Source organism: Camarhynchus parvulus, chromosome 1A (genome assembly GCF_901933205.1).
Source record: "Camarhynchus parvulus chromosome 1A, STF_HiC, whole genome shotgun sequence".
NCBI lineage: Eukaryota > Metazoa > Chordata > Aves > Passeriformes > Thraupidae > Camarhynchus > Camarhynchus parvulus.
In genome coordinates, this window is record NC_044586.1 from 66,463,319 (window position 1) to 66,607,033 (window position 143,715).

At 43.9% G+C, this 143,715-nt stretch overlaps 1 protein-coding gene across 2 annotated transcripts; it reads left to right on the forward strand.

Moving 5' to 3' along the window:
* Positions 1–8,662: 8,662 nt before the first annotated feature.
* On the forward strand, positions 8,663–120,369 carry SFMBT2 (Scm like with four mbt domains 2). 2 transcript variants are annotated; one of them, XM_030960763.1, is made up of 21 exons: positions 8,663–8,768; positions 22,960–23,120; positions 29,199–29,293; positions 32,860–33,100; positions 58,473–58,561; positions 61,682–61,928; positions 66,751–66,848; positions 79,806–79,907; positions 80,591–80,738; positions 87,210–87,292; positions 90,364–90,490; positions 94,687–94,800; positions 96,110–96,152; positions 96,742–96,812; positions 98,486–98,625; positions 102,957–103,066; positions 110,000–110,175; positions 111,710–111,882; positions 114,794–115,042; positions 116,777–116,905; positions 118,907–120,369. In XM_030960763.1, exons 2-21 carry the CDS (start codon positions 23,015–23,017, stop codon positions 119,045–119,047), a joined length of 2,682 nt encoding a protein of 893 aa, XP_030816623.1. In that variant the 5' UTR covers positions 8,663–8,768; positions 22,960–23,014; the 3' UTR covers positions 119,048–120,369. The 2 variants fall into 2 exon arrangements, with proteins under 2 accessions (XP_030816623.1, XP_030816622.1); XM_030960762.1 differs by lacking the exon at positions 8,663–8,768 and adding an exon at positions 9,422–9,536.
* Positions 120,370–143,715: the final 23,346 nt, after the last annotated feature.

Genomic DNA, 143,715 nt, shown 5'->3' on the forward strand with positions numbered 1-143,715 from the left:
CTTGGGTACATCCATTGAGGTGTTCCAAATCTGAGACAGGGACACTGCACTGGCCAGTTTTAGAAGGCATTTTCACACAAACCTTCATCCCTGGCATTGCTTTTCTAACAGAAATCATCCTCCCTGTCTTGTTGGCACCTCTTCCAAAGCCCCCTTTTGCCTTTGCCCCTACTCTTCACTCTTTGTTTGTGCTGATAGCTAATGAGCTGCCTTTGTGGATCCTGGATAAATGGGATATTTCATGGACAGTAACATAATCAATTAATTGACTACAATCATGATTTGTTTACCTAAACAGGACTTTAAAGCCAAGGCTTGTCAGCAAGCATTTCCTCTTGACAGGGCTGTGCAGTATCCTTTTGTTTGTATGGAGGCAATTTAAAGGATATTGAGATGAGGACTAAGAATATTTATCAGGGTAAAGCCTTCTCTCATTTTACATTATGAAATTGTAGCTGTGAGCAAGAAAGCAGCAGTTGTTTGTGGCAAGCAAATAAAAATCTGATTTTTCCTGTGTAAAGAGTTGTGTTCCTTTAGACAAAAACTTTTTTTCAGACCACTAAAACCTATTCTTTTCCCAACACCATGCCAAGAAGCTTTTACATTTATACCTCACATTTATGAGAGGTGATCAAAAAGCAAGGAAGGAGAAGAATTTTGTCATGTTAAAATGTTTTAGCTGTTGGAAGCTCACTTTCTCCAGTGATAGTGTTGGGGAGCCAGGAAAGTAAACTCATCCTCAGTCACATTGTGGGCAAAGGAAAATCCTTCAAGTGACCCCTGAATACACCCTGGATCCATCAGGGAACTTGGTTCAATCCAAAAGAAACCTGAAAAATGGTTAATATTTATAATGTGTGACAGGAACAAGCTGAGAATTTTTTTTTTTCATGTTACAACTGAACACACAGAAAAATAGGGCTGGCATAAATGTCAGAATTTAGGAGAGGTTTGGAGATTCCCACTGGAAAAGACTCCTGTCCAGACTGTAAATCCTGGCCTGAAGCAGTGCCAGTTGATAAAATCAAAAGGGAATCAGCAATTAGGTTGAATTGCACAAAATCTCTGTCTCATTAAATGTCTGCATGCCTTGTTTTAGGGTTTCAGATCAGTTCCACCACATAAATCAGAGGGGTTGACTCAGATGACACAGTTGGTGCCTGAGGGCCCGTTCTTCTCCTGGCACTGTCACTCTGTGTGAGGGTGTCTGCACACAGCCAAAATCCAGGTTCTTTTTTCCTATGACCCTTCCTGTATGTGAATTATGAAAAAGTACAGCCTTTATTGTGCCCAGATCCACCCAAACTTGGGTTTTGTTGGATTCCACTGGGATTCCCCCTGTGGGATCCAAATGATGGTTAAAATAATTTGATTTTAAGCCAATCATTTTGAGCATTAACCAAATGATGGTTAAAATCCCATCATTTTCACTGATGGGATACTCAGGTAAGAGTCCTGGGTTTGGGGGCTGAAGTTGTGTCTCACCCCCTGAACAGGAATTTCTGAGCAGCCAGGGTGGGTGCTGAGGATTTTCACCCTCTCTATGTGTGGCAGCAGTTACAATTTTTTTTCCAAGCTTGAATTTTTTGGGGGGTTTGGCTGCAAGTTTGTGACAGACGTAGGAGCTGAGTCTCTCTGCAGGATTTCAGGGAGGGTGTGAATCTCAAACAGAGCAGATGCTGCTCTAGGACCAAATCTTCCTGAGGCTCCTGGGGGTGCCTGAAGGTAACAGACATGTCCTGGGCAGGCTTATTGTCTAAAATAAGCAAGGCTAATGCCATTTATTCATGAACACAAATGTCACCTCAGCACCATGTTCAGCTTGTGGGTCCTTCAGGCACCTCTTAAATTTGGGCCAGAAATGGGCAACCAAACACACAACCACCTACAAATCCCATTGTCCCTCAGAGCATTTCTCTTCCCAAGCCAGGAGAAAAGAGAAAAATTAAGACTGTTAATGTCATAAAATCACTGTTTGTGTGTGTGCTTGTGCCTCCTTGTGTAAGGGACCTTTTTACATCTCCATCTATGCTCCAAAAACCTGAACGTGCTGAAGGCAGCAGCCTGGAAAATGGGAAAATTTTGTGTCTTAGTAATCTTATGCTGCAGATCAGGAGCTGCTAAGATCTGATCTAAAGTAATGGGACTGTCTGAATTTCACTGGGTTGGAGAGTTTTTGTGTGTCCAGCTATGGAAAGTTTGGAATGTGAACAGTTCCATCCTTTGGGAGTGATCATCAGAGGCAGCAGCAGAGGGATGTTCATTACAGCTTGGGTACTTGGTACTCAGGTAGATCTTTTTTATCAGTGCTACTTGCATAAAAGTGCTTTAGTTAAAAAAGAGTCTAAAAGTGGAGAAAATGGTATCAATGTCATAATAAAAGTAAGGACTTTGAGGAACTGACTTGATCCTGGAGTCATGTCCAAAGCTGCTTGCAGCTTTTTGAGTGCCTTAAAAATCTCCCTCCGTTCCTAAAACTATTATTTGCAATAGGAAATCCAAGGGGGATTAAAATGATTAAATATTTTTATGGACCTGGCTTTTAATTTGCCTAGATTTCAATCTCCCAGCTGTACAGTGCTTCCTTTCTAAAGACAAAGTACAGGATACTTATAAGTTACAGAATATGGCATTTTTCAGTAGTGAATTCTTCAAGCAGTTTATAAAGCTAGGGAATTATTCTTCTTTTTGGTTTAGGAGTGGGTAAACTGAGGCACAGAGGCTGTCACTTATGAGGGCTCAGCCAGTCTAGGGTAAAACCATGGTCACCTGCAGGCAGGACATGAACTACAAAGGGGGCATAGTGTGAAATGAGATCAGAAAATTCACTTCATGAAAAAAACCCTAGAGTTCCAGTAAGAAAAATATTTAAACACCTCCCCTCCTGATCCCTGCACTGAGATACTCAGTCCTGAGCTCATTAGGACCTTAAATATGTTACCTATTACCCTTAATGGCATCCTCTAGACTCCTCCACTCATATGCATCCTTATGAAATGTGCTTAGCAACCTGGCAGTGAAGAAGTAGAAGTGTCAGCCTCTTCAAATTAAAATAAAAAATCAATTATGCTCTTAGGGGCAGATGGAGATTAAGCTGAATACAATGTACAGTTACTCTGTTGTGGAAGCTGGGCCCTTTATGTGCAATTAGTGGCATTTTGTTCTTAATCTTCCTCCTTAATACAGAAGGAGCCATTAAAAGAGCAAAAGCCATCCACAAGCCCTTTTCATAGTCAGCTTCAGAGAGACGCTTCCAAATGCATCAATTTCATCTTAGTACTGTCAAAAACATCCCTCAAAGTACTGATAGGACCTTCTAGTACTTCGCTGTGGGTTTGGGGGTGGTGCTGAGTGGGGGCTGGAGGGAGGGAGGAGAAAGTCAAATGAATAATTGCAAAATTAGGTTTTGTTTCATGGTGAGATGTTTGCCAGAGAAATTTTGGGCACAAATTGTGTTGTGGATGGGCTTTGGGGCTGTTGTGGGAATTTCTGCCTACAGCTGTCCAGCTCCTAAATCCTATTAGGTACCAAAACCATGGTGATGCCTGAGCTGAGTTTTGAGCCCACCATCCAAGGAGGGCACTGAGGGAGCCAGACCAACTCAGTATTTTGCAGGCTATGATACAGAATTCACTCCACGTGCAGCAATGATGAGAAATGCAGATGTGGTGCGTAATTTGTGAAATGAGAAAAACTTTAATGAAACGTGAGCTCCTGGTCATCCTTGTCAGTCAGAGATTTTGGTCTTGCTCTGCCATGGTGGGTATTCCTCTATGAAACAGGAGGGAAATGGAGAATTTACTTGTTTGACACCACAGAACTTGGCAGAAACACCCCTGTTAAGTGAAAGCTGTAACCACAGCGCTGCATCTGAGGCGTAAATCCATTTCCATTGTCACAGCCTGGAATTGCATATCTTTGTGTGAGAGCTCCTCCTGCCTCAGTTTCCCCAGCCTCCCTTCCCAACACCAGCTCGTAAAGGCTAAAAACCAGGAGGAGCTTTCCTGCCCAGGCAAAGCCTGTAAATACTTGAAATAAACAAAGAAGCTGTTAGTAAATGGTAGAAATGAGCAAGTTTGTGATATGAGAGTGGGCCTCTCCTGTAGTGCTGGCACGATCAATAAGGCTCATAGCTGTGAGCCTCAGTATTGAACCTCAGCTCTGTGATTTATTGGTATAACATGTGCTTCCTTTCCATTTACTGCTAAGGTGGGAAAGCCATTGTTTAGCACAGAGACCATGCTTGCTGGGCATTCCTGAGCTGCAGGCATGAGGTACTGGCTCAGATTCTCCAGTTAATATTAAAGCCACTTACTGCCCCTCTGCTGAATAGCCACAACCCCTACGCAGCGATTTCTAATCGACAGGCAATAAAAATAAATTAAAATTGGGTAAATGAAGTGCTCTGGGCCGTGGAGGTGGTGTGTGGGTGTGCACATGGGGTTTGTGTCTGGGGCAGGCTGTGCAGGGCACTGCTGCTGGAGGCTCTGGGGGTGCCCTGAGGCTCCCATTTGAGAGGGGATGATCCCTTTTCCCTGGTGTTCCTTGAGCTCCTGCAGGAAAAGGGCTGCACCAAGGCACCTTTCCCCTCTCCAGGGAGTTTTTTGCCTCTGCAATCGCTGCACACAGGGCTGGTGCTGCCAAGAGGTGCAAAGCCTGTGGGACCATAACCCAATGAATAATTTATGAATCCCAAGCCAGCAATTCCTTTGCTGCTCACAGCATTCAAGAGGCAGGACTTTTACTGTGAAGCATAAAGAGGGAGTTTAAATTTTGGATTAGCTTCACTTAGGCTAATCTCTTCTTTAGATCATGCCTTAAACACCTGCCTTCAAAGCTCAGATACACGGAAAAGAAAAAGGTATCAGAGAAATTCAGCCTAAATACGATCTCCAGGAGATGGCACTGTGAAACAAGTCTTTCAGCATCCCAATGCCACCTCCCAGGCACCAACTTCTTTCTGAATTAGGGCTGACGGATAAAAAGAAGACAAAGGTAGAAGTGAAAGCCCTGGCCCAGAGGCTGTCATGAAATAAGAGCCTGATGATGTCTTTACCTCCTGAAAAGATTGTGATAAGGTGGGGTGAAAATTTGGAAGCTGAAGGCCACAGTTTGTTGAGAGGAGAGGGAAGATGCAGAGCAGCTTTGCTGTGAGCCCAGGAGCAGTGCCAGGAGATGAGTTTGGCAAAGGAGCTAACAGGAACTGCACTTGAGTGTGGAGGTGGCCCCAGTGATGTCCTGTGTCCCCTCTGTGACACCAAGCTCCTTTAGACACTCTCCACCCTTTAGCTCACTCAGGCTGGACACTTAACCAGCCCCAAAGAAATCCCCAGTGCCAGCTGCACAGCCCTGCCCCTTTTCCAGTGCAGGAATCTGCATCCCAAAAGCAGGCAAATACCTCCAAAAGTGGAGATAAACACATTCTTTGGGCTAAAAGGAAACCTGCCTGCCACCAAGGAACTTCTGCCCAGTCTCACTCACAGTGTTTATCACAGATGAAGCTCCAGAGCCTCAACTTTGCCATTTCACCTGTAGAAAAGTTATTTCAGATCCCCCCAATTGCTCTGTCTGCAAAGCTAATGCCATTTACTCATGAACACAAATGTCATCTCAGCACCATGTTCAGCTTGTGGGTCCTTCAGGCACCTCTTAAATTTGGGCCAGAAATGGACAACCAAACACACAACCACCTACAAATCCCAGTGCCCCTCAGAGCATTTCTCTTCCCAAGCCAGGAGAAAAGAGAAAAATTAGGACTGTTAATGCCATAACACCACTGTTTGTGTATGTGCTTGTGCCTCCTTGTGTAGGGAATCTTTTTACATCTCCATCTATCCTCCAAAAACCTGAACCTGCTGAAGGCAGCAGCCTGGAAAATGGGAAAAATTTTGTGTCTTAGTAATCTTATGCTGCAGATCAGGAGCTGCTAAGATCTGATCTAAAGTAATGGGACTGTCTGAATTTCACTGGGTTGGAGAGTTTTTGTGTGTCCAGCTATGGAAAGTTTGGAATGTGAACAGTTCCATCCTTTGGGAGTGATCATCAGAGGCAACAGCAGAGGGATGTTCATTACAGCTTGGGTACTTGGTACTCAGGTAGATCTTTATCTTTTTAAATCTTTTTGTATGCTACTTGCATAAAAGTGCTTTAGTTAAAAACAACAACAAAATTCAGATGTGAAACCTCTGTTCCCAACTTGAAGTACAAGATCAGGTGTCATGGTTGCCAACAAATGCAGCACTAAGGAGCATGGACAGCAGTGAAATTAATGGAGTTGCTTCAGATCAGTGGAAAATTCATCCCTGAGAGTCACTGAGTCTGAAACTGGAGCTGATCTCAGGGTGGGTTTCTGCCAGGGCTTAAATCCATTTTACATCTTGGGATGCTACACTGGCACAATTCAATATTTCTCAAAGCATTTTCTTTTTTTCCCAGTGATGCTGTCAAAGCCAGTATTAGAGTGAAATCTCTCAGCAATTACTTCAGTTCACGTCCACTAAACCAATTTGTATTCTCAGCAACGAGGAAGATGCAAAGTCTTTGCTGCCAACAGGAGCTGTTAGAGTCATCTCCAGCTCAGCCCTGATATAAATCTGCACCTTTCATTCATATCTGAGAGCTTTGTTGTAGCAGCCACTTAGAAAAGTTCCAAGGGAATTTTGTTCCTCAGCTTTAATTATGATTATTTTATTTTTCTTTTTTTTTTTTTTCAAACCACCTCTTTGGACACCATCCACAGACCTAATTTAGATCACAAACTCCTAGAAGGCTTTCTTCCACATCTCTCCATAGAGGGCAAATTGAACCATCAGTGCTTCAGAAACAGTCTCTAAATGAAACTAAAAGAGAAAATCAAAGTGAAGAGGGAAGAAGAAGCTCCAGAGAAGACAGTGGAGCCAAAACTTCTGGGAAAACCACTTAGGCCTGAATGGAAAATAAATATATAAATAAATAAAGCACAAAGGCATCTGGTGTTAAAGGAAAGGAGATGGAGAAACACCTGAAGTGCTGTGAGTCTGTCCCTGAACTGGATGATGCCACCAGCTTTAGATGAGGAGAGGCTGCAGCCACAGGAATCTCAGTGTAACCTAATTCAGAGCAGATTAAAAGGAGAGAGAAAACAGATATGGTGTTTGCAGAGCATCTTCCTTTCGAAACTATGCTGAAAATTTGAAATCTCACTGTGCTGAAAATGTCACCCGCTTCCACAATCATCTGGATAAACAGGACTTCCATGCTCTCCTGGCATCTAGCTGGGGTTTTCGTCATACTTTGAAGTTTTTACAGGGTTTCCTTGCTGTTTTGAAATCCCATCCAGCCCAAAGTCTGAAAGTAGGAGCTGCTTGATTTGTATTTGTATTTGTGTTTGTGTTTGTATTTGTTTTCCAGGAAATCTGCTGGAACAGGAGAGGCTGAGTCCATGCCCGTGGCCTCTTGGAGTGTGAATGGAGAGAACATGGATTGTGCTGAAACATTGTCTGCAATATTTGCTCTTCTTGCCCAGTCTTCACTACCTTCTCAAATGTATTCCTGAATCAAAATATTTCTTCATCTTTATTCCACCCCTCACTTGTCTTCTTGCACAAAATCCATGAGAGGCTGGTGGAAGATAAAGGGATTGGAGAGAGTGGAAGGGAAAGGGACTGGGGACAGTGGAAGGTAAAGGGATTTGGGAGGTTCAGTGATGAATCCCCAGCAAGAACCAGTGAAAAGGATGCTTCTTAGGGCAGAGAAGAGCTGGGGTCACCTGTGGGAAACCAGTTCTTCCCCAGTGTGAGATCACCCTCCCTGCTCCTGCAAGGAGGGATGCTCACAAAATCAACCTGGAAACTTCAAACCTTGGCTCAGAAATGAGCAGAGAAAGGCAAGTGGAGACAGCACTTGCATCTGAGCACGAGGGGTGACATAAATTTGGCAGCCCTGGTGTGGGGATGGACACAGCAGCGTTTGGGGTTAATTCCGAAAGGAATTTGTGGAAAGAACAAAATCCAGGACTGGTTGCTGCCTCAAAACCTGGATGTCCTTTCCCTCTGCTCTCCTCCAGACCTGTTGAATGTGTGTGCACTGCACCAACCCCCGCCTCGGAGGATGCTCCAAAAGCATCCACTTGAATCCCCAATCGCACCAACCGTGCCTGCAGGGAAACGGGAGCTGGGGCTCCAAAAATCCCCATCAAAGATGCTTTACACAGTTCCTGAGCAGGACTGCAAGAGCGGGGGCAAAAACCCTGCAAAATTCACCCCCAGCCCCGCTGCTGAGCAGGGGTAGGGGAAGCTCCGGGATCTGCGGGCGGTCGGAGCATGCCGAGAAACCCCGGCTGCAGAAATGCGGATTTATCCCCACCCCTCCCACCCCAGGGGATTTTTCTGACCCCCTCCCCGAGAGCAGGGGGCACGGGCAGTGGCGTCTGGAATGATTTCCCAGTCCTGCAGCGGGGCTGATTTTCTCGGGAGGGAAGAACAGAATATCCGTGCAATCTGAAAAATCCCGCAGTGTTGGCTGTACGTGCGAACACCCCCGCAGCAGCGCCGGCGTGCAGCGCGAATCCCCCGCACTCGCCAAAGAAAGGAAAAACCATCAAAAAACCCGAAAGGGAAAAAAAAAAAATCCCATCCGATAACCTGAGGAGCAAAGGAGGGAAAGTTGTGCGCGTCCCTGCTCGCCGGGAGGGCGGAGGGCGCCCACCAGTTGATTTTACATCCCGCCTTGTGCCTTCGCCGGCTTTTCGTGATATATTTTATTTATTTTCCGCAACAGGGAATAAACAGGTAATGCCGGAGCCCGGCGAAGCGGAGGGAACGGGCTGGGCTCAGGGATGCGCCGCATTTTTTTTTGCTTTCCCTCTTCTCCCCATCTTCTTCCTCCATCTCCCTCCCTTGGAAGTTTCTTGGCGACGCGAAACGAGGAGGAAAAGCGAAATAAAAGCTTGTGGGGAGGGCGAGCCGGGAGGCAGCGCTCCGGTGTTGAAGGCTCGGATTTGATGGTGTTTTATGGTATTTGATGCTATTTGATGGTATTTGATGGTATTTTCTGGCATTTACGGTGCGGGCAGCCAGCCCGGGATGCCGCTGCGTGCTGTCCCGGGTGGGGACAGGGATGGAATCCACGCGTGGAAGTCGCGATTCCATCCCTGCCCTCGCCCGTGGAGCCCAAACCCGCGGCAGAGGCGCGGCTCAAAGCGCGGAGGCACCGCGGGCGCGGAGCTGCCGGGGCGGTGCGGGTTGGGATGCGCGCGTGATTATTATAATTATTATTTTTTAATCCCTTTTCTTGAAACTGCTGAAGAAGGTCAACGAAGGAGTTGGCTGCTAAATATTAAAAAGGGGGGGAAAAAAAAACCGAGAAAGAAAGAAAGAAAAAAAAAAAAAGCCCTAAAAAGAGCGGCAGGCATGCGCACTGCGCGGATGCCATATTGGAAGGAGCCTGCCGCGGGTGCGGGCGCAGGCACGGCCGGGCTCCGCTCCGCGCAGCACCGCGCAGCGCTCCGCGGGCGGAAAAACGGGCAAAACACCCCCAAATAAGCCAAACTCGCACAGGTAAGGCGCCGCGCCCCGCAGCCACCCCTCCCAAACCCTCCCGGCTGGCATTTCCCTTTATTTTATTTATCGGGTTTGGCAGCGCTTGGGTGGAGAGGGTCGCTTTCCCCTTTTCCAAGCTGTATTAAAAATTCTTTTCAATTATTTTTTTTTTTGTTAAAGCGTGAGAGGTGGGTGTGGGTATTTTATCCCCCCGTTTTCCAGAGGGTGAGCCCGCGGTGGAGTTGTGGAAGTGCCGGGGCTGAGCCCCCGGCCGGGACCGGCGCTCGGAGCGCGGCTGCCGCTGCCCGGCTGCGCCCCGCGGGCCGGGAGCCTCCGCGCTGCCTCGGGTGCAGCGCAGCCGTGCGGGGCTTGCTTTTTACTCGGCAGATCGCATTTTAGATGCTCTCATCTGCTTTTTCCCCTTCCTTTCTTCTCCTCCTTTTTCCCCCCTTTTTTGCCCTTTTCCTCCCTTTTTTGCTTCCCCCCCCTTTTTGCTTTTACCCCCTTTTTTGCTTTCCCCCTTTTTTTGCTTCCCCCCCTTTCTTTTGCTTTTCCCCCTTCTTTTTTTTTCTTTCTTTCTTTTTTCTATGATTCCCTTTCCCCATGTTTCTTTCCCTTATTTTTAAATTTTTTAAAATTTTTTTTAAAGTTACACCTATCGTTTTTCTGCTTCCCTACCAAGCGCTCGTGCGACCTCCTTTCAGATTTCCGAGGCTGATGATGCACATCTCTCGGAAAGAGTTATTTTGGGTGTGCGGGTGGGTTTCTTCTGAATCTGCGGGGGGAAAAAAAAAGAAAAGCTGCTGCAGGAGGCGAGAGGGAAGGGAAAAAAAAGAAAAGAAAAGAGAAGAAAGCAATCAGCTGTGCCAAAATGTGCAGCCCTGATCTAGACATATTTTCCCGTAGCGCTCCCGAACTGCGGTAAATGAATATTTATAAAGCTTGTTCAACATGGCGGGTTAAGGTATCTTCGAAAACTGCAAATAAATATTTTGAGAGGGGGAAAAAGAGGGAAGGCGTTTGGTTCAACTCTCTTTTGTTGCTCGGAGAGGTGCGCTGGTGAATCCAGTGCGAAGGGATGAGGATGGGATCCCGAATTCGGGATCCTCCCCCCGCAGGACCGGGCGGTGGGAAAAGCACCGGGCATTTCTGTGCTCTGGGAGGGGACGTGTGGAGTTGGAAATGCGGCCGATTTGCCTTTGAATGCCAAAATCGCAGGCGTGCCATGAGAAGGAAGAAAAAAAAATAATAAAATAATGCGCCGGGAGACGGAGCGCTGATTTATTTTGCATTAGCTGTAGACATGTCGTGGGATGAGATGTCCTGTTGGAGCTGTCAAACCTTCCTGGGCGCTGGCAGCTGGGGATGGCTGGGGTGGTTTTTTTTTTTCGCTTTTTGCATGTTTTTGTTTGGCAAAAAAACCACTCTGGAATTGCTCCACGCGGAAATTCGGGCGGCAGAGAAGCGAGTTGGGCAGTGCGAGCTGCATCTCTTGCAGAGAGCCCCTGAAAACCCCCGGGGACGGAATCGCAGCTTTTGCAAAGCAAGAGAAGGAGTTTGCAGAGAGTTCTCCCGGAGTTGTTTGTGCCCTTCCCGGCTGCCTTTTCCAGATGTATTTTCCAGGGCAGTGGAGAGTGAGGTTGTTTCAGAGGCAGGGAAAACTTCCCTGATGCTGTGCAGGGAGCATTTCGGTGCTGCTGCTGTTCCCCCGTGCATGTGAGGTGTTAATTTTGGAGCATCTGTGTTCTGAACTGTGGGAGGGGATGGGATGCTCCAGCACCGAGGGCTGTCAGTGCCTGGGTGTGGATGGAGGAGCCAAAGAGAATTCAGGAGGGGATGGAGGAGCCAGGGAGGATCCAGGAGTGGATGGAGGAGCCAAAGAGAATCCAGGAGGGGATGGAGGAGCCGGGGAGGATCCAGGAGGGGATGGAGGAGCCAGGGAGGATCCAGGAGTGGATGGAGGAGCCAAAGAGAATCCAGGAGGGGATGGAGGAGCCGGGGAGGATCCAGGAGGGGATGGAGGAGCCAGGGAGGATCCAGGAGTGGATGGAGGAGCCAAAGAGAATCCAGGAGGGGATGGAGGAGCCAGGGAGGATCCAGGAGGGGATGGAGGAGCCAAAGAGAATTCAGGAGTGGATGGAGGAGCCAGGGAGGATCCAGGAGTGGATGGAGGAGCCAAAGAGAATCCAGGAGGGGATGGAGGAGCCAGGGAGGATCCAGGAGGGGATGGAGGAGCCAGGGAGAATCCAGGAGTGGATGGAGGAGCCAAAGAGAATCCAGGAGGGGATGGAGGAGCCAAAGAGAATTCAGGAGTGGATGGAGGAGCCGGGGAGGATCCAGGAATGGATGGGGGAGCCAGGGAGAATCCAGGAGGGGATGGAGGAGCCAGAGAGAATCCAGGAGTGGATGGAGGAGCCAGGGAGGATGCAGGAGTGGCTGAGGAGCTGCTCTGCTGCTCATTTCCCTGTGCCTCTTGGGGATGCTGCCCAGAACCTCGCTGTGGTTTTATTTATTTTTGTTCTGTTGGTTGGCAATGCTGTTTGCACACGTTGTCGTGCAGGGTGAGGTTTCCCATTCTAAAAGGGCTCTGATCCATCAACCCACCCATTTCCCCGTCCTTTCTCCAGCCCCTGACAGTTCCGAGCTGGTTCAGGGATCCACAAACTCACATTGCAGGGTGCGGTGGTGGGGAGGGGGGCAGAGGAGAGGATGGGGGTGAAATTGTGATTTCTTATCAAAATAGCAGAAAATAGCATTAATTATAAGCAGAGAGGCTTGGAAGGCAGTTATCAAGCTGTGATGGGGTTTAGGTGGCAAAATCCAAGAGCTGCAGTGGGGTTTTCTTTGGGGTGGGAAGGGATGGAGCCATTGCAGAAGGGGAAGGTATCTTTCCTCTCTGCCCCCCATGCATCTCCCCATCCCCAGCTTTGCTGTCCCTTGGACAGGACAGCTTTTCTAAAATCAGTTTGTGCCCCTGGGGCTCTGGGGAAGAAAGTGTGATAGCAGGGTGGTGGCCTTGTGTCTGAGCAGAGCAGCAGCTTCACCTGGTTGTGTGATGGGGACGTGGAGATGGAGGGGATTTGGAAAGGTCTGTGGAGATCCCACCTTCCCCAAGGAGTTTCTTCTTCTTACGCAGAGAAGGGTGCTGGCCAGGAATTAGTGCAATTTGTTTTCCCCCTCTAGAAGCCTTTAGGTGAAAACAAATTTGATTTCCCTTGCTGCTGGCAAAGTAAGAACCTGCCTCACTGCTCTTTCTCTGGGGTTGGGACTGTTGCCTGGGTGAGCAGGGATGCAAGTGGCTTTCTCCCTCCTCTTTTTTTTTTTTTTTTTTTTTCCCCTCTCTCCAACAGATTATTTATGAAAGGGAAGAAAATATCCTCACAAGTCTAATAACTTCAGTGCTTAGAAAGGATTAGGTCCTAATAACTCCTGTGATAAGATGGAGGCTCGGTGTAATCTGTTACTAAGTGAAAATCTAAAAGCCATTTAAATAAATGCAGCAAAGAGCTACTGAGAGATTGGTACCTTGTACACAGCAAGGAAATACCTTTTAAATGATTTTTAACGGGTGCACAGGGTAGTGGGACAGTAAATACATTATAAGCAAGGCAGTATAATTTCAGTTCTATATTGAGAAAACGTTTGCAAATATTCAACAGATGTTACATGTGGCAGAGGTGGAGAGTGTGTTTTGCACAGATGTAAGAACATCTGCAGAAGACAGTATACAGTTATATAGCTGTGATTATGAGTGATAATTGCCTGGCTGGACAGGCAGTTGATGTTTTAATGAAGCATTTATTAAAACTTTATGGAAGTGTTACTAGAAATAGGGTGAACACCACAACTGCCAACACTTTGGACTGGGGATGCTTTTCCCCCACTCCTGGCTCGTGCTGTGCTGAGCTGGTGTATTTTGGGTCACTGTTTCTGGCCTTTCAGAGCCATGGGGTGCTGCTCTGAGATGGGTGTGGGGATGTGATGTTAACTTTAGTGAAGGAAAGGACATGGAAGGGGAGGTGCCACCTTGTTTGTCCAGCAGATTTTGGGGAGAAATTCTTTATTGTGAGGGTGGTGAGGCCCTGGCACAGGGTGCCCAGAGAAGCTGTGGCTGCCCCTGGATCCCTGGAAGTGTCCAAGGTGGATTGGATGGAGCTCTGAGCTGCCTGGAATGGTGGGAGGTGTCCCTGCCCATGGCACAGGGTGGAATGAGATGATCTTTAAGGTCCCTTCCCAGCTCAAACCATTCTGTGTTTCTGTGTGTTTTCAAGGGCATTTCACTGCTTAAATTCATGTGTGGGGTAAGCAGAGGCATGGAGAACATCTGAGGAGGGTTGCAAGGATGGTGATGGTGAAAGAAGTGGCTTGTCCCTGACTGTGTCCAAGTGATGAAATAAAGGAGTTGTGAGAAACTACAGAACTTGTGACAGATAGCCAAAACTTGAAGCAGAGGAGCCAGGGCTGACTTCATGAGGGTTCACAAAAAAAAAATAATGTGGTGACCACAGGGTCCATGCTTTAGCTGACTTGAAGGTGTCAGAAGTATTTTATTACTGTGAATATTGATGCAGATTCTCTCAGCTGGTGCAGATGAAATGCTGTTCATAATAGTGATGCCACCTGCAAATATGTGTTCTGTCATTGTAACATCTGGCCCCTAGGAGCAGAGCTTTTTTTGGGATCAGAGTTGCTGATGGTACCTTGTCAATATTTAAAACTCATCATTTGAAACTGTTGATCTTTGCATGACAGACCTCGTTGAAACCTGTCAAATCCATCCTATGGGGTTTTTTTGCCAAAAGATTTCTCTTTCCTTTATTTTCTGTTTCTTGGGGTATGACTCCTACAGTGGTTAAAAATGTTGGAGTTGCAAAATAAGGAAATACAGAAATAAGAGCAAAGACTTCTCCACTGACATTTAAAAAACTCCTGAAAAAGTTTATTTTGAGATTGGCCTTTTGTAAGACCTCAACAAAGCATTCTTGTGAAGGCTGATTTGGAAAATGTGTTCACATTTCTATGAATCAGAAGTGATGATCTAAAATAAAATAGTAATAAAAAGAAAGAAAAAATCCTAAAACCAAGCAGCTCTTGACAGCTGACCCAGGGATCAGTTCTGAGTAGGTGTGAGGCTTAAAAAAAGTATGTGCAGAATCCTTGCTATTTTTACTCCCAATTCCTGCTTTCATGACTAATACTCTTAGCATCACTGGGTGGCTTGAGCAAAATAACCATCTTTTCTTGGGTAAAGTTCTGAGACCCAATTTGAATAAAAGTTAATTAGAAAGTCTTGCATTTATTTGCTTGGCAAGGAAGTGGAATTCCCTCCTAAAATCCAAGAGGTGGCATTCTGCCTGCCCCTGCTGTGTAGGAGGTCAGACAGGACAACCACAGGCAGAGGATCCTTAAAGGGTCATAAGTGCTTGGTGGAGACTTTTGAGTAGAAAGCTATAACTCTCCTAAGTGCATCAAAAATACACCTTTAAAGAAAGTTCAGGAAAAAGCAAAGATTAACTGTTTCTTGGAAGATATTTTGGGCATGGGAGCTCAGTACAAGTGTAATATCAGGCTCCAGGATGCTTTGTTGGGATGGTGGTGGGGCATTAAACCTGGATGTTTTGCAGGAGTTCTCATTTACACATGAAAGGGAATCCAATGTGTTTTACCTTGGAGAAGTGGGGTGGAATTAGCCCTGTAGATGTGCCTTGTAGGACTCTATGAGTTAAAATGTCTTGTGCAGTTTGGTTCTGGAGGGACCTTGGCAAGGCTCTGCTGGCTTGCCCTCCCATGTGCTTGGAGAAGGGAAGGGTCCTCCTCTTCCTGCTGCTGTGCTCTGGGGTGGCTGGAGATGGTTGTGAGGGCTGGATCTTCTTTAAATTTTCCTTTTTTTGGCAGATCCTGCCAGTCAGTGAAGCTGCTTCTGGATGTGAAGCATCCACAGGGATGTGAGTGTGTGTAGGACTAAGCCCAAGTGCTGATCAGCTGTGCTGTTTAAATGAACCAAACACTGCCAAGATGTAAAATGTCATTTTTTTTTTCCTAAAAAGTGTTGGAATCAGATGGCAGATGTTTCCTGGATTCTAGTTTGCATCTTTTTTTTTTTTTTTTTTTTGAGAATGACTCTAACTGCTGCAGAGACATAGAAGGCAGAACTGATTGCCCTGGACAATGGGAGTTTGGTTGATGAGGGACTGCTGAATTGGGCTCTAAATTAAGTCTGTAAAAACAGTGTTTTGTGTTTCCTGCTGGGTGACTTCTGTCTCTGGGCTGATTGTTGCCACTCAGGGGGTCTGACTGATTAATTTGGTCCGTGTGGCTGCTGTTCTGAGGTGATGAGCATCACTTGGTGGGGGTTGGAACTCCCTGATCTTTAAGGTCCTTCCCAGCCCACTCCACTGTGCTCTGTGATTTTGCCTAACAAGAAGAGGTGTCTCAGGATGATCAAGAAGCTCTGTGTCTTCAAGTTATCCATAGAATCACAGAATCACAGAATTTCTAGGTTGGAAGAGACCTTTAAGATCATCGAGTCCAACCCATCTTCTAACACCTCAACTAGATCATGGAACCAAGTGCCAGATCCAGTCTTTTTTTAAACACACCAAGGGATGGTGACTCCACCACCTCCCTGGGTAGATGATTCCAGTATTTGATCACTCTTTCTGTGAAAAACTTCCTCCTTAATTCTAGTCTGTATCTCCCTTGGCCATCTCAAAGGCTTCCTGGTTTCAGCTCCCATTTCAAGCACAGAGGTGGGAGAGGACAGAGTGTTGCACATGGTTGTTGCTGCGCTTCTTCCTTGCAGTTCTTTTTCCTGTTATAAAGGGCATCAAGGACACTGTCCCAATCTTCTTCACAGCCCTGCTTCAGCTGAGAGCTTTAGAAGATGCCCAGATTTAAATATGCCACGTTTCCATGTAGTTGGTGTATGTTGGGTGCTTGGCATGCGTAGAAATGCTTTACCAAAGTGGGGGGCAGCATCATGGAAATTGCTTTTCAGTCATGAAGGAGGTGCAGACGCCTGTTAGGGGACAGAACAGCTGGAAACAGGAAGGATTGGTGTGAGGTGACCTCCCTGTCTTTGGGATACGTGCTTTGTGGGGTGCTGAAGGTGGGGATGTCCAGGGTTCCCAGGGCAGTGGCAGGAGTACAGGTGGGGCAGCAATGCCCCCTTGCCCCTGCTTATAAAATGTCCAGCTCACTCAGGAGAGGGAAAGCTGAATGAAGAAGTGCTTTAATTTTTGAGGTTTGATCTAATCCTTGGAGAAGTTTGTGGCAGGTTTTGGTTTGGAGTCTATCTCTAGGTCCTTAGGTTTTATTTACACACAGGACAGCTAAGAGGGTAATGTGTACCTGAGCCTGGGTGTCTGCCTGTCATCTCTCTCTCTTTTTTTTTTTCTTAATACTGCAGGGCTTTTTTCTGTAAACAAGTTAACAGTCCCTAATTAGGTTCATTTTGCTTTCTGTTATCTTATCTTACTACCATTTATCTCTGTGTGTATCCTGCACTCAGGAGCGTGCCAGGTAGGGAGGATGAGAAAATTGCTTTGTGGAACAGGTTTGTCTCTGTTGGTGTCAAAAGTGTGAAGCTTTTGGCACCAGTGCAAGGAGAGAGGAGAGCCAGGACCAGCTGAGTTACTGGAGCTGCCACCACCTTGCACAATCCCTTCTTCAGAAAAGTTTGGTTCCTTTCCTTCTCTGACTTTGAGATAGACAATCCAGACCATCCCTGCTCTGGTGGTTCCCTCATTTCCTGTTTTTACATGTTTTCCATCGAGGCTTACTCTTTTATTTTCTCTGCTGCACAAATGCTGACTTCAAGAGCAGAAAGATGAGCCCTGGTGAGTGGCTGGAGCAGGGGGACTGGAAGGGGACTTGGACTGACCATTCCTTACCCCAGGGCAGGATTAACTCTACCAAGATCAGTTTCTGGACACATTAGCATCCTGATTCCTCCAAAAAAGCAGAGTTCTGTGCCCTTCCCACACTGTATCCCACTTCTTGATCAAATTCATTCTAAGTGATTTCTTCTCTTGCCCAAATCGTGTCCCCTCCCTGCAGTTTCAACCAAGCTGCCTTCTTCAGTCCACCAGGAACATGGAAAACAGATTATATTCTTTCCCCATTCAGCTGTTTTTTGTGTATTTGAATATTGTGAACATTCGTGGTTCTCCAGAGTACATGGGATTTGTTTCTTCCACCCCAGAGTGCAACACAGAGCTGTTCACAGCAGTAAATTTCCCTTATTAAAATCCTGTGAGGTCTTCAATATGAAAGAGAAATTGTCAGTTGATATAAGTGAAAACATTTGGGCGAGGGAAGCTCTCAAATAAATAATAAAAAAACCCTCACAGGAATTTGGAGGAAAAGGTCCTTTAAAGGTTTCCAACTGGTGCTTTGTCTGAGAGGAAAGACAGTCCCTTTTTTTTAGGAGGTGAAACTTTTACTTGATGTGTTCAATATCCCTTTTGAATGAGCTTCCAGTGCATCGTGCAGATGCTCAGGGGTGTGAGTTTTGTGGCAGTGCATCGTGGATCATGTCCCATAGGGATGAGATCCCCTTCATCCTGCTCCACAAACAGCACCAGGACCACCTGGCATCTGAGCATCTCCCTTCACTGGTCCAGTGCAAGGTACCCCTGCCCATGGAACCAGGGCTGGAACCAGGTGATCTTTATGGCCTTTTCCAACCCAAACCATCCTGTGGCTGATGCAGCTTGTCTGCTGGGAAATTTGGGTATTTAAAACATTAGCAGGTGCTGTGCAAGAGCAGGAACCCCCTGAGGGTTGTTCATCTCATCTGTATTTCAGGTGTCTGAAATTAAGGCAGTCATCCTTTGGATGTGATTTCTCTTGGCTTGGTTTAGGTTGGATATTTGGAAAAGGTTCTTCTCCCAGAGGGTGGTTTGTGGTGGTGTTCACAGGGGTCCCAGGATGAGGGAAGAGATGAGAATCTTAACTCCATGTTTCAGAAAGCTGATTTATTATATTAAAATTATATTCTATATATAAAAATTATATTATATATAATTATATAATCATATAAAATATATAAAACCTTTTAATATTTTATTATATATTATATTAAAATAAAAGTATATATTTTATGATTTATTAAAATAAAATTATATCTATTTAGTATACTAAAACTATACTAAAATAATAGAAGAAAAGATTTCATCAGAAGGAAAAGAAAGGAATGGAAAAGAATGATAATAAAATCTTGTGACTGCTCAGAGTCCCAACACAGCTAGACCTGCAATTGATCATCAAGCAGAAACAACTCACATGGACCAATCAAAGATGCACCTGTTGCATTCCACAGCAGCAGATAATTCTTGTTTTTCTTTTCCTCTGAGGCTTCTCAGCTTCTCAGAAGAAGAAATCCTAGCAAAGGATGTTTCAGAAAATAGGGCCGTGACCGTGGTTGAGCACTGGAACAGCCTCCCAGGGAATTGGTCTCAGCACCAAGCCTGACAGAGACCATAAAATGTTTGGACAACACTCAGGCATGTGGTAGGATTGTTGGGGTTGTCTTTTGCAGGGCCAGGATCTGGATTTTGATGATTCTGGTGGGTCCTTTCCAACTCAGGACATTTCTGTGATTCCCTGACCCTGCTGCCACTCTCAGGTGTCACCGTGCTGAGAGGTGGGACCATCTCCAGTCAGTGCCTGTTGCTGGATTTTGGACGGGCCAAAATCAATCCCAGATCACTGGGAAAGCAATGAAATTTATTTCTCCACCATTCAGGACTCAGCATTACATTGGCACACCTGGTTCACGGTTCAGGCTAGAGGTTTCAGGGATTCAGCATCTTTGTTCCTTGTGTCAATCCTGATTAACCAAGTGTGCATTGGAGGGAGAAAATAGGTTTTTCAGGAGTAGCATTAAGGAAGAACCCTAGGGGTGCTGGACTTGTGTGTGGGTAAGGGACCTCTCCCTACAGAGGATCACTCCAAAGGAAGAAAAACCAGGATGGAGCTGACAGGAGATGAGAAGTGTAAAATGGTGTGAGGAAGCCAATGCTGTGCTTGTACAAAGAGCCAATATTGATACAGATGACAAGGCAGGGCTGAGACTGACAGCCGTGGGAAGAAGGAAATAAAAGAGATTCTTCATTATATTGCCTGGCTTTTCCTGCCTGTGAGTTAAGAGCCTGGATCTGAATGAAATACCAAGGGAATGGGAGCTGCGTGGGGGGAAGAATCGGCTCAGTCTGAGCCACCACTGTGCACAAACAATGAGCAAGGGATCTGAAACCAGGGAATTTCCCTCCTCCCTGCTCTTTCAAATGCATTTCATAGGATTTTCCTTTGTGCTCCTGCCTGGTGTAATGTCACCTTGAGCCTCTTTTGGTGCTGTTTCCCATCACCTTGTTCCCAGGCAAACCTTGATTTGGTTTCCAGTGGATTTCACTGGGAATGCAGTGGTGTGTGCTGCTGGTGTAATGTTGATGATTGCAGGCCAGCCAGTGTGCTACTGTTAACAGGATGGCTGGGGAGTCTGTTTGAAGTGTTAATTAGCAGCAATTAATAAGAAGTGAAAAATTAATACCCTGTGTCAGCTTTCTTTGCTAGTTAGTTATATCAACACTGAAGCTCAGCCCTGTTTTGAGGCTGGTGTTTGCATAAGAGTTTGGTTTTGTTGTCACATGCTGTTGGGAAAATACTGAAGTGCTCTCCTACCATAACTGGTAAACTTGTTATTCCCAAAATAAACCAAGTAATGGCCTCTGATAGATCCAGTTTCTTTGGGACATGGATGCTTTCAACATAACGTCTCAAAACCAGTAAGTTGTCCATAGCTCAAGCAAAAAACACATTAAAACAGAGTTTAAAACCCCCAAAATGTTGATGATGTTGCTTAGTGTGCCTCAGAGATTCTGTGTTTCCCCCTTTTAATTGAAGTGGGCTCAAAGCCAGTCCCAGATGGGGCCACTGAGGATGGGTTCCAGTGGTGTTGATGATACCTTGAGCAGGTTCCTGCTGATCTGCCCATCCACTTTCCATTTCTGATGGGAAATTCCATGATCCAAGGGTTTAAGTCCCTCTCATGGCTCTGGTGGCAGATTTGGGCTGTGTAAAAAAAAAAGGCAAATACTGTTGTTGTCTGATTGGGCACCTTCAGCTTTTTGTCAGCTCATAACTCTGTTTTATCAGCATCATAGAAGCATCACAAGATTTAACTACAATACTGAGAGGATTATGTTTCTTCTTGGTATTTATATTGTTAACCCTGAGCTCTCTTTAAGATGATGGATTTGTTGTGTTAAAATTGATACCTCTGTTTCTCTCAGTTCTTGGGATTTTTTTTTTGGTAGATCCAGGTTATCTTCCATCCCTGTCTGGTCCCTGACAAAAATTAAAAGAGCCACATCCCCTCAAGGTTTAGCTTCAGCTGGCATCTCCCCTCCTCTCACATTTAACAAACTTGATGTAAAGTCCTAATTTATTATTAATGATATTTACGGAAGTGTCTCTATCAAAGGAGAAGGGTTTTTTTTTTTTGACTTCCAGTAAACTGACTGCTTCTAGTTTCATGGTTAATTGAAACTTAATATACACTGGGGATGAGTGATGTGTATGTTCTGAGGTTAGCTGCACTCAGAATACTCAGAGTCTATAATAAATTTAATTCATTAGCAAGTCTCATGTCAACAAAGAATAAAGATGTAGTGCTGGAGTGGCCCTGGCAGTGGGAAAAGGGTCATATTTGTGGAGTACTTCATGTTTGCTGAGCACTCTGTGAAGAGACCAGCAACCATATTGCTCTGAGCTGGGTTATGATCTTCATTTTTTAAAAATACTCCTTTTTTTCTTTCATTAGCAGATACCTTTGGGGTGGGGAACAAAAATTTCTAACTTTGCCTGAAACCTTCGGTGGAGGTTGAATCACCTGCCTTGTTAATTTGCTTTCACCAATGATTTTTTTGTGAAACACCCATGGTTTTTGCAGGTTTTAATTGCAGCTGTGATTGCTCCAGCAGACATTTCCACCATGGTCCAGCTGATGGATATCAGACACTTGACATGCTCCTCATCTTTTTCAGTTCTGATATAACTGCTCACACACGTCCATTTCTTCTTTTAAATTGCCATAGGAGCTGCTTTAAAAACTGGGAGTGAAAAATTCACAGCAGAACACTCTCCTCCTTTCTATTTTATAACCATCATATCTACTCTTCTAGAATATGCCTCCAGAGTAGTAAAAGTTGAAAAAATCCCATCTATTTTTACAATCTTATTACATCCTGCTTTGCCTGGCCTGTGGCAGTAAACTTCTTTCCTACTTTTAGTCACACATTTTGCGGAGCATTTGGCACAGTCCTCTCTTGTCATGCAGGATTTGGAGGCTCCTCTAATAAGCAGGACCAGTCCTCCCCATCAGATATTCTGGACACACACCTTCCCTGCTGCCTGGCTTGGCTTTAGCTGCTTCCCTCTGTGCTCATAACCCCAGCTCTGGGTTTCTCTGTTTCAGTTGTCCTTTGACACCTTGTAGTTCATCAGCATCTCAGAGTTTTACTGAAAAGCTCACTCTGGAGTTGTTTTTAATTTACTCCTAAAGGTGTTTCTTGGGGTGTTGCTTGTCTGGGGGCTTAGTGTGGCTGGAAATACAGTTCTCATTTAGTCTCATGCAAGATCTGAGCATTGTGCCCTTCCTCATACTGTTTTTCGTTTCTGTGTGTTTTTATTCCACTTTGAATTTACTGTGGTCTTTCCTGCAGAAGAAACTCCTCTGCTAACACAAGCCAATTTAAAATCAGCTACTATTTCCTGCCCTGCATGTTAAAACTGGTACAGTTACCTCAGCTCAGTCCTCACTCAATAAACAGTTGCAGCCAGTACTATTTCATGAAGGTGTCTGCATTTTGCATGCTCAGTTTTATTTTCTAGAGTTACTCCAGCCTTTCTCATGAGTATTTTCACTTCAGTGTTTTCTCTGTTTCATTATCACAGATCTCCCCCTTTGGAAATTTGAATATTTATGGAGTGAGATATAGTGTTAGTTATCAAAATGTTGGAAATCAAGGGCTGAAATGGCTGGAAGTTGGTGGAGATGGTTTTTTAGCACGGGTTGTGCTGCTTTGTGGGCTCATCCCTCTCTCTCTCTTGGTGAGCTGGAGGGAACTTTGAGGTGTGAAGCCTCTGAATGCTGTTTATGACCTTATTATTTTCTCTTGTCATTAATTTTGCTGTTGTTCTTACGATACTATTGCCACTAAGGTCCTTAGTTGTGGTTTTCATCCATCCCCAGCTTCAGACTGGAGACAAGAGCAGGATGGAAGGGTCACAGAAATATTTAGGTTGTAAAAGACCTCTGAGATCTTTCATTTCAACCATATCAAGATGGGGTGACATGAAAGCCATGGGGAAAGGCTGAGGGAATGGGTTGGTGTACAATAAATCACTCATTGCTTTTTTTTTAATATTTTCCATGCAGCTTGTCCTCCTTGCTGCAGGATGAATTAGGAAGGCAAAGCCTCTTCCTCTGAGCCATGGAGACGAGGGCATCCTTCCTTGCCAGCATGAGAGAGACCCAGCAGCTCTCCCCAGAGAAGGATCCCAGCCCAGCCAATGGTGATGGGGAGCACTTTGATTCAGGTGAGTGTGGGGGTCCCAGTCGTTGGTTTCTCTGGGTCTGGACTGAAGGCACTTGAGATGGCAGTTCATGTTCACACTCAGGTGTTTGTTATTTCTTGTCAGTAAAACAGTCTCACTGCTGTGAGTTCTGCAGCTCTTCATTAGAAGGCACAAAATGGCCAACAACCTCTTGGTACAAGGGCTTTTAAGACTGAACTATCCAATTAAGAGCTGACACCCAGATTATTTTCCCTTTTAACCCAGTAACTGATCCCAAAGAGCTGCAATGGGGACTTTTCTGCCCAATTACAAAATGCCACCCAAACCCATGAAGAAGGAGGAAGAAGAAGCATGAAGAAGAAACCCAGGATGACACCCTGTGCCCTCAATCTTGCTTCCATCCACAGCACACTAAAAATCCCAAAACCTCAATTTCTCACCAAGTGACACACCTACACTGCTCTCTATAATCTATTTCAGACTTTTGTGGATTCCAGTCTATCCTGAAGTCTGGGAAACTTTCTCCAAGAATGAGGGTCACAGTCAGTGCTCCCTGGGGGTCAGGGCACCCCAGAGCAGACTGAGAAATATTCCCTGTGCCCTGGGTTTCCACAGGTGAGCTGCTACACTCCTCACTGCTGCAGCTCCTCACAGGTAGAGCTGGGAGCCAGGGAGGCACTGGGAATGGTTGTACAGCTCCAAGCCCTTTTTGGGTCTTAAGGATTGGACTGTGTCCTTTGGTTGATGGGAAATGGGAGATTTTCCTCTTCTGGACCTCATCTGCAATATCAGCTATTCAAACTTTAAACAGACAGCCATGGAAAACCTTTCTCGAGTTATCACATTGTTCTCCCAGCGTCCCCACCATTTTTTGTTCTGTTGAAATTTTGTGGTAAAGAGAGACAGAAATATTCAGAAAATATCCTATTTCCACTTCTATCCAACAACCTCGAGAACACCCCCAACACAATTACAAACCCAGTCAAAACCTCCTTCTTAATCAGCCTAATCCCAATAACAATCTACATCCACTCCAGAACAGTGGATGTAGATAAATTTACTGCATTTCTTCTTTGTTTTGACCTTCCCCCTCATTTCCTTCACTATTTTTTGGAGTGCTTCATGTGAGGGGGTTTCACAAGCACTGAGGAGAGGAGAGCTGGTCTCATGTTGTCCCTGTGCTCGTGACTGGATGCTTTGTAATGCTCTGGGATGGGCTCCTGAAGGTCTGAGGATGTGCTGTGCTAAATTTGGGTGTTCTGTGGTAGATGCAGAAAAGTAAATGCTACATTCTGGGTGATTTTTGATGGAATCAGGTGCTTTAACTTGTCCCATCCAGCCTTAGCAGGAGGAGACTGTGTCTTATGATGAAAAAGTACATTATGGCTAGACCTAACCTACTTTTCTTTCTAAAGCCAAGCTTTTCCCTGCTTCTCCCTCAGCAGGTCACAAATTTGGCCACTCAGCCTTCAGTTTCCTCACTTCTTGTAGCATCTCAGTGATTTTCCTGTTTCCTTGGAGACCAGATCCTTGGATTTCCAGAGTGGACACATCTGGGCTGGTCTGGTCCCCACTGGATCTGGTTTGGTTTTTTTTTTTTTTTATTTTGAGAGATGGGAATCTCTAAGGTGAGATTCAGTTGGCCAACCATAGACATATTTTTGGGCATGAGGAGAACTGGCCTGCAATGCCTAAATTTTGGTGGGGATAAGGATTTTGATGGCTCTCCCAAGGCTGTGCCAGAGGTTTGTGGTTGATCAGGTGTCTGTCTCTCCACACCTGTTGTGGGAGCATTTCAGTGCTCCATTCACTCAAAAAATCATGTATGTGTATCTAGCTGCTAGAAATAAGATGTCTAAGCAATTTGCCTTAAATACTTTCTCCTACAGTGAAGCCTGAGGGGGAGAAAAAATTAAAAATCAGTGTTTCTGGAGCCACAGGGTTTGGGTCTTTTATCCATTTTCTTTTCCATAGCTGAACATTCCAGGGGGCTGTTAACAGCTGGAACAGTTGCATTTTTATAATGTCAATGCATGAGCGCTTTAAAGCCATTGAGAGGCTCTCAGATAATGACTTGTTGATTTTATTTGTCATCCTGGGCTTGTTTATACATCACCGTATTGTAAAGCAGCCAGCCTTGACTCTTTCATTAAGAAAAAGCTCTGGACCTAAGTACCAATAATTGGAAAGGGAGCTGGTATGTAAAACAGGTTTAATGGCAGATTTATCACCTTTCAGGGTGTCCTGTGCTCCTCAGCAGTTGGGTTTTTGTGATGGATGAGGAGATTTGTGTGCAAGCCCTGTTGCATGTGTGGGTGGTGGTGGGTTCTTTGGGCTGGTCCCATCCCTGTGCCACTCTGTGTCTGCTGTGCCAGAATTCCAGCAGGGAACAAAGTCCATTGAAAAACCATTTTAGAAAACATACAGTCCCTTCAGAATCTGTTGTGGTGAAATGAAGCAAAATAAACCAGTGATGCTGTGATAAATGAGTACTCTGACATTATTTTTACAGACCTTGTAAAAGTAATTTCCTGATCAAGTCTGCAGATAAAACATGGTGGAGCAGCCAGGCTGGTGATGTGTCAGAGAGGAATGAGCTGACAGCGAGGGAAGGCTGCAGCTCTCACTCTGCCTTGCCTCTGGGCCTTAAAAAACCTCTTTATTTGGGTTTAGAAAGGAGAGATCTGGGTGGGATTTTATTCAGCAGGTGGTGGTGTGAGTTTTTCTGGGCAGCGTGTGAAAGAAGCTGCCAGAGAGAGTCTCTGTGCTGGCCTGTGGCAGAGCAGGTCAGGTGTGGTGGTGTTCTCAGGGGTCCCAGGATGAGGGAAGAGATGAGGATCTGACTCCATGTTTCAGAAGGCTGATTTATTATTTTATGATATATGTTATATTAAAACTATACTAAAAGAATAGAAGAAAGGGTTTCCTCAGAAGGCTAGCTAAGAATAGAAAAAGAAAGAATGATAACAAATGTATGTGTCTTGGGCTCTTTGTCCAAGCCAGCTGGACTGTGATTGGCCATTAATTAGAAACAACCCCATGAGACCAATCACAGATGCACCTGTTGCATTCCACAGCAGCAGATAATCATTGTTTACATTTTGTTCCTGAGGCCTCTCAGCTTCTCAGGAGGAAAAATCCTAAGGAAAGGATTTTTCATAAAAGATTTTGTGACAGTCAGGGTTAATAAGGTTGTGAAGGACTTGATGCATCCATAACTAGCATCTAGTTCTATTTGTTAAAAAGCTTTTGCCAAATTCTGGAGAGGACTCCGACCTGCCTGGAGACCTTGCTCCTTGCAAGGGCTGGGGGTGATGCACTGGACTGGCTGAAAACTTCTGTGGAGTGAATCTTTGCTGTAAGGCTGCTGAGGAAGGCTGGACAAAAGGAGATACGTGCTGAAGGAGAGACTCACACAGGAATTTAGAGCAAAAACAGGAATAAAAACTGACAGTACACAGAGAGCATCCTGGGCTGAGGGAAAGGAAAATGCTCTGACATGGAACTGCCTGACCAGGAGAGCAGTGAGCCCAGGGCTGACCTGGAAGTCACAGAATCACAGAATTATTTAGGTTGGAAGAGACTTCTGAGAGCTTTGGGTCCAGTCATTCCCCCAGCACTGCCAAGAGCACACCCTAAGCCATGTCCCCATGTGCCACATCCCTGTGTCCTTTAAATCCAGGGATGGTGACTCCCCCACTGCCCTGAGCAGCCTGTTCCAGGTGTCCTGGCCATGTCCTGAGGTGGAGATGCCCTTGGGATTATTGGGACAGCCCATCCCAACCCCCAGGCACAGGTAGCAGGGAGAGATGAGGCGCAGGGGATGATGCTCTTCAGGCTTTTCATTTCAGGTGCTTCTGACCTTTGGTGGGTTGTGCTCAGGTAAAAAGTTGCTTAAGCAATTTTAAGCCTGGAATGGATAATCATATCTGCCCATCTCCTCATGGACTTGGTTTTAGAGGCTCAGCCTTAGCAATCTCTGCACACAGCTCTTCTCTGTAACATTAACTCTGCAGGGTTGCAGGCATGAAGGCTGAAAAATATCCCTGTTCATCTAAATTGCCTGCCTGCATGATACAGAATTTTTCCACCAAGTTCCTACCTTGTGGTTAAGTTGTGGCTTATCATTCAGTCAGGGTTGAACAAACCCCTCATTCTGGATCAGATATCTCAAGCAGAGCCAGCTTCTGAGCCTGGAGGTTTTTGCAGTGATTACAAAAAATCAAAACAAAACCCATTCTTTATTCTGCCAGGAATTTGTCTATTTTTGGATCGTAATCATGGAATTGGGTTATTTCTTGCTGAGGTGGGAGTGTCATCTGGTAGCCTCTTTATCACTGGAGTAAATGTTGATTTGCATCTCCATATTTAAGAAGATGATTTGAGTTTAGGGCAAGGAGTCAGACTTGATGCAGCAGCATGTGACGGTGTTCACAGAGGTCTTACGTTGAGTGAAGAGACGAGGATTTGACTCCATGTTTCAGAAGGTTTGATTTATTATTTTATGATATATATTACGTTAAAACTACACTAAAAGAATAGAAGAAAAGGTTTCATCTCAGAAGGCTAGCTAAGCTAAGAGTAGAAAAGAATGAATAACAAAGGTTTGTGGCTCGGACAGAGAGCCGAGCCAGCTGGGCTGTGATTGGCCATGAATTACAAACATCCAACATGAGCTAATCACAGATGCACCTGTTGCATTCCACAGCAGCAGATAACCATTGTTTACGTTTTGTTCCTGAGGCCTCTCAGCTTCTCAGGAGGAAAAAAATCCTAAGGAAAGGATTTTTGATAAAAGTTGTCTGCGACAGCAGCATGCAAGTGTTTAATAGTGTTGACAGCTCAGCTTTCAACTCCCAGACAGATCTTTACCCTCTCAAAAACCCTCTTCTGTTCCCCTTTTTTCTCCCTCACCTACATGGGTCTGGTGCCACAGGCAGCAAATAAAAACTGTGTCTTCCCCTTTTAATAATGAGAGATTTCCCCTTGCACAACATCATTTTCTCTGGTCCTGGAAGCTGGAGACCTGTAGCAATAATTGCAATAAATTAACCTGGCCTTTTTCTTCATAAAACTGTCTGGGGAGGGTTCTTAATTCAGTTTGTCATGAGTCACTTTAATTACATCATGACCACACTGATGAATGCTGGGGCAGGTAAAGGGTCTTGCAGAGTTTGCCTGATAAATGCTTATTGCAAAGAGCTCATTGCCAGACTGTAAATATTTTTGCTCTGGGGATGAAACTGGGCTTGCAAGATTGCTTGGGAACAGAATGAAAACAATCAGATTTGGCTGATTTTCTGTAAGGGAAAGAAGATTTATTTTTAATTATTGCTGGGTGAGTTTCAGAGATGGTTTGGGGCCTTGGCTCTGCCTCAGTGTGGTTATAAAGGAAGAAAGGAAAAAGTGGTCATGTCCAGCCCTTGCTGTGGGCAGGGGTGTGGATGGGGGAGAGAGGACACAGAGCCCCAAATCTGAAGGGGAGCAGGGATAAGAAGGTCTAGTGAGGTTTGGGGAAAGCAGCTGTAGCTTGTAGAAGGGGTTTATCTGAGATTTATGGGTGCAGTGATGCTGAGGAAGGAGAAGAAGGGGTGGCAGGAGTGAGAATGGGTCTCACTCACCCCAAGGGTTGGTGTTTGGTCTACACAGGGCTCAGCCAACAGAAGCATCTTGTAATTTACCCCTGGGGCACTGCTGTAACCACCAGGGCTGGGGGAGCACTGTGGGGGCACAAGGACCTTGCACCAGTGATGGTGGGCAGGCAGCCACCTCCCTCACAGGCACCAAATGCAAAATTAAAGAGCCCAAGTGCCTCTTGCAGTGTGTGACAGCTTTGTGCCCCCACTGCCATGGAAGCAGAGTCATTTCTGGTCTCAGTGTTGGCTGCTAAAAGCCCAGAGTCTGCTGAATTCATAGCAAGGGCTGGTCAAAACACAGATCCTTAAAGCAAGCTTTCTGTTTTCCCTTCTGTTGATGTTTATACTGGTTGCTATTCTCGCCCTGAACTCTTTGACACAACTTTTGCCTTCTTTGGCTGTGTTTTAAGCTGCTTTTCTTTCTCTCATTTTTTAATTTATTTTTTTTTCTTCTCTTGAACAGATGAGGGCTCCAGCATTGAGGATGCAGACTTCAACTGGGACGAGTTCCTGGAGGAAACAGGAGCCAGTGCTGCTCCCCACACCTCCTTCAAGCATGTATGTGCTCCCTTACAGCTTTGTGGGTGATGGACACGTTCCCTCTTCTGGTTTTCAGGGGCTCCCTGGAGAAATGAAAGTGAAATTTTCCCATTTTGGGGAGAAATTGTCCCTCCACACATGTGACAGCCTGAGTGGGAATAGCCCCCAGCTGGTGTTGGGTGACCTTGGTGTGTTTGCAGTCACAGATTGGAGTTCTGTGTCTGTGCCACTCCCATTTTCCATTTTTGAGGGGTTTGTGTTGCTCTCCTTTTGCTTCTAATGCACTCTTTTTTTTTTTCCTCTTCACCCTCTTCATTCATTGCTGTCCATGCCAGCCTGCAGAGATCAATCTCACAGGAGTGTTACTGTTCCCCAGAGCTCCTTTTAATGCCTGATTTACAGCCTGGCAGAGTCCCTGAGCACCAGAGTTCAGTGTGGCTCAGGGGAAACCATCTCTGCTGCCTGGAGGTGCCGTCTCAGGAGTGTGGGGAGCAGGGGCTTGGGCAGGTGGAGCTTTTCCTGGCTGAACATGCGACATGTGACAGGTCTGTGCTCTGCTCCGTGTTAGCACCACCATCATCTGAGGGCATCTCTGGAGATCACCTGGTCCAACCACTTTGTCTCCAGGTGATTTTGTGGCTTGTTTTGTAGGGCTAAAGGAGCTGCAGGGATGAAAAAAACCTCTCTTTTATCTAGTCTGAGAAGCCAGTACAGTCCTCTGTTCCCTGTTTTGCTTTCATTTTAACAACAGTTGACCCAGAGCATTGCAGGATGAAGGACCATAGTTCTCTATACCCACAAAATGCATCTGAGAGCACCTCTGGAGATCACCTGGTCCAACCACCTTTGTCTCCAGGTGATTTTGTGGTTGAGCAAGTAGACCAATCCTCAGCTGAGCAAGTAGACCATGTTATATTTGTCTTTATAAATAAAAGAGTCATTTAAAACTGCCATTTCAATTGGAAATCTATCAGAGACAAGCTTACCTAAAGTTATAATCCCCCTGGATTCAGCAGCTGATAAGGTTCTGAGAAACCTGTGGTAGTGACAGGTCTGTGCTCCACTCTGTGTTAGCACCAGCAGCATTTGAGGGCACCTCTGGTCCAACCACCTTTGTCTCCAGGTGATTTTGTGGGTTGTTTTGTAGGGCTAAAGGAGCTGAAGGGATGAAAAAAACCTCTCTTTTATCTAGTCTGAAAAACCAATACAGTCTTCTATTCCCTGTTTTGCTTTCATTTTAACAACAGTTATCCCAGAGCATTGCAGGATGAAGGACCATAATTCTCTGTACTGGAGATTTGCAGGGCAATGCTTATTGTGGAGTTCATTCTTGATCCAGCAGCTGTTTGCAGAGAGCATCTTGTCCCAGATTTCTGCTCCAGGCTCAAAGTTTAGTGCTTCATCAAGCCCTTAAGGATGTCTTCAGTTGTGAGGAGATGCCCTGCTGATCCTGCTGACTGCAGTGTGTCAGCACCTCAATCCTGGGAGTGTCAGTGTGGGACAGATTGGTGCTGGAACTGCCCTTGGTGACTGCTTCACAGTCTGAAACTTGATCCTCAAAAATCTGGCCAAAAGCTGTTGGAGGAGATTGTATTACCTGCCTGTCTGATTCTCATCTTGATGTGATTTCCAGTCAGAAGTCTCTTGGCTTCCAGAGTACCTTGCTGGTGTTATGGTGAGCACAGGGCTCAGAAAAACCCCAAAAAAACAGTAAATGAATCACTCTCTGCAGGCATCTGAGACCATGTTCACAGGGGTCTTAGGATGAGGGAAGAGACGAGGATCTGACTCCCATGTTTCAGAAGGCTGATTTGTTATTTTATTATTATATTATATTAAAATTATACTAAAAGAATAGAAGAAAGGATTTCATCAGAAAGCTAGCTAAGAATAGAAAAAGAAAGAATGATAACAAAGGCTTGTGGCTTGGACACAGAGTCCAAGCCAGCTGGACTGTGATTGGCCATTAATTAGGAACAACCACATGAGACCAATCACAGATGCACCTGTTGCATTCCACAGCAGCAGATAACCAATGTTTTCATTTTGTTCCTGAGGCCTCTCAGCTTCTCAGGAGAAAAAATCCTAAGGAAAGGCTTTTTCATAAAAGATGTCTGTGACAGGCATCAGGCTCAGGTGCTTTGAGCTGCAGCTGCAATTCTGTACTGGGAGGAGGCCAGGAGATCCAGTTTGTACTGGGACATGGGCCAGTCTGTACCCTGGATTATTTGTGAGGACTCTTGAGCATCTCTGAGGTCTGGGTTTGGCACTGAGTAAAGCAGGGCATGTCACAGGCCGCCCTCAGTGTCAGACCGTGTCCAAAGGTCCCTCTCAGTGGTTCTGTGCCTCTGGGCATTGATTCTGCTGCAAGTGCCCACACCAGCAAAGGCACAGGGAGTGCAGATGATAAATGGGTTTGGCTGGGCAGCCCTGGGGTCAGAAGCTGGATGGGTGAGGGATTACTGCTGATGGACCAGAGGAGTGTTTTCAGAGCAGCTTGGCATCCCCACATCCGTGAAATCCTCAGTTGAGCAAGTAGACCATGTTATATTTGTCTTTATAAATAAAAGAGTCATTTAAAACTGCCATTTCAATTGGAAGTCAATCAGAGAGAGAGAAGTTTTCATAGAGTTATAATCCCTCTGCATTCAGTAGCTGACAAGGTTCTAAGAAACCTGTGACAGCCTGTCCTTAAATATCTCCTGAGGAGTGATAGGTTACATTTTGGATGGTTTTGTGAAGACAAGGCTGGCACCTGACCAGTGCACTGGCATCCACCTCTTCTTTATCAGCAACAGCTAGAGGCATCCCACTGGTGCTTGGAACACAGGTTGTGCTGCACCAGGCCCTGGTGTTCATCAGCAGTGTCCCAAAGGAGATGCACTGGCATCTCCAGTGTCCTAAGGCACATCACAGGTGACCTGTCACTGCTGAGATGAGTGGAAGTGACATCTCCCTCAGATGGAGGACAGTGACCCAGAGAATTTACTTCTTTCAGTGACAGGTCATACCTTGTTTTCCATGAGGGAATTGGTTGAGGCTTGAGCTGCTGAGAATGGGTGCAGTGGAAATTCTCTCCTTGATCTGCCTGGTACAGCATTCACCCCTTGATGCATGTCAAGCCCCTAGAAGTGCTTCAGTGTTGTGATGTGACTAAATATTGTAGTTGGGCTTAACTCCTAGAGGTGCTCCATACCTGCCTTTCTGTGCCCTGTGATGTGCCTGGTGGAGCTGTGCGCTGGGAAATGAAACTTCATTTGGGTTATGCTGGCTGTATCCAAGGCATTGGTGACATTTAGGGGTTGAAGATGAGTGCCAGTCCTCTCTTGGATGTTGTACGCCTGAAGGCACCACTCCTGCACTTCAGAGCATGTGGGACTTACATGATGGGATATGAGCCAGTGAAGTAGGGATGGAACTGCCCAGACAGATGGAGAAGGAGGTGGTTGGATTAAGAAGCACAATCAGCTCGTGTCCTATCCCAGGGCTGCTCTTCAAGGGCAGCATTTCCAAGGGAGGTGAGGGGACGGGGGTCTCCCTACCAAGCAGAAAAAGTTAACACCATTCCTTTCTCCTTTTGCAAGGTTGAAATCAGCCTTCAGAGCAGCTTCCAGCCAGGGATGAAGCTAGAGGTGGCCAACAAGAGCAGCCCAGACACATACTGGGTGGCGACCATCATCACCACGTGCGGGCAGCTGCTGCTGCTGCGCTACTGCGGCTACGGCGACGACCGCAGGGCTGACTTCTGGTGTGACGTGATGACAGCAGACCTGCACCCCGTGGGCTGGTGCACACAGAACAACAAGGTCCTGATGCCCCCAGAGGGTGAGTTCTGCCTGCTTTGTTGGGGTCATGCTCTGCTGTTGGGCTGCAGGTTTCTGCTTGGTCGGGGATTATTGTGTTTGCGGAGTGCGCCGATGAAGGGAGGAGTGATGAGCCTGACTCCGTGATGAATCTGAGAACTCCATGTTCTCAGGAGGCTAATTTATTACTTTATTGTACTATATTAAAGAATACTAAGCTATACTATACTAAAGAATGCAGAAAGGATGCTTACACAATGCTAAAAAGATAATAATGAAAACTCGTGACTCCTTCCAAAGCCCCAACACTGATTGGCCAAAGAGTCAAAACAACTCACAGCACAATCCAACAAAGCAATCACCTGTGAGTAAACAATCTCCAAACACATTCCAGACTAGCAAAACACTGGAGAAGCAAATGAGATAAGAATTGTTTCCCTTTTCTCTGAGGCTTCTCAGCTTCCCAGGAGAAAAATCCTGGGCAAAGGGATTTTTCAGAGAATGTGAATGAGACATGGGATGGGTACTGCTGGTCCTCGGCTGGTGTTGGGTGATGTGGGCAGGGTTGTGTCCCCACAGGATTCAGTTTGCCAGTCAGCCTCCAGCAAAGGAGTTTTTGCCTTAGTTGGTGACAGCAGAAGGCGCTTCCATAGGGAGATGTCGTTTTACTGCTGAACTGTGATTTTCACTTCGGGGAGAAGTCCTGTTCTTGTGGAAAGGAGGGGTGAAATTCAAGAGTGAGAACAAACTAAAATAAGCAAGATCAGCTTGGGTGTAACCAAAATCAGAAGCTGACTTTGCACTCAAAACTGTTTTGCCCTGAAAATTTAAAATCTTCCATCACCAGACTCTGGCAGCTCATAAATCCAATGGTAGATCCGTGTGATTAAAGATAGCAGAATTTGGTCATTATTGGTTAGGGCATGTCCTGATTGGCAGCTCTTAGGTGCACAAAAGTTGAATGGAAATGTTGTAGGTTCCTGAGTGGCCCATGTGGAGCAGTTTGTTAATAATACAATTTGATCCCCAAGGTATTTGAATATAAATATATATATATATATATATATGTGTATGTATATATAGGCTATGTGCATCAACAGAGCAGCTGTGGTGTATCCTTGCTACTACATTGCTCCAAGCAGAGGCATATTGTCAGTGTTGCTTCTGAGTATTCCTGCCATATATCCCATTTATTCTGCATCAAGGGAAGAAGAGATGAATATTCAGCCTCCAGCTTGTGCATACATTTAAGGAAAGTCTCATTTAAGGGCTCTGCTGCTGAAGTTACTCTTTCCCTTTCTGCTGTGTGGCCATTGGAACAGTGCGTGTGCCAGTTGTGTGCCATGGGAATTCTCCTGGAGTGAGTGTTCCCTGACTTCCTCCTGAAGTGAGCTGTGCACAGAGTCTTTGAATCAAAGCTGACATTCCTGCCTTGCATATGCCCAACTGTGAGCTAAACTTGTCTTTTTTGTTCTGGTCTGTGTGTTTTGAATAAACACAAGATTGATTGCTTAAAAAAAAAAAAAAAAAAAGAAAAAAAAAAGAAGTCTTGAAGATAAATACGGCTGAGAAATCTCTTGGCTTGGTACCAGTAAATCAAGCTGATGTGAGAGGGGTGAGGTGTTTTATTTTATTGGCCTCTTAAACTGCATTTTATTATGTGGATTACAATCAGTGTTACCAGAAAGGTGTACAGTGCTACAGACTAAATCTCAAAAGTGAGGGTCAGGGGGGTAAGAGAATTTACTGAATGTCATAATAGAAAATAACAATTCCTTTATAACTTGAGGCAACTGCTTTTCACGGATCTGTTGGAATTTGCCCTTTGGGTCGTGGCCACTCTGTGTGAGTTGCCTTGCTTGAGTGACTGCAAGTGTTCAGTGTGCCCTACATCCCTTTTTCTCTGGTGGGTGATGTAACTGGACACCAGGGAGTTGAATGTGGGCAGCTGCCCTGTTAGTTTGGGGCTTTTTTTGTTTATTTTCCCCCTCCCACTCTGGTTTTCAGTGAATAAACTTAGTTGAATATGTCGGAGTATAATTTTCAAAAAGAAGAAATTAAATGCATGGGTTATTATTCCAAAAGAGATTTAAGCATTTAAGACCTTGCTTCATATTTTGGAATGAGGCATCTAAAATGCCCAAGAAGATCTCATCCTTCAGGACTTAAAGAATCATAGGACTTATGCATTGGTAAAGGAGAAACTGATGTTCTCTATGAACTCTGTGGAGATTTTTTTAAACCTCTGTATTTTGTTGTCAGACTTTTGGGAGAAACAAAAACCAGCTTTAAACTGCACAGACCCAGTTGTGAAGGCATCCGTTCTGCATATCTTGATTACAGTGGCTGTATCTGTTGGCTACAGCATGGCTGGGGCTGCTTGTCTGTCATTAGGCTGTGATTTTAATCAGGAGCTGAAGGCCTTGGTTAAAAAGCAGAGTTGCCAGAATGGACTTGTTTAACAGCCAGCATGGCAGCACTGGGACAATGCTTTGTTTCTGCTCACGAGTCAGGTTGGACTGATGGGTGCTCATCTCGTAAATGTGCTGCCAGACAAGAATGGTGGAGTGATGGGACAAAGAATTTCGTTAGATGGGAGAGAGATGCAACAAAATGGGCTGGTTCAGTTCAGCAGATCAATAGAACTTGATTTAAAGTCCAGCACACACAGAGCTTTTAAGAGGCAGCTGCCAAATAATTGTAGTTTATGATCCAAACCGAAGGAAGTTGATTAATTTGCAGACTGCTGCTCTGTTATTTATGGGGTGACATTAGTTGCATCATGGTGCCTGTGGCCTGTGAGTAAAATGTCAAGTCATGTTCTGTCCTCCTGTGACGTGATGGTGCAGTCACCAGACCAGGAATACCTGAGGTGGCAATAAAATGTCTTGGTTTATGGCAGGATGATGTGAGTGCACGTGTGCCTGTGAGCTTCATGCTCCAACCCCCTCCTACACAGGAAATCAAAGGAGTAAAATTGTAGTTACTTCAAGCTCTGCCATTAATTATATTTTTCTCATTACAAATCGGTGTGTAATTTGAATTGCAAACTCAACTATCCTGGCAGAATAGATCTGTTTACCATTCAAAGCAAAATGAAAATTATTTAAATTAGTTAATATAGAACTCATTTGAATGAATTGGATGTTTATTCATGAACTAGCTGAGGCAAGTGTGAAGCTGTCCTTATGGTCTGTAGCTTTGGCACTGATCAGCTCTAATGTCACGTCCTGGGACAGAGATTTCTTCTTTATTGCATATTAACTGTGGTGTAAGCGGTGGGTAACTACAGCCTGATGTAGCTGAGTGTGAAATTTTCATCCTTCCTGACAAGGCCCTTCAGCACTTGTAATTCATGTGAGGAAGGGCAGCCTGCTGCAGAGTTCCCTGGCAGTGGCAGGGCTGTGGTGGTGTGGGAGCCTTTGTTTCCTGCACTGTGAGGGTGGGATGTGAGGTAGATTTTCCATTAGTTAGTTAAAATTTCCCCATTGTATCAGCCTGAATGGTAATAGGGGTAGAATTTCTCCCCTCCTATGTCTTACCCAAATGTCTTACCCAAAACTCTCTTCCTCCTCTAAGTGTAGCTGTTTGTCGCCATCCTTCATCCCTTGGACTGAGCATCCTTCATCCCTTTTACCCACTGAGCATAAAAATTGAAGCCTAACTAAACTTTGCTGACAAGTGAAAGGAGAAGAGGTGTTCTTTAGCCTGTTCATTTCCATGTGCTGTTTTCCTCTGCTGGTGACAGTTGAGTTCATGGCCACATCCACCATCGGGCATGGAGAACCTGACAAGTGTAGTAGCTAAATTATGCATTGTGAAAGAGCAGGGACATCCTGTGATTGACACTCAGGGGGTTTTTGTGCAGATTGCAGATTTCCAGCTGAGCTGACAGAGCCCAGGCTCCCCTGGCACTGTTGTAATGCATCCTGGAATGAGCTAAAGACGCCGGATGAGGGGATTGTTTTGTACACTTGGAATTGCAGCAGTGGCTCTGCTTTGATGCTATTGACAGATGGAAATTCAAACAGGGCATTTCTGTGTGTGGATCTGTGAGCTGGAGTCTGTGGAGATGGAAAGAAACACACTAAGGAGAGAACCACGTCTATATTTTGATTTTGTGGTGGGCTGGTGCAAAACTGGGGAAACCTCTGAACACTGGCTGTACCTGGGCTTGGTGACCAAGAAGATCAATCCCACTGTGATTCTGGGTAGGAAAGCAGCTTTTACTTCCCTGTTGCATCAATACAAGGAGGATTTAAAGTTCAGAAGTCTGATCCTGGGTTGAAATAACCTTCTCTTCCATGGTGCTGAGCTTGATAAAGTTCAGTCATCAAATATACCATTAAGAGGGGTAGACTTAAAGCATTTTGCCTGCCCAGGCTTTCTGTGAAGGCAAACAGCATCATTTGGTCAGTATTTGAGACAGGTTTTCATGTGGCTCTCAGGTGAGATTAAGGCCAAAGGAGGGAAATTTCACTGTGATTCCAAGTGCTGGGTCAGATTCTGGGCAGGATATGGTTGAAAAGGGAGATAAAACTTGTGCCAGGGCGTATGGAGTTACCTTCAAATTACAACTCACTGCTTTTTTTGTTTGATTGGTTTTATATATCATCATGTGAATCTATCACAGAGGAAAATCCTGCTCTTTGAGGTCAGCAGTGTAAAGGAGGGGAGAAATGAATCTGGTTGGCCTTGGTGAAATTTACAGCAGGGTGATTCTGAACGGCCACAAGATGGTCTGCTGTGTTGCAGGTGTGGGTTTGATGTCACTCCAAGGCACACAGAAAGCTTTTTTTGGGGTCACAGCTCAGGGTGGTGGTGATGTGGCCCATACCTTTGGCTTTCAGCGTCATTTTTGGAGCTGCCTTGCTGAATGCAAAGCTTGTCCACGGGTTCTCAAAAGAGGGACACAGAGATCAGAGATGATGTTTCTGACAATGGATGAGGGTGTTCAGAGATTCCCTTTCAGAAAATACAGTCATGGATATAGTTAGGTTTTTTTTTTTTGTTTTTTTTTTTTTTTTTTTTTTTTTTTTTTTTTTTGTTGTTGTTGGTTGGTTGGTTTTTTTTTGTTAATGAAGTCATCTTCCCCCTGGTGATCTCATCCCAGAGGAAGTAAAAATTAAATTGTACTTGCAGGTAGAGGGCAAGGTGGACTTCTCCTTTTGCTTTTTTACTGGTATGGAGAGCAGATCTGGCCCTGGTTTAGCTCTTTCACCTGAAATATTACTTCCTAAGAGCTTGAGGCTGGAGAAGATAAGTAGGCATTCACTGAGCTTATGCTGTTTTACATCAGCTAAGAACTGGGCCCTCGAGCCAAGTAAAATGAAACTCGGAAATCTTCTTTGGCAGGTTGCACTCTCAAAGCCTGTGGATGTTTCTAAAGCAGTATACAGGGCTGTTTCTTAAAATCTCTGCCCGATCTTTATCCTATTATTCCATCAAAACTGAGTTTAGACTAGCCTAATGTAAATAGATGGCAGGATTTCTTTATTTTAAATGCTGCAAATGACTCTTAGTGCAGTGTTTTATGTGTGCTTTTCAAGTCGACTTTAGCAGACTATTAATTATGCAGGGATGACGTTAGCATAAATAACTAGTCAGCAAATAAATGTCAATTAAATATTCTGTTAGCATAGTAGGCAGCTTTATGCATTGGCATAGAACATTTAGCAGATCATACTTAACGAGCACATAAAAAAATAGATCTTTTTTTTCTCCCTAAGCTCTCCTGATGACGGCAAAGGGGAGGAGAGGAGGTAAAAATGCTGGGTTTGCCTGAAATTTGCTGTAGTAGGAGTCAGGTCAGTTGACTCTGGTGTATGTTGGGAGTTTCCAGGAGCTGGAATTCACTGGAGCATGTCATGGCTTGGCATTCCCTCCCAGCCCCTCGTAGCCCCTTGCAGACTTGCTCCTGAGAAAAGCATTTTTTCATTAGAGCACCCACAGTAGTTTTTCCTTCCCTTCCTTTGCATGAGTCAGATCCCTCAACCTGGGATGTGAAAAATTCAAGAGTCTCCTCGTGGCTTGAGTGGCACCAGGATAATGTTGTCTTGATGGGGAAAATGTTCTTTTCACTGTTGTGTGAAACTGTAAATCTTTTTCATGTGCTGCTGGCTTTAGTTACTTTCAGAAGACTTAGTATTGCCAAGAGAGGCCCTTTTGGGGTAAACTGAGCATAACAGCCCCCCACGTGTGCTGTGGGAATATAATTAATTGTTGAGCTACTCTGTAAATGTGCCACAGCCTGGCCAGTGGGTCAGACTTTGCAAGAAGTTTGAGTTACAGACTTTATCAAATGCAGAGGGTTTTGATCATCTCCAGGTCTGCTGGGCTTGAGGTCAACATTTTGTGTTTTGATTTTCCCTTTAATATAATTTATCAGGTCCAGAGGCATAACTGCAGAGAGCCTTGCAAGGATGAGATGCTGGCGGGTTTATTAGGAGGAGTGGGGAGTAAATTAATTACCCTGATATTTTAATTGTGAAACTCAGACAAAAAACACTTCCTGAGTGGGAAATGCAGGGTGTGCACTGCTGTGGCTCTGTGAGTGATGGAGAAAATAGAGGGGGAAAAACAATATTTGGTTCAACACAGGTATTTTTGTTTAAAAGTGTTTTGGGAGTGCAGAAGAAGTGTTCTTTAGGAATGTGGACAAGGCTCCCAGCCTTGGCTCTGCAGGGGCCCTGTGGCTCAGGTAGAGACCTTGGGGCACTCTCAGCTCTCTGCTCAGGGGAAGGTTTTCTTCCCTGAGGCCAGGTCTCATCAGCTGGGGTCGCTCTTTTTGCTTCTCTGGAATATCTGGTGGAACTGGCTTAGAAAAGTTCCTTTTTCCCCTTCATGAAACCATAAATTCAAAGCCTCTGCTTTGTACTCACCAGTATTTTCCTTCAGCAAAAAGTCAATGTTTTTCCACTCAAAAGCATCAGGATGGTTGTCTTTGGGTTTAACCACCCAAAAAACTGTCTTTGAGTTGCAGCAGACTCAGCACCCCAGAAGTGGGTGCTGGTCCCTCCTTGCCCTTTTGCCTGAGTTAGACTTTGTCTCAGGGGGTTTTGGCCTCTCCTTGTGCATTCATCTTGAGATTTCTTCTCCTCCATCCTCCATCAGATGCTCTTGGGGAAGCCAGCCCTTGCTGAGGATCAGGCATCTGAAGAACTGAAACCGTGCAAGATTGTTTAGTTTTCCAGCGGAAAAAAGAAAGCCCGGAGCTTGCACATGAAGCAGGCTCTGTTTATTAAAAGCAAGAAAAGAAACACACTTTTATCAAAACCTAATTTTCCAGTAAGAAGCCGTTTCAGCAGAAACATGCCCAGCAAGCCTAGTTTCCAGGGACAACAACATCTGCTTATACTGTATTTGTATTTATTTATGCTCACAAGCAAATGGAGGGAGGGAAAAAGGAAGCAGGCCTGACCAGGCAGCCTGTGGTCCGGCGAGGCAGGGATGGGTGCAGTGTCTGTGGGCAGAACTGCTCAGGAACCTGCAGTGAACCTCATTTTCGTGTTCAGCACCTGTATTTGGGTGCTTTTTTATCACAGAACCCAAGGATGGTTTGGTTTGGAAGGGATCTTGCTGATCATCTCATTCTAACCCCTGTCATGGGCAGGGACACCTTCTGCAGAGCAGAGTATTACTGAGGATAATTTAGAAAAATTAGATTTGGCTACACCTGGATTAGATATCAGTGCAAGTTCTTAGAGGGTTGACAGTTTCACTGATGCAGTTTTCCCCTAATGCAAACCCTGGATTTTTGCAGATTTCTGGATGGAAATACTTTTCATCTATAACTATAGCCTGTCCTTGTTCCTGTACTGGACTGAGCCGTGTAGTCAGCAAACCTTGTAAAAAAATATCACTTAGTTTTGCAGCTAACACTGAGGATAATGCAGCACTGTTTACTCTAGTGTGTTATTAACCCAGCTCGGAGCAGGGGTTTAATCTGGAGGTTGGCTGGCAGCCAAGGAAGGCTTCAAGAAGTGGTTCTCCAGCGGATGAGGTTTGAAAGCCAGAGCCTCAGACATGGCCCTGCTGCAATGAATCCACTCCCTGCCTGCTTTTCCCTGCTTGGGTGGACTCTCTGTTGTAGCTGCATTTCTCTTCACAGAGAAAAATCAAGGCACAACTTCCCAAGGATGTTTCTGGGATTCACGTTCTCTGAACCTCAGAGAAAGAAAAAACAATTCCAATCTCAGTTGCTGCTCCTCTTGTTGTTCACAAGTGGAATGCATTGTGGAGGATTATTTACCTGAAGGAATTTGCTTGATTGGATTCTGGTGTGAGTGTTTTGATTCATTGACCAGTTGAATCCACGTCTGTGTGTCAGGACTGTTGGTTGACAGTCACAAGATTCTGTGCAGTTGGGTGCTTGTGCAGAATCTGTTTAGATGTAATGTAATACAGAATTTATACAGAATAGTATAATAAAGTAATTAATTATACTATGTGCAGTTGGGTGCTTGTTCAGATTCAGTTCAGATGTAATATAGAATATTATAGTATAATAAAATAATTAATTAGCTTTCTGACATTCATGGATTCAGATGCATCACTGATACTCTGCTCTGACTTTTATCTCCACATGCTGCTGCCTTCCCCCATAAAGGAGTGATGCTGCCATTCCCACAGCAGCTGGATGGTTTGCAGCATTGTAAGGGTCCCTTTTGGGTGCTTTGGTGCCTTTGGGTGCTTTGGTCCCTTTGGTGCAGGGAAGGCTGAATGATGAATCCTGTTATGATTAAAGAAGCAGCACCTTGTGTACAAGCAAAAGCAGAGCTGAGGATCAGGGATATTGCAATGAAAACTGAAAGCCTAATCCTTTTATAAACAGTCTGGAGGGGGGGAGAAGGAAAAGCAGTGATTTTTGGGGGCTTTGACAAGTTATAAATATATCCTGAGTGAAACTAATAGTGTGGAGCTTTATGAAAGATTTAATGAATGAATATTTCATGCCCACATGGTGCTTCTTCTGTAAAGTGTGCTGTTGGTAAAAAGCAATAAACAAAGAACCTCCTTCAGGGTTTGTTTGGGCTTTTAAATTAAACTAATTTAATCAACTTTTTCAGTCAAGCTTGATATTAGTTCCTTTCTGTACACAGCACTGTACTGGGTTCTGTTTGTTTTCTCCTGATACCTGTTCTGCTGTTTGGGAGATCTTTGAATATCAGAGAATGATTCATTTCATCCTGCCCTTATGGTGCATCTGGGTTTTCAAGGCAGAGAACTCCTGACTTTCTCCTTTTCCTAAAACCTGAGGAGCCATCCATCCTCTACCATCACAGCTGGAGGTGTTTCAGGACTTCAGCTGAGGTCATTATCCCGCAGGAAAATCACTTGAGCGTGCTGGTCATTTCTGATAGTAAGCAAATAGGATTTTTATAGGTTTTGGAAGCCTTCAGCACCCATTTTGCTGCTGCTTGAAGGACTAGAACTAGTCCAAAGTGCTCTGGAGTCTTGCCCCCTATGGCCAGTGAGGCTTGGACACCTCTGCACTGAATTTCAGAGATTTATGCAGAGATGGAAATTCTCTTCAAGCTCGGGCTCTTGGCAAGGCTGGGGCTTGGGTGTGCTAGTGGAGTTTCTTTATGGCTGGCAGTCATGACAAATGGCCAGGAGGAAATCAGGATATGTGTTAGCTCTGTGTTCCATGTCTTTTGCAATTATTTCTAAAAAATCCTTGGGGATGTGATTTCTCCTTGGGAACTGAAGCCAGTTGATGTTTTCACAGCTGGACCAGCAAGTGAAAAGCAAATGAGGCAAGTAGGGAGATAAAAGCAAGGGTGACTGGAGAGGGAGAGCTAACTTTGGGAAGGGATCAGCGTGAGCTGGGGATCCTCTCAACCCCACACCTTGCATGGAGTGCTGGGGCTGGTGTTGCATGGAATGAGGCATTTCTTAGCTGCTTTTGCCATGAGAAGGAGCAAAAGTGCTTTTTTTTTTCTTTTCCTGCGGAACCAGTTGATTTTGTAGTGGACAACTTTGGGAACTGAAATTTATCCCTTTTGGCTGGATGGAGTATGGCCCCATGAGGTTTCTGCTACACATGAGCAGGGCTTTGTCTTAGAAGAGAGGTTGTGTTAGAAACTGAGGGAGTTTTGCTTGTCCAAACCCACACAGATCTGAGTTCCATTTTTTTGGTAGTGTTATTAGGCAACGTGTGAGATTCTGCCTCTGTAGATCAAGGCTCAAGCCTGCTGCACAGCAAAAGCATTAAACTTCAGCAAATACTGATGCAGCAAAACTCCTTGCAGGTGGTGCTGAGCTGCAACAACTGATTTATCCAGCCCAAAATGTTGGCAGAACCAATTTCTTCTGCAGCTCCTGACACCCTGCAAGGAAAGCTCATTTCAGTGGGACTCAGGATTCTTGGAGCACTTGAGGTGAGCAGTTGAGACCCCATGGCTTTGCCTTCTGTTGCTCATGATTCTGATCACAGTCTGCAGCCTCCACCGTGACCAAACCATTGGTTTTGTGCCTGGTGTTCAGTGCAAGTTGTGCTGGAGGAGCAGAGATAGGGCAGGAAAGGAGTAATTGCAGCTTGAGGCAGAGACTGTGAATGAGGAGCTGCATTTCCAAGGAAATACTGCAGGAAAAGGCTGTGAGCAGACACCAGACTTTCCTGCAAGTAGAGATTTCCTCCCTTAGCAGCAAGTGGAACAGGGTGGGTTTTTGGGTGGTACCTTTGCGACCATTTCAGAAAACAATTCCCTTTGACAATTCTTGCAAAAAGCTTCTTGCATCCTCTGAGCGAAACAGCAAAATCCTCCTCCCAAAACATTTAAGTGCCAAGATGGAAATTATTTCATAATTAGCCTCTGTAAGACTCCTTAAAAAAAAAGGTCTAAGAACTACAGGCCCTGTTGCTCTGAGTTTGACCAGTGTTTGACATTATCCAACTCCTTGGTTCGGACCATGTGGATATGAAAGAAAATGCAGAAAAGTTGAGAATCTGTTCAGTATTGAACAGAAGAATTACAGCCCCATTTATAGGCTTGGTGTGTGGTCAGTGAGGAGACTACAGTGACATTATTCAAGCAAACACCACTGACATGTGCACCTTGCTCATGGCTCTGGAGGTCCCCACACCTTGAATATCCAGCAGTGAACATCCACACTTGTTCTTCCACACTCACACCATGTCCTGGGACATCTGCTCTCCATCTGTGGAGCTAAAAAGCCCAGAAACCACAGAAAAATGGATGATTGACCCTGAAAGCATAACAGTGGGTGCAGACCACTCATTTTTGTAATTGTCAATTTAATGAATGTCTGGCTAAATGCATTTTTAATAAAATACTCTTAAAAAATTATTAGTTTGAGAGATTTTTAAATAGTCATTCTTGATAATTGAATTTAATTTCCCTTCCCCAGTCTCCTGTAATTTTCCCCAGAGGAGTTCTGGAATGAAAATGCCACTTCAACTGTAAGGACTAGACTTAGGTAGTTAATGATACTAAAGGTAAAGCATGGTCAAACTTAATTAATCTCTATTGGAGACATCTGTGGAGACTTTAAAAAACCCCCTCATGTCTTTGATATTCAAAGTTAGACAGTTTTGATATTTTTGGTGCATTGGATAGGAACTGGGAAGGGTGAGTAGCACAAGGGATTTGCTCCAGAGCATGCCAAAATTGAAATACACTTTTCTGCAGTGGACCTTTTTTGATCAGTTTGAATATTAAATTATGCCTTTTAGTGCTGAGCTGAGGGAGGATTTTCTGAGTCGTTTTAGGCCAAGGACAAACCACCATGTCCAGTGCCATGTCTTCAGCCGAGCTTTCCTTCAGGTGCACCTGGGATCTGTGAGGAGCAGGCACGAAGTGAATTTGGGAAGCTGCTAGTGGCAGATGCAAGCACCAGCATGATCCCGAGCCAGCTGTGACTTGCACTTGATTTTTCCTTCATTATGCATGATAATGTGGGCTCCCAGTCACCGTGGAAGGGGCTGGGTTCCTGAAGCAGGCCATATGCTCCTGCAGCCCATGGAGGTGGCTGATAACACAGAGCAGAGCTTTAAGAGATGCTCCTATAAAGCATTTTCCTGATGACAACTAAAAATCAATTTTTCCAACCCAGATACCAAATTCTAGGTCAGTTCTGGCCCTTCTGCATGACATTGGAGAACTTTTTGCTCTGAATTCCCAAATAGTCTGTTTCAGTGTCTCTGTGTGCGTGCTCTCGCTTCCATTTGATTTTGGTCACAGAAGGAATAAAACCCAGACCCACAAATGAGCTTAAGGACATGCTGAAACCCATCTTGATTGATGGTTTGTTTTGTGTTGAGAGGCAGAGCATCCACCTCCTGTGTTTGTGGCTAAAAAAAGCTTCTTTCCCCACGCTGTCACTTGGGAATGAAGAAATGAGGGGAAAGTCAGCGTTTTTAGGTGTAAAAAATGTAGCTACTTCCTAAAGGGCTGGAGTTGATGTAGAAGTTTAATTATATCCAGGGGAAACCTTTCCAGATTCAGGAAATCATCCTGCTACGTGTTGTACCAGTTTTACTGAAGAGGCTCTGCTGTGATGAGTACAGAACCTAGAGAGGGGGAAATCTGTAATTCCCCTGTGCCAGACAACTCTGGGAAGGTCAGTGAGGAGTCCCTGCCCATGTGAAACATCTACACCCTGAATCTGATTGTTGAAATTACCTTTTCCATAGAATCCTGCTTTGCTTTGAGCAGTTCTGCTGTTGAGCTTGACCTTCTCAGCAGGTGGATCTGTTGGGAAGGCCTCTTCATGTAGAACATCTAAATTTATTTATAAAGAAGGCAAAAAAACTTAAGAGGAAGCATTGTACGATGAAGATGAGATTAAGGGCTCACAAACCAGTTGAATGAACCATGGCTCTGCACTAATACTTGATTTAGCAGTGAAGGCATTTGGGTTCAACAGAGCATCATAATCTCCAGTCAGAATATCCCAGGTTGATGGAGAAGCTAAAGTTTTGTAATTCAAAGGAAATTTAGAGCACTGTGGAAAAGCTGCTCCCGTTTCAGGTCCTGTAGCGCATTGTTATTCTCATTTCACACGTTGCCTTGCATAATGCTCCACGTTGATCTCCGATTCAGATTTAAAGTCTTCAAAGTTTCAGGGGATGTTTTTGATCCCGGGATTTATAGTTCAAGCCCCTTTTCTGTTTCCAAGTGAAGAAAACACATGTTTAGCAAGCACAAAATGAGCCTTGATGGAGTATTTCTTTGATGGTGTTGTGATGATGGTTATGAATTTACATTTTGTGCATAGGATGTTGAGCACCTCATGGGGCCTGGCTGTGCTTTGACTGTACCATTAATTTCGGGAAAGGATGCTTGATGAATGTTCATCAGGCCCTGCAGGTTCTGATTTGTGGTGCTCACATCACACAGCTGAAAGGCTCCAGAGTGATTAAACGGGATTCAGTCATTAGGAGCTGGCAATACAAATGTGATTAATTACAGAACGCACTGTAAATTGTGAAATGAGTTTGATGGGATTTTTTTTGAAAACATATGTTTCTGCTTCATGGGGTGTCAGAAGTTGGAGTCGTGGTGAATGAGGCTTGTTTGCTATTTCCATGATAATTTGGGAAGGTGCTGGGCCATGGGAATGGTTGGATTTCCGTTGTTGTCCCAAGCTCTGGGGGTGAGCAGTGAGATTTGGGGAGAGTCACAGGCAAACCCTAAATCAGACCTTACAAGTACACCTTGGAGCCCACAGGCAGGCTCTTGTACTGCCCAAGGTGTATCCTTTGAAGACCTTATAATAAATACCTACTTTATTCCTTCAGCTCTGTCTAGCCTCTGTTTCAGGTCAGCCTCTTTAAACATAAATTCCTCACTAACCCAAGCACCGTGGCACCAGCCTCCCCTTGAGTCCTGACAGAATTTTCCAGCAAAGAATCCCTTTGCCTCTTGCCTCTGGGATGCATCTTTGTGTTGGGGATGTCAGGCTGAAACTAGTAATGGCTTTTCACTTCGAAATCTCTGCTGGTGAAAAAAAAATATTGGAAAAAATTCGGGACACAGTGCCCAGGGAGGTTGTGGCTGCCCCATCCCTGGAAGTGTTCAGCACCAGGCTTGGATGGGGCTTCGAGCCACCTTGTCTAGTGGAAGGTGTCCCTTCCCACAGCAGTGAGTTGGAACAAGAGGATCTTCAAGGTCCCTTCCAATCCAAACCATTCCATGATTCTAAAATAACTCCCCTAGTTTTAAGCATTAACCAAAATTTCAGTCCTTTTTTTAATTGGTGTTTCTTCCGTTGTGTATTAAACAGTGTAATGCATACAGTAAACTGCAAGCATCATCCCCACTCATTCTCCTCTTTCTGTAGAATACAGAAAATAAAAAAAAAAAAAGAAAAACCCAAAATCCCAACCCCAAATCAGAATGGATTTCTTGGACATCACATCCCTCTATTTGTCTTCTATGTTTTGATGCTTTTATTTGTAGTGGATATTTGCTGTAGACTGTTGGCACTATCTGGGAAAAACAACATAATTGTGCAGTGATCTGGTTTATGCTTTATGTAAGAACATTGTGCTGCTGTAAATCTGTTGGGTTCTGCAGAGTTGTCTCCAAAGAATATCCTTCAGAAAGTGACCGTGGGGTTTGGGAGCAAGAACAGGCACTTAGTGTGGGGGTAATGGGATGGAGTTTGGAGGTGTGAGGTCAGAGCCCTGGGCAGGATATTTATACTGCAGTGACATCGCAGGGTGGAATGGCCCATAAATTTTAGGTGTTGTTGTGCCACAAAATCTATTTGGGGCTGGTCTGTGAGATCCCAAAGGCACAGGGCATGGAGTGTCCATTGCCAAGGCAGGCCAAAGGGAGGGTTTTTGGTGTTCAGGAAACCTCCAGGTTTCCTTTGTTTCACTGCGTGGCATCAGTGACACCTGGGGCAATGTCATTTCATGTGAAAGACCTCAATTCAAACCCACTGTTGGCGTGGGCCAGTGTGTGCCATGCTGCCCAGAAATACTGATTCAGCTCTGAACCAAGCTGGTGCCTGGCTTGCAGTAGTTCTGGCTGTGGTTAGGAATTCTGACTTGGATGGGGATTTATCTAGGAATTCAGCATTTTGCTTGTAGACGCATTTTTTTTTTTCCTCTTTCTGAGTTTCTGATGTGGAACAAGTGCACAAGGAGCTATGGAATGCTACAGGAACACCTTACCAGGATTGATGGCTGGGCAGGCAGCACAAACATCCTCCCCATGGCTTTCAAAACATTTAAATTATGCTTTAAAAAAAAAATCTAAAACTTACTTGTGAAACTTTTAAACTTTTTGGGATTTTACAATTTCTCTTACATTTGTCTGTGCATTTCAGTCTACCTGACACGGTAAATCTCTTTGCCTGCATAGATGACTAAATAGTTTTTTGGTTTTCAAAGATGACTAAATAGTTTTTTGGTTTTCACCCAGAGGGGCTACAATTTGGAAGGAAATAACTGTGCAAATGCCTGCTGAGTGCAGGGAATCTGGTGTGTGTACTTGTTTCTCACACAGGTGAATTCATAACCTTCTCATGCAGTCACTCTGAGCTCTGTGATGTGGTTTCACTTCTGAGCACGTTGGTTAAGATGCTGATTTTCCCTTGATAACAGCTCTCTCACAATGTTATTGCTATTATTCTTTTATCTCTATGGGCTAAAAACTGATGGAGAAATTACAGTCACAATATCAGGTTCCCCCCTCTTTTCCCTGAAAGCTCCCAAACTGCTGATTTCACAAGGCCTTCATTAAAGACTCCTGGGTCTGGAGACTGGGAGCTGGAGCTCTCAATCCATCTCTTCTGAGCCCTGGGCACAGTGCTTAATGCACAAGGAAGGAAAAAATAATCAGGGAATGTGTGTGTAGGCTTGGGGTTAAGTGCCAGGAGCTGCAGAGTTTGGATGCTCATTTTCACAGTGAGCCATCACCCTAATGGTCATTGATACTAATGATGGGAGAACCCCCGTGGTGATGTGATGTGTGTGCAGAGCTTTCAGAATCCAGGCACTGCCTGCCTCTCAGAAATGCCTTTCAGGAACTCTGTGTGCACATCCAAGATCATTTCAGTCAGCCAGTCCTGATTTGTTTGATTTGTTTCTAAGGCTGTTGTTGGCAACAGTGAAATTCAGGTGCCTTGTTCCTAGAATTGAATGGGGCAGAGAGCAGAGTTACTGCTGTTGTTTCAAAGAGTGTGCAGTTCATGTTTAGGTAAGAAATTTTGGAGGAGCACAAATGACTAAGTCTGAGTGAAACACTCTGTAGTTACACCTCAGGATTTTTCCTAATTTATCACACAGGTAACGGAGACTAAAATCAGCCCATTTTTGCCACGTTGGATTCTGTAACAAAATCAGAATAATCAACCTTCATTCATGCCTGCAGGTAACTGCCCCATTGTCCTAGGGTGACTTCATGCTGCTTGTATCCCCACTTGTCTGTTCTGCTTATGCTGGATACTGAGTTCTGTGCTTTTAAAACCAGATCTGGGAGCCAAGGAGGGGAGAAGGAGAAGCAGTGGAATATCTGAGCTGGCTGTATCCAAAAACATAAAAGAGCTTCAGCTTTTCTTCTCACAGACTGTGTTGTCTGCAGCATGGGCAGCAGGAGAGAGCTCTCCTTTGCTTTTAGTTAGTTTCTTAGCTAGGTGAGGCAGAGAAGTTCCCCAGACTGTGGCTTTTCTTCTTCTTGGAACTGATCAGCGTGAAAACCCAGAAAAACATCAGGAGCTCACACCTGTGACCCACTGGAGCCTGGGATGTGGCATTTTCCAGCACAGGAGAGACTGATAAGAGACTGAGTGAGCTGAGCTACATCTCACAACAAGAATTCTCTGAATTTGCCATCTCCTCAGAACAATGAGAAGTTCCATTGTTTAACATTATTCATTTTTTTATGCTTGTGAGTACTTTGCTTGTTACATAAACAGGTTTTTTCCCACTTTTCTCAAAGGAGGTTTACCTCCTGAACTAGTTGGGGGTTGGGGCTGCTTGAATTTGCTTTTAGCAAAGACCACTTCAGAAGTTTCCTCCCAAAATTTGCCCTAAAGCAGGACACACCCTTAAAAATGGTTGTGTCCAGGAGATATTTTTGCATTCCCTTCCCAGTTTTTGGTGGTATTAATGAGGGTGGGTTTTGGTACCTTGTCTAGGTGAAAGATTGCAGAATTCTGTCCCAGGTGAAATAATTGTAAAAACACCTTAAAAATAAATAAATAATCATAGAATTGTTTGGGTTGGAAAAGATAATTGAGCCCAACCATCAAAGATCATTGTTTCCTCCCAAAATTTGCCCTAAAGCAGGACACCCACTTAAAAATGGTTGTGTCCAGAAGATATTTTTGCATTCCCTTCCCAATTTTTGGTGGTGTTAATGAGGGTGGGTTTTGGTACCTACTCCAGGTGACAACATTGCAGAATTGTGTTCCAGGTGAAAGCAGTGTAAAAACACCTTAAAAACAAATAAGTAATCGTAGAATTGTTTGGGTTGGAAAAGATCATTGAGCCCAACCATTAACCTGGCTATAAATATGTGGCAAATGCTCTAAACAATTGAATGCTTCTTCATTAAATTCCAACCTGTTGAGGCTGGATGGCCACAGGAGACTTTTTGTTATGCTGAAGGACCAGGTGAAGGAATTGGTTGCATCCCTGCAAGGTGGAGGGTGGGAAGAGATTAATTCCCCTCTCCTCTTTCCATGCTCCACCTGCATCTCTCTCCCCTCATTCCCCAGATCCTGAGGGAGAGCAGGGCTGTGTCTGGGTCATTCCAGGTTGGCTGGTGCTGATCACACTTGGGTGAAGCCTTGAAACAAGTGCAGGTGGAGCTGATGGATTTGCTGCTGCTTCTTATCTGCATAATCTGGTTGTAATTGATAAGTTACACCACCAAGACAGAGCTGAGTCCCTTCCCATTGCCAGCACCCCTCTCTTTTTTATCTCTTTTCTAAAATTGTATTTTAAATACTTCAGTGCAAGCCAAGTATTGCCTTTGAAGGGAGGTTATTAATCACAGCACTTACGAGTAAATGTTTTACTGCTGGGTGGGTACCTGAGGCTCTTCTGCTCAGGGAGTCAGGGCAGGGTTTGTGGCACCGTTGGGATCCAGGAGGCAAATTTCTCTTCTGATCTTGGCCAGTTGGACTTGGAGGCAGAAAGCCACAGCAGTGGGATGTCAGAAGAGTGTGTCTGTATCCATAATGTTGTGTTTGGGGTGAAGACAGCTGATCCTACTGTTGGGAGTGCCTCAGTAGTTGGTGGTGGTGACCGAAGTGTCTTGTTCAGCTTCTTGAGCAGCAGTGAGTTAATGGAGGGGATTTTTACAAGATTTTGCATAATAATAATAATAATAATAATAATAAATCAGTATAATAGCATCCCTCATCCTGTCTGCATGGCCTGATGGTTTTCTCCCACAGCATCCCACATCCACCTCTTCCACCCAGAGTTCCTGCAGCTGGGTTGGAGTTCGTAGCCAGTGCAGTTATTCATCTCAAGAAATGAAAAAAGCAACTCCCAAACCACCCACTGCTTTTTTATTGTTAAAAGATAGCAGTTAATTAAAGACTAGGGAGACACAAGGGGAATGGTGTGCACGTCTGTGAAGGGCTCAAAGGATGTTGGGAAGCAAAGTGTCCTGTGGACACTGAGGCAGCTTTTTGCTCATCAACTTGCGTGTTTTGACCCAGAGGACATAAGCAGATAATTTCTGGAAATGCTGAATGGCAGCAGGAAGGATAAAAGTTGCATTGTACTGAAATTCAGTGTAGTTTAATAGAAAAAACTGTAAGGGACCTCAGGTGAGAACCTAAAGCATCTGTTCATGCTTTTATTTGTTTTGTTTTATTTTTTTTTTCTTCTCTTCTTTTTCTACTCAAGGACTGCTTTTTCATGCAGAGTTGGGTGTGCAAGGATTAAAGTCTGTGTGTTGGCCCTTTCTTGGGTCAAGACCACAGAAACTACTTAAAAATGAGATCAGGGCGGTTTGGATAGCCTGAAAAAACAAAGGGCACCAAATATCTTGAAGAAAATTTAACAAACATGCAGAATATTGTTATTTAATTAAGTAGCTCACTTGGGCTAAACATTAATTTGAAGTTTGCACTTGCTCAGTTTTATTTTTTAAAAAGTGAGATAATTAGGAGCAAGCAGATTAATAAACAGCTTAAAGGATCATCTACTGAGAGAATGCAAGAGTTACACATTCTCCTACAGACATCACACTTCCTTCCAGCATCTGCTCATTAGCCTCTTGTAAATTCACATGAATGGGACCACAGAGTACTGCTGGTCCAGGAGTGTCTTTTGAGCACCTGCATTTTTTAATGGACAGTTGTTTATGACTTCTGGTTTTCATGAAAATCCTCTCTATGTAATATTTTCCTTGAACACTTTATTTAAGACAGGTGTACAGAAGGCCATGCCTGAGCTCTGAAGTTGGGGTCTCATGATATTTGTGGCTGCACCACAAGGAAATCAGATCAACAGCTTTTGATGCACTTCCTTTTCTTTTCTGGACTGAATTTGCATTATTTTGTGATCCAGTTCAAACCACAGAACTCTGCTGCTGTGAGAACTGAAGACTGTTTGAAGTTTTAAGTAAAAAATTGTTTGAAGATGTCTTTAGCCCCATTTGGCTTTTTTTCAGGGAGCCCACAAAAGAATTCAAAGCAAACAGTCATTTTTATAAAAAATGTCATTAAAGCACTGAGTAAATTTTTTTTTAAATGTAGGTTTTACTTGATTTATTTTGGAAATTCCTAATAGGGGATCTGGCTTTGTAGGGTATGCAGTGAAGTGTGTTCACAGCCCTGAAGGTCTTGGGGAGGGTTCATAAACAGCCTGAGCCTTTACTTGGGGACAGCACTCAGCCCCCATCCTGTTTTCACATCCAGTCTGGTTCACAGGGATGTAAATAGTTCAGCAGGAGGAATGAAAATGTGGGGATTCAACCGTTTCCTGTCAAAATGCTGTTTTATCAAAATGGAAATATTTTGTGAGAACATGTCAGTTTTGACAAATTGTTTTGATGGGTGAAGTCTAAACAAATTGTTTTAGCATTCTCTGTTATTTTGCTATAAAGACATCTCATTTCAACTCCATCATTTAGACCTTTATAACATAGCTACAACATTTATGTGTTAATATTTTTGTAACTCATAAATATTGCATCGGATTTGTGACAACTTTAAAATTAAAAGAAAATGTCAATATTGTAAGCTTTCTATATAGTTGTGCAATATGCTGTTTAGCTTTTAAAAAACTGCATATCTTGTCACAGAGTCACAGAATGGTTTGGGTTGGAAGGGACCTTAAAGATCATCTTTTCCCACCTCCCTGCCATGGACAGGGACATTTTCCTCTAGACTTTGGATGGTCCAAGCCCTGTACAGCCTTGGTTTTGCTGGCTGGGTGACCTGTAGCAGATCTCCGCTATAATGTCACCTATCCCTGATGGATGGAGTGGCTGGAATTTCCTTTTGTTGCCCTTGAGGTGCTGTCCTGCTGATCTGGGATCCTTCTCTCCAGGCTCTGGGAATTTCTTTCTGCCACCGGCAGCTTTATTTTAATGTGTCTTAACTGTATATATGATTCTTGTATCTTAGATATTTATATATATATATATATATATATATATATATATATATACACACACATATATATAAATATATTATATATATATATATACACACATATATATAAATATATTATATATATATAATTTGTATATCTGTATTAAATTTTGAACATCTTGAAAATTAATCTTTTCATGAGATCCTGGTATTTTAGTTTATTTCAGAATGGAGGGAAAAGAATTGCCTGAGTCCTGCCCAGCTGTAATTCCCCTTGTTAACTATTTTTGTTCGTTCCAGTCCTAGGAAATAGTTAAATTTTTTAATGATAAAAATAGTTCCCACACTGAGAGTGTTGTCACTTAGCAGATTAATCTGAAAGATCTTAAACCCTTTTATAAAGCTGTTTAAGATGCTGTTCTTCATGTATGAGAAAATTAAAACTTTGCTGTTTAGAGGTTGATGGGTTCCAGTGGGGATTTTCCAGTAGAGGTGTCGACAGGTTCCTGGTGATCCTGGGTTATTAAAAAAAAGAAGAAACCCCGTGTGAAGATTGTTTTGTTGTTTTTTGGTTGTTGTTTTCTTTTAGGTATGGACAAAAACGAGCATAATTTGATATTACTGCTTGTTGGGCACATATATCCATGGGGCATGCTGAGGTGTTTCCAAGGAGTAGCTTATTTTTAGGTGCTGTATGCCTGTAAGTTATGTATGCTACCATTCCTTTATTTTACAAAATGCAGCAGTTCAGATCCCTGAATCTTGTTCTTGCCAATCAAGCGGGTGCCTTGGGGGGGAAAAACAGTCATGAAAAGTAAAATACCAACAATATTCTTCCCATTGTCTTGTCTGTCTTTCAGATTTCAAGGATTTTCCTGCACTTTGCAGTGTCCTGTTCTTGGGGGGAAAAAAAAAGGAAAATGAGAATTTCCATGTAAACCTGAGAGGAGTGGCTCTCAGCAAAACAGCAACTACTAGAAAACGAGATAAAATCCCAAGAGTTGCTAATGTGATAATAGTATCTCATATTCATTGAATGGAGTGCCTGTGCCTCAGTGCTGCCATGGGACTGTGAATGTGCTTTTAATCTCTTATTTCTCTAGAGAGGCAGATAAATCTGAAGCCATTATGTGCTGAGGCAGGGCACAGAGATTTACAGGGTTGCAGGGAATGAAGCTGCTGTCCTGGCTCTGGGGCACGTGTTCAGGGGCATTGGATGGGGTGTGCCTTCCTCCAGCATTTCCAGCTGCTCTTGGAATGGTTTTCATGGTCAGCAAGCACAGAGCAAGGGGAAAAGGCTGGGCTTGAGCAGCTGATGGGGAAAATCTGATGATAAATACTAAATACATCAGCCAGTGAGCAGCTGGCAGCAGCCCCTGCTCCTCAGGTGTTGCCAGGTCCAAGTGCAGCCTGGAGTCTCAGGACACAGCTTGGGAAAATGAGTAAAACGAGTAAAAGTGAGGAAATGGCCATGGGTGAGAAGGGGAGAGAGGAATGGGAGTCAGAGATGTTGTGGGCAAGGTGAATTGAGTAGACAAAAGTGGGAAGAATTTGAGGGATATTGGATACGATCCATTTCTTGGTGGAGTTCAGGTCTCTGGAAGGAGCGCTCAATTTTATAACCTGAGTCTTAATGTTAGAAAGGTCCTTTTTTTTTTCTCATTCAAGAATTTGCTGTAATACTTGCCAAACTAGAAGGTGATCTCTGAAATAATCATTTTTTCATGGAAGGAGGCAGTGAGCTGCAAGGTTTTTTTTACTGGTTTTTACTTTTGCAGGTGTGGATAATTTCATTGAGGTCTGTTGAGAGTAGTTCACCCTTCAGCAGCCTGTCACTGAGCTTGGGAACTGGTTCATCCCTACAGCTGTTCCTCAGGAATTGGGGAGGGAAATGTGGGGTCTTTTTCAGGTGTCTGAAGCCCATGGAGCACTCCTGACTCACTGAATTAACTTAAGGCAGGGGAAAATGTTTTGAAAACAGGAATAGTAGTGGAGTTTAGGTCACTATGGAGCAGGATTCTTTATCCTGGCCACCTTCCCTTCCCATCAGCTGCAAAAAAAACCAGAATTTTCCCAGCCTGTCCAGCAGTAGGAGAGGTTCAGTAGAGCCTTTTCCTGTAGCTAATGATGAGGGAAAATGGGAAATAGTGATGGAAAGTTCACTGCTTCAGTCCCCAGTGCTGAAGGATATGCCAGAGGAGCAGCAGCATTTCTGGAGAGGGATGCTCAGGCTGGGCACCCATGCATGGCACTGACAGCTATTCTCATTTACCCAGCAGATTTTCCTTGGTTTGAATATATTTGTTTAACATTTTGCTTGGTCCTCAAAGGCTTTTGCAGCTATCGTGATCATTCACATTCACTTCATTACTACTAAAAATGAATATTTGCACTGTGGTGACTTGAACTGTAAAGCTGAGAAGGCTGATTGTGCTCTATAAGCACAGTGGAAGGTACAAATCCCTGTTTCTACAACTTCCAGTGCAATTTCCTGGCTCTCAGAGGTTTTCAGAGTCGTTTTATCTATGCCACAAAAGCATAATAAAGGAAAACCCTAGAAATTAGATTTGTATGGGAAGGATGGTTCTGAAACCACCTAGAAAGTGAGAACAGCTCAGTTTTTTTTTTCAGCTGAGCCTGTTTAGTCTGAAAACAGAGGTCACCTTGTGACTTTAGGACTTTGGAAGCCTCTCATCCAGATCTGAATGTGGAGAGGAGCTTATTTAGATGTCAAACTGTGAGGTGCAAGTCTTTTAAAAAAGGACAGGGGATTTTTTTTTTCTCTCTCTGAAAGGCACTGGGAGACTGACAGCCAGATCTGTGAATCAGGCATCGTTATGACATCTCCAGTTGGGCATCTGGAAGTGGAAGCCCCTGAAATCTGTTAATCTGTTGTCAACTCTGAAAAATCCTATTCTCCCCCCATCTCCCTCCCCTCCCCAGTCCTGCCAGCTTTGAAAGTTCAAAGTGTGTGCTTTTTATCACATTTGTCATTCCTTGGTAGTGAAGCTCTGGCATTCAGAAATTTGGCTGACAACTTTGTGGGAACGAGCCAAAATCGAGTTCAACTTGCACCTTTCTGTGCTGCACCCAGTGCTGTGCTCAGGGGGAGGCAGAAATCTGAGCTAGAGGGACCCCAGCCTCATTCATTACCACAATTACTGTCCCTGGTGCCAAAATTCAGCTTGTTTTCTTTATCCTGAGGTAGGTGGACAGGAACTGATGAGTTCAACACAGCAGGAGTGTTGAGAGAGAAAGTGTCACATCTAAACCATTTCTGCTCAGGCTGTTCTTTCATCTTAAATAATGCAAAGGTCATAAATCTTCCGGAAATCATGCAAAACTGGTGCTGCAAAAGACTTAGAATGGTTCCAGGCAAGTTCAAACACTATTTTATGGAGGCTCGAGTCCAGCAGTGCAAGGTTTGATAATTTTAAGTACATTTAAATGCACATTTAAAGTAATTTAGATATCTAAATGGGATGTATAGCTCAAGCTGGGAGAACTGGCTTTTGGGGAAGGAGCACAGCTCAGAAATGAGGTTGAGGCGAGGTGCCCTAGGCCTGGCTTGTGTCTTTATCCATGCCCAATCCTGTGGATTACCACGGGGTAATGGTCTTTAAATAGCACATCTAGTTGTGTATTCAGGGGAAATGTTTAAATTTTCAAATGTTTGTGATTTTTCCCTTCTGTAGGTGTTTCTGAATTAGCAACATAACTGCATTCCTGATGATTCTCTCACACATAAGTAAGATTAGTTTGGAGAGAAAACAAAGTTTCAGATGTAATTTAATTCTCATTTACAGGCAGGTAGAATTAAAGTCGAATTTCTGGATTTTTGATTGCAAGTGCACAGTGTATTTGAAGAGGCATCTCTGTCTGTCAAGCTGAGATTTGCTGAATTACTGCCTTCATGTGTCCACTGATTTAAACCAGAACTGACCTGGAATGTGAATCCTAGAGGCAAAATTTACATATTTCAGTTCAAATCTTACAAAACTGCATACATGTCCTAAATTAATACTGGTTCACAGTGTTTACCTCAGAAACTATTAATTTTTTTTCCTAAATGAAACAGAAGTTCCTGATAAGGGAAAGATTTTAAGTCTTTCTTCTTGCTAGTGTATTGGCTCTGCAGCTGATATATGATGTTCTCAGGGTTGGTTTTTCTACTCTGTTGGAAAAGCACCTGGAGTTTCTGGTCTCCTGTCAAGGAATTGAAAGTTTGCACAGCTTCTTTTTTTCCCAGAGGTCATTAGTGAACATACAGAGAGACTTTATAAATCACATCTGAGCCCAGGTGATGAGCAGGAAACGAGTGGTTACACAGGCAGTGGCCAATTCTGAATGGGAGAGATGGGGATGATAAGCCACGATGTTGTAAATCACTGTCAGTGCCTACACTGGAGCAACACCTTCCCTTTTTTTGGGATTTAACTGTGTGCACAGGTTGCCCAAAGAACTGAGCAACAAACCAGCTTTTTTTCTTTGTCTGAGTTGCAGTTGCATCCAAAACTTCAGAGCTGGTAAATCCTGAGGAGATGTTTCTGATTGAATCACAGCATGGTTTGGGTTGGAAGGAACATGAAAGATCATCTCATTCCATGCCCTGCCATGGGTAGGGACACCTTCCACTATCCCGGGATGCTCCAAGCCCTGTCCAACCTGACCTTGGACACTTCCAGGGATGGGGCAGCCACAGCTTCTCTGGGCACCCTGTGCCAGGGCCTCATCCCTCTAATAATGAATAATTTCTTCTTAATAAATACACCAGGTCCACTGTGTGACACACTCATGGCAAGTCACTGCAGTCTGCTGTGCTAAGCATTTCTTTTCTCCCCTTCTCTCCCCTTCCCCAGCAATCAAGGAGAAATACATGGACTGGACAGAGTTTCTCATCCAGGATCTGACCGGCGCCAGGACGGCCCCTGCCAATTTGCTGGAAGGTGTATGTATTAGATTGCAGTTCCTCCTCCTCCTCCTCACTGTGTGCTTTTAGTGTCTGTGTCTGCCAGCCCTGGGACCTGACCCGGCCCTGCCCCAAAATCTGTGTCAGCAGTGCCTGGACTCTGCTGGCTCTGCTTCTCACCCAGTCACGGGGAGTTTGTTTTGCCTTTTCGTTCTTTACAAAGTTGGTGCTCATAAAAGGCATGGAGTGTGGAGGGGATCCACAGAAGGGAGAGCTCAGCCCTTCAGTGCCCCATTAGATACATCAAACTGGTGAGCTGAGCTGCCAGTCCATCTCTGCCCCATCCCTGGAAGTGTTCAAAGCCAGGCTGGATGAGTTTTGGAGCAATCTGGTCTAGTGGAAGGTGTCCCTGCCCATGGCATGGGTTGGAACTGGGTGATCTTTAAGGTCCCTTCCAACCCAAACCATTCTGTGACTCTGTGGCACAGCTTGGAGAGGAGGTTTAGTAGGTTGATGGGGAGCATTGTCAGGTTTATCTTTGTATGGGAAGTGCTCCCTCAAGGACATTCCCTCCACCTAAATCCAGCAGTCACATTTAGCAGGGAAGTTGTTGGGTGAGGTGGCCTCAGAAGAGCAGAAGGGCTCATTTTTTAGATGCTCCCAGAGCCCAGTCTGTGCAGCAAATCCAAGGGGTGGCTTGCACCTGGGACAGCCTCAGATCCTGGACAAAAATCCCACAGCTTCACCTTGAAACCAGGGGCAGCTTTTGCATCAGGGCCTGCCCTGCTCTGCTGTGGGTGCTTTGGAGAGGAGACGGATGGTCCTGCAGGAGCCCCTCATTCTCTGTCCCTCTGTTTAGGCTGAGATCAAGGGCATACAGGAATTTGTGAAAGTGCTCGTGCTGGCTTGTGGGAAGCCAGTGTCCATCCAGGCAACATTTTTGGTCATTTTGTCCCTGCTCACTTCCAGCATCCACAGCTGCATCCTTTTTCCACGTGCCCAAGCAGTATGATTGTACCTGGCAGGGAGAATTAATATTGTTCTATTAGGGTATTCCCCCCCGAGTCTGAGGGAAGAACAGCCCTGCAGCCCCCTGATAATCCATATCCTGCTGCATCCCCATTCCTGGAGTACTCCCAGGTGGCACATGCAGAAACCTGGTGGTGTCCAGCCCCCATCCCTGGTGTGTGCCAAACCTCCCCTTTCTGCAGGCAGCCCCAGGCAGAAAAGCAGAGAGAGAGAAAACATTGAGTTGACTTGAAACAGTTTCTGACCCTTTCCTGGTGTTTTATGTGCTCAGTGCTGTCTGTGTCATGCAATGTATGTTGGCCCCTGTTGGCAGATTTGCTGTTCATGAGTGCTGCAGATTGTTGTTAGACTGTTAAATCAATATGTAGTGCTACTTTTTAAATCCTTTTTTTTTAATTATTTTTACGTGCTAGCTATGCATGTGAAGGGTTCTTGCATGATGGTAAATGTTAATATTTCATGCAAGCTGATTAATAATCCTAGCCATTCAGTTCTCATGGGGTAAGTGACAGCCCATTGGCTTAAAATTTAGCACACAAATCAGGGAAGCAATATTCACTTTGATACAGCCAGGGATTTATTATAATAAGTTAAATCATTACACCATCCTTTCATATTAAAGAATATTTGGTTGCAAGTAGTTGTATGAGAGGAAAAAAATCCACATTAAAGTGGATTTCTGTTGTATTATTAAATTCTGACACTGCATTTTGCCATGAAATAATATTTGAAGAGATTATACAGATGCTTGCAGCTTGCACTGTAGAAAAGTAGCTTATTATAGCAAATACATTGTTCTGAGAAATACCTGTTAATCATAAATTTGTTTAAAGTTGTACCTGTGATAAGCTTTTTGTTAATTTTAATTGCATTTTTTACCATATTCTCATGCTCTTGCCTGCTTTTTTGGATTAAGAGAGATGTATGAAAATCTACTGCATCTCAAAATTTCAATATTTTCAATATTCAGTAGGAAAAATAACTTTTTGAAAAATAAGGCTTTCTCCTTTTGTTTTGTAGCCACTACTAGAAAGAACCATCCTGGACTGACTCTTGATTTACAGAATTAATAGTTTAAAAAGTAATGTGAGATGTTTATATGGTTTAATTAAGTAAAAGTGGGACAAACACACAGGAAAAAAATTCTTTGTTTTTAATGTATTTTGCCTTTGTTTAGCATCTCCTTTGGGGACCAGTGCTTCCAAGTCTTGGGGTCATTTTAATGCTGCTGCTCTTAAAACCCCGGAACTGAGACATTGCATAAGAATTCAAACTTGTATTTAATAAAAAAAAAAAAGAAATCTAACCATTATGTGAAAGCTTGAGAACACAGAGATGCTCACAGTCACAAAACAAAACCACTGAGCCCCAAAGGGGCTGTTCTGCAGAGCATCTCATGGTTTTTTAATGCCTGTGCTTGCAGGTGGAAAGTTACACACATCATGTGTAAAGGGCTGCAAAAGTGGGAGCCCAGAAAATAACCATGTGGAAGCAAATAACCTCAGTCACTGGGATTTCTTGGGCATGGTGGCTTGACCCAACAAATCCTGTGTGCCTTGGGCTTGGCTCCAGACCTGCTGTGGGCTTTGAGCTTTGGAATAACCTCCACAGACTCCTGCATCCATGGCTGGGGGGGATAATTTGCTCTCCATGCAGTTGAAATAAGATAAAGCTGATCTCTGGGGAAAGAGATCAGTACACAGAGTGAAATTTCTGGGTCATGCACAAAGTAGTCACCTTTTAGGTAAATATTCGGGTCCAGTCCTGTGGTTGGTTCTTATCAGCTGCAATCAATGAAAATTTGTTTAAAATCCTTCAGTACAACTGGGCTTTGAGTAGTTCAGGAGCATCCTAAATGGATGTGCCTTACGAGCTGTTCCACCTTTTATTATTTTTTTTTTGTTGTTGTTGTTGATGATGTCGGTTGAGAAATTAGCACAACTGTTGTTTTCTGTTTTACTTCTGAATTTGCACTTGGAAGACATTGGGTAAAATAGAAGAAGAACAGACTGTTTGCTGATCGCTTGGATGATGGTGTGAAAAACAAAAATAATCTTCTGCTGTCATCTGTTTCCTTGAGAAGTCTTCAAATAAAGTTTAAAATAAGGAGTTTTGCTTCTATTCAAACAGCCTCTGCGAGGAAAAAACCCTGTAGACCTCATTACAGTTGATTCCTTAATAGAGCTGCAGGATTCCCAGAATCCCTTTCAGTACTGGATAGTTAGTGTGGTTGAAAATGTTGGAGGAAGATTACGCCTTCGCTATGTGGGATTGGAGGAGACTGAATCCTATGACCAGTGGTTGTTTTACTTGGATTGCAGACTTCGACCAGTCGGTTGGTGTCAAGAGAATAAATACAGAATGGACCCACCTGCAGGTAAAGAACCTCTTTGATATACTGTCTCTGTTCGTGGGTGTTCACTGATGTTTTGAGATGCTTTGTCCTTTTGCAGTATTCACATTGCTTTGTCAGTAGTTTCTGGTTGTGGCACAGATGGAAGGTGAGATCCATCTAATTTGGGTTCAGAGTGGGTCATGTGGACTGTATTGTTTATTAAATAAATTCAGCTGAAGTCTTTGCGAGTCTGTCAGACCGTATGAAGCGCCAGGAGATCACAGCTTAGAGATGAAGTGTCCTTGGGTTTGAAAGTCTTTAGGGTTGAGTTTAGTGTTCAAACCAGCTCGAATGGAAAGGGATTGGGACTGCAGTTAAGCCAGTCTGGGATCACAGATTGATCCACCTTCTCCTGTGTAGGTTAACAATGTGGCCAGGTCTGTGCCTCATTTTCTTTGTGCTGTGGGATTAAGTTTTTCCATGAGTGTTAAGTTCACTTCCTCTGGGAAGGTGTTTCTGATGAGGCTTCTGTCCCTCACACCTAATGAGGAGAGTTGACCCTGACGTGTTCAATTCTTGTATTCACAGGTTTGTCTGGGACTTGGGTCTTGAGTGCTTTTTGGAAGTGTTTTTCTTCACTGGTGGTAGGAATCAGTGTTCCCCATCACTTCTAAATTAGATAGGAGTGCTGAAGAGCATGAATATCACCCACTGTTATTTTACAGTCTTTGTGTTACAGAGAAACAACTTTTTCATTGACCATCTCTGAGCCCTCTTGGCCAGTATAGGTTTGGGGAATATAGAAATGGCCCAGAGGAGATTTGTGCTCCCTCTTTGTTCATTCCATTTGCTTTCTACTCTTTCCTCCTTTTATCCAGCTGTGCATCCTTCTCTATGGATTCCCCACCCCTCATGCCTTTATTTTCATTTTTTTCAGTTGTATTTCTCTAAACTTCTTACTGGACTCTCTATTTGCTGGAGTTGTTTACTTTTCTTCTCCCCTCCCCCTGATTTAACTTTTAAAATGTCTGTCTCTTGTTCTTACCTGTTTTCACCTGATAGCTGTTTCCTCTCATTTCTTTGGTCATTCATTTTTTAGTCAACGTTGTTATTAATGGACTCAATGCCCACATCTTCTCCCTGACTTAGACAATAGGTCTTCATTACTTGACATCTCCTGAAGTTGAGCCTTGTAGGATTTTGCTGTGAAAAGACCCTTCAGGTCTGAACTCTTCTGGTTTTGCCCAAATCCTCTCCTGATCACTGCTCCTGGGGTCTTTCATTGATCCCCCCTTGCGACCCAGCTGTCAGGTTCTGCCAGTCAGGAGTGGAAATCTGAGGAGTTTCTGGAGCCAGGAATTCTGGTTGTTCCACTCCTGGTCATTTGATGTCCACCTAACATGGAGTCACAGAATCGTCAAAGATGGAAAAACCCTTTAAGATCTTCTTGTCTGACCATCCAACGTGTCCATGAGGCACAATGAATTAATAAAGTGTATGGGATATTAACTGAGAGGAAAAAGACAAAGAGCCCAAAGTGGCTGATCTTATGGGATCTGCTTCAAATTAAAGGTCTGCAGAAGGAATCTTGGAGCAGTCAGGGAGGCAGTAGTGAGTTGTGAGGACGAGGTGCTGGCAGCAGAGAGCTCTGAAGAAACTCAGGGGTGAGGCTATTAAACCATAAACTCAAAAAATGAAGTTTGCTAAGGACCTGAGGCCTGAGACTGTGTCAGGGATATATCCCCTAGTGACTTCTTAAGGGAAGAGTATTTGGACTAGGAAGATGTCTGTTGTGTGAAAGACCTAGTGTGGACCTTCTTAGAAAGGAGAGATTCTGTGGGCAGTACTTTGTTTTTCTACACATCAGGGATTAAATTCACCTGCCATGGTGCAGGCATCAAAAGACAGTTCTACGTGAGAAGTCTCTTTCTCTTTATAATGGGTAGGGAAAGGAGGGTGCTAAGACACCCCTAATATAGGTAAGATGACATGACATCTTTTTAAGTCTATTTTTTTCACTCACGAGGGTTGAAACCAATGAACACACACCTAGTTCTCCTAAATTTTGAACATGCGAAGCCAGTTAAGTTTTCTTGATTGGGAAAGGGAGCAGCCTTAGACTGTGTATCAAAGCTGTTATGAATCTCCTCTGAGGAGATGCTGAGGACATGCAGCTGCTCCCAAAGCAGGCTGTGTGTCCCCCTGCTGTCAAACAAGGGTGTTTTTATACATCCCTTCTGCAGCTTGTGACAGTGCTTTGCCTACCCTCAGCTAGGATTCCACATACCCACCCTGGGCTTTATTTCCCTCTGTGTCTGGGGTGTGACTTTTCCCTGTTGATCCACCTCTAGCACCAGATCAGTTTTGCAGGATGCAGAGCATCTCAGATAAAGGAGATCCCATGGACCCAAACAATATTTTGGATGGAGGGGTCTCTTTCCTGAAGCCACCCACATCCTAACACCCACTTAATGTGAAGGAGGGTCCTCTGGGGCTTGGAACTAGATGATGTATAAGGTCCATTCCAACCCAAACCATTCAGTGATTCTATGAAACAACATCTCAACTGTCTCCCTCAAATGGACTCGGTATATCTCACAAGCCCATTTATCTGAAGCAAAGAGGTTATAGCTTATTTTTCTCTTCAGATGTATATCTGAGTCTGGAATAAGCCTCCTTGCTAGTGCAAATTGGCACAGGCTGCTTGACACAGAGCCACTGATGGCCTGAGCTCAGCTGTTTATGCAGGGCAAGATCATCCCGTTTTATGCCACTTTCTATTTAAAGACAAATTGCCAGTCATTTTAATTGCTCACTGCTTGTGAACCCTAATACAAATTGACACAGTACACTTTGTTCAATTACCTGGAGCCCTGACACTTAAATAAAATGCTTTATGCTCTTTTAACCGTGCAATTTAGTGTCCATACACTTGCCAGCATAAGCGAGATGCCACTAATTAAATGTGCACATGATATTCCTTGCTGGCCCTTGAAACCACTGGAGGTGCCTCTGTATCTTGAATTTTGTTGACACTGCCCAGAGAAATTGCTGCTTGTTTTCACTGATTTTGGCCAAAGTTACCCAAAACTTGGCCAGAGTTGCCCAAAATGCCAGTTTCATCTTTCCTGTGCTTCAGTGGCATCACAAAAGAAAATCAGTGTCTGTTTCCAGCAGGGAAGCATCAGGCAGTGTTTTTCTGAATTCAGACGTGAAACAACAGGCTGACTGCAGCCTGGGGCAAAATCATGTTGTGTTAAGCATTTCCCTGTAAATTAAACCAAAAAAGTAAGAAACAAGGTGAGTTGTCCCCCTCCCTGCATTTGATGCTGATCCGAATTCCTGCAAGCAAGGGAGAAGTGGGGCAACAAAACTATAAAATAATGAACAATTAGATAAAGAATGCACTTCTTAACACTTGTGCCCGCTGCACACATTGTAAACAAAGAATTGAAATCTATATTCCCGTTAATAACCAGACAGCTGAGGAATTAAAAATACTGCCATGAAAGGTTAACATTCCCCTTCAAGTGTGTTTAAATTCATATGCATATCCTTGATGTCTGTTCTGAAGTAGTGAGATTTGATATAGTGGAAGTATAAATACATCCACTTCAGTGAGTGATTCTGCAAATCCTGCTTTGATAAGGTCTTAAATCTGTTGAGTTCAGAGCATAAAATTCTCTTGTACCATCAGTGCTAGGTGGAAACGGTGCTTGCCAATTCCTTTTTTTTTTTTACACATATTTTTTATTCCCTCTTTCAGAATTGTAAGAAAGATACAGCAGTAAATCTTCTGCTAGCTAGTAAATATATATGGTTATTAGATGTACAGGATTTAAATGCAAATTGGGCCAAATTGAACCTTGATGTGAATGAGGGGAGCCAGACTGGCCAAAGAAAAGCTCCACACTCCTCACTCTGTATCAAGGTTCGAGTTTATTACTGAGCACATGTTCATTTCCATTTTAATAATTGTTGCAATCTATCTACCTATCTTCTCTCTTTGAGGCCTTGATATGAATGTTCTGCAGTAGCTTGTTACGTGCAAGATAACAATGTGTTTTCTAGGGCAGGAGTAAATCCAATATAATGTTCCTCATCGCAGCATTGTTTCCTACATTGTTCCCTTTGATGATTCATAGGCATTTCACTGCACTGAACCATAAAGGGCTTGTTAATATCATGATTTAATAATATTAAACCTGTGTAAAGAAACTCACTGCAAGCAATGTGAAGCTGCACAAAGATGTTGCCTAAAAGTATAATGATGAAAATTCATAAGTGTAAGTCCTTGCTCTGGTGTGATGCTCTGGTTTGAGTGTGATACCAAAATATGTGTCTGGGTAGAGATTTAGCTGAAATGTTTCTTCCCACACCCACCACAACCTTGCAATAAAAAAAAAACCCAAAACCTAAACACTTTCTGATGAACAGGTGTCTTAATAATGATAATTTTTGTTTTGTTCAAATATGACTAATACTGCTTGAAGACCTGAGGCTCCTCAAACTAGGAAACATCATGTATTTTGAGAAATGAAAATCAAAGGAGAGTTTTTTCACTGTTTTCAAGTAATGAGATAATATGATTCTTGTTCCTTCAGCAGTATTTGAAGGATGTGAATTTTTCTGGGTTTTATTCCAGGTTGTAAAACACAATCTTTCTCCAGTGTGCCCCTGCTAGCTGCTTTTGTGTTGAGTTTATCCATGCTGCACAGCTTGGAATATAGACACTGCTCATTTCACTTGCTCTGTCCATTCATATGACTTAAGAACTTTAGTCTGCCAAAAATGTTTGATCTCCAAACAGTCACCTCTTGGTTTTGTTGTTCTTTTTTTCTTTTTGTTATTGTTATCCCTTTAGATATCTATTCTCTGAAGACTATAACTGAGTGGAAATGCGCTCTGGAAAAATCCCTTAATGATGCAGCAAATTTTCCTCTTCCAATGGAAGTGTTCAAGGTAAAAGATATTTTTCTTTTGCTTGTGGAACCTGTGATGAATAAATATCATGCCATGTTTAGTAGCTAAAGTTAAACTTTCTCCAGAAAGGCCTTTGCTATAATACATAACCATGGAAGGTCACAAGCTGGATGTTTGTATAAAACACTTTTTATGTGTGGACTTATTTCTTGATTGGTGTTTCCTGGGGGCTGGGGGTGACCAGCAGGGATTTCTCCAGTTATTTTTCCTGTGTCTTACTCTGTTAAATCTCTGCAAAGACATCATACATAACTGAAATAGTAAGGCTGTGAATATAAAAGCTGACACAAACTGGACAGATTTCTGGGAGCCTTGCACTGATGTTTTCACCTGATCACAAGCCACAAGGTAGAGAAACCTCCTTCAGGGACCTGTAGTGGAAGTGAGAGATGATTTTGTTCCTACATCTTCTTTTTTTAAATTTTTTTTATTCTTACTCTGGTGCTTCAGCCCCAAGGCACTGCCTTTAATTTCCCATGTAAATCTGCACTGCTGTTAACCGTGGTGGCTCCAGATAATCCTGATTTACAGCTGTGCCTGCCTGGTTCCAGCAGTTCCATCCTGCCTGGGGTGGGATGGGCAGTGAGGGGATGCTCAGGGAGGTGTGTGGGAGCAGTGCCCCCATGGCTCTGCTGTCACCTCCTGCTTGGGGACCACCACCAGCCTGGGGACCCTCAGGGTTTCCTTCCCAGCCCTTCAGCAGCACTGCACTGGGATGCTCCAAAACATCCCTGGAACTGGTGCAGTTCATGTGTGGATGTGGCACTTGGTGGTGGCCTTGGCAGTGCTGGATTTGGATCTTAGAGGGCTTTTCTAACTGAAACAATTTGATGGCTCTGTAATTGGAATAAGTCTTTTACCATGTCCCGTTCTGACTGCCACAAAACCCCAGTGCCACCTTCACCCTCCCTGCAGGGTCATTCCAGCAGCTTCCCATGAGGGGGAATCCAGGCTCCTCACCCAGCTGGGATGCGCTGAAATTAGCAACATTAATTAGGGGACACTTTGCTAATGGCCCAGGTTCATTGGCAGCGTGGGAGCTCTGCTGTGCTGGGAGAAGAGGGAAGATTGGGGTTGGGCACAGATGTGGGCTTGAGGAGCCCTGTGCTGGGATGGAAGTGGAGTGCACAGAGTTCTGGGTCTCTGCCATTCATCTCATCCAAGGCTTCCATCTGCCAACTCTATTAAAAGTTTGCATTGGCAGCTTCAAGATCAGAAATGCTTTGTGTGGGGCAGGGATTAAATCACAGAAGGGAATTTCTAATGTGTAAATTTTATTCCTGTCTGTGTGAAAGAGTGAAGAATGTTTCTGATGAGGCTCACGAAACATCCTTTTTAAAAAAAAGTTTTATGACTAACAGCTGTGTTGCTGCCTCTTCCCAGTGTGCCAGACTTATACCCACTTATTTTAATTATTGCATGCAGGTCATAAATTTGAATTCAGCAAATCCCAGTTGCTGTGCTGTGTGCTTGGAGCTTCCAAAGAGGTTCTTCTTAGAAGACAGTGCAAAACCTTAGAATGCTTGAATGGCCCAAGAGTAAAGTTACTTTGGGGCCAAATGTGGAAAAAATGTCAATGTTTAGGTCCATGATTAGGTCAGTAGGACTTCTCTGTTTATCATAATGTGGAAGGTGAGCACAAGATGAGCAGAATTCAGATTTTGGTGCTGTCTGAGCCCTGGTTCTGGTGCTGGGAAGGCAGGAGACGGAATAAATTTTTTGTGTGTGGGCATCACTTCATTCTGCCCATTTGGGGTGAATCAACCCCGTTTTGTACATCTTAATTAAGGAGACAAAGACAAAATGTCATCTGTGCCTGTGAGCAAGTCTTCCTCTAGTAATGACTTAAACATGAGTTAAGGCTTTAGGAGACTATCTGAGAGTAAACTCAACTCATCTTGCAAAGAAAGCCAAGGATTATCTGTGGGACTTTCAAGTAGAATCCCAAATCCCAGCAGAGTGTCATATCCAAAGGTGTCTTTTATAACTTCCTTTTAATTTTGATTTTTAAATTTTATTTACAAACCCAGCACAGAAGTAGTGTCTCTACACCGTGCCTGGGGCTCCTTGCTATTGTAGCTGTTTGTTAGATGAGATAAAAAACACAAGGTTTGACAGCTGGCAATTCTTAGAGATCTTCTGGAAAGCTGAAAATGTCTACTTTGGCAGGCATGGTGACTGCACACTGAGCAGTTACATTCTGTTTTTTCCACATTTCCCTGCAGAATTCCCTGGCTGAGCAGGGTGGAGGTGTGTGCTTGCTCTTCATGAGCACCGTCCCCTGGGCTGGATTATGACTTAAATCCATGTTGTCCTTAAAGCTCTGCATGACTGAGGGAAGTGTCACTGTGGTGCCACCTGGCTGTCCCCAGGAGGTGGCACTGGCAGAGCAGAGCCACGTTTGCAGGGTGAGAAGCAGCTGCTCTCAGGGGTCTGTCAGCTCATTGCTGCTGTGACACTCCTCAGTTTTGGTGTCACAGGGTTCTGTTCTGCCTGAGAGCTCAAAAACCATGGGTTTGAGCCTGAATTATCAATGCTCACAAGAGTGGCAGAGCTGATCTTGGCATGTAGTGGTCTTCAGCAGCTCCAAAAACCCCTTGCAGAAGCACAGCCCTGATCTCCTCTTGGCATCCAGGGAGAGGACACCAGACCACAGGAGCTGGTTGCAAAAATCAGGAGAGAAGGCTGCAAACAGGATTTTCTTTTCTATTTTTTTTCTTGGTGCTGTTTTACACTTGGCCATATGTTGGAAGTGTTTGTAAAATGCTTTAGGATCCTTTGAGAAAGGAACATGATGTTTAACTGTCACAAAATGCTGCTATTATGCAGCTACTAAACATAGTGTTTTGCAAACTGCACATCCTGGAATAAATTTTCCTCCTCACAAAAGCTTTTTGCAATGCACCTGCTATTTTGTCGTTCCCTGCCTTTCAGAAAACATGTTGATCCTTGAAGAAAAATAAATACAGACAGGGTTTTCAAGGATGTTTGAACGGCTTAGGAGCACAAATCCTTCCAAAAGGCCACAGCCCAAGGACATGTGTCCTTTGCTGTGTCTGCTCTGATTTCAGAGTGCTGTTGAATGCTCCCACACTTGGTTTGGTATGGTCATAAATGATGGCTTGGGCTTCAGGGGACGCCTGATAAAATGGTCAGGGCTTGTTGTGAATAAAAATGGTCAAAATGTTGCTGGGGCCTGATTTCTAGTTAAGTGGAACAATTTCAGTGGTTTGCTTCAGTGCTGGCATTGCTGGTGCTCTCTAAGAGGGAGCCATGCTCCAAACATAGCCCTAATATACAAACCAGTGCATATTTTAGAGTTACAGCCCAACAGCTTGTATGAGGTGAATGGGTTTCATTTCCTGGAAAGAGGCAGACAGGAGATCCTGGATATCCTCTCTGACCTCCCATTCTGCTTTCTCCAGTCTCCTGTGCCAGATCTGTGGGTGCCATGCAGATGTCATGGATCCTCGCCTCAGACACCTCTGTTTGGGCAGCTGAATCCTACCCAGGATTTGGGGTGCTCATCATCTTTCCATGGATTTTGCACATTGGCATCCTGTTCCCAATTCCTATGAAGGGAATCCTGATGACTGCCTTGGATGGAGCTGTTACCAGCCACATCCCTAAACCAAATCCTCATACACTGCTTGAGGAACACCTAGGAGAGAGAGGGCTTATTTAAGACAGGTGGAAGTTCTAATTTATAGCCTTTCGTCCCATTCCTCTACCCTCGTCCTTTCCTGAAGTTGTTGTTTGTTCTTTCCAGCTCTAAATCCTTCTAGCAAAAACCCCTCTTTATTATGCCCAACCCAGTGTTCCCCTATTTCTGACTGGAGCTTCTGGATGTCTCCTGTTACCAGTTAATAGTATTAATTAATACTAAAACTAATGACATGGAAGGAATCAGTTGGGGCAGATCTCTCCTAAAGAGAGAAGTGGAGGGGCAGCAAGCCCCTGAAATTCAGGACAGAGTGGTGCTTCTAGTTCTACACTCACAAGCCTGACAACAAATATTGTATAGGACTCTTTCCTACCAAAAAAAAAATTTTCCACTGGATGAACTATGCATTTTAGTCGTGAAAGTAAGAGCAACACTTTCTCCAAGACATTGATTTTTTTTGTTTAAAAAGGAAGACTGTCACCATCATATTTTCTGAAAAATCCTCTTTGCCCAGCATTCTTCTCCTGGGAAGCTGAGAAGCCTCAGAGAAAAAGCAAAACAATATTATCTCATTTGCTTCTCATGTGTTGTGCTGCTTTGGAATGTGGTTTGGAGGTTGTTTATCCAACAGGTGATTGTTTGATTGGTTTAATGTGAATTATTTTAACTTAATGACCAATCACAGTCAGGCTGTGTTGGACTCTGGAGAGTCATGAGATTCATTATCATTCTTTGTAGCCTTCTGTCTGTATCCTTTCTCTATTCTTTAGTATACTTTTAGTATAGTATTCTTTAATATAGTATCATAAAAAAAAATAAATTAGCCTTCTAAGAACATGGAGTCAGATTCATTCCTTCCTGCCACGGGGGACCGCAGAAAATACCACAGAAAACAACATCTCTCAGAATTTAGTAAACATTGTGGGTGTTTCAGAATGTTTTCTATACTGGAAGAGTTGAAGTTAGAGAAACCCATAGGATTTTCAGCTCATAGACAAACCTGACCTGGCTGCATGAGTAGCCTTGAAGCCCAACAGGGTTTTTGTGTCTTCATCCCCCTCAGTGGATGGGCACGTGCTGCTGCAGCAGCTTGAAAGGAGCGTGCCTTTGGTCTCCCTTGGAAGCCAAGCCCCAATCCCGAGCTCCTTCATGCCCTGCTGGCTTGGCTGGTCCTGGCTCGGCACACCGTGCTTTAATAACCCACGAGTTGTCTGCAGGCTGCCAGATTATTTATACTCCATCTGTTCCTCCTCATCTGTGGGCTCTCCAGGCCTTTTTCATGGCTGCTGCTTGCCTGGCTGGGAGACGTGCATGGGGTCTTGGTTTGGAAAGCCAGGTGTCTGCTGAGGAAGGCAGGAGCCTCTCCTGAAATGGAAAATGTAAACCCCCTCCCTCTGAACTGTTATAATTTTGAAATTAAGGGGCTCTCAGGCAAAGATATGGGAATAGGAATAGCAGTTCTTTACTAGAGAAGAAAATAAAAGGATAAACAATGCAGTAAGCTAAAACAACACTGACAGAGTCAGAACACAGCCTGACACCCTGTGGGTCAGGGTGTTCGTAGCAGTCCCACTGGAATTGTGGCTGCAGCCCTCCTGCAGTGTCAGGGGTGGTTCTGTTGGAGCAGGGATCCTGTAGAAAGGTGTAGTCTTCCTCTGAAGATCCAGTGGAAGAGGCAGCTTCTGTTCCTCTGGGAAATCCAGTGGAGAAGCTGTGCTGGTGTTCCAGAATCTCCAGATTATATCCAGGTAGGAATGCTTGGCTCCTCCCTCTGGAAACTGCCCACTTAGCAGAAGACAACTGCCATACAGATGGCAGATATAATACAAATTGCTTGGCAATCCAGGACACGTGGCTTCCCAATCCCTCTGTTGTTTTGCTGCCTTTTTATCCACTCCTGCCTCAGCAGTTATCTTTGTAAGAACCGTGTGACACCACAGAGGGAGTCAGGATGTCTCTGATACCAGAGGTTGAGATGCAGCCTGGTGGTACCTCTGTGAGCAGTGAACAGCTCTAACCCTCTCCAGCTCCCTCCTGACTGTCCAAAGCTGTGCAAGGATTTGGGTTGGGAGAGCAGTTCAGGGAGGTGGGTGAAGCCAAGCCCTGTCTGAGCTGCTCCCAGGGTCTGTTTGGCAGCACCATACGAAAGTCAGGGTTGGGAGAGAAATGCTAGAGGCAGTTCAAGCCAAGCAGATGGGATGAGTGAGAACCAGGTCCCTCAGCCTTCCTTATCCCTCTGGCATGTGTAGTTCTCTTCATTACATGCTGGGGTCTCTCAGGATGGGGAAGGGTCAGCAAAAGGACCTGGTTTAGTCGAATCACTGCATCCAGCCTTGGTGTGAGGGAGTTTGTGACATCCATTCCATGTGACATCCATTGCATGAGTCTACTATTGTATGATCTACAGGTGAATTAATGTCCTTGAAGAAAGCAAAAGCAGCTCTGGTTTGTAGCTGTTTTGCAGGGTGGTTGCAGCTCACTGTGTGCATTGAATGGGCTCCTGATCCTCTCTGCTCTCACAAATTCCTGTTGATTTCTCAGTAATGATTCCTGTTACTGTGGGCAGCCTCAGTCCCTCCTCACAGTTGAGGGGCTGTGTGTTGAGGAAGTGTGAGCAGAGACATTGCTGGTTTCACTCTGAGCACTGAGTAGCTGTTCCCACCTGTGCCACCCTTTCTTTGTGACTTTACCCTCCGTGAAATGGGACCTGGGTGTGTAACACAACCGGCTCTCACCGACGCTTGTGAAGCACTGTGGCTCTGAGATGCTAAAAAACCCAAACCAAACTGTCCTGGTTTAGGGCAAATTTGGGCAAAAACCTCCAAAGGGAGCCCCTCCAGAAAGCAAACCCACACGGTCTCTCTCCCCAACTGGTTCAGGAAGGATTCCTCGGAGAGAAGTGGAAAGAACCTGTTTATTTAACAGGCACAGCACCCCCCAGCACACAAAATGAACAATACCAGATGACACCACTCTGTCACCGCTCTGAAAAAGATGACAAATTCAGAAAGTCTGTCTGGGGCTGGTTGCTCTGTTATCAGTCCCTTCAGTGCTGGGGCAGCTGCTGCAGCCACAGGGTGCAAACTCTCGATGTTTCCCAGGTCCCATTCTGGAGCAGGCTCGAGTCGTTCCAGAAAAGGGAAAGGAAAAACAGTCCAGGGAAAAACTCAGACTGCTTAGCTAAACTAACTAATGAGCAGAAGCAAAAAGTAGGAGCAAAGCAAAAAGCCAAGCAAAATGCAAAAGCAGCACTATGTCCTGCCCTGTCTCTGTGTCCTGCCAGCTGTGGGGGAGCGGCTGATAAGAAACCAAAACAAAACTTTCACTCTTCAGAGCCATTCTTGAAGGCACAGAACACAATATCCAGCATAAACAGAACACTTGAATGGGGGTACAAGCATCATAACCTCACCCTAGGACATAGCAAAAGAATCCCAGGTGGATGAATATCCATCCCTTTTACCTCTGCCCATGCTTCCAGTGGCCAGGCAGAGCCAAGCAGGCGCTGTGTGGGAGGGGATCTTTGCCCTAATGCCATCTGCCTTGGCCCGAGCCATACGGAGAAGGTGTGCTTGGATTTCGACTGGCTACTCTGCAATGTTGCTGTTTCTATGGTAACTATTTTTTATTCAACAAGAGGAGCTTAAAATCCGTAGGGCTAAATCCAATCCTCGGCAGAAGCATCTGCAGTTTTTCAAGGGGCTCTTCAGTAGGTGCAGTTTGTAGCTGGCTCTTGTTGCTTCAGGGTTGTGGTGTCTCTAAAACCTCCCTCCCAGCACCTTTTTCACATCATCCCACCCCACATCTCTACATTTTTGTCTTCCTCTGATGGCTCTTGTCAGAGCAAGGGGACAGTTTGCATGCGTTGTGTCTTACAGGGATTTCTGTCTCCCTGCAGAGAGTGCACCTTCAGGGAAAATTGCTCCGTGTTTAGCAAAGGAAGTTGGTGAATCATAAACAAGACTGATTCATCTGCAAATAACGCAGAGGGTTGCATTGGGTAGCGTTTCTTTCTTGATTTTCTTCTTTTTTTTCTCAATTAAAAAAACAAATGCCAGATTCCTGTGGAGGCAGTTTAAGCACTGCTATTACTGTGTTTGTGACTGGTTCCCACACGTGAGCTTTGTGATTAAAATTAGGCTATTAGGAACAGCCAGTTTCTTGGAGAAATTAGAGAGAAAAGATGGAGGGGAAGTGATTTCTTCAAAAATAAAAACCAAATCAATTAATATGTTCCCAGTTATACCAGATGGGACCTGCTCCTCTGTGTCCTTTATTAGGGTAGACCAGGAGAGATGGGACTGAAGGCAAGAGTAGTTCATACTTAAAAGTTACAGTTAAAGGAGGCTCAGGTCAATAATTTATTAAGTGGTCAGTGTTTTTAATCAGCCTCTCAGCCTAAGCATTCAGACTTAGTTCTGTGTTTTGCATGAAGTTGCAGTTCTGTAAATTGTGTGCATCTGACTGTCCTGGACCAAGAAAGCCCTGATTTTTAAGAATATTTGAAAATTAGACCCAAATGAGAGCCTTTTGCTCTTTTCTATACAGTGTGTAAGCTCCTGTGTTTAAAATTATATTACTCCAGTGGTCTTGAGCAGAATGGGCTAAAAATGGACATGTCACAATCTGAAAGTGATGCCCTTCCTTAGGTTTGGGGACACAGATAGAGCAGCCAGCTCTATCAGAGTGCGGCTTCCCTGAGTGTCACAGACAAAAGCAGCTTAGCCAGGTCCCCCTGCTCTATCAGCTTTACCCAGTGCACTGTGAAATTACCTGAGCTCCACTCTTGTGACATGGACAAAACTGAGTTTATTTACAGCCAAATGGCATTTTTTAGCAGAAATTACATTTGTTGACCTGGTATTTAGCTACCAGGTTGGGCAAATGGCAATGATGATTTTGAAATTTCTGAGTCCATCACCTAAAACTACAACTTACTGACTCAACTCTCAGGAATTAAGCATGTCACCCTCACAGTTTTTTTTTTCTTTCCCTAAGTCTTACTCAGATCCTGAAGAGTTACAGTGCTTTTCTAAATCTGTTTGTGGATCTCTTTTGGAGTGACATTTAGGCTGCCATGTCACCTGGCATTTCTGAAGTCCACACTGCTGGTGGCTTGTTAGCTGTGAGGGAGAAAATTATGTGGCTATTTCAGACCCTAAAGAAAGAAGGGAATTTGGGAAGGGAATTAATTCCCTAACCTGGGAATTTGGAGCCTGTTTCTTCTCCCAGAACTGTGGCTAACTTGTTAGTTGACCTCCAGATGTGCAGTTCCCAGCCCTGTGTGTGATGCTGACTGCGGTGAGCTGTTACAAAGCCCATCAGTAATTTCTACAGGATAATTACAGAAACACAAGCCATGTAAAGATGGAAATCATGGTGCAGATGTGTATCAAAGCAGGGCTGTCTTTCAGGTGGCCCAGAGGGTCACAGCCTGTGCATTTACAAATGAACCCCCTGCTCTAAGGCTGTGAGCGTGGGGCTGAGTTTAATTGCTTTTTTTGGGATTACAGTGAGAGCTGTGACAGCTCTGGCTGTTGCCAGTGGGTTTGGACTGTGAGTGACAGACGTTCACTGAGGGCTTTTGCAGTGCTCCACTCATTACCCCTGAGCTGTAATCCATCATGTTAGAGACTGTGACCCTTGGAGTGAGCAGCTGTGGTGCCCGTGCCACGTTAATTTGTTGAATGTTTTGTGGCATGGTTTTTCACTTTGCTCCAAGGGACTCTTCTGAATCCTTGTTGATTGTCAGTCCAGGTCACTTGGCTGCTCCTCAGCAGTCAGAGGGTGTTTCCATTGCCCTCTCAGGGCTTGTGAACCCCAGGACAGGCAATCCTCTGGTGTAAATTATAGAATCACAGAATCATTGCCTCATTTAGTTTGGAAAACACCTCCAAGATCAAGTCCAGCCATTAACCCAGGACTGCCAAGGCCACCACTAAACCATGTCCCCAAATGCCACATCTGCACAACTTTTAAGTCCCTCCACAACTCTGAAATCCCTCCAGGGATGGTGACTCCAACATTCCCTGGGCAGCCTGTGCCAGTGCTTGGCAGCACATTAAGTGTAGAAATTTTTCTTAATATCCAGAGCAAACTTCTGTGTGGTCAGCGAGGCTGCTCCTGGGAAGCACTGACTGCCAGCAGGAGTAAAGGCCCACCATGCATGAGGCTTTAAAATGCTCCAGCTGGTCAAAACTATTCTGCCTGTTGATCTCCATTTCAAAGGAAATTGAGTCACTTGGAGAAGTTGCTAGAAAATAATGGCTGGTGACATCCTCGCTGGTGGCATTGAATGCTGTGAAATAGCAGCAAAGGGTCGAATTCTGCCACCCATTATCATGTCAGGCATTTCTTTTGTTCAGCTGCAGAGCCTGGCGGGGACCAGGAGAAAGTCTCACCCCTCCAGTCCTCTCCTTGTAGCGGCTTTTATTAAACAGACATCGTTCCTGTCAACGTGAATAAAGGGACGAGAGAGCCGTTCATTATCCAGTGTATCACTTTGAGTCTAATACTAATTAAAAGCTTTGCCATCACTTCTCTGGAACCTATTCTTAGAAATTATGTAAATTAATTGGAGTTTTGAAGAGGAGCATATGCCAAATCCTAAGTAATTCCCTGCTGGCTGAGGCAGCTCCAGCACTGGAACCGGAGAATGGCATCAGGAATCTTTTTTCTTTCCTTTTGTGGCTGCAAAAATATAAAGCTGCTTTGGTAAATTCTGATGATTCTCTTTAGCCAGTATATGAGACAGATCAAATATCCAGACCCTGACCATTTTCCAGAGAGGTGCAGTACAAAGGCTTTTTCTCCATGAAAGCTTTTCCATCTCAAAAATGACATTTAACACAGAAAGGGTTTTCTACTTCCACAGCATTTCTCCAAATAAATGCATGTTTCTGCTTCAAAGAGGATTTTGACCCTCAAAAGGGAGACGTACTTGAGATCCTGTGAACCTCCCCTTGTGAGTTCACTCTTGCTACTAATTTAATGGGGAAAATATTTACTTGCTATGCTGAAAGACAAGGGAGATTTGATCCCAAGGTACACAGTGCTTTTGAAGTAAAATACTTTTAAATTTTATTAGTGGGTTTTTTTTCCCCATCTGATTATTTTTCCCCTTTGAAAAAAAAAAGCCAAAACAAATAGAAGGAAAAACACCAAAAAAATGGTTCCGATAAAAAGGAGAAGCAGTGCAGTTTGGTGTCAGTATATTTTGGTCTCAATCAACAAATCACTTTAAAAGTTGATTAAACTACTTGTGTGTTTAAAGATAAACATGATTAAGTACTTTGCTGGATCTTGGCTTATTACATACTGAGGCTGGATCCGAGCGTGAGTTGAATCATGGAACGTTTGTGGGGAGATGCTGATTCCAGGTGCACATTTTGCAAAGTTGCCTTTTCTTTACAACCTCACCCCAAGGATTGAGAATCAGAGTATGGATCCTCATGCAGGAGGAGGCAGCCCTCCAGTCCAAATGCTATTTTTCCTTTAGGGGTTTAAAGTTCATTGCTGGTGAGATTGGAGTTTTGCAGCCATCATCTTTTCCCTCTGAAGCCTTTTCAGTATTAAAGGTGGCAGTTTTTGATAGGACCTTAAAGCTCATCTCCTTCCACTCCCCTGCCACAGGCAGGGACACCTTCCTCTGTACCAGTTTGCTGGCCTTGAACACTTCCAGGGATGGACATCCACCACTTCTCAGGGAAACCTGTCCTAGTGACTCAGTTCGCTCACAGTAAACAATTTTTTCCTAATATCTGATCTAAATCTGCCTTTTTTCAGCTTAAAACCATTCTGCCTCATCCTGTCATTGCATGCCCTTATGAAAAGGATGCTCAAACTCCTGGATGTCTGCTCCATCCTCAACCATTAGTTCCTTAGGCTCTGGGCCATTATTCTTAAATATTCCTCATCGGTATTTTCTTTTGCTTTGAGACAAAATTCATTATTGTTCCGTTGGTAGTTTTTTCTGCTTTTTGTTTCTCACCAAAGAGGGCTCTTTAACACTGCGGGTTGGTAGGATGAAAACAACCATTCATTTAGCAGTGGTTGGAGCTTGTAAAAATCCTTATCTCTAGCAGCAGTTGGAATGTAAGATCCCAAAATAGAAGTTGTTAAGCCCTTACAAGTGCAGACAGTTCTTGGGAAAAGAAAGCACAATGAAACAGAACTTTGGATCAATAGAAAATCATTTTAGAGCAAGAATACCACATGTAGCAATGAATGTAGATGGGATTGTTGTTGCTAACCACTTATTAGATAGTAAGCTTTCTGCATGTATTTTGGAGTAGTCTGTGAGTGTGTGCTAAATACAGCATCATCTCTCTTCATGCTTGTATTGGCTAATGCACCAGTGGTTTAGAAATACTGTGGGACATTTTTATTGAATGAACACAAAATGCAGTCATTACCCTGGAATTAGGGTGGCAGCTTGTGTGGCTGTTAGATAGGGATCACAAGGGATGGAGTAATTAGGTGTTAAACTAAACTGGTTACAAACCAGGGAGTTGAATCTGGGTTGCTTCTGAATTTCAGGACTGCATCCTGCATCCCCACAGCTGCTGTGGGGAACCCTCTGTGTGTAGCCTGTGGGTGCAGCCAGGTTTTATCCCAGGTGGAAGTGTTAGGTTGGGGATGTACTTGAACACAGCTGCCTGTTTTCCTATCATGTTCTCTGGTTGCAAAAATTTTGGGTCTGAGTTCGCTGCCCAAGCTCTAATCCATTTCCAGTCTCCTAGCTGGAAAAAAATCCCTTTCCATATTTCCATCTTGGAGAGCAGCCCAGTGCTTGTTTTGGTGCCCTGCAGGTGCTGGGAATCCATCAGGGTAAATCAGGGCCATGCTGAGCTGTTTGCATGCATCTTGTGCATTACCCTGAGGGCTTCAGTTTGAGTCTTGGCACCTCTGCACCCTCAGTTGCTCCCAGAGGGTGATGTAGGTGTCAGAGGTGGAGAGGCTCTGCCCACAGGAGATTTTCAAGCAGCAGTTTCTCAGCCAGGTCCTCACTTTGGTGAGCACAATCTCCTTGTGGACCAAATTCTGGTTGGATGCCTGAGATGGACATAAACCCTGTGCTTTAGATACGATGGGCTTGGTGCTGTAGATGTATCCTCTAGAACTCAGGTTGTCCCCTCTCTTTCTGTGGCTGGGTTGGCATGAAGAGAACACAGGACCTGCTAAGTTGACAAAACCCACATGGATGTCTTTCAACTAGATTTTCAGATGTATTGGCTGCTTCTTGGTGTCACCATGTGTTCCTCTTCCCACAGGACCATGCTGATTTGAGAAACCACTTCTTCACTGTGGGGATGAAGCTGGAGGCAGTGAATATGAGGGAGCCATTTCATATCTGTCCTGCATCAGTGACCAAGGTGAGTGCTCAGAAAGGAGGGATGCAAAGAGCCTGTCTGGGAAACCCTTCCTGATTTCTACTGCATTTAGGAAAAAAATGTAGTGGAAATCAGGAAGGTACTTAAAAAAAAAAAAGAGTGGTACTTAAGTGGCTGGAGAACACATTAAGGGATAGGTTTAAAATCCATAGATGTTCCTAATTAATTCTTTCTTTCCCACAAGCATCACCATCTGATTCCATGCGCTTAAACCCAGTGGGGATGAGCATGTTCATCTGACACTTGCATGCAAAAAAAAAAAAGGATCCCTCTTTTTGTCTTTATCTCCCCTCCATCCATATGTATTTTCCCTGCACATCTGAGAAACCTTTAGAAATAAAATAAATGGAGGTGGTAGCTGGATATTTAATCCACACAGTCAAATACAAGAGAGGGGAAGGCTCTGGGGTCTTCAGGATCATCTCCAGTTGCTGCTCAGCTGTGGGACCCTGAACCTCAGCACTTTCCATTGCTTCATTTCACCCATCTCTAAAACTCAGGGTTTGATCTCTTGGTAGAAACACTTTGATGCAAAGGTTTAGGTGAGAGCAAATTATTTTCAGTTGTTTGATCCCCAGGTTTTGGCTGTTTCAGCTTTCCACATTACCTGATGTGTTGCAGCAAATCTAAACCCTCATTTTGGTCTCTTCTTTTTCACTCCTTAGGTTTTTAACAATCATTATTTACAAGTGACCATTGATGACCTGAGACCTGAACCCAGCAAAATCTCAATGCTTTGCCATGCAGATTCCTTGGGGATCTTGCCAATACAGTGGTGCCTTAAAAATGGAGTCAATCTCACACCTCCCAAGGGTTTGTATTCCTTCTCAGCTTATATTCCTTCTCAGATTTTTGAGTTTACTCTGAAGCACATTTGCTTGTTATTATTGCCTTTAAAATTGTGTTGGTGGTTGCTGCAGAGCATCAGCTGAAGTATCTCTAGCCAGAGTACTTCTCTGGAGTGATTGGGGCTGTTCTGGCTCCTACCAGCCCATGAACATCTCAGCAAATGTTTCTTGCTGGTGGATTGATGTCCTTGTGCTTTGAAGTCTGATTAAGGCTTGTGAAATCCTCATGAATTCCTGTGGGATGAATCCTAGCAGTTCTTTGTGTGTGTAGAGAGCATTAAAAGTCCAATCACTGCAGAGGCAAACCCTGTTTCATCCACGTCGGTACAACACCGAGGCCAAGCAGAGCTCCTAAATCTGAATGTCTGAGCTAAAAACAGCTGCCTGCCCAGGAGTGTGGAGGGATTTCCTTGGCTGTCTCAACAAATCCCAAGGCCCACTGCAGGCAGTGTTCAGGTCAGAGCCAGGAGAAACAGCCTCCAGCCCTGCTGTTCCTCAACTTTGTAGCAGTGCAGTTAATTACTCCTAACTTCAGACAACCACCTGTGGTGCCCTAGTAATATTTCTTTCCTTGCAAAATGTGTTGGTTCCCTGGAATTCCAGGTTTTTGAAGCTGACTGGGTTCTTGGTCTGTTGCCAAAAATCAATGTTGCTTGGGAGTAAGAAAAGCCTCAAAAAAAAAAAAAAAAGAAAAAAAGAAGCTAAGTTTTGTGTATGCTTCTTCAGCACATGTAATTTGAAATTCCCACCAAAGTCCTGGAGCCCTGTGCCTGCAGCTGCATACGGTGCAGCTGTGATGGCTCTGCTGCTTCTGCTGAAATAAATCTGCTGTCTGGGGCTTCAGCTCTCTCCTGCTGAAACCCAGGTGTAATGATAATGCCTGTGTAAGCATTCACTGATACTGTCCAGAAAAGTTGCTAGAAATCAAAGTAAATGGAATATTTTAGGGTTTTTCCACCCAAATTTACATGCCGTGTGCCCAGGCAGGATAATTAACTGGAAGAGACCATAGGCTTAAAAATTTCCAATCCATGCTGACACAAAGCGTGTCTGAGATGGTGGATTTTGGGTCAGGTGTGTGTGAAGTCTATTTCAGGTGCCAACATTTGAAGGCATACCTCAAGCATCTGTCATGGGAATATTTTTCAGTTTGGCCAGGTCTGGTGGGAGGTGTCCCTGCCCATGGCCAGGGGTGGAACTGGGTCACCTTCCAGGCCCCTTCCAACCCAAACCATTCTGTGATTTTGTGATCTTGTGTGGTGCCTGGTTATTGGGATCCACCTGGGCACTCGAGGAGGTGCACAAAGTCTCTCCTTATTCTCCTGGTGAAAATCAAATTGGCTTTCTGCTCTGAGATGAGAAATCCTGGGGGGAAGCTATTAAAAAGCCAAAAAGCCAGTGGCAGATAGATGCGTTCTATGTGTTGCTGTATTTTTTATACTGTGTGTAAGGGCTGCATGTCCCAACTGAATTTTGGCACCTTAAAACCTTTTCTATGGGCAGACACTTTCTTTGAGTTACTAAAATGTAATCAGATATTAGAATGAGTAATTTGAAAATAAACACAAACTAAACACAACAAAAACCCAAAAACCACTAAAAAAGAAAGCAGATGGAAAGTGAAAAGCATCCAAATCCCTGGTTAATATAGGCTTGACAAGGAGGTTTTCTGATCTCAAAATTAACTGGGTTTTTTTTGGTCAGAACAATATGCCAGGTTGGGATATTGGAGTTTGGAGTCCTTTATTTGTCTGATATCCATTCTCTTTCCGTTTTGCTTATCAGGGCTTTATTGAAGACAAACAAAGAGTAAATGGGTCATGAACAGGAGGTGCAAATATTTGCTACTCGAAATAGAGAGCAGTATTTTCCTGTACAGTGCCAAAAATGAATACCCATTAACTGCTGCTGTATAAACATTGAACAAGCTCTGTTTATATTTATTAGAGCAGGATTTATAGACCACTTCCCTTTAGAGTTACAATCATTGTTTTATGAGCTATTATTAAGTGGGGGAAAAAAAAAAACATGTTGATAATGTTCCTTGTTGTAAAGCTTACTAAGGAAAAGCCACTTCCAAAACCTCCAGTACATTTGTATTGTTATATTTGCTTCAGATTAGCTTCTGATGCTGGGTTCTTCCATGCCCAGAGCTGAGGTGGCAAGCATGGTGAAGGTGTTGCGTGTTTGAGGAGTTGTGCAAACACAGCTCTCAGTGCTGTCCCTTGGGCTGAGCCTTCCAGGGTGTGAGTGCCATGTGCTGATGGAGGCATTGGGTACCTGGTAGCTCCCTGTGTGCTGAGGGAGGCAGCTGGGAGCAGGATCACAGAGTCAGGGATAGTGAGGTTGGAAAAGACCTCCAGGCAAGCTGGGTCATTGAATCCAACTTTTGGTGGCCACCTTTTCACCCAGACCACAGCACTAAGTGTCCAGTTGTTTCTTATCACTTCCAGGGGTGGGCACTCCACCCCTTCCCTGGGCAGCCCATTCCAATGCCTGACAACCCTTTCGGTTGGAAGAAGATATTAGGAAGACAATATTAGGAAGAAATTCCTCCTAGTATCCATCCTGACCCTCCTCTAGTGCAGCTTAGTGCCCTTCCCTGTCCCTGTTCCCTGGGAGCAGAGCCTGACCCCCATGGCTGTCCCCTGTGGCATTCACATTCTCTGAAAAATTCTTTCGCCCAGGATTTTCTCCTGGGAAGTTGAGAAGCTTCAAAGAAAAAGGAAAACAATTATTATCTTATTTACTTCTCCTGTGTTGTGCTCACATGTGGAATGTGTTTGGAGATTGTTTGTCTAACAGGTGATTGTTTCATTGGTTTCTGCTGTGGGTTGTTTTCACTCTTTGGCCAATTAGTGCCAAGCTGTGTCGGGTATCTGAAAAGAGTCATGATTTTTCTTTATTATCTTTTTAGCCTTCTGTAAGGATCCTTTCTGTATTCTTTAGTATAGTATAGTTTAGTCTTCTTTAATATAATATAGTATCATAAAATAATAAATTAGCCTTCTGAGAACATGGAGTCAGATTCATCATTCCTTCCTGCCAGGGGCACCCCGCAAATACAATAATTCCCTCCTGTCAGGGAGAGCCAGAGGGGCTCCCCTGAGCCTCCTTTTCTCCAGGCTGAGCCCCTTCCCAGCTCCCTCAGGTTCTCCAGACCCTTCCCAGCTCCATTCCCTGGACAGCTCCAGCCCCTCCAGGGCTCTGTGGCCATGAAGGCCCAGAACCGGCCACAGCCCTCAAGGTGCGGCATCACCATGCAGAGGCCACAGACAAATCATGGCTCATTTGAAGTGAGTTCCTGAGTGTTCCCCTCATGGAATCCTCCCTGTGCTGCTGCAGTGAATTATTTTTACCTCCCCAGCTGCCCTCCTGGGTTCCGTTCCTGCTCTGTGGCCATGAAGGCCCAGAACCAGCCACAGCCCTCAAGGTGCGGCCTCACCATGCAAAGGCCACAGACAAGTCAGGGCTCATTTGAAGTCCAAATGAAATGCAAATGAAAAAAAACCCAAAAAACCCAGAAAATTGGGAGATTTAGTGTCTTCAAAAAATGATCTGTGAGGAAATGAGCTGCAGTGCAAAGGCCCAAAACATGCCAAAACGAAGCTCCCAGATGTTGCAAAAGCAGGGGAGAAAGTCCAGGAGGAAGACACAACTTGGAGGGGAAGATATGAGGGACATGGCATGGATACTTAAAAAAAAAAAAAGAAAAATTCTTGCCCAAAGTCAAAGCCATCAAAAGGCAGGCCATATGCCATCAAGTGCAGGCACATGCAGCAAAGCTTGCCAAAATTGATCCCCGCTGAAGGCCAAAACAGAAAAGAGGGACTTACAAACACTCTGGAATGGAGATACCGTCAAAGGAATTGCAATTGGAGGAGAGAAAAAAAGAAATTTGGGAAATTTAGTGACCTCAAGAAAATGGACCGGGATTAGATCAGGTGCAGTGCAAAGGACCAAAAGAGGCCAAAACGAAGCTCCCAGATGTTGCAAAAGCAGGGGAAAAAGTCAAGGAGGGAGACACAACTTGGAGGGGAAGATATGAGGGACATGGCATGGATACTTAAAAAAAAAAAAATCTTGCCCAAAGTCAAAGCCATCAAAAGGCATGGCATGCCATCAGGTGCAGGGACATGCACCAAAGATTCCTCTATTGGTCCCCATTGAAATCGCAAGAGCCCGAAAAGAAAGACTTACAAATACTCTGGAAAGGAGATGGCTCATGTGAAATCAATTCCTGGGTGTTCCCCCCTTGGAACCCTCCCTGTGCTGCTGCAGGGAGTTGTTTTTACCTCCCCAGCTGCCCTCTCGGGTTCCATTCCTGCTGAAGCCTGAAGGAAAGGTGGTTCCAGTGGTTCCAGTGGTGCAAGGCTGAGTGGGGCAGTTGTATGGTGACAGCACAATCTGGTTTTTGTACCTCACTAAAACACCTCTAGTGGGCCTTTTCCATCCACTCTGATAAGATCTGTGTAGCTTAAAATCGAGATGCAAAACCCATCCATGGGGGGTTTAAATTGGAGATAAAAAAAGAGATGAAGTGTTGTTACTATGATATTTTTTGAAAAATTTTCTTTGCCCGGGGTGTTTTCCTGGGAAGCTGAGAAGCCTCAGAGAGGAATGAGAACAATAATTACCTGATTGTTGCTTTTGTGTTTGTTGCTTTGGAATGTGGCTTAGACATTGTTTACCAACAGGTGAATGTTTGATTGGTTCTGTGTGAATTGTTTTAATTTAATGACCAATCATGGTCTAGCTGTGTCGAGGTTCTGAGGAATTACAGGTTTTTGTTATTTATTCTTGTTAAACCTTCTGATATATCTTTTTTCTTTCTTTAGTATAGTTTTAGTGTAACATTTTAAATATAATTAATATAATAATAAATCGGCTTTCTGAAAACAAGAAACCAGATTCTCATCTCTCACCTCGTCCTAGAAACCCTCACACCACAAAGTGTGAAGAAAACACTGTTGCAGAAATTGTCGAAAAACAGTACAAGGCTATATTTTGTATGAAAAAAGGAACATTTTTTATAAGTAACTACCCTTTTCTCCTTCCCTGTGCATGTTTAGTTTTTTAATTATTATGCACTTTAATGCCCCACAGAGACAGGCATCATAGCTCAAGGCTTTATCTCAGTGATTTGTTTGTCATGAATGCAATTACTAGGAATAGAAATCATCTTATCCCAGATACTTGGATCTTAGCAGGATGCTTGGCACTTTGTTTTCAAAAATTTTGCCTCCTTTTTTTGGGATCTGGCAGACTGATAGGGGATTACACTCAGTATTCCAGTCCTTGCCTATAAAAAAAGTCACAATTTTCATTGTCATAAATGATTCATTCACATTTGATTTTGAGTGTCCCTTTTTGACTCTCAATGCAAAATGCATTTAGGGATGTTCTGTGAAATGAGGCCAGGCTGAGATTTGAAGGGAGATTGAGGGGAGAATTTGGCCTTTGGGTGACTCCTGAAACTTTCCAGTAAGAGTAGTTCTGCAGTAATGTCATTAGAGTATCCACAGGCCCCTGGACAGGATTAGCACTCACTGGTTTCAAGCACTGCAAAAATAGAAACTTAAGAGTAAGGCCAAAAAAAAAAGCTCCCAAAATCAAATGAAAAATCCCCCGAATGTTTCTGTCCCAAGAATTTATTGCCTAAATTGCCAAGTAGGAATAGCAGATGAGCAGAGGTCTGATTTGTCTTTCTATGATGAGACTCCTTGAGAGATGCTCATATAAAGGAATCCCTTTCTTTTACCTAGATGCAGAGGCTGAAGGGATGATCTGCTTGCTGAGGCTGTTTGAGGGAGATCTGCATTCATTTTCCTGCTCTGCTCCAGATTTCTGTAGCAGTTTTACTGTGATGGGATTCAGCTCACATACCCTGAGCTGCTGGGGAGCCAGTCAGGAAGGGTACATGAATGAAGAGAGAGGAATTTATCTCCTGCTTTGAAAGGGAGGATGGATCAGCTTCTGATTGTGCTGATCCCCTCCCTGTCCACTCCTGAGGGAGCAGCGAATATCTCACGTCCAGCTCCATAACCTTGTCCACCTTTTACACAGCTAAAAGCAGGAGAAAGAAGTCCATAAGTAGCCCCATGTGGAAATTTGGCACAGTGGCACTTACCATTAGTTATGGGTTTGTTAAAAGTTGGGAGATACTCAGAGAAAAGTGAAAATAGGGGAAATAATTGTGTCTTACTACTTTTTAGTGGAGACTTGGTAGTGAAATGCAGGAGGTGTGTGAGTGGAGGCTGGAGGGGCCATTGGCTCTCATGGTGTGTGACCAGGGGCGCTGCTGGCACTGCAGGGGTCACTGAGGCAGGATGAGATGCTGAAACACAAATATTCATCTGCTTGGGGTCTGTTTTGTCCTCTGTCTATGGTGTGGAGTGGTGGCTGATGGCTTTTTTTTTCTTTTGTCCTCCTGCAGGTTACTCTGGCCAGGACTTTGACTGGGCAGACTACCAGAAGCAGTGTGGAGCTGAGGCAGCACCTCACCTGTGCTTTAGAAATGTAAGTTCTTCCTTTTGCTCCTGCCCATCCATGTGAAACAAAACAGCTTGCACAGAAAAGGTGCTGCAAAGCTTTGAGAGGTTCCTCCAGAGCACCATGAGGATGCCTTAGGAAGGAAACTAGGGGAATCTTCCAGGTCTCCAACCCTAAAAGAGAAAAAACTTATTTTAGTCTTGCCTTTATCTGTAATTATCCTGCTCTTCATCCCCTCTCTGATGTTGTACAGCACTAAAAGGATCTCAACTGGTTCTTACTGTTAATTCAAGTGCTACTAAAAATAATTCAGCTAAAGAAATTGCAGAGTATCATTTGTCCCTTTTTACATTTTAGGTGTTTTCCCTGTATCCCAGGGATACAGAGAAACCAAACCACATGTATTAAAATGCTAAATGTAGAGAATGTAGGAGAGGATGATTAACCCTCATGGATGCTCTGGTCCTTGGGACAGTTCATGTCCTTCCTTGATGCTGCAACAGTGATGTGAGAGTGATGGATGCCATTAAGATTCACAGCTTTTGAAATAATCTTTTGCAGGCTGTTTTATGGCAATGACAGTCCTGTGTGGCTTGATCTGACAGGTATTCATTGCTTGGGGAAAGGCAGATGCAGCCTTCTGCCTTTTCCAGCAACCTGGTGCTCTCCTTCATGTGCCCATCAGCTGATGGAGGTTGAGATCCCATCAATAACTGAAAATACTCCTGATGGTGGTACCTAAATGTTAGTGGTGCATCTAAAATGAGCACAGAGAGCTTTGCAAAATAAAGTGGTGTGGTGAATGATGGACAGACAGGTTTCTGTAGGAATTGTACAGCTTTTCACTGGGCTCAGAAGTCACAGGGCTGAGGGATGTGGTGTTTATGGAAAGCAGAATGGAGACAGGCACCAGCTGTGGTTTTCCATGGCCTTCCTCATCTGTGGTGGCCTAGGGGCAGCCTGGCTTGGAAGCTTTGATAGTGAATGAGTGAATTTTTTATTGAGGAATTCACAGTACCATGAACAGAGTCTGACTTGGGAGTCAAACCAGAGTAAGGATTTCTTTGCCCCATAAAGGCCCTCTTCCTGAAGGGGCTTAAAGCAAAGATTTCCAGCAGTCCTGAGGGAGGCTGCATCACGCCAATACAGAGGGGCTATTTTTGCATTTCTCCTCTGCAAGCATCCCCACCTTTTCTTTGTATCTCTTTTCATTTTGCCAATTAGTAGATCTCTTCCCTCAGCAGAGAAAATTCTCTGCATAATATCCTTTAAGATTGTCAGGTCTGGGCATTTTTTGGTCCTTTTTTTTAAGAAAACATTCACCAGATGAACATGTGTCTTTTATTCTTCCACTCTCAATAACACAATTCTTTTCAGAGGGAACTGCTCTGTTGTCACTTGTGCAGCCTCCTGGCTGGCTGGTCCCCTTGAATTGTGACTGTGAGGGGCTCTTTGATGGAAGATTTTTTTTTTGCATCTCCCACCTCGTGCAGCCAGACGTGGTGCTGGCAGTGGAGGTGCTGTAGCTGTTTCCCCAGGAGGGATTTTTAACAAGGAGAGGCAGTTATGGAATGGATTGACGTGCCCAAATGCTTAGTAAAATAAACTCCACCTAACTGTTTTGCCATTGATTTTGTATAAATGAGCCTCCAGCACTGAACTGCAATGAAAGGAGCCAGGGTGATGATAAATGGCATTTCCTTGTTAGGCAACATAAAAGGCATTTAAACAAACTCAGCCTGCATTCCTGCAGCCCTGGCCATTAGCAGCTTTTTCAGGGTGAAGCTGATCTGTGTGCTGAGCAAGGCTTGAGGCAGTCCAAGGTGTGTTTGAGAGTAGCAGCATGTTCTTGGATGGAAAAGAGACCAAAGCCGTGAGTTTTTAGTCTCTCAGAGGGCTCTCAATGGTTGTTCAAGGTGAAGTGCCCATGGTCCTTGGTGTAGTATCAATAGGAGAAGGGTTGAATTTGAGCCTGGCTTCCAGGATGAGGGTTTGGTGTCATTTTGAGTCAGTGGCAATTATTACCCATCCCAATTATTGTTAGTAAAAAATCTCATCTCACAGAGGGAACCCTTTCTGTGCTACTGTGTGCAGAGAGATGCAGAGCAGGTGGAACAGAGGGGAGGGAAATCCAAAGAGGGGAAGCCCTGGTATGGACACAGGTGTTGCATTAGTGTGTTTGCAGGGACAGTGGTGGGGACATACTGGGAGGGGACTGAGAATAAGTGACAGGAGGGGACGCTGGAAGGAACAGTGGCAATGAGCACAACTGGATCCATCTACACTCCAGCCAGTGTACCTGAAAGCTTTGTTCATTGAGCTTAAAATAGAATCACAGGATGGATTGGGTTGGAAAGGTCATTAAAGTCCGTCTAGTTCCAATTCTCCATCCCATGGGCACTGCTGCCACCCACTAGATTGGTTGCTCAGAGGCCCATCCATGAAAACTCCATGAAGAAAAGCATTCTTGAGAAGGTTACTCAGATATCTGCAGCTTCAGTCAGCTTGGGTGACTGAATGCAAGAAGAGGTTTCTCTGGTCTCAGGCAAGATGGTTTTTTGCTTTGTAAGGTTTCTCCTAGTAAGGTGAGAGATGCTTAAGCACAGGAGTTCTGGGAACCCTGTGGGTAGTATCACATTAACAGAAAATGATCATTGGCAAACATTCAGACATCCTTGGAGCTGATGTGGAGCAACCTCCTCCCAGTCCTCTAGGAGTCAGGAATAGGAGTAGAACGTGACATGCATTTCATCATTGAGTTTTCATATAGGTGTTGGTGCAAACCTGCTCCTGCATGGGCTCCTCTCTCCAGGGTCACAGCCTCCTCTGGGTGTCCATCTCCTGTGACAGGGATCCTCCAGGGGCAGCAGTCTCTAATCCCCTGCAGACCCCCATGTGCTGCAGGGGCACAGCTGCCTCACCCTGGGCTGCACCAGCACAGCTCTGATTTGGCTCCGGATGCCTTTGCATTCTTAAGGGAATCCTGCCCTTCCAGCAGAAAGCAAACCATGCTAAATTTATGCTTCCCAGCAGACAGTCTGGTTGAAATTGTGCAGTGCTGCAGTGCCACGTTTCAGCATTGTCTCTTGCCTTTTCAGACATCCTTCAGCCGTGGCTTCACCAAAAACATGAAGCTGGAGGCAGTGAACCCCAGGAACCCTGCAGAGATTTGTGTGGCTTCCATCACCTCAGTGAAAGGACGGCTGATGTGGCTGCACCTGGAAGGTACATGCTCTAAAGGCTGCTTGTGTTTATCTGCTGCATTCACCCACCCACTCACACTCTCTCTCTCTCTCTCTCTCTCTCTCAATTTTGTCCTTCATCCTCTGCACAAAATTGCTCTCTCCAACTCTTCAGTTTTATACACATTGACCAGTTATATTTTATGAGGAATTACATTTACCTGCTCTTTCTCTGGGGGAGCTGCAAGTTCCTCCACCCTCCCATCCGCGTGGTCTTTATCACTATGATAACAACCTCCTCCCTGCCATCATCATACATGTTCATCCTAGGGTTAGAAGTTTGCCTCACTTGTGCAGCTGAGGCTTCTACAGCAGTTCCCAACCTGACAGTTTGCACAGGAGGAGACGTCTCTAATCAAAGCCCTTAAAGTTGGTAAAAACATTGCCAGGTAACCCAAAAGATTATAGTTCCTCCCAAGTGTTTGCTTTTGGTAGAGCTGTGTGCAGTGGCAGGTTTTGGTTTTTAACTCTAAGATGATTGTTTGCCTTCTAGCTCAAGGTAGCAAAAGCTTATCTGGAGCCTGGTCTGGACACAGGGCAAATACTATTTTTGAATTGCTGGAATCAACAATTGTTTGAAATTTCATTCTCACTAAGGCTGTTGTTGAATTTACACCCATCTGATCAAGGAATTTGACCCATTTTGGGAACTTCTTTTCTTAAATATTCGGGTGCCTTCACTTGTATATGCCAAAGGTGGGGATAGATGCAGGAAGGGGGCAACACACTCCCACGTTGCTTCCTTCCCTCATCTCTTTCTTCCTGCCTCTTACTCTTTTAATTTCTTAAAGGATGTTTTTTAACAACTTACCATAAAAAAGCCCTGTGTACCTCTACTTTATTTTGAGTTCTGATATATAGATGCTTTAAGCTTGGTTTATATCTCAGTACCAGGAATTGAATGATCTGTCGTAAACAGAAAAGATGCAAAAGACTGCAGAAAACAGAAAGAAATTTTTGCTGCTCTAGGAATACATCACTACAGTATGCCCAGTGTTATGCAAAAAGCAGGCATTAAATAAAAAACACAACAAAAAAAACCCTGCTTGCAGAGTTGTAAAATAAATGTGGCTTGAAGTGAGGCATGGGGTTTTTTGACTCCATTAATATAGTGTTGTTTCTGACTGATTATTTATATTCTGGAAGCAGCAAGGCTCCCCAGCTTCCACAGGAGCCCCTCACTGAAGACCTCAGGTCCCACCATTTATCACAGGCACCTCTACAGCTTTCATTGTTGCCCTCCCAGTTTCCCAGTTTGACAGCCAGGCTGCAGCCATAAACCAGGAGCACAGGAGTTAAGCAGGGCTGAGTTAGACATGAGGGAACACTGTGTGATAAATCACACTTTGTACAGTAGCAAAACCCTAAAGTCGAAGGCGAGCGTTTAATGAGCAGCAGTGCAGTTCCCCCGTGGTGGAGGAGAAGCTCAGGACTGATGGGATGCTCTGTGCTCTCTGCTACTTTATTACTCATCATCTGCATTGTTAATTTTTACTGGTTCATTTTAGATTTTAGAGCTTGAAGCTTTCTGGTGTGAATTTATACAAGTAATAATGCACGCTCCCTGCACAGCCCAGGAATTTGAGGAAAACCCTTTGGTTAATCACTTCTCCAGGGAGGTTTCCTGTAATTTCCCCTTTTACAGTTTTCTGGAGTTGCTGCTCTGTTCTACCCATCCTGTAAAATTCATGGTAGACATTTTCCTCACCCTGTTTCCAGTCTCCTTGTTCTCCCTTTAACCTCCCAATTCCCATGGACCTTTCTTGCTCTGAGAAGAGAACGGCATAAAACGCAACAGATGAAACTAATGAGTCTCAGAAAAGCTGTTTTCCACTCCTGTGAGTGAGGCCAAAGGAAGCACTAAGATGTTGGAAGTGGAAAGCAGGGTTGTCAATTGCCAGAGGGCAGAAGCAGTGCCAGGGAGGACAGAGTAGCTGTGAATATGTCTTACAAGAGGAACAAAGTGTTGCAGGAGAACAGGCATTGTGCTGCTTTCTTGCTCCTCAGAGTGGCTGCAGCTGTAAACTTCAGAAGCAGAACGTTCATAGAACCATTTTGGTTGGAAAAGACCCTTCATGTCTCATTTGTTGCTGCTTGTAAGCAGGAAAGTACATCTCATCTGGTTAATTTATAATAATTTTGAATTGTAGAATAATGAAAATTGGAAAGTACCTCTAAAATAATTGAGTTTGTTTTGTCAGAATAACACCATTACAATAATGAAGTTAATTGGTTTTCCCAGAGCTGGTGACATTTCAGTGGGGTCTGTGTTGATTTCTTGCTCTGTTTAGGGCTTGATCCATGGCTTGCTCACTGTGTGCATGTCTTGCCACTGACTCATTTTTACCACATGGGCTCCTTGCCTGGATGTGTGGTGTCAGGTGGAAATGGAGCTTTCATCAGGTTCAAACTGAGCAGTGACCACGTGGTACTATCTTGTGGAGGGAAATGGTTTTTCAGGGAATTTCAGCTGCTGAAATCTTGTGTTCAGCAAGTTGTGTCCTTGCCCTGTACCTTCATCCCGTATTCTTCCCCCTATTCCAGTGTGTATTTCCAATGGATTTTTTCAATGGATAGTGCATGATCACAATGCAGGGCTCAGAGAAGCCCCATGAGGACATCCATGGATCTACACAGACATCATAATTCCATTTTTTCATTATTTCCTCTAGCAGTGTGCACCTATTTCCCTGCCTCCTTCGAGGAGGAGGCTTTTTTATGCAGCCACACACTCTCAGAGCAGCAGGTTTATTACTGATCCAACTGCTGCACCTCAGCCTCAGTGCTGTTCCCATCACAAAGTTCAATTACTGTTTCAATTACACCACAAGCCCTTGATGAACACACATTAGTGGGAAGCTCCCTGTAGTCCTCTGGCTGTGCACAGTCGAACACTTGCTGCCTTTAGCAGGAGGCAAAGATGTTTTAACAGATGCCAAGGCAAGGGTGATGCAGGGGGAGCTGCTGATCCTTTGGTCCCTTTTATTAGGAGATCACCCCATGCTGGTGCTGGAGCTGTCTGTCCTGGGGTGGAATTGGCAGAGGGAGGAGGTGAAGTTGCTGGCCCAGCTGTGCCAGCAACTTGAACTTGAATTGGAGTAGTTAAATGGTGCCTTGACTCAGACACAAGAGTTGTTTCAGAAAGAACTCGTAGCCAGCAGGAATATCTTCATTGGATTTTGAGTGGAAATCAGGTAAATTAGGGGGAAAAGGTAGGAAAAATTTCCTTCACTGAAGGGGTGGTCAGGCATGGAAACAGGTTTCCCAGGGTAATGGAGGAATAACTGTCTCTGGAAGGGTTCAAAGGTCGTGTAGATGTGGTGGTGAGAGACATGGGTTAGTGGTGGGCCTGGCAGTGATGGGTTAGTGGTTGGGCTTGATGATTTTTGAGGTCTTTTCCAACCTAAATAATTCTTTTGTTCTGTGAGTGGGACCCACATCAGTGGGGACAAGAGGTTGTCTTCTAAAGGTGGTGTAATAACCAAATTGGAAGATAATTGCTTTAAATAGAGATTTCAGGTGAAGTTTTGGAGTCACCATCGTGCCAGAGACCTTGGTGCGTGTGTCCCACCTGGGATTTTTATACTGCTTCTCTCCTGTTGGGTGATCAGCTCTTGTTTTATGTGAGGAACCCTAGGAGAATTCATGGCACTTCTGGACAGAAGAGTGACCATCTCTCACCCTTAAAAAATGGGACTCAAGGGCAGAGCTGCACAAAATAGCTTTAGGGAAGCACTGGAACATAAAAGCCTCTCTCTCACATTAGCTACCAGCCTTGGAAAGCCTGGATACACTCTCCTACCATTAAGAGCAAGCATTCAACACGTCCTTCTACTCAGTTATGCAACATCACAAAATATCCAGGGGTCAGCCAGGCTGTTTTGTTGAGGGAAGTTATATATGTTTAACCTCCCTGGCTTTTGGCTGCATCACTGCACACCCTCAGAGTGCTCTTAATGGGGTTTTCCTCTAAACAGCATTGCACTGTAAATGGAGCAGCCCCATCCTTGCTGTCTGTGCAGAAATGAAGATGAAATGGTGCCTGATTTGGGTGCAGAGAAGCAGATTTATTTTTACATGTTCCATCATTTGCTTCGCTGGGCTCGTGATGGATGCTTGGATGGCTCTGAGCTTGGTGTTCCCATGCCTAAATCCCATTATAAATTTGTGTTTATTTAGGTTCACAGATGCCCTCTCCAGAGTACATTGTTGATGTGGAGTCCATGGACATTTTCCCTGTTGGCTGGTGTGAAGCAAATGCTTATAACCTCACCCCACCACACAAAGCTGTTTGTAAGTACATGGAGACCTGAGCAGTGCAGATGAAATCAGGGATTTTTCTTAAAGTCTCTAATCCCATTTTTGACACTATCAACCTACTCAGGAGACCAATAACCAGGCTATTTACAGTACACAACCAAGTGTACACAACCAAGTGTGCTGCAATAAATCATAATAAATCTTAATTAGTGACCAGACTGGAATAACACAGTTTGTATTTTTCTCTGTGATCAGCCCCTCCAAAAATGGGGTTGTCTGTGCTGGGGAAGGCTGTTCCATGGTTTGGGATTGCAGAGGGGGTTGTGGGTTTGCAGAGGGGTTGTTGGTCAGTGGGGTTGTCAGAGGGAAACCAGGTTTTGTTTGTGCTGAGCCAGGTTCACTCAGGCAGCTAAGTGGATTAGGGCCAAAGACATCAAATTGAAAAAAAAAAACATAAAATGTCAGGTGGAATGGACTTACAGAGGCCATCCAGACGCCCCTTTCCAAAACAAGATCTGCTCCATCTAAATGGAGAAATAATTGCTGCCATTCTGTGATGGAATTTCTGCCCTTTCCCAGGGTATCTGTCCCTTATTTCACTGCCCTTGCCAGCTCAGAGATTTTCCTTGTGTTCAGTTTAAATTCCCCCACAGCACAATTAAGCCCACTGTGTTTTGTCCTGCCTCCAGTGCATATTAAGACAAATTTCTTTCCTTTCTATTTGCATTTGAAGGCAGTTCATGAGAACTCAGTGGCTTGGTGTTCTCCTGTTCCAACATATCCACTCTCAAGCCACCAGGTGAAAAAATGGCCTCATTGTTTATATTAATTAACATCTGAAAGGCAAATTTTTAAAATGTATCATCCCTTTCAAAGAGTTACATATGCTTAAGTTAAAAATCAGGCAGCCAGAGCCTAATTTAGGAGAATACTGCTATGGCAACATTATGCAGCCTTATCACAAGTTATTGCTGGGGATAAATTATGCTGGAGGTAATCATGCTTGTAAAATGTAATCTTATCCATATGTGTTTCTGTATGGAAAAATATTTGTGTTTTTACTTTAATTTTTTTTCTTTTATGCTGATCCCATAAAACACAATATTAGCATTCCAGAGGAAAGATTAAATGTATTATTACATCCTTAAAGTAGGTTTTAATGATGCAGTGACTTACTTAAAAAATACCAAGAAAAGATGGTGATAGTAATTAAGTACCATTTCATTGTGTTCAAAGTCGTTTTATAGTCAGTGCATTTACACAGCTTTTTATGCATTCTGGGTGTACTTAACAGGACAGAAGGGGACAAAAATATTTTTTCTTTTTTGCTTCATTTCTGCAGTGCGAAGGAAGAGGAGAATTGCAGTTGTGCAGCCAGAAAAACAGTAAGTTGTTTTGGGTTTTTTTTGTTATTTAAAGTGGTGTTTTCACAGGAATGCATCAGGTCTTCCAGGGGGAGATAATACACAGCAGCTGTGTGGCTCCGTAACTACTGCTCAGATACTGCAGCACAGCCAGCAAGAGGATTCTTTTAAGCCTGAAATATTTGTTAGCATATTAGAAAGTCTCTGTAACAGCAATTTTTTGTTGGCTGGGGCTGCACAGCCCCTGTCTGATGGCCAGCAGGGGATGCTTAGGGAAGATGGACATATACCAGGAGGGCATTTCCCTGTCTAGCTCTTGCAGTGTGTAGAAACTTGAATTTAAGGGGTTTAAGGGAGGATATTTGGAGCCTGGAGGTCTAAAGCTGACACATCAGAATATATTTTTAGAGAAGGGGTGGATCTGGCTCCTTCATCTGCAATACCCTGGTCTGTGATCAGCCATGGAATTGTGTTGGAGGTGTTTCTGTTCCCCATCCCAGGCTGTTGCTGGTGTAGCTTTTGGTCCATCTTGGGGACTGGTTCTTTGTTCTTTCTAATGCTATTAAATATACCAAATACTCTATTAAATACACCCCATTTCTCTTAACAGGTTACCATCCACAGTGCCTGTTGAGAAAATACCTCATGACCTCTGCCCAGTTCCTCAGCTAGACACAACAGGTAAGGATCCTTATTTCAAAGAGTTCATGTCCTGTATGGAAGGGGAGGACCACAAAAAGGCAGTGAGTTCTCATAGGGGTGGGGACATGGAACCACATCCTCAGGGGGTGTAAGGGGGAGTGAACCCACCTGATGTACAGCGGGTGAGGGTCTGGTTCTCCACATGTCCTGCTGGGGCTATCAGAGTTCCCCTGGAGCTTGCCCATTCCAGATGTTGATATTAAGACAAGGCTAATGACTTACTCTGGTGGAGATGGGTGCAGGTTGTTAATTGACTCTGATGAAATTGGGTACAGCAGGACCTGATGGGTTCCCTCTCTTATGTCAGGACTGTGTGGTGTGGCTGCTGCTTCTGCTAAAGGCAAATTCCTCTTCCCTTTAGCAGTGGCAGGAGGCTCTGAGTGCAATATTTATCCAATTAATGGTGTGAACCAAGCAGCAGGGACAGGATTTAACTCACTTTATTTCAGCAGGCTGTGGGACACATATTGACATTGCAGCCAGCACCCCATTACAGTCAAATGGGGAGAACCAGGGTCCTTTTGGGTATGATAACCAAAAAAAAGTGGATAAGCACTTGGAAAGCCTGTGAACCACATCTGGAACTTCCCATTTCTCTCCATGTTCTATAGAAGAGCCCAGAGTAATTAGCCCAGACAAGGAAAACTGCTCTATAGACCCATGCTGGGTCAGGGAGTGGCACTGCAGGACTTGTGGGGTTGGACAGGAGCTGAAGAGGGGTTTCTAAGGCTCTTCACTGACAGAATGTTCTCCCTGAGCTGCCTCCCTGTCTGTGAGGCTCAGCTCATGCATCCCCTCCTGGCAGGTTGGTGAGGTGCTCGTGTCCCCCTGCACTGTGAGTTCTGGGAGAGCCCTGGCTCATGCCATGGATTAACTCCTTGCCCAGTCCTCCTTTCAGCAGGGTGTGCAGACAAATCAGTCACTGTCAAAACCACTTCTTTTTCCCATGCTGGATGGATTTGAATAGCAAAGATTTCCCTATCCTCTATGCCAGGGTAGAATTTTGTGCCTCCTTTATTCTCCTCCCCTTCCTCCCACATCCAGGAAGAAGAAGTGTGGAAAATAGAAAAATAGAAACCTCCACAGGCACAGGAGGGTTTAATTTGCAGCCTTGGAAGAAGCTTGAATTGATGTAAAAATAAAGTACACAGACATTGAACAGAAAAATCATGAACTTACGTTTCTATAGTTATAAGTAAGAATATGCCTTAAGTGAGAAACTGTATTGATGAAAGGTTTATAATGTCAGGGTGTAATTGTATAGAATAAGCTTTGAGTTTAGAAGTTATAATAAAAGCATATGTGTGTACATGTGATTGTAACCCATTAGATGAAAGTATACACATTACAGTAGAAGTAAAGGTGATAAATTAGAAAAACAAAATAAACTTTGTAGGAGCTATCCATTAGACTTAGAAAGTTACATATATTATCTTGTAATGAAAAACTTGAGACCATTTTGAGCTACAGCTGACTACTTATTCTCTTAAATATCACAGCCTCTAAGACTAATGTTCATTTAAACAATAAATCGTTTTTAACCCAACTGTAGTCCCGTCCCTTCAATTAAAACAATGATAATAATAAAGAAATGCCCTTGATTTATAGTATAAAAGTGCTGCAGGCACCTCACTGCTGCTTTCTCGTTGCAGGCACCATCAATGGGAGGTACTGCTGCCCCCAGCTCTACATCAACCACCGCTGCTTCTCAGGTCCATACTTAAACAAAGGCAGGATTGCAGAGCTACCTCAGTCTGTGGGGCCTGGCAAGTGTGTGCTGGTCCTCAAGGAGGTATGGCCCAGCTCTCTTTTGGGGGATTTCAGGGGAAAGTATGAGTCATGGCTTGCCAGACCCAAAATTTGCGAACAATGCACTTAAAATTGTCCTGGAGTGGTTCCCATGAGGCAAAACTGCAAGCCAGGAAGAAGGGGCAGGTTTTGCATTGTGGGTTTGCATTGTGGGAGAGCTGATGTTTTTAAAACATGGGAGTTCTTTTGGTTGGAAGCACCTTCAGTGTGGGTTGCCATCAACGCAGGAGCAAACAGCAGTGTCATGGAGACGTGGGCATCTCGTTTTGGAGATATAAACAGCTTCCCAAGGAGCAGGACAATGGCAGTGGCCCAGCACTGGTCTGTGTTACTTTGCAGAAAATATTCAAGCTTATTATGGCCATAAGCTCAAGCTCGTTCTGGCCATGGGAACCAGTTCCAAATTCTGGGAAGGGTGAAAAGAAGACATTCAGGGTGTTGCTGTACATGATTCCTGGTAGCTGTTGCTGAGATGAGAGAGGTGCCAGCAGCACAGAGAGCCATGGGCAGGATGGAGGTGAAAAATTGCAGCACAATTGAAGTTCCTGATGCTCCTCAGCCCTTTCTACCCAATGTCTTGTCCTTATCTCCACCACTGATGCAGTGAAGCATCATCCTGTTTGTGTACCCTTGAATCCCAAAGTTTTAGGTGAGTAACAAGTAACTCTTGTGCAGTTTAGTATTACCAAACTTATTTTTACAGCCTCGCTGTTCGTTATTCCCAGTGCCAGCACAAGTTTTCTGCTGGGACCACTGGTTTATTTTGGTTTCTTTCACTGGAAGAGGCAAGTGAGGTGGCAGTGCCTGTTGTTTGATGTCAGCTGCAAAGTTTGTCTCATTTCTGAAGTATTTTCTTGGACAACAAGTTGAAACCTGGAGCCAAATACAGTGGAGACATCAGCTACTGCCATCCAGCCATTGCACCTGGGCTGAAAAGTGATGACTGTAAGGTAGTTCTATGTAATAAAGGCTGACTTGAAGTTAAATTAAAATAAATACATTGTCAGCTTTAGTTTTAGTACTGGGGTCAGAATGTCTAAGAAGCACAAACAGTTCTTCATATGTGCCAAGAACTCCTCAGCAACATTGTACAATAAAACAAGGTGTCTTCTTAAGACTCCAGATGATCTATAACCCCTCATATTTTAGAGAAATGTGCTGTAAGGATTAATTAGCTTCATTGCTTACTGGTCTTACTATTTTTAAGACACTTTGCTCTTTCTCTATTTAAAAAGAAAATGGACCCTGGCAAAAGATGCCTTTTAGATCCTTGATCATCTAATGAAAGAATCCCAGATAACTCTTCTGCTCTCCTCCATCCCACAGACACATCAGTATTCCAAGTTTAAAAAAACTGCTGCCCTGCTTTGAGGCCACCCTGGGATTTAGCATCTCTTGTTAGGTAGGAGTGTGGGATTACATCTCAGATAGAGGAGGGAAACTGGAGTTTTTCCTCATAAGAATGCTGATCATTGAGGTCTTGAATAGGAGAAAAGAGTTGTGATCATATTTTTAGCTGTACCTTGTCAGTGATATCTCCTAAGAAAGCTTCATCCATCTCAAAACTTGAGACTGTTTCAAGGGGGATGGAGATGGGAAATGTGTGAACACCAAAGAGCTGTCATGGGAAGAAAGGTACTGAACTGCCCAGTGGCATCAGGCATACCAGATATACTCAAAAAAGAGCCCCTGTGCACATGAAAATACATGACGTGGAGAACTTTATGAGCATCAGGTGCTTGTGAGGTAGGGCAGAGGCTTGTGATGGTGCTGCCTGATCATGTTCACTGGTGTGACTCCAACTCACTCAGCCCTGAAAATCCAAAGGTCAGCAGCATCAAAATAAAACTTCACTGATGGATAACAGCAAAGGCTGAGTTTGCCTAATCCCCCCCTGTGCTCCAAGGCACCCAAACCAATCCTGATGCAGAGGGCTGAAATTAAACCACCAAAATCTCTGACTGGTCACGCTCCAGCCAAAGGAAATTTGACCTGTCTGAGATGGTTGATGTAATTTTCCATCTCCAGAGAAAGTTGGAAACTGGTCTAGGTTTCTTCACTGGTTTTGTTTTAAATCACAGTTAATTTTTTTTCCAAAATTCTGTTTGTTTGCATTTAATAGAGTGTAATATGAAGTGATACTGTTGCTAGAAGGTACCGCTGTTTCTGTGATGATGGACCTTTGCTGTAGGGTAAAATGCCAAACCCAGTGACTCACTTGAGATACAAGAAGAATAAAACCAAGAGGTTTTAAATTTTAAGACCAGAGGTTTTAATTTCTTTTTTTTTCCCCTTCCCTGAAAAGGAAATAATTGTTCTTACAAAACACTCATTTTTTTGAGCTGAGTGTAGAAGTGTACATAGTCCTGCTGGTGACAAGCCAGCTTTGAGAAAAGTCCTGGCACTGTGGGTGCCTGTGCAGGGCTGGAGTTGATTAGGTGTCTGGGAGAACGCCCAGACAGGGCCACACTGGTATTGCAAGGTTGGTTTTTTTTTTCTTTTCTTGCTCATTTCCCAGCTATTCTGACAACTCGTAAAAAGCACCATTTCACTGGTGAGGGGGGCAGGACAGCACTGCTGGTGGAAACTGGTCAGCAAGATGCTTTTTGCCCCAGATGTCCCACCAGCCAGCCAGGTGGGTGTAGAGGTGTGCAAGGAGAGCTTTCCCAACAAACTCCTGTACAGGGGATAATAACTCCCTAGATTTGCTGATCAAGGCACCTGATGAGCTGTGAATGAGTGTGGCAGCTCCGCAGGCACTTGATGTTTTTGAAGACCCACTTCTGGCTTCCTGACACCAGGTGTCAGAGGCCAGTGCCCCTCAGTTTTTGTGTGCAAGAGATGTGGGTGAGCAGCTGGAAGGGCTCATTCAGAAACTGTCATTTTATAGTAATTTAAAATGGATTGTGTTGTGTAGGACCATAAAGATCATCCAGTGCCACCCCCTGCCATGGGCAGGGACACCTTCCACTATCCCAGGTTGCTCCAACCCCTGTCCAACCTGGCCTTGGACACTTCCAGGGATCCAGAGGCAGCCACAGCTTCTCTGGGCACCCTGTGCTGGGGCCTCTCCACCCTCACAGGAAAGAATTTCTTCCTCATATCCAGTCTAAATCTACCCTCTGTCAGTGTTTGGTGTCTCTAATTGGACTTTTTTGAAGAGTGGTTTGAGTTATGATTCCAAGGGCCCAATGATAAATTAAATTTTGCTTCCAGTAAATAACCTATGCAAGCAACTCCAGCCAGTGCCATTTTACAGAGTGCTCTGTAGCATTAAGTGAAGTCCTTGCCTGAAAATGATTAATCCTGTAGGGTTTTCAAAATGCTAGCAAATCCTCAGGTTGCTGGATTTAGAGGGGGAAAAAACCAACCCAGAAAAAAACCAACCAAACAAACAGAAACACACTGGTCACTGCAGTATGACCTAGTTATTTTTTCGTTTCTGATGAACTCTGTTCAAGGTTGCTGGATAAACTTCATGTTCATCATACTGAAATAATTTTGCAGGCCCCCAAGGAATTAAGAACAGGCGTTAGGTAACGAGCTAAATTAGATGAAAACCAATCCAGATTCACTGTGGGATCACTCATGTGCATACAATGCAGAGTGTTCAAACACACGGTCTGGTGCTGTTAAGAGATTTGTTTTCCTTGTGTTTATCTCCCTATGCCAAGTGTAGGCTATTAAAGGTTGGATTTGCTGAGCCAATAGCAAGAATCATTTTTATTCTCAGTGACTTTGGATTAAAAGGATTGGCACATGTGTTCTCTTGTACAGAGTGGACACACACTGGGCTCCAGGCACACCTCCTGCAAACTCTTTTTGTGGAGACTTCATTGCTATTCTGTTAATACAGTCAAGGCACACAACTCTCAGGCTCTTAAGCACATTGCTGACCTCAAATGTGTGAATTTCCCCTTCAGTGTTCACTGTGTGGTGGTGCACGTGACCTGTACCTGGTTGTGCCTTCAGAACTATTTGTGTTTTCATTTTTTTATTAAACTGGTGCATAATGGGTGCAGTCTGTGGAATCTGCGTTGGGTAAGAGGGTCTGTCATTAAGACAAAATCACTGGTTAGCAGATTTTTGGGATTAAACAGCAGCATTTAATGCAGTTACCTTTTCATACTCAGGTGTTACCTATAATATGGCAACAATGATCCATTCTGAGACCCCTCATCCTTGTATCCAGCACTTAACCTGTGCAACCAGGACAGAAACAAGCACCTGCAAGCTGCTCCCGCCTGTGCAGCACCTGTGTGGTCAAGGACTGCTTTTAAAGCCATCATTGTTGTTGGTTTTATCTCCCCATAGGTTCTCAGCATGGTGATCAATGCAGCTTACAAGCCAGGGAGTGTTTTACGAGAACTGCAGCTTGTGGAAGACCCTCAGTGGAATTTCCAGGAGGAAACACTTAAAGCCAAGTAAGCTTTCAATGTGTGTTCTTTTATTTGGGAGGTTTCAGAAAAGAAACTGACTGGGGGAAAAAAAAAGATAAGAAAAAGGTTTTTATCTATTGTGAGAGTTTTACTTTTTTAATTATCGTTTTGCTTCATTGAATTATTTGACTCATTCCATAGCAACTTCAGAAATGAAATATTCACCTGAACAGTTCATTTCTATTGTCTTTCTCCAAGCAGCCATCCAGTTTTTGATGAAGTCAAGTCCTGAGTTTTATGATAAGCTGTTCTTATAAGCTTGGCTATTACTGAATGAACTAAATTCCTGGCTTTCTAGATGGAGGAGTATGGCTGCTTTTAAATTAGAGCCTGTCAGGGTAATGCAGAAAAAACTGGTGAGAATGAATGGCACCAGAAAAAGTTCAAACAAATTAGCAGGGACACATTTTTTAACAGGAGTGTGATTAGGGCAAAGTAGTAACAGATCAGAGATTCAGGTCAAGATTTGATGCCTTTCTAGAATATATTCTTCAATTCTCTTTTAAACAGCACCAAAGAATACTGAATTCATCCTTCCAGCATTAAAATCTACCTGTTTATGTCTTCTTTATGTAATGGGCACTATACTTAGGTTGTATTTCAACAATTGTTGCCTCTCTGAAAGAGAAGAGTGTTGCCTCCAGAGTCCTTCTGAAGAATAATTCTTCCCACTTGAAGATGGATCTCAATAAATATTTCTTTGAAGAAAGCTTTCTTTATTAACTAATGGTCACCTTGACTTTTTAAGTACTGTAGTTAAATGCAGTGAGTCTCACCCTTTGTACTGAACTCTGTAACTCCTTTTCAAAGAAAAGCAATTTTCTCTTGGTTATTTGATATGAAGAGCTGCCAAACACAGTGCTATTGATGGCTGCTGTATTTGCTCTTTGCTCATGCAGATATTGCAGAGTTCATGTTTCCTCTGGTTGAGGGAGGGAGTTGAGGAACTTCTACTATGTTTACACTTAAACTGCTTTCCTGTAAGGAGGATTGCAAACTGAAATGAAAATCTACTAAAAACATCCTATTTTTAATTTGCTGCTTTCACCCATGTGGAGTGTCGGGCTTTTGTGTTTGCTGTGGATGGAAGTCTAAAAGTCAACTTTGTGCATGCAGATTTTCATTTAAAACAGGTCTTTGTCCATGACCTGGTTTTCATTGATTCCAGGATCTCACATCTTGTGCTGCAAATATCAGATAATTCACTCCTGCAGGTACTTAGCAGTTGTGAAATCAAGTTGTAATGCTCTAATATTACTTGACACCCTCTCCTGCAAAGAACTGAGCTTACAGGCAGTTTTCCTGTTAGCAGTATCCTGAGTAGGATTTTGTTGGGGTTTCCCCTTTGGGTGTGGGGATCTGCCTTGTGCAAAAGCAGAAATACCTATTTCTTAAGGCTGCTGCAATCCATATTTCTAATGGGAGACAGCCTGGGAAATGTTTAACTGACCATCCATGGTAGTATTTTACGTTGGCCCACCAGTCACAGTCCATGTTTGTGTTCCTGTGTGCTGGCTGCCCCAGCAGGCATCCACCTCACTCTCCAGGGAGTCAGGCAGCATCTTTCAACTTTATTAAGCCACAGAGTGGATGATCACAGGCTCAGAGCCCCAACAGCAAATTTTGAAGTGCTTTCTGAGAGCAGCCATGGATTCTCCTCCAGTGTGGCATTGCCCTCTGGCTCCTGAGGAGACAAAGCTCATGGGGCTGGACAGCACCTGGTTCCTGCAGCTCTCTGGCTTCTGGGACTGATCTATTCACAGAGCAGTGCTTGGTGGTGGTGCCAGCTTGCCTGTGGGTAGTTTGAGTACTTTTAAGAGTGGATGGTGGAGGATTGACATGCCCCAACACTGTCTGGCTACCCTAGGACTTCCACTTTTTTTCCTTTTTAGTTTGCTTGAGTTGCTCCATCCCAAAGTTTTAATTGCATTAGGTTGTTCAGGAGCAAAAAAGAAAATACAGTCATGAAACCAGATGCTGTGGAACATTCAGACAGCACGTGACACCTTCCACCAGGAGTGACAGTGCTCCAGAATGTTAAACAGAGACCTCTAATGAGAAACACAGGTCTGCAATGAGCAACTTGCAGCTCCATGGGCTCTGGATGGTGCCTGTTGCTAAGGCTGACAGCTCCAGAGGCAGCTGTGGTGGGACACATTGTGTCACCTCCTTTCTGATGTGGACTGGCACCTCCTTGGATCTTGGCACTGCTGTTTGTCTGCAGTGCCTGCAGTAGGGTAGAGCAAAGGGATTGGTGAAGAGAAAGCTGCTTTTCCCACTGTTCCAAATGCCAGGTTTTGCACTGCCAGGAATGCATTATCTCAGTCCTGGGGCAGCCTGTGTTTAGTTCACTCTGCTGCCGTGAGTGACCACTGTGGAATCAGTTAGGCTCACCTTGCAAAGAAGATAAAACAATTTAGATTGTCCAGAGAGATGTGTTTGCAGGGTGTGATGGCAGCTGCTTCCCATCAGCACTGCTGGCTCCATCTGAGAAGAGTCAAACCTGATTTATTGGTGATGATGAGTTAGAAATGTCAGGTTTGATCCTCCTGGGTTCCCATGAGGGCCAGTTGAAGCTGTTGGCATTAACCCTTATAGTTTTGATGCTCTTAAGTGCAGTGCCTACATCTTGATTTGCCTTCCCAATTTTACATAAAATGCTTAAGGGACTTTATGCTTTTCGAGGGTTTTCATTTCCAAGGGCTGATAATGGGGCTGTTTGGATTTACCCATTTTTGCAGGGCTTTGGACATAAACAAAAGCAGTGTGTGCACAAAGTTGTCTCCTGGGTCTTGTCTGAAGCCCAGTTGATCAAAGTAATAAAGATGAGTATTCCTAGACTCCTTCATTAAATGAAATCCTGAGAGCTGCTCAAATCCAGTAGCTGAACTCTAGGAATATTTACCCCTATGCCAGACATCATTGCTTATTTATGAGGCAGCATTTCAAAGAAAGCCTTTTCACTGCAGCTGCTTTAGAGGACTGCCTTTAACTTGTGATAGGTGAGGTGTTTGAAATCTTCTTTGCCTCAGCCTTTGCTAGTGAGGGTTTGCTCTCAGGCTTCCCAGAGCCCTGATCCTGTTTGAGGGAGTGAAGTGCTACCCAGAGTAGGTGGAAAAGAATCTAAAAACCCCGTGAGCAAACTGGATGTGCACAAGTGCATGGAAGCAGTTGGGATGCAGCCAGCTCTGCCTGGGAGAACTGGCCAATGTCATTGCAAGGCCACTCGCTGGCGTGTTTGGAAGTTGATGAGGATGAGGGAAGAATCCTAATTTTGGAAAAAGGCAATTATCACACCCCTCCTTAGGAAGGACAAGAAGGAGGATCCAAGTAACTATACGCTGTCAGTTCAGTTTTCCTGGAAAGGTTATTAGCCAGATCCTCTTGGAAGCCTTTTCTGAGAACATGCAGGACCAGTAGGGGACTGGCAAGAAGCAGAGGGCGAGTTGTGCCTGATGTGATGAGGTAACTGGTTTGGGGTTGAGGAAGAAACAGTGGAAATTAATTTATGTTCATTTTGAGCAAGGCTTTACAAGCCAGGATCAGTGGAATGATTTAAACCTTTTATTTCTGTAATCAGGAGACTTAATGAGACAAGGCCTTACAACCAGAGCATTCAAGTGCCCTTTCTGAATCCTGTGTTCAGGAGTACAAAATGCCACAGGAAGATTAAATAGCTTTGAAGGAAGTTAACTCCTTATGTTTGGCATACTTTAAGGTAGACAGACAAAATAGAAATTTCTTACAAAGAATAGAAAGGAGTTTTCAGTCCCCCAAAAGGAAATTGAGACTTTTTAGTTGCTCAAATTAGTCTCAAGAATTGTCAGAACACCTTAGAATGAGACTTTTGAAAATGAGGTTCTCAATGTTCTTGCTTTTTGAAGTTTTTCAGCAAAATACTTTCTGTGTCATCACACAGCAGTCCCTAACTGGAGTTCTGGAAGGCACTATGTTCTCATGAGCCTCTAATCTATTTTAGGGAGCTTCAACAGAAGAATTCTATTGCAAAGTGCTGTTCATTTAATATTTTTGCTCATGGATCAGCAAGTGTATTTTTCATGGAAATAGTTCCAGCCTTAAGGTTTTCTCTGAGTTTGGGATCTGAGGGCAGAAAAGGGGGAAGGGGAAAGAAAGACTCTTTTGGTTTTAGCTGGAATTTTTTTTTTAAAAAGAACAGTGATTTCTAAGAAAAACAAAAATATTATCCTTGACACAGCAATTTTCCAAGTCTCCAGTGCTGCCATGCTGTGCATGTAGATACTTGCTGCTTGCAAGTGGTTGAGGAGGTAGGAGCCCTGCTATAAAAACATAAATAGGAGCATCAGTAGTTGGTAACTTTTTGAGAGATGCTAATGGAAAAGGTTTTCTGACAAAGGAGCTCCTACTACATGGCTGTCCTAGAAACGGCTCAGATTACATTTGCTGGTGCTTGTGTTAAAAATCTTTAGTATGTGAGGAATATGGAAAATATTAGGAGAACCTGGTTTATAGTTGAAAGAGGTGCTGCCAAGACCAAAATGATGTAAAAAATATTGCTGTGGCCAGTGCTAACACCTTGGGTTATTGAGACTGATTGCTGCAGTCATGGAGGTCTCCATTTTGCCATCCTCTCTGTTAATTAAAATGTGTGTTGCATTCAAAGCAGACCATGAAATCAGTCAGTTGTTCATTTTCCTGGTTTCATCTTTTCCTTTCAGCAGGCGCTGTAGTACAATGGGTCCTTCCTGGGCAGCCAAACACAATAGGAAGCACACAGTTAGAAAAAGTCAGCCATCCTTGAACAATACCCATCAGGCAGCTTTCTTAGCTTATAAGAAAGAAGATCAAGAAGCAATTTGATTAGAGTGCTTTCGCAGGGAAACAAAACCAGATGCAGTCTTTTCATCCTAGTGCTGAAAGTCAGAACAAGGACAAATAAATGTGAGTTAAATTCAGATGCATCCAGACATAAAATGAGGTGTAGGTACAGGTGCTCCCTGTGCCATGATTCTTCCAGTGGGGAGACCCTCGAGGCTGGTGCTTGTCTGGAAGTGATGTTTTAGTCCAAGCAGAGTTATTTGGGTCCAGGTGAAAGCAGCGCAGTGAAATCTCTGAGAGCAGACTCACTGACCAAACAATCGAGGCTGTTGTTAAACTTCATGGTTCCTGGAGAAGTAATAAGAGCAGGAGTCTTTTCAAACACATTGAAAAGAAATATAAAACTTGTATAAGCAGATGCATTTAAATGCCTGTGGCATTTAGTGGTTTTGGTGTATCAGGTATTGCCAAACCCTGCTCAGCCAGCCTGCCTTTGCAGCAGTTTCATAGGGAAGCTGGGATCATAACAGTGCTCTGCACCTGAAAGGAACGTTTTCCCTCTTACATCATCTGTCCAGGTCTTTAAGGGTGTGTGAAAAGGTGGCTCATGAAGTCAGTCATGCATTCAGGTGAATGAATCCAGGATTGTCCTGGCACCAGAAGGGGTATCAGAGCCTGCCACCTTGCAGCAATGCTCATTCAGGTTTTATGCTGAGGTGATAATTTGGATTGCGACCTGAGCATTGTTGGACTGGGCTGTTCTCAGACCCCAGTTTCATTTGGGTTTCCCCTTTATAACACTTCATGTGCCACAGTTTCAAATCCTTTTCCTACACCCCTTTGTTTCAGAAAGAGCTGTCTGAATGTTTTAACTCTCTGGTCATATCTTTTTTTTACCACCTCCTCTTCCTCTCCCATATCTATCAGCAGCTGCTAGGAAACTGCGGATCTTAATACACTGACAAATGCTTTGTTTCATTTTTCCTGGTGACTGTATCTTTCTCTTTCCTTGCCTTCCATCCAGTAATCTTTCTTCCACTGTTGTTCCCTCTTTTTCTTTTGTTATGTGTTGCTTTTCCCTCCTCTGAGCACATTTGTAATGCCAGCACTGGGCTCTGGCACGGTTGTTTTTCGTGTTGCATTCCTCAGGATACGTAAGAGATGTTTTAAAAACCTTATCTTACTGTTTACAACAGCTTGCTGCTGCTGTTTAATAAATTACAGGGATAATTGGTTTTCCAGGGTTCACATCTACAATGTAGTACAGCAGGGATGTAACTGTATCTTTCTCAGCCATTTATCACTCAGAAACACTTCATATGAAACACTGAAATAAATTTTTTAGTGGCATAGCAAATTTAAGACAAACCTTTCATTGCAGGTTTCTGCTCCAAGCATTCCCTGCAGGAATCAGCTTTTAGGGCCTGTTGCTGCAGCCCTGTTAAATAACTCCAGAGACTCCTGATGATTTCCTCAGGTTTTGTGGTGCCCATGTCTCAGAGTGGTGAAGTCATCTGGTCCCGGGGTGGCAGAGATTGTTGTTGCACACAGATAATTCTTCACAATGAGTGTGTCCTGATAGCCACAGCTGGCACCATGAGTCTTGGGGATTGCTGGGAGCTGGAACATGATATTGGGAGCAGGAAAGATGGCAGTGGAGAAAACCAAAAGTGCGCTGGGGCTTTGAGAGGGCGGTGACCAGAAAGCTCTGCAAGGTATATAAGCATCTGATCATGGGTCAATACATGAAGAGACACTGCATCCCTCTCCCCAAACCTTTGCATCAGTTCACAGTAAGGGCTTGCTGTCCTGTGTAGTATCATCCTCACCAAGCCTACTGAGATTTTTTTCCTTCTCTTGCCATATCTACAGATATATCCAGTGTGCACATAGATTCCTTCCCAAATCATGTCCACACCTTCAATTTATTCCACCCTTTCCTTCTTTGAGTCCATCTGAAATGGAGCCACTAAAAAAAGCAGACCTGTTCTGTCTGCATTCTCAAGAGAGTCACTCCCAAAAGTCCCTGGGGAGGATCTCTCCCTGGCAGAGGAAGGTCTGGTCTGCAGCACCACAGGATTTTGCTGGATGGGTGATGTGGGATCCTGTACTCCTCCCTAGGTACAGGGGGAAGACGTACAGGGCGACCGTGAAGATCGTGCGCACGTCGGACCAGGTGGCAGATTTCTGCAGGAGGGTCTGTGCCAAGCTCGAGTGCTGCCCCAACCTCTTCAGCCCTGTGCTGGTGGCTGAAGTCTGCCCCGAGAACTGCTCCATCCACACCAAAACCAAGTACAGTGAGTATTGGGAAAATGCCTCTTGGTGCTGGCTGGGAACCAGAGAAGTAGGAGATGGTGTGTGGTGAAGAGCAGGAGTTATTTAATCCTGAGGCCACCACAGGTTCCCTTAAAATAATGTGCCAGAAAACTGTCCCTCTCACTCCATCCTGATACATCTGTTTGGTGGTGTGTAGTGAAGAACAGGAGTTGTGTGATATGTTAATACAATGAGGATTCATCTCATCTAAGAGCACTTATTTAATCCTGAAGCCACCACAGGTTCCCTTAGAATCCTCTAGTAGAAAACTGTCCCTCTCACTGCATCCTAATACATCTGTTTGAACGTCATCAGTTTTTGGAAGTCTTGAATTTTCTTCATATCTAAAGTTAGCACAAGGAGCGCGTAAAAGAAACCTGCAGTGGGAAGCTGAGATTTTAACTTGCTACATCTGAGACAGCTTTGTTAGGTGAGATGAATTCTCCTTGTAAAGAGTTTCTGACATACACACCAGCACAGGCCAGAACCACAGTGCTGAGGTGGAAGGTTTGAACGCTGACTCTCAGTGTGTTTGATATTTAAACGTGATCCTGCCTGTTCAGGAAGGCTGTTAAGTGTTCAGAGCTTTTTGTTGTCAATATTACTGGTATTACTAGCTTTTAAACAGGTCAGGAAAGTGGAAGTGAATGTTGTCCTTCTTCCACAAAGGTTGCAAAAAGCAGTATAATTGATCTAAAGCAATTCTCTTCAGTTTGGTGCCAGTAGAAGGAGGAACACGTTCAGGGGGATACTGAGATCCCTGGGGATGGGTTTCTGTAGAAATCTCCACCTGAGCTGGAGTCCTGGCTCCCACTGGTAGCAAATGGAGAGCTGGAGGAGCTCCAGCTGAGGTTGTCCCATCTCAAAGTTGATGGTTTATGTGACTGGTTGAATTTTTCCTCAAAACTCCATTGATTTGCTGAAAGGCTCATTTCATTTACGAACTTTGCCATGCATGCCAAGGGCCATTTTAGTTGTCCTGGGATACCCTTGCTGGTCAAGGACAGTGTCTTTCATCCCTAGTGTGTCAAAAGGCATTTAATACAAACATTTAATGTAAGGTCAGAGGATTCTCGCATCCTTAATTTCAACCTGGACCACAAAATAGTTAAAAGTAATAAAAACCCATTCCTTTGTACATGACTGAGGCTAGCTGGCCCTCTCCCCTCTCTGCTGAAAACTTTAGCAACTTTACCTCACACAGAACTGCATTGGATCAAATCTGGAACTTGTTGGCCTCTTTCCCTCCAAATCACTGCTCAGCTCTGCCTAAACACGTTGTTAAATTCTGAAGTCTTCATTCATCGTCAATAAATCTGGATACATAAGAGCTGTAACACTCTGTGCTAGTCCAACGTGACCTATTTATGCTGTACTTTTTTTTTCCAAATCAATGTATTTTAAAGTTTAAATTGCACTTAGAATACAGTCCTGAAACTGTAGCAAGGAGCAAGCCAAGGTTCCCTTCTTTGGATGGTTAAAGTTTTTAATGGACATTGTGCTTCTTTTCTCCAGCTTATTATTATGGGAAGAGGAAAAAAATCATTAAGCCACCAATTGGGGAAAATAACAACATGAAAAGTGGCCATGTCAAGCCAGCCAGACGCAGAAAGAGGCGGAAATCCATCTTTGTGCAGAAGAAAAGGAGATCATCAGCTGTGGATTCCAATGCTGCAGGCTCTGCAGAGGTTTGTGTCACACTGGATAAATCAGCAAAAACCCCTTGGTGCCTTCTGCATTTTCCTTTTGTGGGGCTTCTCAGCACACCTGAACACTTCCAGTTTCTATTTTGGATCCTTCCTTGCTGCTCTGTTCTTCTAAGATCAGACTGGTTTTATTGGGGCACTTTGGGGATTTTAACCTTGGCCATTTCAGAGGTAGCAAGCAGATTTTTTTGCTCCCACCTTTCCAATGCTCACTGGCTGACGTGCTCTAATATCTCTTCTATTTCATTTCCTTCCTTAAAAGCAGGCAGATGAGTCTGTTGGATGCTTTGCACAGCATTTAGCAGAGTGAAGGAGCTCTGTGATCCATGTCTAAGATCTCCAGATATTGTAATAAATAATAATAGCTCATAGCCATTGTGATTTCAAGGAATTTTATATATTTTTTTAACTATTCCTAATATTTTTGGCTCACAACATCGAGCCTTAGCATACAAGCAAATGGTTTGTGTCCCAAATACATGGAATTTGAGGGCTCAGTCTTTCCAGTCTGCTGTGTGATACAACAGGTTCTGAGCCTCAGCAAAGATTCATGTCCCAATTAAACCTGGAATAGACTTAGCTCTGTATGGGCTGTTTTCTGAGGGCTTTTCCCATGGTAGCAATAACAGAGCTCATGTGTGGTTTCACTTCCTCAGCTCAGTGCCAGTGATTGCTGCTTTGTGCAATGTGAAATAAAATTGGTTTACTTAAATTTACTGCACTTCAGCTAGAGTAGGTTATTTTATTCAGCTTTCAGTTGATTGCCTGCATCTTCATGGCTTGGTCCTCATTTAGGTGTAGTTCTGCTTCATTTCCTTAGATTATACCTGCTTCAAAGGAACTTAAACTTATGTTAAGCCTAAATCAACCATTAGCCAAGTTTTTCAGCCTTTCAGCCAATACAATTAGCTTTTTAAATTGCTCTTTCACTCAAGACCTGAGCATATGGCTTTGAGTGCCTGCTCACACTTGGATCAGAGATAAGCTGTCAAAGCCATTTGGGCAGGTTATGTATATATAAAGTTCAAAATGCACAGTTTCCATCAGTTGGTGAGTGTTTTTAAAGCCCTGTGTGACAGAAATAACAAGAATTTGATATAATACTTCAAATGGAACTTAGGGCTTCACCTCCAGCAGTTCAGTGTTGGGCTGAAAGCAGGGAAATCTGGGTGAAATCCTCTGTCCCGAGTTTGGCAGAAATATCACTAAAAGAGTGCTATCTTGAACATCTAGACCTTTTCAAAAGGCACCAACATTTCCCTTTTTTCAGGAACAATAACTCCCTAACCAGTTTGAAGCAATGTGAAAGTTTGAAGTCAAGTTTCTGATTTTACTTTATCTCAGTCAACCTGAATTTAATTGTATGCTCTTAGTATTTTCCGTTTCTCCTCCTGCACATCTGCAGCGTCACAGGTTTTGAGATACCAGCCCGGGATAGGAACATTTCATGCCAGATGAGTCATTGCTGTTGACCTTTAGTAAAAACCTTTGCTGGGTTCAGGATGTCCCCAGCAGGCTGCAGGGTCCAGATAGCTCAGTCCTCTCTGGGACAGACTGTCGGAGTTCCCAAGCAGTTCTCAGCCACGGGCAACCTTAGCAAGCTTAAGTGAGATCAGCTCTTTTAATAATTTTGTGATTCAGTGATTTTCAGCTCATTATGTTTTCAGCCCTTCAGCTTGTTAGGCGCCTAGGCAGGCAGACACAGGGAGAGAGAGGAGAAGGCTGTTTGGAGTTCCACAGCGATGTCTTTATTGAGTCTTCTGAGAAGGGTTCCAGTGACAGCTCTTCTACCAGAACAAGGCTAAAACAGCCCTTTATATAGGGTACAGGGGGATCAGAAATGGTCCAATGGCAAGGGTTAAAGGAGAGTGATCTGTAGGGTTACTGAGGGGTTCCAAAAGGCAGAAGAGGGGCCTCTAGCCTATTCACCACAACTTGGCATTTCCTTCTTTAGGCTTCTGCATGACACGGGGCCCTTGCGGACCCAGGGCCTGCTGCACTTTAGTTGAGAAGAGAAAAAGAATTTCCTGCTTTTTTTTCTTCTGCATTTTGTAACAAACCTAAATGTAGGGCTAATGCCCTTAGCGCTGTAACGAAAACTAGATAATTCAGCTAAAATAAATGTTAGCCCGGACCAGCACGGCCATGGGCGTGCAGTCTGCCCCCATCCATGCCTTTGGATCTGCTGCTGTGTCCATCTCCCAGGTGCTGTTTGAAATAAACACGGGCAGGAGACTTTTCTCCTTTTTAATGCCTTTATTAAAAGTGATCAGCTCAGGTGGGGAGAACCAACGGGTCGCGCTCATGCCACCGCTGCTCCGAGTAGTGATTCGGAAGAGGAGAAGAGTGAAGCTTTGTCCACTGGTCTGTGGGCAGAGCTGGGCGTTCCATCCTCACCAGAACATCGGGAAATCCCTTGTGTGTTTTTTGGCTTGACCTTCAGGGTCCTACCTCTAGCCGAGGTCCTCCTTGGCTAGGACGAGGGGCAAAAAATGGTCTCAGCATCTCTGCAGGCTCTGGACTTTGTTCCTCATGTCCAGACATCACTTTGATCTCTTAATTCTGTGTTGGCTTGTTGTTTTTGGAGTCTTTTTGGTAAGTTTGGTGGGGTGGCTTTCCCATGGCACGTTGGCTCTGAGGTCATTTGCATGCCCTCCGATGTCCCCTCCTTTCACTGTTCAAGAAAGGTCATCCGCCTGGCAGCAGGCAGGGTGGTACTGACAAAAAGGGGAATTCTTAACAATAGGGAGTTAATGACCAACTCTTAACAGTGATTGCAACATGAAGTGAACAAAGATCTCTCCTCTGCTAGCAACCAGCTCAACTTGTAACTCCGCAACCTTTTAAAAAAATGGGCAGCCTTTTTTTTACTCATAACACTGTGTGCGTGCAGGAGAGCGAGGAGGACGAGGCGGACGCGATGGAGGACGAGACGGGCAGCGAGGAGACGAGCTCAGAGCTGCGCGATGACCAGACGGACACGTCCTCGGCCGAGGTGCCCTCTGCCCGGCCCCGCAGAGCCGTCACCCTGCGCGCCAGCACCGAGCCGGACAGGCCCCCTGCCCCCGAGAGAGCCCGCCGCAGCCGCAGGACCCAGCCCCACTCCTGCAGCGAGGCGGACAAGGGCACGCCAGCCAAGGAGGTGAGTGTGTGTTTCATAGCACAGTTCCTCCTAAATGAACCTTCAGTGCTGAAATAAACACGAGCAGGAGACCTTTCTCCTTTCTAATGCCTTTATTAAAAGTGATCAGCTCGGATGGGGAGAACCGACGGGTGCCGCTGCTCCCAGGAGTGACTCGGAGGAGGAGGAAGAGTGCAACTTTGTCCACCGGTCTCTGGGCAGAGCTGGGGGTTCCATCCTCACCAGACCATCGGGAAATTCCCTTGCTTTTTGGTTCAATATTCGAGGTCCTCTGTCTAGCTGACATCCTTTAGGTTAGGGTGAGGGGTAAAAAGGCCTTGGCAGATACTAGATTCTGTTCCTCACATCTAGTCATCACTTTGATTCGTCAGTTTTGGGTTGGCTCGTTGTTTTAGTGGTTTTTGGCTGCGTTTGGTGAGGGGTCTCTCCTGTTGCATGCTGGATCCAATGTCATTTGCATGTTGACTCAATGTCCCTTCCCCTCCACCGTCTGGGTGCCATCCTTCAGGAAGCAGCAGGATGTCACTTGACAAAAGGAGGAATTCTTAACCATCAATGACAGGTAGTTAACAAAAATGACCGGTGATTACAATAACAAACAGTTAGAACTCCACCCTGGCAGCAGCTGGCCCAACCTATGAACTCTGCAACCTTTTAAACAAAATGGGCGCTTTTTCTACTCATAACAAGTGCCAAACTTTGCTGCTCTGAGGAGGGCAGCCCTGCCCTGGTTCTCCACTGTTGGACATCCCTCTGGCTGTCCTGGATGGCTCGAGCCCCTGCCAGGGGGCTCAGAGACCTTGGCACAGAGCCCAAGACCCCTGTGCCTTTGATTTTGACCCATGGAAAAAATTACTAAACTTATATAAGGATCTGCAAACCACGAAAGTTTAAGTAGAATGATATTTAGTTTGTCACAGGGTGAAAAGTAGAATTTTGGGGTTTTTAGAATGGTGTCCCAATATGGAGGAATTTGGGCGTGCCTTGTCCTTCTTTGTTCTTCTTCCTAGCCTCCATCTTCTGGGTGATGCTGGCACTTTTGGATTGATTTAAGGTAGAAACTCACTGTCTAACATAGGTGATAGGTATTGGGAAATTACTGTAAATGAAGTACATGTAGTTTTTAGAGTAAAAAGACAACACCGCCCTGAAGGCGGTCAGTGTGCCACTGACTGACCTGCTGGACAGACCTCAGCAGGTCAGGGAAAGAATGTTATAGATTACAAAGAATAAACAACCTTGAAAACCAGAACAGAAGAATCCTGACTCCTTCTTTGGTTGCTGGGCTGGGAAAGGAGACTCTCTTAAGACATCTTGGGGTCATCCTGACCACAGAGACTCCGAGACTCCACAGGAGGTAGTTTGCTTTATGATGTCACCCTTGAGCCAAGAATGACACAAGAACAGGCAAGAGACCCAATTGCAAGAGGAGAAAAGGAGGCCTTATTACAAAGGATTCTTCAGTTCTGAGGAATACATTCCACTGATACAATACATTCCACTTGATTGGCTAGTTAATAAAAAACACCTTTCTCACACACCATCGTTGTGAAGAACAGGGAAACAAAGTGAAAAACACCACCTGCAGATTGTTTGTACTAACAAGTTATCACATTCTTACAACTCCCTAAAAATTCTCACAAGCCACTGGGAGAAACGATTGCCATTTCTCTCTCCCTGACCAGCTGGCATCCACATGATGAAAACCTTTCTTTGTTATTTTTTCCCTTACAGGAAGTTAAGCAAGAAGAGGAAGAGAAGCTCGTTCTGGACAGTAACCCACTGGAGTGGACTGTGACTGATGTCGTGAGGTTTATTAAACTCACCGACTGTGCACCCCTTGCCAAAATATTTCAGGAGCAGGTAGAAATCCTTTTGTCATTTGTCCCTTTGTGTCTGTGGTGCCTGTTCATGTTACAGGACATCCCACCTTGCTGGCTGGGCCTGGGGCTTTGGTACAGAGACTATGACCAGACTTCAGGTCCATCAGGCCAAGTTATAACACCAATTTTGGCAAGGCATGAAAACCCTTGGAAACTTGAGTCAGAGCCTTGCCAGATCCTCAGAGAGTCCAGAAACTCAACAGCCTTGTGAAAAACCCTTGTGGAAAGCAGGAGCTTTAGTCCTTTCATGCCAAGGTCCACAGTGCCATACTGATGTCCCATAGGTAGGAACCTCAGTGTAAATACAGGTCATGGTTACCTGGTACACTCTAGGCTTTCTCCAGGCCACATGGGTTCCACCCTGTTCTAAAATACTGGCCTGAGAAGCAGAAAAGTGCTGCTTGAAGCCCAAACTGGCCGTCTGAATTTTGCCATTAACACCTAGATGTCCAAAGTGTGTAGACACCTAATTCCTCACTACGTTCCTCTGAAGATCTGCCAGTCAGGCCTTGGATGACCTAAATTTAGGAGATGCCAGTCTTCTCCCCATTAAGCAGATAGGTTTGCAGGAGCAGAAGCCAGTGCGCTTCATCTCAAGCCAGTGTGAGTGTGTACAATTTATGTGGAAAGAGCCGTTCCTTGGCAAATGAGTCGCAGCCACTGCCGAGGGTAAAGGGCAGCACTAACGAGCCGTAGTTAGGAAGAAACAAGCGTAGTGAATTAGTCAGTGGTGTGGCCAGCTGCTCATTGAACTGTCTCTGATTCTTCACCATGGATGACTCCAGCTACTGTGGCTGGGAGAAGATGGAGGGTGAGTCTGGAGCGAGTGAAACTCCGCAGAGCAGGATGGTGCAGTTGCTGTGTCACAGCGAGCTCCAACCATTTGTTAACCAGCCTGGAGCAATGCCAGGGCTTGGAAGCCAACCCTGTCTCTCCTTTGCCAGAGAGTTTTACAGTGGCTTGAATCAAACACAGATGATTGGAGCTTTTCCTTGTGAAGCCCTGGTGCAATGGTCTGTGCCATCAACCTTCAGTGGAGGATGGACTGAGCTGTGGACAGTCTGATCAAAGCAGCAATTCAGGTGTCTAAATCCTCCTTCTGAATCCTCCTTCAGCCTCATCAGGGCTGTCCTGTGGAGTTTATGTTGGCTGTGAGTTGCTGTGCATAGACTCTGATCCTCCCTGAAGGGTTAAAAACAGTTTTGTGGTCTGATCATCTCTGTCTGTTAAAGAATAAAGAGAACTTGAGCTCTTTTATTAAGAAGAGGATCATGAAGCCAACAGAGGTTCCCAATGAAATTGCTCATCCAGGGTACCGGTTCATGGAGTTTGGTGCATAGTTATGCTTGGGGGAAAGACATGACCTGCAGAGGTCCTTTCCAGCCTACACCATTCTGGGATTGTGGAACATTAGAGATTGCAAAGGCTTTGGGTGGTCCAGGCCCCTCTCTTGGTCATGCAGCAGTGGAACAAGGCAGGTCCTGGGTGTACCTGGGTACAGGGCATGAAGCGAGGCAGACATAAACCTGTGCTGAGCAATATCCTGGCCAGATGAGGTAGGGAAAGGGTCTGACTTGGCAGTGGAACAACATCAGTTTCTCCATTCAGCTCCCTCCTGTGTCTCCTGGTGTCTCTCTGCAGCCTGTCCCCTGTTTCAGTTCCTCAGGCATAAAATGGACTGATCAGATCTCTGTGGACACTGCAGAGGTTCTTCAGGTGATCCCTCATTTCAGCAGCTGGGAGGCTTTTCCCAAGCTGGGGGTTAAGGTGAGAACCTATGAAGAGACACTAGACAGCTTCTGAAAAATCGTGTTGTATCTCAGGGAAAGGAGATGGGCAGTGTCGAAGTGGGAGAAAAAAGCAGAGGATAAAAGAACTTAATTTTTAGGGCAAACTGCCCTTCTTGTTGCTCCAAACTTGCTTATGCGTTCTGCCCTCCAGAGTCCTCAAACAAACCCATTTTCCCTGTTTCTTTCCCCAGGACATCGATGGCCAGGCCCTCCTGTTGCTGACTCTGCCCACGGTGCAGGAGTGCATGGAGCTGAAGCTGGGCCCAGCCATCAAACTGTGCCACCAGATCGAGAGAGTAAAAGTTGCTTTCTATGCACAATATGCCAACTGACTGCACTTCTGCATTCCTTCCTCTCCTCCTCCTTGCTCCCCGTCTTTTTTACCATTTCAGCTTGTTCAAGGGGTTTTCTTCCCCCGTATCCTTTTCTTTTCTGGGAACAAGTGGAATTGGAAGCACTGGGAGTAATCCGTAGGGGAAAAAAAACAAACACAAGAAGAAACGAGCTACAAATGGAACTAACTTTTCTGTACTTGTAAAGCACATGGCAAGACTGCTGGCATCTCGTCATGAGCCTCTCCAACCCATTGCCCAGTGGTGCAAGGCCAGCATGGATCAGGTGATTTGTCACCAAACCAAACCTACCAGTGGCAGACACATTCCCAAGGAGAAGGGTCAGACATTTCCAGGTGGTCATGGTTTGTCTAGGACAATTTCTGGACATGAACATTTCTTTCAGACAGCTCTGGCACTCTTCTTTCATATTGAAATGTAAGTCATTATTTGTAGGATTACCTGGGGTTTAACTGCAAGTTTGATCTTGGTGATCTTGCAGTGATTTTTTTTTCCTTCCACCTCTCTGGTTTTACAAAAGGAAAAAGTGTTACACCAGGCATATAATGGTTATTCCTGACTGAATTTTGAAAGGGGACTCAACCCATGGTCTCTGTGATACCAGACAAAATTGCAGTGGACTGACAGGGGTGACACAAGACCTGGTGGGGCAGCAGCACACCCTGAGCCATGCTGGCTCTGCACAATCAGCTGAATATGTCTGTGATGGGATCTGTACAGTGCTCCATTCTTTACAGGAACATGAAGGCTTTCATAGTCAAAATCTTAACTCCAAGTCAATTTAAAGGCCTGTCTTTGAGCCATAAGGTGACAGCAGACTGGGATCAGGGACTCCTGCTGACCCCTGTGCTCAGAAGAGCCTACTGACCAACACCAGGCTGCAGCTGCTGCATTCTCCTTCACTGGTTTCCTTCTTAAATTCTTTGGAGAAGAGGGAGGACCTTCAGATAGAAATACATCCAGATCTTGCCCAGAGGGTGTTTTAGGCAAGAAGCATTGACTCTGCCATGCATCACTTGGGAATTCCTGGCTTACCTTTCAGCAAGTTTCCTGATTTGTCCCTGAGGAATGGGATTGGTGCAACTGCTGCAGGCTGGACCAGGTGCTGAGACTTCATCAGAAATGTTCTTACATGGGAGATGAACAGGACTGGATCTGTTCTCAGCTGTTGCTTTGTTCTGATGGTCTTCTTCACGTTTTAATTGTTTCAAGGCAGTATTAGTTGCCTCTGCATCAAATGCTGGGGTTTTGTTCTTCAGAAATCCAGAAACAGGGTTCTGTAGTGGGGCAGATGTTAAAAAACTGGGGTTTTGACTGGATTTCCTGCTGACAGTGAAATGTGTCAGTGCAACTGATTTGATAACTACTTTGGATCCCTCTCAGGGTCCCCTGAAAGTGTTGCTCAGTGTTTCACCTCTGAAGACTGAAGGATTGCACCCAGCCAAATGAGAGAACAGCTGAGAAAATCAGGGAGGCTGCTTCTCCCAGCCCCTCCTCACTTCAGCCCAGTCCTGGTGTTACATCTGTCAGCAGGAGACAGCTCCTGGGAGGATTCTGTCAGGAGAACTGGTGCATGAGGATGTTCCAAGGAAGTGAAGCAGAAGTGCTAAACAGCATCCCAGCACTGATCCTTTACTCATCAAACCCAGCTTCTTCTGCTGTTCTGATGTTCTTGGAGTTTCTGGCCTCTGGGATTTGTCAGAGACATTTCATGCCTTCTGGGACACACTGCAGAAATGTCATTTTTTGTCTTCATCAGCCTTGTGAGTGTAGATATTCCTATGGCAGCTAATTCCTCGTGGAGGCATGACTGGGGAGCAGACACACACAGACTGAGAGCAACCAGCTCTAGGGCTGGCCAGTCAAGGAATGGGTGAAGCATTGAGCCAAGAACCTGGGAATCTTTACTGGCTGTTCAGGGAAGTTAAATCCTATTCAAAACTCGAACTATTAAACAACAACAAAAAAGTTTTAATTTTATCTCGCGACGGCTCTTTTATTTCTGCAGATTTCTCTCTATTTGTCTTTCACTTTATTGTTCTTCAGTGTTGCCTCATTTATCACTTTCTGTCCTCTCAGAGAAGTTGATAACCTGAAATCTTTATGCTAAAATTACCTTGGGTGATAAATGCTTTACAATTTCTTTTTAGTCTGCAGGTTGGGAAGAATACAGGGTTGGGGTGCTGTTGGCTGTTGCATTGGTTGCTTTCCAGAAAAGCTGGAGCCGAACTTCTTGGGCCATTTCTTACACAAGTGGACAATGAGTGGTGTGGAGATTAACTGGACAATATGCTCAGATTGAACAGAGATCAGAAGGAACTAATTACCTTCGCCTGGAGTTCATTGCAATTCTGGAACATCAGCTTTGGAGTAATGAACTTCAGAGGAGATGATGGGAATCCAATCTTGCTGGAGTAAAATGCCACTTTACTTTGCAGTCTACAAGTGCAAACCGCTGTAAGTTTGTGGGATTTTTTGTTCCAGACCTGATTGATTCCAAGTTAAATTCAGAGCTGCTGCAGTTCCACAGATGCACTAATGACAGTGGTGAAGCCACATCTCCCCTCCCTGTTGTGAATTTGGCATCCAGGCCTGAAGTTTGTTGTGTTGTCAGCTGCTAAAGGGCACTGCTGAGAAGTGCTGAACTCATGGTTATTCCAGGCCAATGCCAAGGGCTGGGGAGCAGCCCTTCTGTTATTTCTCAGCTGTTGGATGCTGACTTTCAGCACACTGACATAGACACTTTGCTCCTACAGGAAGGCTGTGCAGGTGTTCTGGACTCTCTTTGGGCACAGGACCAAAGATGAGAATTTTTGGAACAAAAATAGGAGACTGAAGGGTGTATGGTGCCTGCTCATCTTGATCTGCACTGGCTTCTTTGGAGCTTGCTCTCAGTCAGGCTGAACAGATCCATGGGCAGGTCCCTGCTCCCTTCACAGCCCTTACCTTGGCAGAATAAACCAATTCCCACTTTTCAGACCCAAAGCACCCATCTCTGAAATTGGATAAAATCATTAACTTAAGGAATGTCCATGATTTCCTGCTTGGTTGTCCTGCCTTCCTCTTGCTGTCATGGATACTTTTTAAGAAAAGTGATCTTTGATTTCAGGGCTTTTTTTTCCTTTTTCAGCTCACAAACCCTGCCTTTTCCTACCTCTGAGAGGCACAAAGGAGGATTTCAGGGTTTCCAGCTCTTTTGTGTTATCCATATTCAATAACCCTTTATAGTTTGGCCCTTCAGGGTGCAGAAACCTCCTAAAAATGCTGTGTGCTCTCAGAAAACACCAAAATCCAGGCACACCCTGTCCTTAGTGAAGTACTCAGTAGCTGCATGTCCATGCTGAGATGGCCTGACCCACCCTAACAGATATATTTGGATGCCTGGTGGGATTTAAAAAGTTTCTCAGTGGGTCACCTAAACTCTTTTATTTTGCTCTGGGCAAACAGCTGATTTGCCTTAAACTGGAAAGTCACCATTCCTTGGCTTTAACCTTCAGCCTGTTGCAGTCCCAGTTGTGTGGTGTCCCCATCTCAGCCTTTTGAAGGCAAACCAGGCACTGTTGGGCTGCCATCATCAACATTTAGTCACCTTAAAGCCTGCCTTGGTCTTTTCAGGGCACAAAATGGAATTTGGCAGAGCTGCTGGGCCATCTCAGTGTTTCAGAAGCTCTGTACAATCAGGGCACTTCAAATACTTTCTGCTTTTCTGGTGCACTGCACGTGGAAAACTCTGAACTCAGAGTGTTCCTCTTATTTCCAAATTCAAGTGCCAAAAGAGAACAACATGCTGCAACTGAACACCATTAAAACCAGCTTTATTATGCATGGATAAATACAGTCCCAAGGGCTCCATTTTGGTGCTAAGCTATGTCACGCTGTATTTTCCATTGCTTGGGATTGCAAAGCTGATTCCTTACTCCAGGAAATATTTTCTGTAATCTGCAACATCTTGAACATTAGAATTTTTTTTTTCTTGTGACTGTACACTTTTTAACTTGGATACATTCAACAAATATTCCTTCACCCACAATACTGGGTGTTTAGGAGAAGTTTTATACAGTATATTTATGTAAAAATGCTTTCAAAATGTGGATGCATGTATATTTTCCCCCTCAATAATATTCTTTGTCACATCAGCTGACCCAGAACTAAAGGAATCTGTTACTCAGGATTTGATCCAGAAATAACTGAGGTTAGTGTTAGGGCCCTCAAGACGTGTGGGTTGTGGGACCAGTTTCTCTTACATAGAAGTCAAAAAGTCTGCACTTAATTAACAGAAAATTTAAATGCCTCCTTCTCCTAGCAGGCAGAAATGCAGCTGCAGTCTGTCAGACTTCACAAGAGAGGGCTTGTATCCTTAGGTGCTCATGAACTCCCAATAAAGGAGCAGAAGCCTTTAATGGTCTCATTTATTCTTTGGTACAATACTCCAGCAAGAAGTGTAAATGGTGTTAATGGCTGCGTATGGAATATGAGCCAGTCATCAAAGATGAGAATTTTATAGCCCAGCAGTGCTTTAAATGTCAGCTGTCCTGCAGAATAAGAGTGGTTTTGCAGTGATTTGGTGCCATACACAGGAATTCTCTTGCAGAAGACACATGAGCTGCACAAACCTGGGTCATAGCTACAAATACTCGTGGCCTTCCTCTTTTTTTAGTCTGTGGTGTTAATTTTTGCAGTGAAAAAGGTAAGTCTTGATCACTGCCAAAGATGTAGGAGAGGAGAGAGAGGGCTTCAAGAGGAGAGGGCCTGGAGTTCTGGACTTGAGTTGTCTTTGTGGAGAGGGACCTCTCAGAACAGCAGCACAGCTGAGTCTGTGAGCCTCATCCCTGAAAGCTTTTCTTTTTCACAGCAGAGATGGGTTTTGAGTCCCAGCAGGGGCCAGGTGAGAGGAGGAAAGGAAGCTGGCAATAGACTCAGAGCTACAATACTGAAAGGTTCTAATTTTTTTTTCCCAGTGGAGACAGAGAAATCTGCCTCAGATGTCTCTATGCTCATTGGCTGGATAGGAGGGAAAATCAGTCTTTTTTCATTGTACACAGCTCCTGCATGTCTTCTGGAGTTTGGGAGCTGAAGACTCTCCTCTTGCACCTTCCAGACCTCCATAGGAAATACCAGGCTAAAACTTGAGCTCTCTCCCACAGGAAAAGGTGACATTGCCCTGAGTTCAGGTTGTGGATGTGCAGAACCCTCTGCTCTGTGTTGTGATGTGACAGGATGAAAATGCTCATTCCCAGGGCATCCCACCTGCTTCTTTTTGCTCCCAGCCTCACTGGAGATTATGGACATACAAATGTCTGTAATTTATACATTGTAAATGTGTGTGTGCATTCCATTTCCCAATCCCTGTTCTGCCAGACCTGGTCAGGATGTGCCAAGTTGTTCCAGCATCCTTCACCTTCAGGGACCTGCTTCCTGGAAAACCCCTGGGGAATGGTACCATGGCACTCTCACATGCACAGGCAGGGGTGCCCTGTGTGTTCCAAGGGAGGTGAAAGTCTCAAATGCAGCCCTGGAGGGGAGTTGAGTCTTTTCATGTGCCTTGTGTAGGACAAGGCAAGCACTTAAACCCTCCTGTCTCTCATGGAGCAGCAGGAATTTGCTCCAGAACCAGCAGTTACCCTCCATTCGTGGTGGTGCATGTTGGAAAACTTTGAATTGTTCTGCATTCCAGTTTGTACTGAAGGTTTTTGACTCTCAAGTTTGTGTACATAATCCCTTTGGTGTGTTGATACATATGTGTGTATATATATATGTATATATATGTGCGTGTATATGTATGTGTATATATATATACATATAAATCAATCAATGCTGGTGTTTTTACTTTTTCAAGTTCCCAGGGCGAAGGGCATGTTGTCAGTTTGCTGTAAGATTCTATTCTGTATATATGTTTCCATGTAAATAAGTGAAAATCTATATTCAGAGTTATATTTTAATTTTTATTCGAAATTAAATCCCTTTTTACTTGAAACAGTTGTAAGCCACGTTGTTAATAAAGTAACAATAAGTCATACATCTCTCCAGGCTAGTTTTTTTTTTGTTTGTTTGTTTGACAGGGCTGTGTTTTGATGTATTTGTGTGTCCAGGCTGCCTGGATCAGTTTTGCCTTCACTGAGCCCCCAAATTTCCAGAGGTACAACACAACCTCCCTGGCTCAGCCCTCTGTAGGCACCAAGCTGAATAGTTTGGGTTTATGCATCTTGAAGTTCTTCCCAGCATCAGGACATGACACAAGAAAGGTGGTGGGTGGTGAGGAGACACAGCAGCATCCAAGGACGTTTTAAGGAAGTGATGGGAGCAGGGTGAAAGACAGGAATGGAAATAACTCAGTGAGCAACAGGCAAAGGAGGGTGTAGGAGAGGAGCTGATGGTGGCAGGACGAGAGTTACAGCAGCACATGGAGTAGGAAGACAGAGAATAAAACTTCCCCAGGTTCACAGCAGCCATTGAAGATGGAAGAAGCCATTCTGCAGTGGGGAAAAGATAACTGTTTGTGAATTCCAAAGGGTGGGCCTCAGGCTTTAGACATGCTTTGCCAGACAAAACCTGGTGTGTGTTACATGCCTCGTGTTTTCCCTGCACTTACAGGCTGGGCTGAGCTTAAATTCCAGCTTTGCCAGTCCTGTCACCTTTCAGACCTCTCAATGGCACCCTGGCTCCTGCTCTAAAGATCTGTTTGCTGGGCTGGCTTGGCTACCAAGCATTTGCCACTGGTGTCCTCCCCTGTCCCCTGTGCCTCAGTGAAAGCAGAGTGGTTGATTGATGTGTACATGGGAGAAAGTGAGCACAGAGTCCACAGAATTGGCTAACAAGAGTTTGGATGACTCTTTCTGGTTTTGCTCCATTGTTGAGTTTGTGAGGTCCCCAGGATGAAGGAGGAATTGAGAATCTGACTCCACGTGCTCAGAAGGCTGATTTACTATTATATTATATTATATTATATTATATTATATTATATTATATTATATTATATTATATTATATTATATTATATTATATTATATTATATTATATTATATTATATTATATTATATTATATTATATTATATTATATTATATTATATTATATTATATCATATGTATTATATTTATTATATTTATTATAACTATACTAAAGAAAGAGAAAGGATACAGACAGAAGGCTTAACAAGAAGAATAATAAAAACTCGTGACTGACTCCTTCAAGTCCAACACAGCTAATGGTGATTGGTCATTAAGTAAAAACAATTCACAGGAAACCAATCAAACTTTCACCTGTTGTTAAACAATCTCCAGACCACATTCCAAAGCAGCAAACACAGGAGAAGCAATCAGATAATTATTGTTTTCATTTTTCTCTGAGGCTTCCCAGGAGAAGAAATCATGGTGAAGGGATTTTTGAGAAAATATGACAGTGACACTCCATCAATCTTATTTAAATGCCTCCTGTGGATACAGCAAAACCCAAATTTCTCCCTCTGTGTTCCATCATTTCTCCAATTTCATCAAGACTGGCTATTGTCTATCAGGCAAAGATACAACCATGGGCAAGCAGATGGGGGTAGAGCGACTTAAAAAATAATCAAGCCATTGAAAAATTGTTATTTTACAATGCCAACAAGTCTTGGGATGATAATCCTGTGGTCTGACTCCTTATGACGCTGTCCTGAAGCCCAGGCTTTGGGAGGGAAAGAAGTGCAGGTGGTCAGTGAAGTGACCTGTCCAGACAACTTGGGAATGAAGCATCAGAGCAGTGGGTACTGCTGGCTGCTGACCAATGGCCTGCTGGACCCCAGAAGAGCTCACTGAAAAGTGAAACAGGGAATGGGAAGGATTTATCAAAGGAAATAATTTTGAGGTGAATCTGATGATGACAAAACCAAAAGAGCGAAAACTTGAATGGTTGATGATATTCATCAGGATCCAGAGGTGAAAATAAATCCAGGTATCTCCCCATAGCTCATTACATAGTCACTTAAAGGCAATGCAAAGGTCAGACACTACTTTTTAAATTTCTGCTCCAGCTCAGGCAAGACTCAGAGCTCTGCAAAGAGCCAATTTTTGAAGACTATTAAGTGATTTTAGTCAAACGCTGGCAAAATACTCTGAGTTCCTCGAAATAAATGATCAACACATGAAATATCGTTGCCATATATCATTTCCTGAGGGGAAAAATACCTCCCAACCAGTCTTACTTCTGGTATCACAGACCAAGAGTTTGAAGACACTTCCATTTTTAGTGTTTTTCATCTGCAATTAATTTGTGAAAGATTTCTAGATACTTGATTTGATTTGTTGACCCAATCAAGCAGTCACATAAGTGGAAGTATGAACATCAACATGTGGTCAACCATCCCTACGACAAAAACACCTACAAAACGAAAGTTATATTTTCAGGTCTCTGAGGAAACACCATTTTCTTTCCTGCATACAGAATGAACAAAAGCAGGTAGTTATATTTCACTCCCAAGCTTTCTAGACAGACTTTCAAGGCAAATAATTACTGTTTTTAATAACCATGTTGTTGCTCTTACTGCTGCTGTTGATAGCAGTTTTATTGCTTTTTTAATTTCAAGATTCATGCCTTTCTGTGAAATTTAATGATTCTCCAAGTCCCTCTACTGCTACAATATTTGCTTAAGACTGATACACCTCTTGCTGTAGTGTCTCTACTCAATTACAGCAAGTTGATTTTATAACTGCATCTCAGCTGAAGTTGTAATTATGCTGTCTTCTCTAATATGTCATAAAATCTTAAAACCAGAGGAAAAAAAATAGCGCTGCAGGACACCTTGAGGTGTCAGGTTGACTGTTTCCCTCCACCAATTAGACAAATCTTGTTCCTATTTGGCATTTGTTTAACCTGACCTTCAGATGGGTGTCAAAGTAAGACCTCCAGCAACAAGCCTTTCCCCAGCACTTCCACAGCATGTAAAACAAAAAAAAAGTGATGGCATTTGGATGATGAGATGTGATATTCCCAGGCAAAACCACAGAGCTGATGTTGCCATGGAGTGGTCATTTCATTTTGAAAAGCTCAGTCTGACTGGTGATTAATGCAGCAATTAATAAAAGTAAAAGCAGAAGATTTGTGGTTAAGATGGAGAAGGAAGGAGGGGAAAGGGAAAGGGAAAGGGAAAGGGAAAAGGGGGAAAGGAGAAAAAGGGGGAAAGGAGAAAAAGGGGAAAGGGGAAAAAGGAGAAAGGGGAAAAAGGGGAAAGGGGGAAAAGGGGAAAGGGGAGGAAAGGAAAGGAGAGGAAAGGGAGACGCAAGGAAAGGGGAGGGAAGGGGAGGGAAGGGGAGGGAAGGGAAGGGAAGGGAAGGGAAGGGAAGGGAAGGGAAGGGAAGGGAAGGGAAGGGAAAAGGGAAAAGGGAAAAGGGAAAAGGGAAAAGGGAAAAGGGAAAAGGGAAAAGGGAAAAGGGAAAAGGGAAAAGGGAAAAGGATTCCCTGCCAAGGTGATCAGCAGCCTCCCATGATGACAGCCAGCAAAAGGACCCATTTAGGGGAAGAAAATGTTGTTATCACTTTTATGGACTTGTCTCTGAGACCTGGAGACCTTGCAGAACTCCGGGGCTGTGTTCCCACTGGTTTAAGGTGAGATCACACCTGTCTCTAGGGAGGAGTGTGCTGGGGGAGATCACCACATTTAAATGCAAACATTCCTCTGAAATTCACTGTGGTTCATAGCTGGAAGGACCTTGAACATCCAAACTGTGAAACTTCAGGTTTCCACAGGAAAACTGCAAGTTCTGCTGAGTATGATTGACCTTAATTGCATTTTACCAGTGCAGTTTTCTGTTCAGAGCCTCCAGAGCAGGACTTTCCCTGGCCAAGCACAGTGGGTCCCCAACCCCAGCCACCAGTGCCAGGCTTTGACCCCTTGTTTTTGTGCTCTGTCATAAGGACAATGGAGAGAAGCACAAAAGGAGAGAAGAACAGGAACCTGGACCATCTGAGGACTTCTCTGCCTCCAAGGATCTACTTAAGCCTGGAATAAAGCCCTGAAATATCATCTCATTGAGGGAAAAAACCCCTCATTTTGTTCTGTGCTTGCTCAGTTTCTACAACTGCTGGTGCCTTGGGGCTTGGCTTCATTTTTAACCTCTATTATTACAAGTGATGAATACATTGAAGATAATATCTCCAGCCAAGAACTTGGAATAAATTCATACATCCTTTTTCAGTGAGCAAGTCCTGCTGTCTTCTCTTGTCACAGGAAGCACTGAGGCAGGCCAGGATGACCCTGCACATCATTCTGTGTTGCAGTGAAAAATTGGGAATCTCTTTCCTCCTCCTCCCTGATCCAGGGTCTCTAGTACACTTAAAAAGTCAATGTATAACCTTCCCTCTCCTTGAATTTCTTGAGAACACAGTATCCCTAAGAGAGTGGCTTGGTGGTGCCTTGCTCATGGCATTTCTCAATGAAATCTGAATTTTTATGGGAGTATACTGCATCTGGTGTGTGGGAGGGCAGGGTGGAAAAGAACCAGTCCAAGCCCAAATATTTGTTAAGAATGAGGTGGAGGAGGAAAAGATTGTGGAGAAGGAAAAGAAAACCAGTCAAAGAAGGTTCTCTCTCTTTTCTCTCTCTTATTTCTCCTCTGGGAATGAAGTTCCATTGGAGGTTAATGCTGGGGGCCTTTTTCTTTTTTCTTTTTTTTCTTTCCTTCCAATTTACTTCCTTTAATAAGAAGCAGCTTTTCTGTTTTCATTTGAAGTTGTTAAACTGTGGCATCAATGTGCCTGGATGTGTCTCTGTGTGTGAGAGTCCCCAGCCCATTGTGAAACACAAACCAGAATATCAAGCCTTTGCATTGCCTTAGATCGTGGTTTTTATCTGATATTGAATTAAGTAAAGGGCTTAATGTTCAAAGTGGTGTTTGGGGAGTTACTTGCACAAATTCTGTTATTGCTGTTAATGGGATTTGTGCAGATTGCTTTGAAGATGAGCTCCTTCATGTAGAATAGGAAAAGACATTCTCAATTATAACTTATTTCAGACAAATCTATCTTTAATTTTTTTACTGATAGGGCATTGGAGACATGAAGCAAAAAAGCATTAGATGAATTTTTTATTAGTATTATTGACAGGCATGTGAGGACAGGTTTGGTTCAGATAATTGAGTGGATATTTGGGTAATTTTTAGAAGTGGACAGAAAGAGACTTTGGAATTTTGGAATAATGAGAAATGACGAATTTTGGAATAATGAGGAATGACAAATTTTGGAATAATGATAAAATTTGGTGGCACTTCAGAAAATCTACAAAGCTGGGCAATAATTTTAAGTGTTATTTAATTTTCAGGGTCCTGGGCAGAGAGTTTCTCACCTGACTCCAGCCAAGGCTGGAGATTGTGTTACCCCAGGGCATCCAAGACATGAATGGGATGGCAAAGCCAAGGAACAGTCACACCCTCTTAGAGCAGCAGAAGTGGCATTTTCAGCTCTCTCAGATAGTGGCAAACACCTATTTTGTGTCAACTCATTCATGTCCCACCTGGATTTCTGCCTTTGCAGCTTCCCTGGCTGTACCAGGTGCATTCATAGGCACTGAAATACTTCCAGACATGGAGATTTCCATTATCCTTTCTGGGAGAAGCAAGATCCAGGCTCCCTTTGTTGTTTCTGTCTCTGAAGGGATGTGGGGGTTCATAACCACCCTGGTGCAGGCAGCTCCTCTAAGATGGATGAGCAGTTTAATTCTGCTTTTCTCACTGCTGGGCTTGCAGTGAAGATTTGTGGGCTGCTTCCTCCTCAGATCCTTGCAGCCCCCATCTTTTATCCTCTGATCTGGATAACAAATCTGACAGAAGTTGTATAAATTACAGACTTTGGAATATTAATGGGCTGTTTCTAAATGATTAATTACAGGGGATCTCTTGCATTCACAGATCAGTATTAGTGAGTCACCCAGTATTATCCCACAATATCTCCTCCTCAGTCAGCCTGTCCTGGATGGAAACACGCTGGGAGTTTCTGGGCAGAGAGGTGTGAAGAACTCATAGGAAGAGGAGGATATGGATGCATTTCTGTGCTTTTTCTGCTTGTCATAACTGCCTAAATGTAGGTTTGTGGCTCAAAGTAAACAAAGAGGAATTTAAGGCTCTTAACCCACAAGCCAAGTTTACTCTGTGGCTTTAGAGGGAGCAATTCCTGCTTCACTGAGTAGTCTCATCCCGTCCCTGTGTTCCTCCTCCTTTCTCCCTCATGCTCACATCTATCTATCTATCTATCTATCTATCTATCTATCTATCTATCTATCTATCTATCTATCTATCTATCTATCTATCTAATCTATCTATCTATCTATCTATCTATCTATCTATCTATCTATCTATCTATCTATCTATCTATCTATCTATCCCTGTTGTGGTTTTTTTCCCCCTGGTTAATAACAAATCCACCAAATTACTTCAATGGTGAAGGACAGAAAAATCCTCTCTGAAGTTTGATTGTTGCACAAAGCTGTTCTATTAAATATCCAGATTTGATGATGCTCTGGTAGCTCCTGATCTTGCTGAATTTTTTACTGCAAAATATTTTTGCAGTTGGGAAATTCATCTGGTTAAAGATTAACCCCCATGGAAAAGCTCTCAGCTGGCTCATTTTCCCAATCTATCTACCTGCATGTCCAAGCTTTTCAACCAGTGTTTTGGTGTGGGGAGGAAGGAGCTCTTGGGATGGAAAAAGTTTCCTTCTTTTTCAGTTTCACATGGATTCTTTTTCAGTTTCATCATCTTTTCCAGTTGCACATGGATTTACACTGGAATCAGGAACAGGAGTTGCCACAGTCCTAAGGACAAGGGCAGACACTTCACGCCGCATGCAGAGCAGGAGAATTGTGTCTTACACAATTCAGTCACAATTCAGTTTTCCACTCTTTTCACTTAGATAGAAACTTGGATCACTATATTTTTGCTCCATTAAAAAAAAATCTTTATGATTTTGAAATAAGATTTCCCTCTTCCATTCCCAAAAACCTGAAAAGGGAATACTCAGCTGTATCTTCAGGCACTTCTAAAAAGCTGTCCCTAAGGGAGAACTATTTACCACAAGGCAAAGCAGGTCCTTTGCTAAATAAGATGATTCCTTGATAATGCAATTCCCAAGGTAGAGAGGGACAAGAACAAGGACAGCATGAGACTTTAATTGTCTCCCTTTTCCAGCAGGAAGCAAGTGGAAGGAATAATTGTTAATCGCTGTTAATTGTTAATTGCTGCCTACTCCATCTGCAAAGTTTCCATTAGGAACTAATGAAACCATGAAAGAGCTTGGATGGGTGTATTATTCTCTGGCTCTAGAACTCTTTTCCTCCATAGCAGGAACAGGCTGAGTTTTCCATGAGCTTTGTTTAGAAGGATGCTCAGAGCTTCTGACCCTGCCATGTGTTTTCAGCCATGCCAGAGGGGCACATCACTGGGAAGAGTTCAATTTCTTCCACAATATGAGTATTTTGCTAATATTTTCATAGAATCACAGAATGGTTTGGGTTGGAAGAGACCTTAAAGATCCCCTCATTCCAGCCCCCTACCATGGGCAGGGACACCTTCCCCTTCCCCAGGTTGGTCCAAGCCCTGTCCAACCTGGCCTTGAACACCTCCAGGAATGGGGCAGAACCCACCAAAAAAGGTCTTCAGGACACCCACTTCTGCTGTTCTGCCTCCCAACAGCGAGTTCTTGTGCAAATAAATTTAAGGGCAATTCATCCGGAGAAAACATTGACACGGAGACTCAAAAAGCAGCTGAAAAATCCACTTTTCATTCCCACAATCAATTATTGTGCAAAAAATGTCTGTTGACAAGCTTTGCATCTCCCCTTATCGAGCCTTTTATCTCATCCAGCCTTATTTATTTCATTCATATTTCAGTGAAATCTGGAGGGACTGGGCTGTTCATGGGACAGGAAGATGGCAAATCAGTACCAGGAGCTGCACTTGAGGAGCTGCCTCACCTCCTGCCAGCCACTGCATCTATTTCACGTATTTTTTTCCATCTCCTTGTCTGTAAAATGTGCAAAGTGTTGCTTACTGCACTTCAAGAATCTTGTGAGTTCCTTAGCTATGGATAACTAAATATTATGACATATAAAAGCACAGGGTATAGATATATCGTAGACTTCACACTTGTATTTCACACTCTCTATTAATGTGGCACTCCACAGTGACATGATATTTACCAAAAACTTCCTGGAAGCAGATTCAAAATTTTAATTTTTTTTTTTCAGGGCTAAAAACTGTTAAGCTCAGTGTTTATTTGCAATGGCAAGGCAAGGTGCTCAATGAATGGTAATGAAAGGTTTCTAGTCCTAAAAATAGCCTTTCCTAGGCTGAGGAATGAAAAAGAAAGAAAATACCCTGTGAGATTTTTCTGGCATTAAGGCAGTCAAATTGTCTTTTTAAATAGTGTGAAAATTGACAGATTATAAAAAATAGAGAGAACAATCACTGGAGAGTGTACGATAATCTGGCAATATGGAAATTACAAATTTTAATATTTCCCCAGAGCCAATGAAATATGCAAAGGAACAACTGCATAATGCAGCAGGCTCTGTGTAACCCCGAGGTAGTTTGACTTAGCAAAATATTCTATCCCAGTTGGTTTTTTTCCTTGGTTAATAACAAATCCGCCAAATTACTTCAATGGTGAAGGACAGGAAAATCCTCTCTGAAGTTCAATTGTTGCACAAAGATGCTCCGTTAAATATCCAGATTTAATGATGCTCTGGTAGTTCCTGATCTTGCTGAATTCTTTACTGCAACACGAGAAGTCAGTTGTTCTAAATTGGTGCAGCTGCCATCAGCACTCAGGTGCCATAATGGATTTTCTTGGTGATCCATCAAACCCAGGTTTTCCTCCAGCAGAAACCAGCAAGCCATCCTGAACTGTGGGGAGGTTTGCTCTCCAGATTGTAGCTGATTTCCTTTTTAAATCACAATATTTTCTTGAAAACTTGGAAGAAATCTGAATGGATGTCACATCCAGGATTCCTGTCTCTTCGGTAATGAAACTGCCGAGTAATTCCTTCTTTAAAGATCAATTTCCTTCTTTGAAGAGAACAAGATATTTTAGCAAACATCAGTCACCAAATGACAAGGTGTTTGTTCCTGCAGACAAACAGCAGCATCAAACTCATCAAGCAGAACATGTGTTTTGCTTGAGAGTTTCTTTTTGCAGGAGCTTTTGTTTGGTTTCATTGCCCAAGCTGCATTTGGAATAATGGATTGCAGCTATTTTCACATACAGCAGAAAATTCAGCCTGAGCTTGTTCAGGCTCCTGAATCAGAAGAGCTCTTCAACCTGTGCTTAATTTAAGCATATACTTGAGGGTCTGAAGGGCTGAACAACACACTTGTGCCCTTCTAATTAGAGATTACTCAAATCATGACTCAACTAATCTTCTCCTAAAGCAGAGCCAGAGATTACTCAAATCATGACTCAACTAATCTTCCCTCAAAGCAGAGCCAGAAGCAGCTCCAATGGATGAAAAACCTACTTCTCACAAAAAATGTAGGGATATGTCTATAGTTAGTTACACAGGTATGTTCTGGGCTGAACTAAGCAGGGGGATACTGGCAGGACTGTCCAGAGAGTCCTGAATGTAGGAACTGGATAAAACATGGAAATCAGACTCTTCTATTCAATCCCTCTCCAGTTTTCATGAGAGGCTCTGTGAAGTGATGCTTGGTTTGGCTGGGGAGATGATGTTGACAGTTCATGGTTGACCCACCTTAGTTCCAGACTTATTGAACTTAGGGCAGCATGCAGTGAACTTTGCATTGTGCTAGACTTGAACAAGTAGTTTTCTTTGAAAGCAGGGTTCTGCACTGGTCAGATTTTGTCATTCAATGTTTTCACTGAAAAATTTCCTGTTTCCAGTAATTCTGATTGTAATTCTCCCAAATGCAGGTGCTTCAGACAGCAAATCCTCCTCACACATCTTCCCTTTTAACAACTGAACCAACCTGCCTTGCAGTGCCTGGGCTTAGAAGATTTCAATAACGGTTTTGATGCAAGTTTATCATCACCCTTCTCTCTCTTTACAAACTACAGGGGTTTTTTTGTTAAATGTGATGCTTGTCTCTGGATCAACAAGCCAGAACAAATATAATCCTCCAGTAGCAAGAGGAGCAGCCCTTTTTCAGGGGGAGCAATAAATCCCCTCCAGCGACATGTGCCTAATGGATCTGTCTCTTTCATTAGCTCTGGGCTCCTAATAACCACTGTCTTTGCCAAATGAGGGATGTGTTATGTCAGCCTCCTCTGCCTCTTCTCCTCCCTTCCCTGCCTTGTCAGCAGCATGCTAATTTATGTAATCAATTCATAGGACTGCTTAATGAATAGCTTTGAAGTCATTAGATTCATCTGCTGGTAAAGGGGCTGATTGGTCAGCCTCTGAATCGTTTCCATTTTCTGAGGCTTGAAAGTGTCAGCCAACATAATTGCTTTAGAAACACCCTTGGGAGACACTTGGGAAGTAGCTGTACAATCCCTCTTTATATTTAACTGGAAGACAAAGTGGAACAATAATAATACTTAGCATTTTTACCACACTTCATATCATTAAAACGCTTCCCCAAACATTAACTAATCCTTGCAGTATGTCCAAAAGGTGAATCATTGCTTCACTTACCCAGAGCAGAGTCAGCAGGAAAGACAGTAGATCTCAAGCCTCTTGGATGCTGCAGTTGATGTGTACTTTTGTGCTCAGTGACTTGTAAACCCAGATTCACAATGTCCCTTCAGCACCCAGCTCCTATGGGAATCCCCGGGGAATGTGAGCTCTAGGATTTTAAACCACACAAGGCAGGAAAAGGGATGTGGTGGGATGTGGGGGTGTCTGTGCAGGGCCAGGAGTTGGACTTGATGATCCTTGTGGGTCCCTTCCAACTCAGAATATTCTCTGATCTGTCTGAAATACTGGGAACACTTCCAAAGATGTTATCCTGCTCCTCTCAGGTCTGTGATGGAGGCACAGGCAGCGACTCACAACTCACAATTACTGTGTTTTGGGGCAGCAAGGTTTTCTCAGAGTCTCTGTGGTCAGGATGACCCCGAGATGTGTCAGAGAGTCTCTTTTCCCAGCCCAGCAGCTGAAGAAGGAGTCAGGATTCTTCTGTTCTGGTTTTCAAGGTTATTTGCTGTTATCTGTACCATTCTCTTCCTGACCTGCTGAGATCTGTCCAGCAGGTTGGCTTGAGGCACACTGACCACCTTGGGGTGGTGTTATCTTTTTATACTAAAAAGTACGTGTACTTTATTCACAATTATTTTCCAATACCTATCACCTATGTTAGCCAGTGAGTTTCTACCTTAAACCAATCCAAAAGTGCCAACATCATCCAGAAGGTGGAGGCCAAGAAGAAGAAAGAAGGACAAGGCACACCTAAATCCCTCCATCTTGGCTTCTGAACCCTCATTCTGAAAACTCAAAATTCTGCTTTGCTATCTTGTAACAAACTAACTATCATTCTACTTAAACTTTAGTGGCTTGTGAATCCTCACATAAGGTTGGTAATTGTTTTTTCCAAGGACTAAAATTGAAGGCACAGGTGTTTTTGACTCTGGGCCAAGGTCTCTGAGACCCTTGACAGGGTCTCAAGTCCTCCAGGGCAGCCAGAGGAATTTCCTAGATTCTGACAGGTTTTTAATCTGGATTGACAGCTCAGTGCATGCCAGCCAAGAACTCTTCTGTCTTCACACCCAAGTCCTGACCTCCTGATGGAGAAAGCTTGTTGAATTCCCACCCCAAAGGGGATGTGCTCAGTGGATGTGATGTGTGGATGGAATTTGCTGCCTGGGTCAGACACTCAGGTGTGTCTCAGCCAGCCCCACCTGCACGGCGGCAGGCTGGGACAACAACAAAACCACACTGATTGAGCACAGAAATGGAAAGCAGAAGGTGAGATTTCCTTCCAGCTCAACTGCCTGCTACCAACAGAGAGGAGTTCTCCTCTAAGGACTTGAAAACTTTCAAGCAGAGTGTTTTGCAATGTTTATTCAGTGAGTTGTGATGCAGGGTGCCCTCTGGCCACACCAGCTCAGTAATGACTCTGGCATTTCTGACAGAGACTAATAGTAGAAATTGTTATCAACGTTTTTAGCAAAATACTGCAAGCTAGAAATTGGATTTCCCCCCCTTCTGCATCCTCCTTCACTCGTTAATGAGCCACTTCTTCAAGGTGCCAATGGTAAAGCTGTAAAGTGAGATGGGCAATTAATTTTCTGAGCTTGAGACCCTTAGACACAGGAGCACACAGTTATTTATTTTAATGCATCATTCACATAAAATTACATCATGCTTTACAGGTGTAGCAGGAAGACAAGTTTCCTTATCCCTGGGACTTAAAGGAGATATTGATGAGATGCCAGAGCAAAATGAACATGAGATGAAGCAATCTCTCACTGCAGGTGTAGGTGAGGCTGGTGAGAGCAGTTCTTGCTATGTATTACTACTGGGAATTCAGGGATGGACAGGACATTTCTTTCTTGATGGGGATATTTGGACTTTTTAAAAACTTACTGGAGACATGTAACATTTCCAACAGAATGATTTGTCCTGCACTAGTTCAGAAGTTTAAAATCAGTCAGATCAATAATGCTCTGTTTACAATTCCCTATTTCCCATGGTAGCCAAGAGTATATCTGTAACAGCTTCCAGTGTAGGTGTTTCCACCTACATCACGGACATTTCTGGACTGGTGTTACCTGTGCAGTAAAATTGCTTTCCTTCATATTCTCCTCCCTTTCCAGAGCACCCTAAATTTTTGAGGTTGTTTTTCAGGCTGTAGAAATATGTTATCTCATATTGGATGGATGAGCTTTGCTCTTTGTGGAAACTCAGGCCTGCATCATCAGCAAGAGGCTATTTTATAAGCATATTGATATTTTTATTAAGGTAAGAATATATTAATATTTATGGGTATATGAACATCTCTATTAATATTTTAAGGAAAATACAGAAAACGGAATATTCAAATGTGCAAGCATGTGCCAATCACTACCAATGCTGCCCCAAAAATGAATCTCTCCTTTTTATCCTCCTTGAGCCCCATGGGGGTCATATCAGGCATCCCAGGAGGGCACAACCAAATCCTAGAGGTCTGTGAGAGCAACAGCCTTGTGCCTGGACTGAGCTGTGGAGCACAGCTAAGAGAAACAGGCACTGAAGGGGTTGGGAGAGGTTATTCAAAAGGCCTGATCGAGGAAGAGCCTACCCTAATTTTACAAAGCATCTGGGAGGATAGACATTGATGTTTAAAGGGAAATTCCCTTATAAGCCTTTAGGAAAGGTGTGGTATTTTCAGGGTGCCCCATCATGGGGAGGAAAGATGAATCTGACTCCATGTTCTTAGACGGCTTATATTATATTATATTATATTATATTATATTATATTATATTATATTATATTATATTATATTATATTATATTATATTATATTATATTATATTATATTATATTATATTATATTATATTATATTATATTATATTATATTATATTATATTATATTATATTATATTATACTAAAACTATACTAATGAATAGAGAAAGGATATTTACAGAAGGCTTAACAAGCCTGAAACTCTTGACTCTCTCCTCAGAGTCTGACACAGCCTGACCATGATTGGTCATTAAGTTAAAACAATTCACATGAAACCAATCAAACAATCACCTGTTGGATAAACAATATCCAAACACATTCCAAAGCAGCACAACACAGGAGAAGCAAATGAGATAATATTGTTTTCCTTTTTCTCTGAGGCTTCTCAGCTTCCCAGGAGACGAATCCTGGGCAAAGAGGCTTTTTCAGAAAATATGATGGTGACAGAAAGGGTCACTCAAATCTTCTGGATTCTGCACATTGACAGGTGACATCAGAGAAGGACTGTGACAAGACCTTGATTCTATCCTCCAGGGAGTCAGGGATGAAGGAAATATGTTCCAGAGTGGGGACAACTCAGACATGGGCTTTTTTGCAGGCAGGAGCAGTGATCCTTGGCGGCTTTTTCTTCCTTGTACTTTTTCTTTTTTCTGTTAGTGTTTTCCTTCCATTTACTGTGAAGGCACTGTGCTGCTCACCCCACTTTCCCTTCGAGGGGAATAGAGACAAAAAAAGAGAGCTGTGACCTGCCCTGTGATTACAGAGGGGCAAGGTCTGGTTTTCCAGGGAAAGGTTTCAATACCAGCCCATCCCAGTTGGGGAATGCAGCCCCAGGGTATGTGTAACCCCACATGTCAGAAGCCAGGACATCCCTCTGGCTGTCCTGGATGGCTCAAGCCCCTGACTGGGGGCTCAGAGACCTTGGCACAGAGCTCAGGACCCCCCTGTGCCTTTGATTTTTACCCATGGAGCAAATTACCGACCTTATATGAAGAACTACAAGTCAAGAGAGTTTAAGTAGAATAATAGTTTGTCACAGGGTGAAAAGTAAATGTTTGGGGTTTTTAGAATGGGGGTTCAGGAGGCAAGATGGAAGAATTTGGACGCGTCTTGTCCTTCTTTCTCCTTCTTCCTAGCCTCCATCTTCTGGGTGATGTTGGCACTTTTAGGTTGGTTTAAGGTAGGAACTCACTGTCTAACATAGGTGATAGGTATTGGAAAGTTGTGGTAAATGAAGTACACGTAGTTTTTAGTATAAAAGACAACCTCTGAGGTGGTCAGAGTGCCTTGGACTGACCTGCTGAACAGACCTCAGAAAAAGAGTGTTATAGATGAGAAATAATAAACTTTGAGAACTACAGCTGAAGAACTCTGACTCCTTCTTTGACTGCCGGGCTGGGAAAAGAGACTTTTTACACACCTCGGGGTCACCCTGACCAGCAGAGATTCTGAGACCCACAGAGGTACCTGTGCCAGCCAGACCCACAGAGCCACCACGAGAGGTGGCACAGGGAAAGGCAGGGACACAGTGGGGAGTTGGTCCCTGAGAGGGAGCACAAGGTGAAGCCAAGATGGACAAGGACACAGGGGACAGAAGGCAAGGACAGTCTGTGTGGGTTCTGGCCAGCCCTTTGTTGCTGCTGCTTCCAGGGAAGTCAAATATCACTAATTTTGTCATGGTCTCCAGCCCATGCCACCACAGGAACCCAACAGGTAACACCTTGCCATCCCTTCTGCATTGTTCACCCAGCCTCAGGTTTAATCTTCAGAGAAGTTTAAACAAGAAAACCACCCCCAGCAACTGAAAGGCTTTGCCTTCACCATGGAAGCAGTTTTAATCTCTTGATGGAATTCCAAAGCCATCCCTTCACCTGTGGTATCTCACATAATTACTGACAGCACTGAGAGGAAAAACCTTGTCCTCGCTGCTCAAGAATGTCCAAGGGACCCTAATGCACTGTTATGATTTTGCAAAGACTCCTTTCATACATGATTTATATGATTTGATTTGATTTATAGAGCAAAGCAGTTGTCACCTCTTCTTCCCATGCAGGCATCAGGTCTGAGCAGAGACAAGAGGTGAGTGCTGCTTGGTGACAGATTATTGCCAAGGTTGAGATATGGGGCCTTTTTGTTTTATTCTACATCTAAATTAGTTACTGCAAAGAGATTTCCCTGGTGGGAAATGCGTTTCAATATTTATTTCCTACCTGACACTTTATTATTCTTTTATTGAGTGGAATGTGTTCTTGCTCTCTCAGAACAGGTTTTCATGCAGAACTTGCTATGACACTGGTTTATAAACTCACACCATGTGCCTGATCCTGTTGGCTGTGCAAAACGAAAAACTGTCTGGGGGCTGACCCCTTGTCCACCCTCAGAATTAAAGATAGTGCAAACATCCAGTTCAACTTGACTCAAGATGGAAATAATAAACTTTTTTCCATAATAATTAAAAAAAAAGAGGATTGGGGGCACCTAACACAGCATTCCTATGAATTAGCAGAAGGGTTTCATTCAAAGTGGTTAATTTATATTTTGATAATTCGTGACAACGGGAGAGTAGACTAAGGTGATTTTTATCCACTGGGGAAGGGAACAGCTCAGGTTTTGGAGACTCCAGAGTCTCAGGTGTTGTTTACTGCCTCTCTCTGCCTGGGAGCATGTAAATCATAGAATCATTAGGTTTGGAAAACACCTCTGAGGACATTGAGTCCAACCATTAACCCAGCACCATAAATGATTGGTGGTGTTCTGCATCTGCATTGTGGGGCTGGACTAGCTGGCCTTTAAAGGTCCCTTCCAACCCAAACAATTCTATAATTTTGTTTTCTAATTCTTTCTGCTTTGTAGAATATGTTCAAACATGCACTGAAGAGGGGCTGGAGATGTGGCCTAGAGGGCAGGGACTCCTGAGCACAAGGGACACTCCCTTTTCCAGTAGTTATCTCTCACAGTTTTCCTACAGTCAGGTAGAGGCATATAAATATTGCACAAAAAAGCATCACACCTGCTTTTCATGGTGGCCTAGGGCTCCAGAAAAACAAAATCTCCAATTTAGCAACGTACATGATTTTTATTTTTGCTTCCCTTAAACAGATTTCAAGATGCATTGTATGGCTCCAAGAAGAGAGAGCAAAACTCCTCCTTGTGTTGCACCTCAGACTTTCCATTAAAAAGGATGAATGTTATTACAAATTCCTGCAGGTCAAGGAAATTGAATCCTGGTCTTCCACCTCACAGCTGGATTATAAAAAAACCTGCCTTTAGTGATTTAAATATCTAAAGCAATATAAATATCACATACCAAGCCTAAAACACTGTACCTTCTTAATGCTCTGACTTCAGCAGAATTTCAGTAATTCAGCTGCCTCTTGGGCCCCCTTTATAAAATACGTGGTAAACACATAAAAGTCACCCCTCAAATGTGATGGAGAACGATCAACCCTTATGGTGCTTTTCCTCAAAATGCATCAAAGTGGTAACCAAAACTGAGTTGCAAATAGATTTTATGTATTTATAAGGTACAGTGGAAAAGATTTAGCAAGAGAATATTTATAATAGAGCTTTTTCACAAAATAACTCTGTGCAGGACAATATAATATTACAGAGCATATCAGACCTTTACATTAAGAATGTAATCTGTTTTTATAATGGAACTATAAGAGTTTCTGCTGATGTTTTGAAGACTGAAATGTGTTTTTCTCCTCCCTGAGCTGATTATTTTTTCTCAATTTGGCATCTTATTTGTATCGTTTCTTCTTATACAATTTTATTGTGACACCTGGCTGGAAAATAAAAAATGTAGCCTACAGGAAAACTTAGAATTGTGCTCCCCACAGTGCATCAGTCAGACAATAAAATAGCCATCACTAGAAAAGTGTGTTTACAAAAGCTACTCTTTGTAAATAGAAAGGGTTTTTTCTGGCTTTACATCTGAATGAATGCAGAGGGACAACATATCAGGTGGGGTAAGCTGGGTTCAGGATTGCTCTACCAATTTTTCCTTTCTACCACTTCTGAGGTCATTTAAAAATGCACCTCTCTTGGGTGAGTTTGGGGCTGGGTTTATTTGATTGGTTGCTTTCTGTCCCTGTGTGTGAGGATTTCTTCCTTTGTGCTCATCCCACCATTCCTTCTCACCCTGTGACCAACTCCCCTGACCCATCTCATGGTTTCCTCAGTGATGTGTGTCCAGATTTAAGCACAATAATGCTAATTTGGGCTTCAATACCCTCCTTTGAAAACCATGAATAATACAGCTAACAGGTCAGTGGGAGAGTTAATACTGGATTAGAAGCAGCTCCAAGATTGTTATCGCAGTGTTAATACATTTATCTACTGCAGGCTTAGGAAAAGAAGCAAAGCAGCATGATTACCTTCTTACAAATTGATTACATCCATGCAAACACAGTGGAGGAAAGCACAGGCAGATCAAAGCATGATTTTGACAGCAGACTCCTAAACAAGTTATTTTAGCAACTCCTTAGGAGGCAAAAGAAGGAGAGTCTTGGCTGGAGGCCCCATTGCATGAGCAAGGCCTTGCAGAAGGAAGGGATTGGTTTGGGAAAAGGTTGTTTGGAGCTGGTAAATCTGCTCTGTTCACCTGATTGTGCTGGAAAAGGATTGTACTGAAAGGATTTGACTAAAAGGGTTGTGCTGCAGTGCACTGAAATAGAACATGAATGTAGGGATGAAATGGCACCTGCTCTTACAGATTATGGGAGGCATCAAATACTCCTCAGGTGTGAACTGGTTTGGATGGTCAGCTTAGGAGGGAATGAGGGGTGCACAAAACCTCCTTGCCTCCACTCAGAAAAGAGGAGAGGTGACCAGTCCAGATGAAGAAACCTCTGTTACTGGTCTCTCAGTGGAAATGAATCCAGACAGGATTTCAGGAATGGCTGGAACTGGCCATTTTTGCGGAGGAGTGGTAAGACAAAACCCCAAATCTGTGGTTTAAATGCCATGCTCTTCTGGTAAAAGTAGAATCATAGGTTTCACAGGATGGTTTGTGTTGGAAGGGACCTTAAAGATCACCCAGGGTAGGATGTAGGCAAATACATCATAACCCAACCTGTACTACCATGGCACTCAAAGATCTTCCTTTGCTTACCAAGAATCTTCATGGGCTCATGATATTTAGAGTGGCTTTAAGAGCTCCTCAGTAAAGCCACAGGTACTCTGCCAAGTGACACGTAGGAAGGAAATAATTCCCACCTATTTCATCAGTAGGCACCTGCAGCCCATCTCAACTCATCTTGTTGAGATTATGGGAGTTTTTT

Bases quoted from the DNA above. Each gene is read 5' to 3' on its own strand.
- SFMBT2 (XM_030960763.1), top strand. From the start codon at position 23,015: ATGGAGACGAGGGCATCCTTCCTTGCCAGCATGAGAGAGACCCAGCAG. The intron at 87,293-90,363 runs GTAAGTTCTTCC...TTGCCTTTTCAG, and splicing joins CTCACCTGTGCTTTAGAAAT to ACATCCTTCAGCCGTGGCTT. The intron at 110,176-111,709 runs GTGAGTATTGGG...TCTTTTCTCCAG, and splicing joins CCACACCAAAACCAAGTACA to CTTATTATTATGGGAAGAGG.